This window comes from Dendrobates tinctorius, unplaced genomic scaffold (assembly GCF_039654945.1).
Source record: "Dendrobates tinctorius isolate UK_male_01 unplaced genomic scaffold, ASM3965494v1 ptg000387l, whole genome shotgun sequence".
Taxonomy (NCBI): domain Eukaryota; kingdom Metazoa; phylum Chordata; class Amphibia; order Anura; family Dendrobatidae; genus Dendrobates; species Dendrobates tinctorius.
Window position 1 is genome coordinate 2,935,345 of NW_027362053.1, and position 144,179 is coordinate 3,079,523.

The 144,179-nt window shown below is 46.2% G+C and overlaps 1 protein-coding gene and 1 long non-coding RNA gene across 9 annotated transcripts; one reads left to right on the plus strand and one right to left on the minus strand.

Annotated features, from left to right (window-relative positions):
• Positions 1-16,638: 16,638 nt before the first annotated feature.
• LOC141076098 (uncharacterized) lies at positions 16,639-24,305 on the minus strand. The gene is made up of 2 exons (XR_012227406.1): positions 23,982-24,305; positions 16,639-17,307 (listed from the first exon to the last, which is right to left on the minus strand). It is a non-coding gene; the product is annotated as an uncharacterized lncRNA (long non-coding RNA).
• LOC141076096 (uncharacterized) lies at positions 24,296-115,493 on the plus strand. 8 transcript variants are annotated; one of them, XM_073563377.1, is made up of 7 exons: positions 24,351-24,489; positions 26,920-27,044; positions 57,548-57,667; positions 57,781-57,859; positions 69,652-69,743; positions 79,416-79,533; positions 114,746-115,493. In XM_073563377.1, the coding sequence occupies exons 2-7, from the start codon at positions 26,967-26,969 to the stop codon at positions 115,423-115,425; spliced, it is 1,167 nt and encodes a 388-aa protein (XP_073419478.1). In that variant the 5' UTR covers positions 24,351-24,489; positions 26,920-26,966; the 3' UTR covers positions 115,426-115,493. The 8 variants fall into 8 exon arrangements, with proteins under 8 accessions (XP_073419476.1, XP_073419478.1, XP_073419481.1 ...); XM_073563380.1 differs by having other exon boundaries at positions 26,920-26,987; XM_073563376.1 differs by having other exon boundaries at positions 24,369-24,507.
• Positions 115,494-144,179: the final 28,686 nt, after the last annotated feature.

Consider the following 144,179-nt stretch of genomic DNA (forward strand, 5'->3'; position numbering starts at 1 on the left):
TGTGGCACTGTTCACACAGGGAATGCAGGGCTTCTGGTTCACAACCTCTTAGTAACACCATATAGGGGGGCTGCCCAGTGCCAACTAGAATGCATCCCGAGTGAACAGAGGCCACAAGTTTGCAGAACCATTTGGGCCCAACTGGCCCAAAGAAATATATAAAGTGCACAAAAAACATACCAATATATGTAAGGTATTGGTTGATATTAAGGCCTTAATACGGAAGCTGCCAAACTGCGTCAAAGTTCCTTTCACTTGCCAGACTTACTCTAACATGAAAACCTCAAAAAGAGAAAAAAATCCTCCAAAAAATTGAGGCCTTATTATCAACCAATACTTTACATACACTGTGTTCCAAATTATTATGCAAATTGGATTTAAGTGTCATAAAGATGTAATTTTTTGTTTTTCAAATAAACTCATAGATACTATTGTGTATCAGGACTCTTTGGATCACTGAAATCAATCTCAAACGCTTGTGATAATTAGTTTACCAGGTGAGCCCAATTAACGGAAAGCTACTTAAGAATGATGTTCCACATTATTAAGCAGGGCACAGGTTTCAAGGAATTTAGGAAAGAAAAATGATCTCTCTGCTGCTGAAAAGCATCAAATAGTGCAATACCTTGGTCAAGAGATGAAAACATTAGATATTTCCCAAAAGCTTAAACGTGATCATCATACTGTTAAGAGATTTGTGGTTGATTCTGAGCACAGACATGTTTGTGCTGATAAAGGCAGAATGAGGAAGGTTTCTGCCAGGCAAGTTCATCGGATTAAGAGAGCAGCTGCTAAAAAGCCATTACAAACCAGCAAACAGATATTTAAAGCTGCTGGTGCCTCTGGTGTCCCTCGAACCTCAAGGTGTAGGATCCTTCAAAGGCATGCTGTGGTGCATAAGACTACTATTCGGCCACTCCTAAACAGTGTTCACAAGCAGAAATGGTTGCAGTGGGCCCAGACATACATGAAGACTAATTTTCAAACAGTCTTGTTTACTGATGAGTGTCGAGCAACCCTGGATGGTCCAGATGGATGGAGTAGTGGATGGTTGGTGGATGGCCACTATGCCCCAACAAGGCTGCGACGTCAGTAAGGAGGTGGAGGAGTCATGTTTTGGGCCGGAATCATGGGGAAACAGCTGGTAGGGCTCTTTAAGGTTCCTGAAGGTGTGAAAATGACCTATGCAAAGTATATAGAGTTTCTGACTGACAGCTGTCTTCCATGGTATAAAAAGCAGAAATGTGCCTTCAGGAGCAAAATCTTCATGTATGACAATGCACCATCTCATGCTGCAAAGAATACCTCTGAGTCATTGACTGTTATGGGAATAAAAGGAGATAAACTCATGGTGTGGCCACCATCTTTCCCTGACCTCAACCCTATAGAGAACCTTTGGAGTATCATCAAAAAAAAGATCTATGAGGGTGGAAGGCAGTTCACATCAAAACAGCAGCTCTGGGAGGCTATTCTCACTTCATGCAAAGAAATACAAGCAGAAACTCTCCAAAAACTCACAAGTTCAATGGATGCAAGAATTGTGAAGGTGATATCACAGAAGGGTTCCTATGATAGCATGTAACTTGGCCTGTTAGGATGTTTTGGAGTTAAATATCCTTTTTGTTCAGTGAATGTGACCTCCTAATGCTGCAAATTCCACAAATGAGCATTTTCAGTTCTTTAAAACATATCAAATGTTTAGAAATTCTACTGTGCATAATAATTTGGAACAGTGCAATTTGAGTTTTTAGTCATTTTGGAGATTATACTGTTATCATTGGGAGGTTTCTTCAATAAAATTTGATGTATACTCTAACGGGTGATGACTTTTATTAGACTGACTGTCATTTGTACCGACTATTTAGGAAAATCAGAGAAAAATATAATTTGCATAATAATTTGGAACACAGTGTATATTGATATGTTTTTGGTGCACTTTATATATTTCTTTCAGGGTGCAGTTGGGCCCAAATTCTTCTGCAAACTTGTGGCCTCTGTTCACACGGGATGCATTCTAGATGGCACTGGGCAGCCCCCCTATATGGTGTTACTAAGAGGTTGTGAACTAGAAGCCCTGCATTCCCTGTGTGAACACTGCCACATGCGGATTATTTCTTCTGCACTGGTGTACCACACGGCCAATCCCTGATTGTAGGCTGGCTGTTTCATTTGGTATTTATGTACCTGTGCAGTTGCCATTTTACTTGGGTCCACTGCACCCTGTATTAGTGCAGATGCATTTAGCCCTTGTTTTTACAACAGGTGGTTCGTTTGCACGGTATTCCTGAGAACATTGTGTCGGGCAGAGGAGTTCAGTTTGTTTCCAGATTTTGGAGAGCTTTTTGTTCTAAACTGGAAATTCAGTTGTCTTTCTTCTCAGGATTTAATCCAGAGAAGAAAGGGCAAACTGAGGAAACAAAACAGACTTTGGAAACCTATTTGAGATGTTTCATATCTGCTGATCAAGATGACTGTGTCTCATTTTTGCCCTTGGCCGAATTTGCTCTAAATAATAGGACTAGTTCTGCCACTTTGATGTCTCTTTTTTTTCTGCAACTTTGGGTTTCATCCTCGTTTTTCTTCAGGGCAGATGGAGGCTTCGGCCTGCCCAGGTGTGGATTCTGTGGTAGAGAGAATGCAGCAGATTTGGGATCAAGTAGTGGATAAGTTGTCTCATTCTCAGGAGAAGGCCCAACGGTTTGCCAACCGGCATAGGACCATTGGTCCCTGTTTTAAAGTGGGTCACATTGTTTGGTTGTCCTCAAAAAATATTCCTATGAAAGTTGCGTCTCCAAAATTCAAGCCAAGGTTCATTGGACCTTATAAGATTTTGGAAGTCCTTAATCCCGTTTCTTTCCGTTTGGCTCTTCCAGGACCGTTTAAGATTCACAATGTATTTCATCTTTGTTGAAAAGGTTTGTGGAGCCAGTAGTTCCCATGGCTGCGCCCCCTGATCCTGTATTGGTTAAGGGTAATCTGGAGTATGAGGTACAGATGATATTGGATTCTCATATGGCTAGACGGAGACTCCAGTACTTGGTCAAGTGGAAAGGTTATGGCCAGGAGGATAATTCTTGGGTCTCTGCTTCTGACATTCATGCCGAGAGATTGGTTTGTGCTTTTCACTGGGCCCATCCTGATCGGCCTGGTGGCGTGGATGAGGGTTCGGTGACCCCTCCTCAAGGTGGGGTACTGTTGTGAACTCTCTTGATCTGACTTCTGAGTCGGGGTTCCCTCTGGTGGTTGCTGTGGGTAGTGGAGCTGGTCGGGTTGACAGAAGTCTATCACCTGTAGACGATGAGTGGAAGTCAGGTGTTACAGACTGGGAGGATTTAAGTGAGCACGCTTCCCTCAGTTGCTGCTGGTGATTTGGTTTTCTTCCTGTGTATTGTGAAGTCTGCTTTTCCCCTTCTTGGTCTTGCATCATTCAGATAAGTTATATGTTTGCTGGTATCTTTTTGCATTTGATATAGTTTTTGCCTTTCTCTGCTTTCTGCTTTGCTGTGTGGGTTCAGCATTATTCCCTGCCGGGATTGGTGCTGGACCCCGCTCATATGTCTCAGCTTATGTCATTCTGTTCAGTATTGCTAATCCGTTATATTATTATCTTTTTCTTTGCTTCCAGATCACACCAGAATGCTAATCTAGTGGGGGAGAGTTCGTGTGGCCTCAGTGTTATTGTATATCAGACGTGATGGATTTTTTAAGGTTTTTGCTTGATTGCAGACAGTATCTTTCCTGTCCTGTCCTATCTAGACAGTTTGGGCCCAATCATTTGCTCACTCTATTTTCTGCCTACGTTTGTGCCTCATCTTGTCTCACCGGCAATATATGTTTGGGGGCTATCTATTCCTTTGGGGTTCTACTCCAGGGCAGTTTAGCTTTCCCCTTTCTTGCTTTAGGCTTAGTTAACTCTTTGGCTGTGCAGAGGCATCTAGGGCATCGTAGGCACGTCCCACAGCTAATGCTAGTTGTGTTGTTAGGTTTAGGGGTCTGCAATCCGCTAAGTTACCAACCTTTCTGGTTTCCTGGTTGCTTAGCTAATTCCCCGGTAATCCTCCTCGGTGACCGAATCATAACAGGGATCCCCAGAAAAGGAGAGCTCAGGCTACAGGCATCTACTACAGTGGCATGTGCGCGGTCAGGTAAGTGGTATGTGCATATGCTTGTCGGCCATCAGCTAATATTGCCAGATGCGGGGGGGCCATGTGGAAATCATAGGGTACAGGGCACTGGTGGCATGGTTCACTTTGGGGCCCATGCGCTAGCAGACACAAGGCTGCCTGGCTCCCTCTCACGAGTTCTGAAAGGAATTGTCCACTATGGATCAGCCATAATTATCATCTTACCATAATGATTATAATCATTGGGAAGGCGGCCCCTACAGGTAAAAGAAAGAATTACATAGGGCCAAATGAAAGCTACACTAGCCACATTGCGCCTGCGGAGGAACCCACTTCCCATACATGCCACACAGTGGCACGAAACAAAATTAATGAATGACAGTCATAGGAGCGCAGGAATAAGACCAGGACAAGAAGATTGGTGTTTAACCACAACCCTTTTCGATGGTAGCCCGTCTTCATCAGGTGGAATTTTTATTTTTGTTTCACATTGATCCTCTCTGAAGGCATACGGCTGGAGCCATGGTGGACCTGAATTTATATTCCATTTCCCTGCCGCCTCTACAGCGCTCCTATTTGACAGCTTATTTCCTGGATCATACATAGTGGCATAAAGCCTACTCCAATACAGCATTAAAGACTATATATATAAATATGCCCAAGTCTATTAGCTCTTGTTACTCTTCCCATTTCGCTACTAAAGAAACGGTTGTGGCTAAATCCAAGTCGGCTAAAGGACCTGGTCCTTCTGCCAACTTGGAAATAGCCGGCTCAGTATAGGGAAAGCTAAATCCAAGTCGGCTAAAGGACCTGGTCCTTCTGTGCACTGGGATTTAGCTTTCTCACACAGAGTCGGCTATTTCCTAGGTGGCAGAGGGACCAGGTCCTTTAGCCGACTTGGATTTAGCCTGCTCTATATAAGAATGCTAAATCCCAGTAGACATAAGGGCACTTATTGTATATAGATATATATGAATCCTGTCATGTTATTTTTTGCAGTAATACTGAGCCGCAGACTAGATATGACATCTGATTACACATTTATTTACTGTATGTGACATTTATACTCAAGAAATTTCCTTTTAATTCCAGTGTGTACAATATTCTATGCCAATCTCATCCACGTCCCGTTTTATTTACTGGTGATCATTTTTGTAGATCACACAACCACAGATTTTTTTCCATGCATGCACCTAGGAGTGTTTTAACCCTCGTTCGATTTTCCGTTTTTTTCATAACTTTTTTATTTTTCCATCCACATTGCCCTTGGTTTTTTATTTTTATTTTGGCAGGAAGTTCTTATCGATACCATTTTGGCGTGGATACCATGTTTTGATCACATCTTTTATTGCAATGTTGCGGCGACCAAAAGAAACGTAATTATGGCGTTTCAATTTTTTTCTCATTATGCCGTTTACTGATCAGATTATTTTAGACCTGGTCCCTTAACCCACTGGGATTTAGCTTCTCAGTGAGCAAGCTAAATCCAAGTGGGCAGGAGGACCTGTTCCTTTTGTCCACTAAGTCTGGTAATAAACCACTCCAAGGGACCTGGTCCTTTAGCCCACTTGGATTTATCTTTCTCAGTGAGAGTTGGCTATTTCCAAGTGGGCAGAAGTACCAGGTCCCTCTGGCCACTTGGTTTTAGCCTGCTCACTGTTAAAAGCTAAATCCCAGTGGCCAGCGGGATCTGGTCCTTCTGCCCACTTGGAAATAGCCAGCTCACAATGAGAAAGATAAATCCAAGTGGCCAGAGGGATCTGGTCCTTCGAGGTTGGAAATAGCCAGTTCACACTGAGAAAGCTAAATCCCAGTGGGTTAAAGGACCAGGTCCTTTGGAGTAGTTTAATACCAGACTTAGGCTAGTTTCACATTTGCGTTTCAGGGCGCAGCGATGGCCTGCGCACGGCCGCTACTAAGCCCCGCCCCTGCCACGCCCCTCAGATAGCTCCGCCTCCGGGTGCGTTACGCTGCATGCGTCATGCGTCCCCTATCTTTATCACTGAGGACGCAGGCCGTGCGCAGTATGCGTGTTGGCGGCGTCTGCATCCTTTTGATGGTGTGCCGACCAGCGCCAAACGCAACCTGTTGCAAATTGGTTGCGCTCGGCTCACCGTCAAAAGGACGCAGGCGCCGCCAAACGCATACTGCGCACGGCCTGCGTCCTCAGTGATAAAGATAGAGGAAGCATGACGCATGCAGCGTCATGTGCCCAGAGGCGGAGCTATCGGACGGGGCGCGGCAGGGGGCGGGGCTTAGCGGCGGCCGTGCGCAGGCCGTCGCTGCGCCCTGAAACGCAAATGTGAAACTAGCCTTAGGCTATGTGCAAACGCTGCGGATTCTGCTGCGGTTCTGCAGCGTTTTTGGCCCTGCGGAACTGCAGCAGTTCCGCAGACATGGTACAGTACCATGTTACCCTATGGGTTTTAAAAACCGCTGTGCTCACGCTACGGTTTTTTCCGCGCGGTTTTGCTGCGGTTTATAAACCGCAGCATGTCAACTGTTTCTGCGGATTCTGCTGCGGTTTCACACCTTTAAGGTCTCTTTCACACATCCGGTTTTCAGCATCAGGCGCGATGCGGCGAAAAGTGTAAAAACCGGATCCGGCGCCGGTTGCCACCGGATCCGGTTTTTCCCCCATTCAGTTTCATTATTGCCGCATCGCGCCGGATACCTATGCGGCGTATCCGGTTTTTGCCTGATCCGGCAAAAACAGCCTGTCCGGCGTCTGGAAAAAACGTTCCATGTAACGTTTTTTTGCAGCGCCGGACCGGCTTTTTTCACAGCGCATGCCCGGACTCTGTGAATGTTAACCCCACAAGTGCCCGGCGAGAGAGAGAGAGATCTCTCTCTGTCACCCGGACACTTGTGAGAGATCTCTCTCGCCGGGCACTTGTGGGGTTAACACTCACAGTGTCTGGGTGAGAGAGAGAGATCTCTCTGTGGGGTTAACCCCACAAGTGCCCGGCAAGAGAGAGAGATTCTCTTGCCTGGACACTAAGTGTTAACCCCCCATGTCTCTCTCTCTCCACCCCCCTCCCCTCCCCTCTCCTCCCCTCACCTCCCTTTCAGCAGCTGTCTCATTGGCTGCCTCTGTCCACCTCGTCCTGCGGCTCCTTTAATAATGTCCGAGCCGTATCGTCTCGCCGCACACACATCCGGTATCACGGCTGCAGGCCGGATCCGGCGGCCCGGCTTTTCGCCGCACGCCGCCGGACCCCACACACCGGATGTGTGAAAGTAGCCTTACATAGTAGAGGTGTGAAACCGCAGGGGAAAACCACAGGCCAAACCGCAGGAAAACTGCAGGTCACTTTACCTGCGGTTCCGCACGAAAAAACCCACAGGTGAATCCGCAGCGTGTGCACATAGCCTTAGGTGGCGACTTCCATGCCACCCTTATTGTGTGTACGGCGGACATGGGTAGAGGTCACGTTTTATGATGTCTCTGTGGCCTCTGTATGTATTGGAGCCGGGGATTGTCTTGGGACATCGATGTGGATTACGCAAGACCTTGTGCAATACATTGGACCTGCAGGTGTTTTTTTTAGTAAATGGGTGAAAGATGGTGTCTGTTTTTATATTTAAAATGCATGTTTTTAATCTGTGTGTTTCTTTATTTTTACTAACAGTGTTATTAATCGGGGTGTTTCATAGACACCTCTCTTACTAACCCTGGGGTTCATGTCAGCTGTGATTTTTTTTTACAAATAACAGCTGGAATTATACTTAAAGATTACCCCAATTGCCACTGCAATCAGAAAGAGCTGAGGCAAAGCGCAAGAATCAGCACATCTAATAGATGATGCATTTCTCGTGCAGCTGAGGACTAATTTTATTAGTTTGTGAAGGGACCAATATCCATGGCCCGTCACAGCTTTTTAATATCAGCCCTTAGCTGTCTGTTTTGCCTTAGTTGTTTATTATAAATGGAGAGGACCCTAATTAATATTTTTGGGGAGTCCATTCATTTTTTAATAACCAGCAAATAAAAAGCAGACAGCTGTTGACTGATTAATAGGCTGAAAAGGTTTATATTTATTGGGCCACTCCCAGCATAATGAGACCAGATCACAGCCAATAGAGGTCAATGTGGTCTTGAACTTTTGTGCTGTAAAATGGGGGTATTAAGGGGTAAAGCTGAAAAAGGGAACAAAATGGGGGTAAGCAGGACAATAGCCCTGAAAACAAATGTGGATATTGAGATTACTTAAAATAACAAAGAATAGAAAAAAAAAATTATAATTTAGAAAAAAAGAGGCGTAGGTCCAAATGTAGGAGGAGGTATAGTAGGTGGATAAGCTTGAGGTGGACGTGGCGATGAAGGTGGAAGAGGCAGGGGATGAGGTATCCAACACAGTTTTTGTGTTTTTTTATTTTATTACTTTATCTTTTAGGGACAGCACTTAAAAGAACATAGTATAAAATAAAAAAAAAAGAACAATGTAGATACAGTAGTCGGATGTCCAAGTGGAGGAGGAGATGGTGTAGGTGGACGAGCAGTAGGTGGACATTGTGGTGTAGGTGGAAGAGGCAGGGCAGATGGTATCCAACATTGTTTTTGTTGATTTTTTTCTCTTCATTTTTGGTGAGGCCCTAAAATAAAATGAACGGCAAAGAGAGTATAACAATGTCTGGGTGCAGATGGTACATTTGTCTAGTCACCCAAAGGTACAGACAAGTCCTGTGTTCTCCACTTTATTTTAGCGAATGCGAGAGTGCCCACGTTGGCTTTGGACAGGTGAATGCGCCTATGTGTGATTACATCCCCGCTGTGATAAACACACGTTCCGACATTACACTTGCCATGGGGCTTGCCAGCACTTCCAAGTAAAAAAGTACAAGCCTAGGCCATGTGCCCAGTTTGGAAATCAACAAGTTAAATGGGCAGACCATCACTTAGTAGCTGCAGACATGTGGACATGGACAAGTACTCTTCCACCATGTTGTTATAATGCTGGCACCTAGTTGTACCGACACCATATCAGATGGTGGTGGTGGATGTTGTGGCGTGCTGATTAATTTTTTTTTCATATTTCAGCCATGGTACAGTTGATTATCACAGCTGACACCCGGCCCTGTGTGTCAGGGGCAGTCACGCCCCCGACACGTTAACCCCTTGCACACCGCGATCAAACACGATTGCGGTGTACCAGGGGTTAAAGGGAAGCATCGGCAGTGAGGGGGCTCCCTCCGTGCTTCCCTGAGCCCCCCACAGCAGCGCAATGTGCAGCGCTGCTGCGGGGGGCTCTTTCCCTGCAGGTCCCCGGATCCAAGATGGCAACGGGGACCTTCGGGGGCCTGCAGGAAGCTGGCTTCCTCAGTGCCTGCAAAGCGCAGGCATGAGGAAGCCTTCTGCACTGCCTGTGACAGATCGCTGATGTGACAGATCAGCGATCTGTCACAGGACAGTGATGTCCCCCCTGGGACAACCTAATAAAGTTAAAAAAAAAAAAAAAAAAAAAAAGGGAAAAATAATTTAAAAAAAAATCGCTAAATAAAAAAAAAAAAAACCCTAATAAATTCACTTTTTGGAAATAAAAAAACAAAACAATAAAAGTACACATATTTGGTATTGCCGCAACCATAACGACCTGCCCTATAAAACTGTCCCATCAGTTAACCCCTTTAGCGAACCCCTTAAAAAAATAAAAATAAAAAACGAAGCAAAAAATAATGATTTATTATCAAACATCCGAACAAAAAGTGCAATAACGCGCGATCAAAAAGACGCATATAAATATCCATGGTACCGCTGAAAACGTCATCTTGTCCCGCAAAAAACGAGCTGCCACACAGCATCATCAGAGAAAAAATAAAAAAGTTATAGCTCGCAGAATAAAGCGATGCAAAAATAATTATTTTTTATATAAAACTGTTTTTATTGCATAAAAGCACCAAAACATAAAAAAAATGACAAATATCGCTGTAACCGTACTGACCCGAAGAATAAAACCACTTTATCAATTTTACCGCACGCGGAACGGTGTAAACGCACCCCCCCAAAAGAAATTCATGAAACGCTGGTTTTTGTTCATTCTGCGTCCCAAAAATCGGAATAAAAAGCGATCAAAAAAGTCACGTGCCCGAACATGATACCAATAAAAACGTCAACTTGTCCTGCAAAAAATAAGACCTCACATGACTCGATGGGTCAAAATATGGAAAAATTATAGCTCTCAAAATGTGGTGATGCAAAAACTATTTTTACAATAAAAAGCGTCTTTTAGCGTGCGACAGCCGCCAAACATAAAAACCGCCATAAATAGTAAATCAAACCCCCCGTTATCACCCCCTTAGTTAGGGAAAAATAATAAAACTGAAAGAAAATGTATTTATTTCCATTTTTCCATTAGGGTTAGGGCTAGGGTTAGGGCTGAGATTAGGGTTAGGGGTGTGTTGGGGTTAGGGTTGGAGTTAGAATTGGGGGGTATCCACTGTTTGGGCACATCAGGTGCTCTCCAAACGCAACATGGCGTCTGATCTCAATTCCAGCCAATTCTGCGTTGAAAAAGTCAAATGGTGCTCCTTCCCTTCCAAGCTCTGCCATGCGCCCAAACAGTGTTTTACCCCCACATATGGGGTATCAGCCTACTTAGGACAAATTGCAAAACAACTTTTGGGGTCCTATTTCCCTTAGGAAAATAAAAAATTGGGGGCAAAAATATGATTTTTTTTTTTTCACGCCCGGACGTTATAAACTTCTGTGAAGCCCTTGGGGGTTCAAAGTGCTCACCACACATCTAGATAAGTTCCTTAGGGGGTCTAGTTTCCAAAATGGTGTCATTTGTGGGGGGTTTCCACTGTTTAGGTACATCAGGGGCTCTCCAAAGGCAACATGACACCCGCAGAGCATTCCGTCAAAGTCTGCATTCCAAAACGTCACTATTTCCCTTCAGAGCCCCGACGTGGGCCCATACAGTAGTTTTCTCCCACATATGGGGTATCAGTGTACTCAGGACAAATTGGACAACTTTTGGGGTCCATTTTCTCCTGGTACCCTTGGGAAAATAAAAAAATGGGGACTAAATGATCATGTTTGTGGAAAAAATACGATTTTATTATTTTCACGCCCAGGTGTTATAAACTTCTGTGAAGCACTGGGGGAGTTCAAAGTGCTCACCACACATCTAGATAAGTTCCTTAGGGGGTCTTGTTTCCAAAATGGGGTCACATGTGGGGGGATTTCACTGTTTAGGTACATCAGGGGCTTTCCAAACGCGACATGGTGTCCGATCTCAATTCCAGCCAAAAAAGTCAAATGGCGCTGCTTCCCTTCCGAACTCTGCCATTCGCCCAAATAGTCGTTTAGACCCACATATGGGGTATCAGCGTACTCAGGACAAATTGCACAATAACTTTTAGGGTCCTGTTACCCTTGGGAAAATAAAAATTGGGGGTAAAAAGATCATCTTTGTGGAAGAAATATGATTTTTTAATTGTACCGCTGTACGTTATAAACTTCTGTGAAGCCCTTGTGGGTTCAAAGTTCTCACCACATATCTAGATAAGTTCCTTGGGGGGTCTAGTTTCCAAAATAGGGGTCACTTGTGGGGAGTTTACACTGTTTAGGTACATCAGGGGCTCTCCAAACGTGACATGGCGTCCGATCAGAATTCCAGCCAATTTTAAAATTGAAAAAGTCAAACGGCGCTCCTTCCCTTCTGAGCTCTGCCATGCGCCGAAAAAGTGGTTCCCCCCCACATATCAGGTATCAGCGTACTCAGGACAAATTGCACAATAACTTTTCCAGTCCAATTTCTCGTTTTACCCTTGGTAAAATAAAAAAAAAAAATACTTCAGGTTCAATTTTCTATGAAAAAAAGTTAGATGTTCATTTTTTTTTAAATATTCAAAAAATTCCTGTTAAGCACCTGAAGGGTTAATAAACTTCTTGAATATGGTTTTGAGCACCTTAAGGGGTGCAGTTGTTAGAATGGTGTCACTTTTGGGTATTTTCTGTTATATAGACCCCTCAAAGTGGCTTCAAATGTGATGTGGTCCGTAAAAATAAAATGGTGTTGTAAAAATGAGAAATCGCTGGTCAAATTTTAACCCTTATAACTTCCTAACAAAAAAATTTTGGTTCCAAAATTTTGCTGATGTAAAGTAAAAATGTGGGAAATGTTACTTATTAAGTTTTTTGTGTGTCGTATCTCTGTGATTTAAGTGCATAAAAATTCAAAGTTGGAAAATTGCGAAATTTTCAAAGTTTTCGCCAAATTTCCGTTTTTTTTTCACAAATAAACGTAAGTTATATGAATGAAATTTTACCACTAACATGAAGTACAATATGTCACGAGAAAACAATGTCAGAATCACCGGGATCCATGGAAGCGTTCCAGAGTTATGACCTCATAAAGGTACAGTGGCCAGAATTGTAAAAATTGGCCCGGTCATGAACGTGCAAACCACCCTTGGGGGTGAAGGGGTTAAGAGACATTTTTTGCATGACAAGCTCTGATATATAGACATATACACTCACTGGCCACTTTATTAGGTACACCTGTCCAACTGTGTGTTAAGACTTAATTTCTAATCAGCCAATCACATGGCGGCAACTCAGTGCATTTAGGCATGTAGACATGGTCAAGACAATCTCCTGCAGTTCAAACCGAGCATCAGTATGGGGAAGAAAGGTGATTTGAGTGCCTTTGAACGTGGCATGATTGTTGGTGCCAGAAGGGCTGGTCTGAGTATTTCAGAAACTGCTGATCTACTGGGATTTTCACGCACAACCATCTCTAGGGTTTACAGAGAATGGTCCGAAAAAGAAAAAAAATCCAGTGAGCGGCAGTTCTGTGGCCGGAAATGCCTTGTTGATGCCAGAGGTCAGAGGAGAATGGGCATACTGGTTCGAGCTGATAGAAAGGCAACAGTGACTCAAATTGCCACCCGTTACAACCAAGGTAGGCAGAAGAGCATCTCTGAACGCACAGTGCGTCGAACTTTGAGGCAGATGGGCTACAGCAGCAGAAGACCACACTGGGTACCACTCCTCTCAGCTAAGAACAGGAAACTGAGGCTACAATTTGCACAAGCTCATCGAAATTGGACAGTAGAAGATTGGAAAAACGTTGCCTGGTCTGATGAGTCTCGATTTCTGCTGCGACATTCGGATGGTAGGGTCAGAATTTGGCGTAAACAACATGAAAGCATGGATCCATCCAGCCTTGTATCAATGGTTCAGGCTGGTGGTGGTGGTGTCATGGTGTGGGGAATTTTTTCTTGCCACTCTTTGGGCCCCTTGGTACCAATTGAGCATCGTTGCAACGCCACAGCCTACCTGAGTATTGTTGCTGACCATGTCCATCCCTTTATGACCACAATGTACCCAACATCTGATGGCTACTTTCAGCAGGATAATGCGTCATGTCATAAAGCTCGAATCATCTCAGATTGGTTTCTTGAACATGACAATGAGTTCACTGTACTCAAATGGCCTCCTCAGTCACCAGATCTCAATCCAATAGAGCATCTTTGGGATGTGGTGGAACGGGAGATTCGCATCAGGGATGTGCAGCCGACAAATCTGCGCCAACTGTGTGATGCCATCATGTCAATATGGTCCAAAATCTCTGAGGAATGCTTCCAGCACCTTGTTGAATCTCTGCCACGAAGAATTGAGGCAGTTCTGAAGGCAAAAGGGGGTCCAACCCGTTACTACCATGGTGTACCTAATAAAGTGGCCAGTGAGTGTATATGTTCTGTTTCATACATCCCTGAATTGGCTGTCCTTTTAGACATTTAGTCTTACGGCAGTATCCTACTGCAACTACATGATGGAACCGATATAGGTATTTTTAGCACATGTACGTTGTTGGGGGTTCTCACCCTTTTTTTGTGCTATATTATTCACTTTGTTGCGGTACGGTATTGCTGTTTTAATATATTGGGCAACGTGCAATATTTTGGAACAAGGAAGTCCATTTGGTATTTATATATGCATTGTTTGCCCTTATGTATAGAAATAAAAATATAGTCTTTGACCTACTTATTTCTTAGTAGGACTGTCTATTTGGACGCTTTGATTATCATTAAGTGCTGACCTGTTCTTCTATTGGCTCTGGGTTACCTAGTTACAAGATGCCTCATCTAAATACATTTTGAAATCTGTCCTGTTCTATGTGCCTACTTTGGATATAATACAAATGTGACTTTATTTAAATAGCTTTGGACTCCCAATTTTTCTCCTGTGTTTAACGTGTTTACGGACTGGAGGCTTAGCGGAAGGTACCGGAGACTGACCACTGCCGCCAGAAGACGGACCATCGTTTAAAGGACCCCATGGACTATGGAGTTTTGGAGATGTAAGATGGGGAAATTGTGGACTGAGGACATTACATGTTGGCCATCTACATGGATTTGTTGTACAACCCTGGATTTATGGAATAAAAATAGTTGCATCGGTAACCTGCCTAGGTGATTATTGCAACCCTCAACCTCAGATCTCCACAGGGATGATTTGCTCTCACTTCTCATTATTGTGCTAGACCAGTTTTTGTTAATCATGTGCTATTAATCTTTTACAGAACCATTTTCGTTTTCCATATTACAGAATTGTATCTTTATAAATGCCACTCTGATGGGCCGCATGGCATCCAATGTTTTCTGCTCAGACCCATCTGAGTTCAGTCACATTGCAAGCGATTCCAGATGAGAAAACCCCACCGATCTGCCCGGCCTGATAGACTAACATTGCTCCGAGTGCAGGCCAATATGCAGAGGATTGCACTCATCTGATTATTATGCCAGCATGAGTGAGACACAACATGTGAAGTCACATATTATACAGAACTGGCAGTAAATAAGACAAGGAAAGCAGAACTATCAATATGGAAGAGTGATAAACAGTGGTAGCCATAAATATTGGGAAAGTTCATAGAGAAGGAGTGAGAGGTTTTAGGGTATGTGCACACGTTGCGGATTTGCTGCAGATCCGCAAGTGATTTACAGTACAATGTTATTCTATGGAGAAAGAAAAAAAAAAAACCACGCTGTGCACATGCTGCAGAAAAATCCACGCGGAAATACAGCGGTTTATTTTCCGCAGCATGTCACTTCTTTGTGCTGATTCCGCAGCGTTTTTACACCCATTCCATTATAGGAATCGGCAGGTGTAAAAACGCAGGCCAAATCCACACAAAATCCGCATTAAAAACGCATGGATTTTGACCTGCGGATTCTGCCAAAAGATGCAGATTCCGCACAGCAATCCGCAACGTGTGCACATCCCCTTATTGTCCTGTGATTTTAGGTCTGATCCAGGGTTGTGGTCTCCAGGAGGTCTGAGGAGCACATTCCTTCATTGATGTAGCAAGACATAAATCCATGCGACACATTCATTCCAGCTCTGTCACTGGTCATCATCATTTTGTAAACCATTAGTATCCAAAAAATAAAATGTGAATATTGCCTAACATTACAAAGATATTTTTCCTCTGGAAAATCTGCCATAGCCTGTTCCATCAGTGGTGACAGCAGCAGTCAAACCCTCAGCGAAAAGCAGCTTATGTCTTTAAGAAAAAACAATTATGGAAGGAAAAAACAAAACAAAACATACAACTGGTCCGGCTGTACGGTCTCCATGGAAGTGCGGGTCTGGTCTACTGGTGAGGACATCCCTGCAGATACTTCCCCCAATAAACCGTAATGTGTGGACACAGCCCGATACAGATCCAAATGCAGTTAGCGTATTTTTCGGATTATAAGACGCACGCCAAATTTTGAGGAGTAAAATAAGAAAAAATTTTTTTTTTAATAAAATGGTGGTGCTTCTTATAATCCATGCGTCTTATTGCTTACCGTGGGTGGTGGCTGAAGTGAAGCGGTGTCCCAGGATCGCTGATGGAGGAGGCAGGAGTTGGGTGATTCTGCAGGTTGTAGGCAGGGATGAGAGGGTGCTCCGATGTGCGGCGCGCTGGTGCGGGGGTCTCCGGCGGTTGCTGACCGCTGCTGCCTGGGGCTCCGCAGACATTTTGCGACATGCCAGAGCCCCGATACTGCCACGTTTCCCTGTGATTGTGCAGTGAACTCAGATAATCTGTCCGCCGCCAGTGGCGGCACATGCGCAGACGGTGATCTCGGGACCAATATCTCAAGAGATGAGATTTCAGTGCTGAGATCTCATCTCTTGGTCCCGAGCTCACCGTCTGTGCATCTGCCGCCCCCAGTTGCGGACAGATTATTGGAGTCCACAGCACACGCACAGGGAACCATGGAAGTACTGGGGCTCTGGCATGTCGCAAAATGTTGACAGATCCCCGGGCAGCGCCGCTAGGCACCTGAGACACCCACAGCAGCGGCCACCAACCGCCGGGCACCCGGATACCCCCCCTCATCCCAGCCTGCGGCCTACACCCACAGTATCAGTAAGGCATGTACGCTTTGTAAGACACACCCCCATTTTCCCCCCAACTTTCAAGGAAAAAAGTGCGTCTTACAAAGTGAAAAATACGGTACTCTACTAAGGTCACACCGAACTTTATCATTCTAGAAATGAAAATTCAACTCATATCTGTCAAACTATTTTATTACAAGTCAAATAGTTAGAACTAAAATATATAAATACATACAAAAGAATGATAATGAGTTTTAGAAATAAAAACAATGAATTAAGGCACATTAGAGATTAATAACAAAAAAAACACAAAAACATTTTGTACCAAAAGTCTCCTGTGCTTTAGCTGCTAAAATTGTATTGCGGTACTTAACACAAAATTCCTACACTATAGGACATGAGCGTGGGTAAAGGGAAGGAGACCTAGGTGGGCCCTGTGCCATAGATAACACGTCCTAGGATGACCCAAAAAAAAACAAAACATAAAACAAAGCCCCAAAAAAACACAAAGAGAAGCATGACAGTACAGAGTATGTAAAGCAAATACGGTAAAGGTGAGACAAATACTGGACAAAGGAAATGAAAAGGTGGAAGACCCCTACAGGACCAACCCTAGCATGCCATGAGATGTGGAAAGCGGGCAGGGGAATTTCAGAGATCTTAGACTTATCTATTGGACATCAGAGGTGCGCTGGGTCACACCTATTTTGGCAGAACACGGATGGTGGAGACACCAGAACTCCACTTGATGGAGAGATGACAAATGATGAATTGCCATCCAAACAGCATACTACTGTGGATGTGGAGGGTGCGGTGAAAAAAGATGGAGGAAATCCACAACACCTAGAAGAAAACAAAGATATTTATGTAAGAAAAATTCTGCCTAAGTTGTACAAAAAACATGGCCGCATCTCCCAATATTCATACCCTGATCTAATGGCCATCATCAAAAATGTACAAACTGAACATGAGATTATTCCTTTACATTCTGATTAACCCCGACCTGTGACACAGCGTATGCGTCATGAAAGTCGGTGCCAATCCGACCTATGACGCATACCCTGTGTCATGAATTCAAAGCCCCCCTGCGGGTCGGGTGACCGGGGTCAATGAAAGGTCACCTGACCCGCAGATACAGGGGGCTTTGTAATTCACCACAGGGGGCGTGGCTTCACCCCCACGTGGCTACGATCGCTCTGATTGGCTGTTAAAAGTGAAACAGCCAATCAGAGCGATAGTAATATTTCATCAATGAAAATTGATGAAATATTACAATCCAGCCATGGCCGATGCTGCAGTAGCATCGGACATGGCTGGAAACACCGATTTGACCCCCCCCACCGGCGATCGCCCCCCCTGCCACTGAATGACAGCGGCGATCTGCCGCCGCTGTCATCATATGCCCCCCTCCCATTCCCTCCGCTCCCCGCCAGCTTTCGATCCCCCCCCTCACCCCCTCTCACCTCCCCCGGCACCTTCCAAGTCCCCCCGTCGCTCCCAGTGTCCGGCGGGTCCGGTTCATGGGCGCCGCCATCTTAGAAAATGGCGGGCGCATGCGCAGTGCGCCCGCCCGAATCTGCCGGCTGCAGATTCCATTATTTCATTTTGATCACTCTCAGAGTGATCAAAATGAAATAAAAAGTAAATGAACCCCCCGATTATCACCCCCATAGGTAGGCAGAACTAATAAAATAAAGAAAATATTTTTATTTTTCCATTAGGGTTGGAAAGAGGGTTATCGTTGGAAAGAGGGTTATCGTTGGAAAGAGGGTTATCGTTGGAAAGAGGGTTAGGGTTGGAAAGAGGGTTAGGGTTGGAAAGAGGGTTAGGGTTGGAAAGAGGGTTAGGGTTGGAAAGAGGGTTAGGGTTGGAAAGAGGGTTAGGGTTGGAAAGAGGGTTAGGGTTGGAAAGAGGGTTAGGGTTGGAAAGAGGGTTAGGCTTGTGGTTAGTGTTATGGTTAGTGTTGGGGTTAGGGGTGTGTTGGGGTTAAGGTTGGGATTAGGGTTAGGGATGTGTTGGGGTTAGGGATGTGGTTAGGGGTGTGTTGGGGTTAGGGTTGGAGTTAGAATTGAGGGGTTTCCACTGTTTAGCCACATCAGGGGGTCTCCAAACGCGACATGGTGCAACCTTTGATTCCAGCCAATTTTGCGTTCAAAAAGTCAAATGGTGCTCACTTCCTTCCAAGCCCCGACGTGTGCCCAAACAGTGGTTTACCCCCACATATGGGGTATCAGCGTACTCAGGAAAAATTGCACAACAACTTTTGGGGTCTAATTTCTCCTGTTACCCTTGAGAAAATAAAAAATTGGGGGCTAGAAAATTATTTTTGTGGAAAAAAAATGTTTTTTTCATTTTCATGTCTCTGCATTATAAACTTCTGTGAAGCACTTGGGGGTTGAAAGTGCTCACCACACATCTAAATAAGTTCCTTGGAAGGTCTAGTTTCCAAAATAGGGTCACTTGTGGGGGGTTTCCACTGTTTAGGCACATCAGGGGCTCTGCAAACGTAATGACGACTGCAGACTATTCCATCAAAGTCTGCATTTCAAAACGTCACTACTTCCATTCCGAGCCCTGACGTGTGCCCAAACAATGGTTCCCCCACACATATGGGGTATCAGCGTACTCAGGACAAACTGGACAACAACTTTTGGGGTCCAATTTATCCTGTTACCCTTGTGAAAATAAAAAATTGCGAGCTAAAAATTCATTTTTTGAGGAAAAAAAAAGATTTTTTATTTTCATGGCTCTGCGTTACAATCTTCTGTGAAGCACTTCGGGGTTCAAGGTGCTCACCACACATCTAGGCAAGTTCCTTATGGGGTCTAGTTTCCAAAATGGGGTCACTTGTGGGGGGTTTCCACAGTTTAGGAACATCAAGGGCTCTGCAAATGTAACATGATGCCCGCAGACCATTCCATCAAAGTCAGCATACCAAAACGTCACTACTTCCCTTCCGAGCCCCGACGTGTGCCCAAACAGTGGTCATCTCCCACATATGGGGTATCAGCGTACTCAGGACAAACTAGACAACAACTTTTGGGGTCCAATTTCTCCTGTTACCCTTGTGAAAAAAAAATTGCGGGCTAAAAATCATTTTTTTTGAGGGAAAAAAATGATTTTTTATTTTCACGGCTCTGCGTTACAATCTTCTGTGAAGCACTTGGGGGTTCAAGGTGCTCACCACACATCTAGATAAGTTCCTTGGGGGGTCTTGTTTCCAAAATGGGGTCCCTTGTGGGGGGTTTCTACTGTTTAGGCACACAGGGGCTCAGCAAATGTAACATGATGCCCGCAGACTATTCCATCAAAGTCAGCATTTCAAAATGTCACTACTTCCCTTCCGAGCCCCGACGTGTGCCCAAACAGTGGTCTCCCCCCACATATGGGGTACCAGCGTACTCAGGACAAACTGGAAAACAACTTTTGGGGTCCAATTTATCCTGGTACCCTTGCGAAAATAAAAAATTGCAGACTAAAAAAATTTTAGGAAAAAAAAAAAGATTTTTTATTTTCACTGCTCTGCATTATAAACTTCTGTGAATCACCTGGGGGTTCAAAGTGCTCACTATGCATCTAGATAAGTTCCTTAGGGGGTCTAGTTTCCAAAATAGGGTCATTTGTGGGGGAGCTCCAAAGTTTAGGCACACAGGGGATCTCCAAACACGACATGGTGTCCGCTAACGATTGGAGCCAATTTTCATTTCAAAAAGTCAAATGGCGCTCATTCCCTTCTGCGCCCTGCCGTGCACCCAAACAGTGCCCCCCCCCCCACATATGGGGTACCAGCGTACTCAGGACAATCTGGACAACAACTTTTGTGGTCCAATTCCTCCTGTTACCCTTGTGAAAATAAAAAATAGCATGCTAAAAAAATCATTTTTGAGGAAAAAAAAATGATTTTTTATTTTCACTGCTCTATGTTATACACTTTTGTGAGGCACTTGGGGGTTCAAAGTGCTCACTACACATCTAGATAAGTTCCTTAAGGGGTCTAGTTACCAAAATGGTGTCACTTGTGGGGGAGCTCCAATGTTTAAGCACACAGGGGCTCTCCAAACGCGACATGGTGTCCGATAACGATTGGAGCTAATTTTCCATTCAAAAAGTCAAATGGCGCTCCTTCCCTTCCGGGCCCTGCCCTGCACCCAAACAGTGGTTTATGACCACATATGTGGTATCGGTGTGCTCAGGAGAAATTGCCCAACAAATTTTAGGATCCATTTTATCCTGTTGCCCATGTGAAAATGAAAAAACTGAGGCTAAAAGATAATTTTTGTGAAAAAAAAGTACTTTTTTTTTTTTTACAGATCAATTTGAGAAGCACCTGGGGGTTCAAAGTGATCACTATGCATCTAGATAAGTTCCTTGGGGGGTCTAGTTTCCAAAATGGGGTCACTTGTGGGGGAGCTCCAGTGTTTAGGCACACAGCGACTCTCCAAACGCGACATGGCAACCGCTAAATATTCCAGCATATTTTCCATTCAAAAAGTCAAATGCCGCTCCTTCCCTTCTGAGCCCTGCCGTGCGCCCAAACAGTGGTTTATGACCACATATGAGGTATCGGTGTACTCAGGGGAAATTGCCCAACAAATTTTAGGATCCATTTTATCCTGTTGCCCATGTGAAAATGAAAAAATTGATGCTGAAAGGAAATTTGTGTTGGAAAAATTAAAATGTCCATTTTTTCCTTCCACATTGCCTTAGCTTTTGTGAAACACCTGAAGGGTTAATAATCTTCTTGAATGTGGTTTTGAGTAGCTTGAGGGGTGCAGTTTTTAGAATGGTGTCACTTTTGGGTATTTTCTGCCATATAGACCCCTCAAAGTGACTTCAAATGTGAGGTGGTCCCTAAAAAAAATGGTTTTGTAAATTTTGTTGTAAAAATGAGAAATCGCTGGTCAACTTTTAACCCTTATAACTTCCTAACAAAAAAAAATTTTGCTTCCAAAATTGTGCTGATGTAAAGTAGACATGTGGGAAATGTTATTTAGTAACTATTTTGTGTCACATAACTCTCTAGTTTAACAGAATAAAAATTCAAAATTTGAAAATTGCGAAATTTTCGCCAAATTTCTGATTGTTTCACAAATAAACGCAAAAATTATCGACCTAAATTTACCACTAACATGAAGCCCAATATGTCACGAAAAAACAATCTCAGAATCGCTAGGATGCGTTGAAGCGTTCCAGAGTTATTACCTCATAAAGGGACACTGGTCAGAATTGCAAAAAATGGCCAAGTCATTAAGGTCAAAATAGGCTGGGTCATGAAGGGGTTAAACTGTATGAAGCCCACTACCACATCACAGTGACCAAAACAGTGGGTCCCTAGCCTTAAAGGTACGGCGCTGTGGGCAAACCTTGGTTACAGCGGCAGCGCACCCGGTAGGGCGAGTGGCAGTGCACCCAGTAGGGCGAGCGGCAGCGCATTTCCTTGCCTAGGCAGACCTCAAGCAACCTACACCCACTTCCCCAGGCAGACACCCAGCACTCAGTCTCATGCAAGCAACCTCACCCTCTTCTCCCCAGGCAGACTCCCAGCATGCAGTCCCATGCAAGCAACCTCACCCTCTTCTCCCCAGGCAGACTCCCAGCACGCAGTCCCATGCAAGCAACCTCACCCTCTTCTCCCCAGGCAGACTCCCAGCACGCAGTCCCATGCAAGCAACATCACCCTCTTCTCCCCAGGCAGACTCCCAGCATGCAGTCCCATGCAAGCAACCTCACCCTCTTCTCCCCAGGCAGACTCCCAGCATGCAGTCCCATGCAAGCAACCTCACCCTCTTCTCCCCAGGCAGACTCCCAGCATGCAGTCCCATGCAAGCATCACCCTCTTCTCTCCAGGCAGACTCCCAGCATGCAGTCCCATGCAAGCAACCTCACCCTCTTTTCCCAAGGCAGACTCCCAGCACGCAGTCCCATGCAAGCAACCTCATCCTCTTCTCCCCAGGCAGACCCCGCTCCAGCATGTAGATGCAGCCCCATGCAAGCAACACCCCCTTGTCCCCAGGCAGACCCCCCCAGCAGGCACATACAGCCCCATGCAAGCAACATCACCCCCTTCACCCCAGGCAGCCCCCCCTCCAACATGCACATGCAGCCCCATGCAAGCAACATCACCCCCTTCTCCCCCAGGCAGACCTCCCCTCCAGCATGTACATGCATCCCCACGCAAGCAACATCACCCCTTTCTCCCCTAGGCAGACCCCCCTCCAGCATGCACATGCATCCCCACGCAAGCAACATCACCCCTTTCTCCCCTAGGCAGACCCCCCTCCAGCATGCACATGCAGCCCCATGCAAGCATCACCCCGTTCTCCCCCAGGCAGACCTCCCCTCCAACATGCACATGCAGCCCCATGCAAGCAACATCACCCCCTTCTCCCCAGGCAGAACCCCTTCCAGCATGCACATGCAGCCCCATGCAAGCAACATCACCCCCTTCTCCCCAGGCAGAACCCCTTCCAGCATGCACATGCAGCCCCATGCAACCAACATCACCCCCTTCTCCCCATGCAGTCCCCCCTCCAGCATGCACATCCAGCCCCATGCAAGTAACATCAGCCCCTTCTCCCCAGGCAGCCCCCCTCCAACATGCACATGCAAGCAACATCACCCCTTTCTCCCCCAGGCAGACCCCCCTCCAGCATGCACATGCAGCCCCATGCAAGCAACATCACCCCCTTCTCCCCCAGACAGATTCCCCCTCCAGCATGCACATGCAGCCCCATGCAACATCACCCCATTCTCTCCAGGCAGACCCCCCTCCAGCATGCATATGCAGCCCCATGCAATCAACATAACCCCCTTCTCTCCAGGCAGACCCCCCTCCAGCATGCACATGCAGCCCCATGTAAGCAACATAACCCCCTTCTCTCCAGGCAGCCCCCCTCCAGCATGCACATGCAGCCCCATGCAAGCATCACCCCCTTCTCCCCCAGACAGATTCCCCCTCCAGCATGCACATGCAGCCCCATGCAACATCACCCCATTCTCTCCAGGCAGACCCCCCTCCAGCATGCATATGCAGCCCCATGCAAGCAACATAACCCCCTTCTCTCCAGGCAGACCCCCCTCCAGCATGCACATGCAGCCCCATGTAAGCAACATAACCCCCTTCTCTCCAGGCAGACCCCCCTCCAGCATGCACATGCAGCCCCATGTAAGCAACATAACCCCCTTCTCTCCAGGCAGCCCCCCCTCCAGCATGCACATGCAGCCCCATGCAAGCAACATAACCCCCTTCTATCCAGGCAGACCCCCCTCCAGCCCCATGCAAGCAACATCACCCCCTTCTCCGCAGGCAGATCCCCCTCCACCATGCAGCCCCATGCAAGCATCACTCACTTCTCCCCAAGCAACCCCCCTCCAGCATGCACATCCAGCCCCATGCAAGCATCACCCCCTTCTCCCCAAGCAACCCCCCCTCCAGCATGCACATGCAGCCCCATGCAAGCAACATCACCCCCTTCTCCCCAGGCAGACTCCCAGCTCGTGCATGAACATCCACTTACCTGATCTGTGACCCCAAAACACTCCAAATCCCGCCATGACATCCGAAGAACACTCCAAATCCCGCCATGACATCCGAAGAACACTCCAAATCCCGCCATGGCACGTGCTCTATGGAGAATGACCCCAAACCACTAGCACAAAATACTCCAAATCCCACCATGACATCCACAGCCTCCTTGTGTCTGCTCTGCTCTATGGAGGAAGAGGCCCCGCCCCTTCTTCTCACATGGGCATGACGTCAGCAGAGGTCATTTCGCCGACTTGGGAGTCAGCCTCTACCTTAGAAACACCGATACTGTGACGACCACAGCACGCGACCTCACTTGAAACGTTTTGTCCCTTCTTGTGGCGTCATATCCGGCGTCCTGCGCGAGCATGCGCAGTGCCGTGAGAGAAGCCGCTGGATCTATGCGCATGTGTGCTGGCCAGTTCTGTGGTGCTGAGGCTTTGTCACATCTGAGAGTGGAGCGCTGGAGCTGTGCAGGCCTGGACCCTGAGCTGGGGAAGGCAGGTGGCTGTCATCATGTACGACTCTGATTTGCTGCAGTGGGAGGGGGAGGGTAATAGAGGCCGTCATGTTATTATATATTGGGCAGTGTCTATATTGTTTCAGCACCAGCAAGTTCTGTATGAGAAAGGTCATAATAAGTCTGTAATGTCCATTCAGGGGATAGATGCATCTGCAGGGTCCTAGTGTGACTAGTGCACGGGTTTACAGACCCCACTATATATATATATATATATATATATATATATATATACACACTACTCTGCAAAAGTTTTAGGCAGGCGTGAAAAAAAATGCTCCAAAGTAAGAATGCACTTCCAAAACTAGAAGAGTTATTAGTTTCTTTTAATCAATTAGCAAAATGAACAAAGAAAAGAGACATCTCGATCATAGCAATATTTGGTGTGACCGCCCTTTGTCTTCACAACAGCATCAGTTCTCCTAGATACATTTGCTTGCACTTTTTGAAGTAACTGAGCACGATGGTTGTTCCGTCTTCTGTGGATGGAGGACGGCACAAATCCTGTTTTCTTCATGTAATCATAGACAGGACCTTGTGAGGGCCATGCCATCAGTTCCAGGACTCCTTCCTTATGCTGCAGTTAGTTCTTAATGACATTGTATGTTTGGGGTCTTTGTTCTGCTGCAGAAAAAGTTTGGAGCCAATGGGACGCTTCCCTGATGATAATACATGATGAATAATAATACGTGATGAATAAATATCTGCCTGTATGTCTCAGCATTGACTACATCACGAAATGGGCACCGATGTGGACCGTAGATGCAGTGGTCTGCAAGAAATACTTAATTCAGCAGATGAGACCCATCATGCTTACGTCTCTTCATAATCAGACTATATCTGGCAGTGACATCACCTCAAAATTGACAGAAACCAGTGTGACCTAGCTAAACCCATACTGTTCAGATTCAGACCAAATGAAAAAAAATATAAATCGCCTTCAAAGGACCAGATCCGCACCAAGCTCATCATCCACGAAAATATTGCGCTCTTTCCACAGGCCATCATAGAGATTAGCAAAACTTGGTGCATTTCTGGTCCCCATTACTGTACCTCATCTTTCTTCTGGTGGCATTTGGCTTGGTGGCGCATCTGTGTGACACCAGATACATTAAATACATATATCTGTGTGACTTTTTCATAGGGTTCTGAAAAAGCGCTTAAAAATGCCAGAAAGAATGGACTGCAATATCAAAATTACTTGTGTATTTCTTCAGTCTTTTTGATCTTAACTTCTTAAGGATTCGAAAGTCGTGAAGCTACTGAAAGAAGTGACTTGTCCATTGTACAGGAGGCTCACTAGTTTACACATACAGTTTAAAAAAAAAAATGACTGAAAAGTTGCTTCAGTAACCCTTCCCAGCATTTTCTAAAAGAGTATTCTGCTTCAAAAATTCAGTGGTTGTGCTGTCATCTAAAATTTGCTATGTGCACATACCATTAGTGTCACAGAAGAAAGCTCAGTGATGCTTTTAAAGAGCGATATCTTTTAGTGGAAGGGAAAATAAAGAGCTGGTATCATACTGCTGAGCTACATGGCCTCCTCAATTGCAACCCATCTGGCCAAGACCGTTATTTCTCCATATGCTTTTTTTTCTCCAGTCTGTTTTCCACCTGTATGTATGTGCTTTTCAGTGAAGGGTTCTTGATTTCTGGGATAATGTGTACTTTCATCTTGTTACCGGTTGTTGTCTTTTCCAACGCGTTGGGTTTTCTCACAATTTGTGCATAATGCTTAATTTGTTCTTCAGCTTAGCTAGGTCCAGGATCTTCTAGGTTATTTTTTGCCAACCACTGAATTTATAAAAGTCGATGCCAATGAATAAAGGGAACTGGTCAGGTCCCCCATACCCTCCAATCCAGCAGCATTGAGCTATATGTCATTAAACTCGCTACGTAACCAGCCCTGTATAACAATTCAGTTCAATAAATGTTTTAAAAAATCATTTATAACCTCCGCTGTCCATATGCTAATGAGGGCATTGACTAGTCCATGGGGCGCTAGTTTCTTTGACTAGTCAGCCCACTTTCCTTGTTAGGTGAGTGTGATAACATTGAAAGACGGCTGGCTAGTCTGAGGAACTAGCGCCCCATGTACTAGTCAAAGCCCTCATTAGCATAAGAAAAGCAGAGGTTATAAATGCTTTTTTAAAACATTTATTGAGCTGAATTATGTTTCACAGGGCTGGTTAGGGAGGGAGATTAATCACATATAGCTCAATGCTGCTGGATTGGAGGGCATGGGGGACCAGACAGGTTCCCTTTAAGTTCAAGTTGTAAATATATTTTTCGATTACATAAGGTTCATATCTACACTGCTAAAGAAATAATGTAAATTGGTTTTATAAATCCTCATAATAAGTGGACTGTATGCAAATGTTGATTACCTTTGTGTATGTTTCCACCTTAGAATCACCCCGTGCGTCACAAACACTGTCCTTTATCTGAGGCTTCAGTATGGAAAAGTACAGGAATCAGGTGACTAAAAGAATATTAAAGCTCACCCTAGAGATCATTTACCTGCTGACTGGAGAGGTGAGAGACACTTTTCTGGCGCTCCCTTATCAACTATGGGAATGGGGATTAGGGGTAGACATTGGGAGTATGTCTCATATTATGCAGTTGGACTAACATCACAGGTGCAGTGTGAACATATTAGCTTTATCTGAATTAGTAAACCCTGGATGTCATAAATAAGAGATCTTAGAAATCATGTCAAATGAAATTACTCGTATCTGCTTCAAAAGTAAATCATACTTTGAAGTAACCAGTGGTGTAGTGAGTGAGTCCCATGTGCCCTGGTGCAAAAGTTGGTTATGAGTCCCCCCCCACGCCTCTGCCTGTTGGTCAGCTGTATAGGCCCTTGTAGCATTCTAAATCCTATGAGGACATTTGTGTTGCTTCCATCTCCCCCATTATGTAGCAATGACCCCCATTCTGTAGTAATGTACGCCTTCCAGCTATATATGTCTCCCATTCTGGGCCCATACATGGTATATATGTCCCCCATCCTGGGCCCGTTCCTGGTACATATGTCCCCCATCCTGGGCTCATCCTGGTATGTATATATGTCTCTCATCATGGGCCCATTGCACCGAAAGTAGTGAATTCACTGTGCCGTGGACCAACGTGAGCCTGGAAGGGCGTCAATAGGCGGACACCTGGCTCTTCTCTGGAGTCCCTGATGGTGGGGTTATACTTGACTCTGGATGGACACCAGGTACTACTCCAGGACACATCTCAGACACACGGCAGCTGATCTCCCAAAGGGGAAGGTAGATGGGACGGCCAGGAATGGGTAGACTTGGCTGGTATAGACAGGTATGGCCGGTATATAGACTGGCACGGCAAGTGCAGGCAGGTGCGGCTGGTATATAGGCTGGTATGGCAAGTGCAGGCAGTCACAGCTGATATACAGACTGGCACTGCAGGTGCAGGCAGGTACGACTGGTATACAGGCAGACACGGTAAGTGTAGGCATGTATCACTGGTATACAGGCAGGCACGGCAAGTTCGGCTGGTATACAGACTGGCACGGCAGGTATGGCTGGTATACAGGCAGACACAGTAGGTGCAGACAGTTTCGGCTGGTATAAGGCTGGCAAAGCAGGTGCAGGCAGTTATGGCTAGTATATAGGCAGGCCCAGAAAATGCAGACAGGTGCTAGTGAACACGGTGGATATGTAGTCTGGCAGGTCCTGGCAGGCACGGCTGGAACATAGGAACACACAGCAAATACAGGAAGACCGGTACAGGTAGGAAAAGGCAGATGCTGGGGACCTGAGAACTAGCAAACGAACAACAAGGCAGAGTTAACACGTTGCTGAGGCACCTCCCATTAGGTTGAGGTGTCTTAAAGGGAATCTGTCAGCTCATTTTTGCCCTATGAGATGCGGCCACCGCCATTAGGGGCTTGTCTACAGCATTCTGTAATGCAGAAAAAACAACTCAACAAAAAAGTCAGTTTCATAGTTGAAAAAAGGAAATATTGATAAAATACCAAAATTTAATACTGAAATAATGGACAAATATGCAGACTGATCGCACAATATCAATAAATGTGACAACGGCGGCCGTGGCCGCCGCCGTCCCACGGGCACCAGCTCCCTCCGCAGCTCTCACTCACCCGGCGGCGCGCGCGCTCTCTCCTTCCTCCTGCTCACATGCTTCTCCTCTTCCTGGCCTCCGGGCAGCTCCCCGCCTTCACATGCACACTAGGGCGCGGGTGCGCGCCCGTCCTGATGGTTAACCCTGCGGTAGGTGGCGGCCGATTAGCGGTTAGCCAATCACCTGCCAGCAGGGGATATATCAGGCGTCTCCCATAAGGGGATGACGCCTGGTTATTGTGTGAAGTACATACATTGATTTGGCCGCCTATAGGGTTCCTATAGGTTTTCCTCCTGTCCTATACTCTTCCTAGCCTTTTCGTCTCTGCCTTTCCTGGTTGCCCTGCCCGCCCACCGCCCTGCTGGTCGGTGTCTCCTAGTCATCAGTTCTGACCCACTCCCTGTGTCTGGTTCCCTTCCTGTCCAGTTTCCTAGCCTGTTGTCCTCCTGTCTTCCCTATCTTCTCTGTTTCTATTGCTTTGTACATCTCCTCGTCTCGCACCTTGGTCTCGGTGCGGTCTCCCAGTCCTGCATGTGGTCACTCCGGTCCTTTGAGCCGCCCCTCTTGGTTTCAGCTGTCGCGGTGTCTGATCCCCCACGGGCCTGCCCCAAACGGTCCCTGTATAGGGGTCGGTTCCACCTGGTGCGCTCACCCCGGGGGCTTCAGTTCTGCGACCCAGAGGGTCCACTCTCGGACGCTGCCAAAACCCCCGAAGCGTCACAGTATAACCAGGCCATGGACTCCGCTGGAGCCGCGGCCGCTACGCAAAAAGAGTTACTTTTCCTGCGGGAGAACCAGACCCGGATAATGTCCTTTATGAAGTCAATGGACTCCCGGCTATCCGCTCTTCAAACCACCGATCCAGGGCACGCTCCCATGTTAGCCGGCATCCAGCAGGAGCTCACGCGGCAGCGCGGCGCCCAGTCCCACATCCTAAATTACATGGCGTCCGTCGATGACCGTTTATTTTCTCTACAGTCCTCGGCGGCCGCCTCTGTCCAACCCCGGGATCCGGCATATCACCGCCACCTCGCCTGGAAAAGCCCCCCAGGTATAGCGGAGATCCAAAGCTATGCCGGGGCTTCTTGAACCAGTGCAGACTGCACTTTGAGCTGTTACCCCAGCAATACCCCTCCGACCGTGCCAAGGTGGCGTTCATCGTGTCCCACCTTGAGGGAGAGGCTTTGGCCTGGGTGAATCCTTTGTGGGAGAGGGATGATCCTGTGGTCGCTAGTATTGAGAGTTTCCTTGACATGTTTCGCAAGGTATTTGACGAGCCCGGGCGGTTGGCTTCTACTACTGAGGCTCTGTTTAACCTCCGTCAGGGTTCGCTCACCGTGGGGCAGTATGCCATCCGCTTCCGGACACTGTCTTCGGAGCTTGGGTGGAATAATGAGGCCCTGGTGGGAGCCTTTTGGAGGGGTCTTTCTGGCAAGATAAAAGACGAGCTTGCCGGACGGGATACTCCTACCGCCCTGGAAGATCTCATATCCCTGGCCACTCGTATAGATCTCCGGTTTCTCGAACGTTCTCGGGAGGCTGCCAGAGAGAGGAGACCCTTTAGGCTCTATCAAGCCCCCATTCCACGTTCCTCCGCACCCTCTGCCAGCTCTGCCCCCGAGCCCATGCAAATAGACCGTGTTAGGTTGTCTGAACAACAGCGCAGGGAGAGAATGACGGAGGGCCTTTGTCTGTATTGCGGCGGTGCCAATCATTTTTTGCGCACCTGTCCTGTGAGACCGGGAAACGCCTCCACCTAGGCCAGGTAAGAGAGGCTTCCCTAGGTGACTCTAATTCCTCTCTGCCCCTTACCATTTCGGCTTTAATTATTCTAGGTCGGGAGCGTAGATCTGTGGAGGTGTATGTGGACTCGGGTGCGGCTGGCAATTTTATTCGGCTTGAGGAGGTTAACAAGTTCCAGATTCCTGTGGTTACCTTGGAGAACCCACATGTGATTGCGTCTGTGGATGGCAGACCACTTCCTGAGCTCATCACCATGGTTACTGCCGAAGTTGAGTTTCAAGTGGGAGCTCTTCATCTGGAGAAGATAGCTTTCTACGTGCTGCCCAATTTGTCCCACGCTGTCCTCCTTGGATTACCCTGGCTCAGATTGCATGAACAGGTCCTGGATTGGCGCTCTGGGGAGATTTTGCGCTGGGGCCATAATTGCCAGGAACGCTGTCTGTTGTCAGTGGCCCGTTCTCATCTGCCACAGGAACCAGCAATACCCCTCCGACCGTGCCAAGGTGGCGTTCATCGTGTCCCACCTTGAGGGAGAGGCTTTGGCCTGGGTGAATCCTTTGTGGGAGAGGGATGATCCTGTGGTCGCTAGTATTGAGAGTTTCCTTTGCATGTTTCGCAAGGTATTTGACGAGCCCGGGCGGTTGGCTTCTACTACTGAGGCTCTGTTTAACCTCCGTCAGGGTTCACTCACCGTGGGGCAGTATGCCATCCGCTTCCGGACACTGTCTTCGGAGCTTGGGTGGAATAATGAGGCCCTGGTGGGAGCCTTTTGGAGGGGTCTTTCTGGCAAGATAAAAGACGAGCTTGCCGGACGGGATACTCCTACCACCCTGGAAGATCTCATATCCCTGGCCACTCATATAGATCTCCGGTTTCTCGAACGTTCTCGGGAGGCTGCCAGAGAGAGGAGACCCTTTAGGCTCTATCAAGCCCCCATTCCACGTTCCTCTGCACCCTCTGCCAGCTCTGCCCCCGAGCCCATGCAAATAGACCGTGTTAGGTTGTCTGAGCAACAGCGCAGGGAGAGAATGACGGAGGGCCTTTGTCTGTATTGCGGCGGTGCCAATCATTTTTTGCGCACCTGTCCTGTGAGACCGGGAAACGCCTCCACCTAGGCCAGGTAAGAGAGGCTTCCCTAGGTGACTCTAATTCCTCTCTGCCCCTTACCATTTCGGCTTTAATTATTCTAGGTCGGGAGCGTAGATCTGTGGAGGCGTATGTGGACTCGGGTGCGGCTGGCAATTTTATTCGGCTTGAGGAGGTTAACAAGTTCCAGATTCCTGTGGTTACCTTGGAGAACCCACATGCGATTGCGTCTGTGGATGGCAGACCACTTCCTGAGCTCATCACCATGGTTACTGCCGAAGTTGAGTTTCAAGTGGGAGCTCTTCATCTGGAGAAGATAGCTTTCTACGTGCTGCCCAATTTGTCCCACGCTGTCCTCCTTGGATTACCCTGGCTCAGATTGCATGAACAGGTCCTGGAGTGGCGCTCTGGGGAGATTTTGCGCTGGGGCCATAATTGCCAGGAACGCTGTCTGTTGTCAGTGGCCCGTTCTCATCTGCCACAGGAACCAGCCGATCTTCCGGGACTCCCGGCACCATATCACGCGTATGCCGACGTCTTCAGTAAGAAGGAAGCGGATTGGGGCGTGGCCTGGCTGGACATGTGAGCGGCTGCAAGGTGTAAGAACTCCGGACGACTCACCCTGTATTTATATCCACTGGGCCTCACAACTGCTGAATTTTCGCCAGTACTGACTGGGCAGAGAGTGTGGAACACGCGGGGATCACCGGGTGCTGCAGAGATGGCTGGGGGCATGCATAAGAAGCAAAAGGAGGCAGCGGTGGGAGCTGGTAAAGGAATCCAAGATGGCGCCGTCATGCAGGTTGCAAATACCAGGTCGGAGAGGCAGGCAGCTCTCAGTGCAGCAGAGAAGTTGGCAGGCTTTGCCAGAACTCCAAGTAAGGCCCCAGTGAGATCGGAGGGCAGGGGGGAAGTCACCGCAGGGCAGCAGATTCTCGGTGCTTGCTGATGGTGGAGAAGATTCCAGAGATGATAATATGGAAATGAACACTTGCACAGAAGCACCAGCAGAGGGAGCCATGGTACTTAAAGAGATACCCCATTCAGACGGCGCAGTTGTTATTCCTGGCAACACAGAACCTACATTGAGGGACGTATTTATGGCTGTGACACAATATGGCTCTACTCTCACATCTCTGGGAACTCAGATGGGACAGATTAAGGAGGAACTATTATTTATGCGTCAGAATATGCAAAAAGTGAGTGACAGGGTGTCGGCAGCGGAGGGTAGACTCGGGGACATGGAGGATGCTTTCCCCCAGGTAACACGAGACACCCGCAGACATGACCAACAAATCTTAGCTTTGCAAGCTAAAGCAGATGACTTGGAGAATAGGCTCAGACGGAATAATGTCCGAGTTATTGGGGTCCCTGAAAAAACTGAGAGCAATAACCCCTCAGAGTTTTTCGAGAACTGGCTGCGTGAATTATTTGCATTGGATGGACTGACCCCGCTCTTTGCAGTGGAGGGAGCACATAGGGTCCCCACCAGACCATTACCACCTTGGAGCTCCCCCACGGCCGGTACTGATAAAGCTGCTGCATTGCAGAGACAGAGACGCCATTTTGAAAGCAGCACGTACTAAAGGAAAAATTACCTACAATGGCCGCGATGTCTCCTTTTTCCCGGATTATTCCATCGAAGTCTCCAAGCGCAGAGCCCAATTTGGCGATGTAAAGAGACAACTGCGGAATCTCCAAATCCCGTACTCCATGATTTACCCAGCAAAGTTGAGAGTGGCAGCACTGGGAGAAACCTCGTTCTTCGAACATCCGAAAGATGCGCTTCGTTGGATTGAATAAAATGAGCAAAGGATTCGCCGGAGTTCATAAAAGAAATGGATTTCATATAAAAGTATTCGCCATCGTTATTTGCCGGTAGTATGTTTTTGGTTTCTTTATAAAGATGTCTATCCACGGCCCAGTGGAACTTTAATACTGTGCATTGTATCCGGTTAAAACAAAAGGTGAAGATCGGCGCGGTAGACTGCTCTTGTTGCACCCTTTTTTTTTTTTTTGTTTGTATCCTTCCTTTTTTCATGGTCGCTTCCTGTACAGCTGAAGGATGGACTGGTGCCCTTGTCCGTATGATATTTGCAGAAGGATTTCTATATTGCTGTTTTTTGTGGGGTTTACTTCTTTCTGTTCTCTTTTCTTGGGGTGGGAGGGGTATGCACGTCTCCTATTATTTGATCCAGGTGTTAATGTGTTAGACAATGATAACTTTATTTTCATATTGCAATTTGTGATGAGTAGGTGGGTTTCCATATACAGTGGGGCAAAAAAGTATTTAGTCAGTCAGCAATAGTGCAAGTTCCACCACTTAAAAAGATGAGAGGCGTCTGTAATTTACATCATAGGTAGACCTCAACTATGGGAGACAAACTGAGAAAAAAAAATCCAGAAAATCACATTGTCTGTTTTTTTTTCATTTTATTTGCATATTATGGTGGAAAATAAGTATTTGGTCAGAAACAAAATTTCATCTCAATACTTTGTGATATATCCTTTGTTGGCAATGACAGAGGTCAAACGTTTTCTGTAAGTCTTCACAAGGTTGCCACACACTGTTGTTGGTATGTTGGCCCATTCCTCCATGCAGATCTCCTCTAGAGCAGTGATGTTTTTGGCTTTTCGCTTGGCAACACGGACTTTCAACTCCCTCCAAAGGTTTTCTATAGGGTTGAGATCTGGAGACTGGCTAGGCCACTCCAGGACCTTGAAATGCTTCTTACGAAGCCACTCCTTCGTTGCCCTGGCGGTGTGCTTTGGATCATTGTCATGTTGAAAGACCCAGCCACGTTTCATATTCAATGCCCTTGCTGATGGAAGGAGGTTTGCACTCAAAATCTCACGATACATGGCCCCATTCATTCTTTCATGTACCCGGATCAGTCGTCCTGGCCCCTTTGCAGAGAAACAGCCCCAAAGCATGATGTTTCCACCACCATGCTTTACAGTAGGTATGGTGTTTGATGGATGCAACTCAGTATACTTTTTCCTCCAAACACGACAAGTTGTGTTTCTACCAAACAGTTCCAATTTGGTTTCATCAGACCATAGGACATTCTCCCAATACTCCTCTGGATCATCCAAATGCTCTCTAGCAAACTTCAGACGGGCCCGGACATGTACAGGCTTAAGCAGTGGGACACGTCTGGCACTGCAGGATCTGAGTCCATGGTGGCGTAGTGTGTTACTTATGGTAGGCCTTGTTACATTGGTCCCAGCTCTCTGCAGTTCATTCACTAGGTCCCCCCGCGTGGTTCTGGGATTTTTGCTCACCGTTCTTGTGATCATTCTGACCCCACGGGGTGGGATTTTGCGTGGAGCACCAGATCGAGGGAGATTATCAGTGGTCTTGTATGTCTTCCATTTTCTAATTATTGCTCCCACAGTTGATTTCTTCACTCCAAGCTGGTTGGCTATTGCAGATTCAGTCTTCCCAGCCTGGTGCAGGGCTACAATTTTGTTTCTGGTGTCCTTTGACAGCTCTTTGGTCTTCACCATAGTGGAGTTTGGAGTCAGACTGTTTGAGGGTGTGCACAAGTGTCTTTTTATACTGATAACAAGTTTAAACAGGTGCCATTACTACAGGTAATGAGTGGAGGAAAGAGGAGACTCTTAAAGAAGAAGTTACAGGTCTGTGAGAGCCAGAAATCTTGATTGCTTGTTTCTGACCAAATACTTATTTTCCACCATAATATGCAAATAAAATGAAAAAAAAACAGACAATGTGATTTTCTGGATTTTTTTTTCTCAGTTTGTCTCCCATAGTTGAGGTCTACCTATGATGTAAATTACAGACGCCTCTCATCTTTTTAAGTGGTGGAACTTGCACTATTGCTGACTGACTAAATACTTTTTTGCCCCACTGTATTTATATGTCACTACGGTTCAGAAGCAGCTATGTTTTATGGGAGGACGGAGTGAGGAGGTATTCAATTACACCATTTGCCTTACAGTAAGATGTATAACAAAGTTCATGTACTATCCTGGAATGTGAGGGGTCTGGGAGACGCCACTAAAAGAGCGGCGGTGATGGAGTTTGCTCGCACACGGTCCCCGGCGATCGTCTGCTTGCAGGATACGCACTTAGAGAAAGGGAAAACGGGACTGATAAATAGGGCATGGGTAGGATCTAGCTTTCATTCTGCTTTCTCCAGTTATGCTAGAGGAGTAAGTGTTCTAGTTCATAACTCTATACCATTTGAACTGATAACATCTCGGGTGGACGGGGAGGGCAGAGTGGTGGCACTTCACTGTAAACTAATGGCTAAGGAAATGATACTGATTGAAGTGTATATTCCACCACCCTTTAACCCCTTCACGACCTTTGACGCACGTAGGCGTCATGAAAAGTCGTGCCAGAACGACCCATGACGCCTATGTGGCGTCATGACTTTAAAGCCCCCCTGCGGGTCGGGTGACCGGGGTCACTGAAAGGTCACCCGACCCGCAGATACAGGGGGCTTTGTTCTTCGCCACAGGGGGCGTGGCTTCGCCCCCACGTGGCTACGATCGCTCTGATTGGCTGTTAAAAGTGAAACAGCCAATCAGAGCGATAGTAATATTTCATCAATGAAAATTGATGAAATATTACAATCCAGCCATGGCCGATGCTGCTGTAGCATTGGACATGGCTGGAAACACCGATTCCACCCCCCCCACCGGCGATCGCCCCCCCCGCAACTGAATGACAGCGGCGATCTGCCGCCGCTGTCATCATCTGCCCCCCTCCCATTCCCTCTGCTCCCCGCCAGCTTCCGATAACCCCCTCACCCCATCTCACCTCCCCCGGCACCTTCTAAGTCCCCCTGTCGCTCCCGGTGTCCGGCGGGTCCAGTTCATGGGCGCCGCCATCTTGAAAATGGCGGGCGCATGCGCAGTGCGCCCGCCCGAATCTGCCGGCTGCAGATTCCATTCTTTCATTTTGATCACTCTCACAGTGCTCAAAATGAAAGAAAAAGTAAATAAACCCCCCGATTATCACCCCCATAGGTAGGCACAACTAATAAAGTAAAGAAAATATTTTTATTTTTATTTTTCCATTAGGGTTAGGGTTAGGGTTGAAAAGAGGGTTAGGGTTGAAAAGAGGGTTAGGGTTAGGGTTGGAAATAGGGTTAGGGTTGGAAAGAGGGTTAGGGTTAGGGTTGGAAAGAGGGTTAGGGTTGGAAAGAGGGTTAGGGTTAGGGTTGGAAAGAGGGTTAGAGTTGGAAAGAGGGTTAGGGTTAGGGTTGGAAAGAGGGTTAGGGTTGGAAAGAGGGTTAGGGTTAGGGTTGGAAAGAGGGTTAGGGTTAGGATTGGAAAGAGGGTTAGGGTTGGAAAGAGGGTTAGGGTTGGAAAGAGGGTTAGGGTTGGAATTAGGGTTAGGGTTGGAATTAGGGTTAGGGTTGGAATTAGGGTTAGAATTAGGGTTAGCGTTGGAATTAGGGTTAGGCTTGTGGTTAGGGATGTGTTAGGGTTAGGGCTGTGGTTAGGGGTGTGTTGGGGTTAGGGTTGGAGTTAGAATTGAGGGGTTTCCACTGTTTAGGCACATTAGGGGGTCTCCAAACGCGACATGGTGCAACCATTGATTCCAGCCAATTTTGCGTTCAAAAAGTCAAACGGTGCACCCTCCCTTCCAAGCCCTGACATGTGCCCAAACAGTGGTTTACCCCAACATATGGGGTATCAGCGTACTCAGGAAAAATTGCACAACAACTTTTGTGGACTGATTTCCGGTGTTACCCTTGGGAAAATAAAAAATTGGGGGCTAAAAAATTATTTTTGTGGAAAAAAATTATTTTTTCATTTTCACGTCTCTGCATTATAAACTTCTGTGAAGCACTTGGGGGTTCAAAGTGCTCACAACACATCTTACATACGTTCCTTGGAAGGTCTAGTTTCCAAAATGGGGTCACTTGTGGGGGGTTTCCACTGTTTAGGCACATCAGGGGCTCTGCAAACGTAATTACGACCGCGGACTATTCCATCAAAGTCTGCATTTCAAAACGTCACTACTTCCATTCCGAGCCCTGACGTGTGCCCAAACAATGGTTCCCCCCCACATATGGGGTACCAGCATACTCAGGACAAACTGGACAACAACTTTTGGGGTCCAATTTCTCCTGTTACCCTTGTGAAAATAAAAAATTGCGAGCTAAAAAATCGTTTTTTTGAGGAAAAATTTTTTTTTTATTTTCATGGCTCTGCGTTATAATCTTCTGTGAAGCACTTGGGGGTTCAGTGTGCTCACTACACATCTAGGCAACTTCCTTATGGGGTATAGTTTCCAAAATGGGGTCACTTGTGGGGTGTTTCAACAGTTTAGGTACATCAAGGGCTCTGCAAATGTAACATGACGCCCGCAGACCATGCCGTCAAAGTCAGCATTTCAAAATGTCACTACTTCCCTTCCGAGCCCTGACGTGTGCCCAAACAGTGGTTCCCCCCCACATATGGGGTATCAGCGTACTCAGGACAAATTGTACAACAACTTTTGGGGTCCAATTCATCCTGTTACTGTTGTGAAAAAAAATTGCGGGCTAAAAATCTTTTTTTTTTGAGGAAAAAAAATGATTTTTTATTTTCACGGCTCTGCGTTATAAACTTCTGTGAAGCACTTGGGGGTTCAAGGTGCTCACCACACATCTAGATAAGTTCCTTGGGGGGGTCTAGTTTCCAAAATGAGGTCACATGCCGGGGGTTTCTACTGTTTAGGCACACAGGGGCTCTGCAAATGTAACATGACACCCTCAGACCATGCCATCAAAGTCAGCATTTCAAAATGTCACTACCTCCCTGCTGAGCCCCGACGTGTGCCCAAACAGTGGTCCCCCCCACATATGGGGTACCAGTGTACTCAGGACTAACTGTACAACAACTTTTGGGGTCCAATTTATCCTGGTACCCCTGTGAAAATAAAAAATTGCGGACTAAAAATATTTTTTTTAAGAAAAAAAAATATTTTTTATTTTCACGGCTCTGCGTTATAAACTTCTGTGAAGCACCTGGGGGTTCAAAGTGCTCACTATGCATCTAGATAAGTTCCTTAGGGGGTCTAGTTTCCATACTGGGGTCATTTGTGGGGGAGCTCCAAAGTTTAGGCACACAGGGGCTCTCCAAACACGACATGGTGTCCGCTAACGATTGGAGCTAATTTTCATTTCAAAAAGTCAAATGGCACTCCTTCCCTTCTGAGCCCTGCCGTGCGCCCAAACAGTGGTTCCCCCCCACATATGGGGTACCAGCGTACTCAGGACAAACTGGACAACAACTTTTGTGGTCCAATTCCTCCTGTTACCCTTGTGAAAATAAAAAATAGCGTGCTAAAAAATCTTTTTTGAGGAAAAAAAATGATTTTTTATTTTCACTGCTCTACGTTATAAACTTTTGTGAAGCACTTGGGGGTTCAAAGTGCTCCCTACACATCTAGATAAGTTCCTTAAGGGGTCTAGTTTCCAAAATGGTGTCACTTGTGGGGGAGCTCCAATGTTTAGGTACACAGGGGCTCTCCAAACGCGACATGGTGTCCGATAACGATTGGAGCGAATTTTCCATTCAAAAAGTCAAATAGCGCTCCTTCACTTACGGACGCTGCCGTGCGCCCAAAGAGTGGTTTATGACCACATATAAGGTATCTGTGCACTCAGGAGAAATTGCCCAACACATTTTAGGATCCATTTTATCCTGTTGCCCATGTGAAAATGAAAAAACTGATACCAAAAGAAAATTTTTGTGAAAAAAAAGTACTTTTTTTTTTTACCGATCAATTTGTGAAGCACCTGTGGGGTTCAAAGTGATCACTATGCATGTAGATAAGTTCCTTGGGGGGTCTAGTTTCCAAAATGGGGTCACTTGGGGGGGAATCTCCAGTGCTTAGGCGCACAGCGACTCACCAAACGCGACATGGCAAGCGCTAAATATTCCAGCATATTTTCCATTCAAAAAGTCAAATGGTGCTCCTTCCATTCTGAGCCCTGCCGTGCGCCCAAACAGTGGTTTATGACCACATATGAGGTATCGGTGTACTCAGGAGAAATTGCCCAACAAATTTTAGGATCCATTTTATCCTGTAGCCCATGTGAAAATGAAAAAAATTAATGATAAAAGAAAATTTGTGGTGCAAAAAATAAAATGTCCATTTTTTCCTTCCACGTTGCTTTAGTTCCTGTGAAGCACCTGAAGGGTTAATAATCTCCTAGAATATAGTTTTGAGTAGCTTGAGGGGTGCAGTTTTTAGAATGATGTCACTTTTGGGTATTTTCTGCCATATAGACCCCTCAAAGTGACTTCAAATGTGAGGTGGTCCCTAAAAAAAATGGTTTTGTAAATATTGTTGTAAAAATGAGAAATCGCTGGTCAACTTTTAACCCTTATAACTTCCTAACAAAAAAAAAAATTGTTTCCAAAATTGTGCTGATGTAAAGTAGACATGTGGGAAATGTTATTTAGTAACTATTTTGTGTCACATCACTCTCTGGTTTAACAGAATAAAAATTCAAAATTTGAAAATTGCGAAATTTTCAAAATTTTCGCCAAATTTCTGTTTTTTTCACAAATAAATGCAAAAATTATCGACCTATGTTTACCACTAACATGAAGCCCAATATGTCACGAAAAAACAATCTCAGAATCGCTAAGATGCGTTGAAGTGTTCCAGAGTTATTACCTCATAAAGGGACACTGGTCAGAATTGCAAAAAATGGCCAGGTCATTAAGGTCAAAATAGGCTGGGTCATGAAGGGGTTAATACTAAAGTGCTGGAGATGATAGCAGCATTTGTGGATAAGATACCGAATGTGCCAGTAATATGTGTAGGGGATTTTAATAACATTATACACCCATATTGGGACAAACTTAGATCAGGGGCGGCGATGGCGGATTCTCATCAGTCGAAATTTGGGGTACTTATACAAGAAATGTCGTTATTGGACGTATGGCGTCATAAGAACCCCAGGGAAAGGCAGTTTTCTTGTTATTCTAAAACACATAACACATTATCGCGACTTGATATGGCCCTGGGCACGGAAAGCATCCTTGCGGCAGTAGAAAAAGTGGAGTACTTACCTAGACTTTTATCTGACCATTCCCCGCTAGTAATTACTATTAATTGCTCCGTTAGACTTCCGTTAAATGTCACTATGTGGTCTATGAATGCTTTCTGGCTTCAGGTTATTGACTTGGGAGTCAATTGGGATCTCCCTGAATAGGTTCTTTGAGGAGAATGAGGGATCAGTTACGCAAAGTGTTCTTTGGGATTCTATGAAGGCCTGCCTAAGGGGAAATCTAATCCAAGCTATAAATAGAGCCAAAAATAAAACTGAGCAGTTTGGGGTTTTCCTTAGGGATAGAGTGAGTACTACAGAAAGGCAGTTAGTCCTGACGGGAGCGGAGGAGGACCTGCGGGAATGGAAGGGGGGCACAGACGGCTTATAATACCCACGTTCTGGAAAAGGCCAACAATAAGAGATTATTTGCTAGACAACGGTTTTTTGAAGAAGGGGAGAAAGCAGGACACTTGCTGGCTCTTATAGCAAAGGCGTAGAGGAAAACGGCGTTTGTTGGCGCTATTAAAGATACAACAGGTACAATTGTTAATAGTCCATCTGAAATCCTGTCAGTCTTCGCAGATTTCTATAAAGATTTATATAACACTAAACTGGCCTGTACTAAGGAGCAGATTAAAGCATACGTAGACATAATACCAATCCCTACTCTTTCGGAGGTAGATCGGGCCTACCTAAATGGACCTATTACTTTGGAGGAATTACAATTGGCGGTGGAGTCAATGGCCAATAATAAATCACCGGGTTTGGACGGTCTGCCCCTGGAGGTCTATAAGAAATTTGGGGGTGTCTTGCTACCACAGCTGTTGACTACTATTGAGAGAGCTTCTGAGGAGGGAATGTTACCAAGGTCTCTGAAGGAGGCGGTGATAGTTGTAATTCCGAAACCGGGAAAAGATCCCTTGCTGCCAGATTCTTATCGGCCGATTTCACTGCTGACCACTGACATTAAAATTATTGCAAAGGTTCTTGCTTCTAGACTTACTAAGGTAATAACAAAGGTGATACACATGGACCAATCGGGATTTATGCCTGCGAGGTCTACTGCAACAAACATCAGACAATTGTTCCTTAACCTGCAGCTACAAGTGGATAATCCGGGTGATAGGGTCATATGTTCATTGGATGCGGCCAAGGCTTTCTACTCAATAGAATGGGAGTATTTGTGGGAAGTTATGAATACATTTGGACTGGGCATAAACTTTATCTCATGGGTTAAGATGTTATATGACACGCCGTCGGCTAGAATGAGAGTGAATGGCGATTTGTCAACTCCCTTTGAGTTACATCGAGGCACGAGGCAGGGGTGCCCTCTGTCCCCGCTGCTGTTCGCTTTGGCCATAGAGCCTCTTGCCATACTCATTAGAGCCCACACGGACATACAGGGGTTCAGGAGGGGACAGAATGAGGAGAAAATAGCCTTGTACACGGACGACACATTACTATTTCTGGCAGAGGCCTCGTCATCCTTAAAGGTGGCGATGGACGTTATTGGTGATTTTGGCAGCTACTCGGGACTGACGATCAACTGGAATAAGTCGACGCTGCTGTCAGTTGATGGGAACAAAGATAATGAACACATTTATATAGCATCAGGTCTGCGACTGGTCTCGGAGTTTAGGTATCTTGGTATTAAAGTAACAGGGAAGGTGGGAGAGTATGAGAAATTAAATCTTATGCCGGTCCTAGAAAAGTTTCAATCGAAGTTAAACATATGGATAAAATTACCGCTGTCAGTGGTAGGACGAACGAATTTACTTAAGATGATTTGGATGCCACAATTATTGTATATTTTACATAACTCCCCAGTGTGGATACCACAAAGGTACTTCTACAAAATTAACAGTTTGTTCAGGGAATTGATCTGGGGGAAAAAGCCACCACGAATTAAATTGGAAGAACTGCAGAGAGGAAAAGGGGAGGGGGGCTGGCAGCACCAAATCGCTGGGCATATTTTATAGCAGCTCAATTGCAGCATATTAGAGGGTGGAATGATCCGGGAGGTGGGGGGATACAAAAAATATTATTACAGCAATTCCTGGAATTAGGGGACCTATATGGAGCTCTGGAGGCACGATTATTTGCAATAAGGGGGGAGAAAACACCATCACTATTGCTGTTGCATAAATTGTGGTGGAAGGTAAGACTTCTGCAGAATATACAAGGTATTTGGCGATTTACTTTGATTTGGACTACTCCATGGCTCCCAAATTTACATAAATTACAAGGATTCAGTATGTGGGAGAGAAGGGGAATTCGAGGATTTGCTCAGATATTAGAGAACGGGGATCTGAAGGAATTTGTACAGCTACAGGGGAAGTTTGATCTACCCAAGCACGAGTTTTATAGATATTTACAACTACGACACGCATGGCGAGCAGAGGGTGGACAGCTGGAGCAGGGGATCCCACAAAATAGGGTTATAAATAGAATAGCCGGGGTTGAAGGGTCAGGGGGTCTGATTTCGATAATCTATCATATGGTATTGGACTTGATGCTTTCAAAGTTTCCGTCGAAGTCCAAGGGAAAATGGGAGGGGGCAATAGGTCCTATTGAAGACGATCAGTGGTTGGAAATTTTGGAGAGTGTACCGGACTTGTCCCTGAGTGAATCCCATCGTTATTCACAGATACTACTGTTAAACCAAAAATACAGAACTCCAAAATTCTTGCATGATATTGGACTCAGAGACAACCCTATGTGCAATAGATGTAAGACTCAGTCGGCGGATCTTATTCATATGATGTGGTTTTGCCCCAAGTTGGATCATCTATGGGAAGAAGTACTTGATATCATTAACAAAGTTTATTCGGGGGGGTTGGACTGCTCACCTATGGTATGTGTATTGGGGTATGTTGAAGCTCTAACGACAGATGAGTATGGCAAAATAGCGGTGGCTAGAATGCTATATATGTTTAGAAAGTTGATAGCACAGCACTGGTTGGATGATCAGACTCCCTCCATTCCGGAATATATTAGTAAGGTGAACTGGGTGATTAACATGGAAAAAGCAATTTACTTGAAGAGAGGCTGTATCGGAAAATTTGAAAAGATTTGGGCATTGTGGATAGACAGCTCGGGCCTTGCATCCAGAGAGTTACAGAGATTCCGATTATGTCTTATTTGAGTGTACCTTTGCTGAATTAAAGAGAAGTCTTGTCTATATGTAGCACATTTGGAGCCTCTCTTGTATTTCTAATTATTGTTATTCAAGGAGACGTGACATTGACGCTATATAATGTTTATTTTTGATAAGATGGGGGACAATTCACGGGGGAGGGGGGTGGGGTAAGGGGACTGCGACCTGTTTTGTTGGAAAATGTTCAAATAAAAAATATCTGATTTAAAAAAAGAAGGAAGCGGATTCTTTGCCACCACACCGGTTCTTTGACTGTCCCATCGAGTTGATTCCGGGAGCCACCCCCCCCCAGGGGGAGAACGTACCCTTTGTCTCCAGCAGAAACCTCGGCCATGTCTGAGTATATACACGAAAACTTGGCCAAGGGTTTTATTCAGAAATCTTCATCTCCTGCAGGCGCAGGTTTTTTCTTTGTTCGGAAGAAAGACGGATCCCTCAGGCCATGCATTGACTATCGAGGCCTGAATAATATTACCGTTAAAAATCGGTATCCTCTTCCACTGATCCCAGAGCTCTTCAACCGGCTGAGAGGGGCCCGGGTCTTTACCAAACTGGACCTACGAGGAGCCTATAATTTGATCCGAATCCGCGCTGGGGACGAGTGGAAGACGGCTTTCAATACTCGGGATGGCCATTATGAATATTTGGTCATGCCGTTCAGACTCTGCAACGCCCCGGCAGTGTTCCAGGAATTCGTCAACGAGGTTTTTCAGGATTTATTATACTCCTGCGTGGTGGTATACTTGGATGACATTCTCGTCTTTTCACCCGATCTTCCTCGCATAGAAGAAGCGTTCGCCTGGTCCTGCAACGTCTTCGGGAGAACCGGCTCTATGCAAAATTGGAGAAATGCCTGTTTGAACAAACCTCGTTGCCTTTCCTGGGTTACATCATCACGGATTCTGGGCTGAAGATGGATCCCGAGAAACTCTCTGCTGTCCTCAAATGGCCTCGTCCTGCCGGCTTGAAGGCCATTCAGCGCTTCCTGGGATTTGTGAATTATTACCGACAGTTCGTTCCTCATTTCTCCTCGGTGGCTAAGCCCCTCACGCTCTTGACCCGAAAAGGAACCAAATCAAACACCTGGGCTCCCGAGGCTGAAGAGGCCTTTCTTGCCCTGAAGCGCTCCTTTGCTTCAGCACCAATCTTACATCGCCCTGTAGCCAGTAGGCCCTTCATTCTTGAGGTCGATGCCTCCTCCACAGGGGCTGGGGCAGTACTTTCCCAGTGGGCCTCATCCGGACATCTGGTTCCCTGTGGGTTTTTTTCAAAATCCTTTTCCTCTGCCGAATGCAACTACTCTATTGGAGACCGGGAGTTGCTCGCTATAAAGATGGCTCTGGAGGAATGGAGGTACCTGCTTGAGGGGGCAGTTCACCCCTTTACTATATTCATGGACCACAAAAACTTAGCCTATCTTCAGTCTGCCCAAAGACTCAACGCGCCCGGCAAGCCCGGTGGTCCCTATACTTCTCGCTCTTTGATTTTAAGCTCCATTTTCGACCCGGGAACAAGAACGCCAAGGCGGATGCGCTCTTTAGGTCGTTGCAGACATCAGAAACGGAGGAGGTTCCATCTTATATCATTGAGCCTTCGAAAGTTATTACCGTGGCTCCCGTGAGCCTCTCTATCCTTCCGCCAGGCAGGACCTTCGTTCCACAGGGCAAAAGACTGGAGGTGCTACGCTGGGGGCACTCGTCCAAAATCGCAGGACACGTCGGGACCAAGAAGACCCGCTTGCTTCTCTCCCGCTACTATTGGTGGCCCTCTCTTCGCCAGGATGTGTTGGATTTTGTAGCATCCTGTACTACCTGTGCACAGAACAAGGTGCCTAGGGATGTGCCCTCCGGCCTCCTTCATCCGCTACCTGTTCCAGAGGCCCCTTGGCAGCAAATTGCCATGGATTTTGTGACAGACCTGCCTTCCTCTTCTGGGTGCACTACTATCCTTGTGGTAATAGATCGCTTCTCCAAAATGGCCCATTTCATCCCGTTACCCGGCTTGCCTTCGGCTCCTAAGTTGGCTGAAATCTTTATCCATCAGATCTTCAAGCTGCATGGACTCCCTCAATGGATCGTGTCTGGAGAGCTCTCTGTCGGCACATGGGTACGTCTTTGGATTTCTTCTCCGCCTACCACCCACAGACCAACGGGCAAGTGGAACGAGTCAATCAAGTTCTGACAAACTTCCTGCGCCACTTTTCCAACGCCCACCAGGACAACTGGGTCTCGCTCCTCCCTTGGGCGGAATTTGCCCACAATAATTATCCTAATGAGTCCTCCTCCAAGTCACCATTTTTTGTGGTCTCAGGCCAAAACCCTGGCATCCCGCTGCCCATCTCCACGTCTTCGGGGGTTCCCGTGGCAGATGCTGTCGCCGCTGACTTCGCGCAAATTTGGAAGGAGACCAAAGAAGCCCTCGTGAAGTCCAGTACCCGGATGAAAAAACATGTGGACAAAAGACAAAGGGATCTTCCACCATACCATCCTGGTGACAAAGTCTGGCTTTCGACTATACACATCCGTCTAAAAGTTCCCTCATACAAGTTGAGTCCCCGTTATATTGGGCCTTTTGAGGTACTTGGACGCATTAACAACGCTGCTTACAAATTGAGATTGCCGGCTTCACTCCGAGTTCCTAACGCCTTTCATGTCTCGCTCCTTTAACCTGTCATCCTTAACCGATTCTGTCCTGCTCCTATCTCGTCCCCTCAGCCAATTGGGGATGATAACGTCTTTGAAGTTAAGGACATTTTGGCCATGAAAAAGCTCAGCGGAAGGACCCTCTTTCTTATCGATTGGAAGGGATCTGGTCCCGAGGAGAGGTCCTGGGAGCCCCGGGAGAATATAAATGCCCCGCAAATTCTGAAAAAAAAAGGTTTTGGCTGACTTCAGAAGGGGGAGATGTAAGGAAGGGGGCACTGTGACAACGGCGGCCGTGGCCGCCGCCGTCCCACGGGCACCGGCTCCCTCCGCAGCTCTCACCCGGCGGCGCGCGCGCTCCCTCCTTCCTCCTGCTCACGTGCTTCTCCTCTTCCTGGCCGCCGGGCAGCTCCCCGCCTTCACATGCACACTAGGGCGCAGGCGCGCACCCGTCCTGATGGTTAACCCTGCGGTGGGTGGCGGCCGATTAGCGGTTAGCCAATCACCTGCCAGCAGGGGATATATCAGGCGTCTCCCATAAGGGGATGACGCCTGGTTATTGTGTGAAGTCCATACATTGATTTGGCGCCTATAGGGTTCCTATAGGTTTTCCTCCTGTCCTATACTCTTCCTAGCCTTTTCGTCTCTGCCTCTCCTGGTTGCCCTGCCCGCCAACCGCCCTGCTGGTCGGTGTCTCCTAGTCATCAGTTCTGACCCACTCCCTGTGTCTGGTTCCCTTCCTGTCCAGTTTCCTAGCCTGTTGTCCTCCTGTCTTCCCTATCTTCTCTGTTACTGTTTCTTTGTACGTCTCCTCGTCTCGCACCTTGGTCTCGGTGCGGTCTCCCAGTCCTGCCTGTGGTCACTCCGGTCCTTTGAGCCGTCCCTCTTGGTTTCAGCTGTCGCGGTGTCTGATCCCCCATGGGCCTGCCCCAAACGGTCCCTGTATAGGGGTCGGTTCCACCTGGTGCGCTCGCCCCGGGGGCCTCAGTTCTGCGACCCAGAGGGTCCACTCTCGGATGCTGCCAAAACCCCCGAAGCGTCACAATAAAACACAAGAGACCAAACAAGCGATCATAAAGTCCATAATATATTCAAAAATTTCATACAGAAAAGTTTTTTTATTATTATTATTATTATTATTCATCAATACATATAGAGGTAAAAAGGCAAAAATCACCACAGTGTAAATACAGCTCTAAAACACGGGACACTCATGTAGTGATGCAATCACCCCATAGATTTATAATAAGTTTGGTCTCTTGTGTTTTATTAGCATTCTGTAATGCAGTAGATAAGTCCCCGATGTAACCTGAAAGATAAGAAAAACGACTTATATTATGCTAACCCTAATGGCGGTGGCTTTATCTACAGAATGCTGTAGATAAGCTCCTGATGGCGGTGGCCGCATCTCAATGGGCAAAAATGAGGTGACAGATTCCCTTTAAATTGGCTGGGGGACAATGTAGGACGGCTTGCACTGTTCCTTTTAAAAGAAGGAAGCGCACACATTCGTTCCTTAAGCACAGAGACTGGGGATATGCTATCCATGCAGCAGCAGCAGGAGGAGGAATTGTTGGATGTGGGCCGCAGCTGTTAGTGAGTCTGCGTCCTGGCTGTGGGGTAGGGAGAGGAGAAGCGTGCACGGACGCCCACGCTACACCCATCCTGGTATATATATGTCCCCCATTGTGGTATATATGTTTCCCATCCTGGTATATGTCCCCTATTCTGGTTTACAGTGACATGTAAAAGTTTGTACACCCCTGGTCAAAATGACTTATTGTGAACTGTTAAGCAAGTTGAAGATAAAATGATCTCTAAAAGGGCTAAAGTTAAAGATGACACATTTCCTTTGCATTTTAGGCAAAAAATATATATATTTTCATCTTTTACATTTTAATGAGGACCAATCGTCAGCTATACTATTGAAAAAGGGGAAAAGAGAGAACTAAAGACGATTGTAGAGTCTAGATATATAGTGAAAAATAATATCTTTATTGGGTTGAAAGGCATAGGCAGACGTAACTATGTGACACACATAAAACCATGCAAAAATGTCTGCAGAGGACTCACGGAGTCAGGTGAATAAACATACCATATTCCACAGTCCTGACTTATACATGCAAGTACAAGCTAGATAGACATATCCCACAATATTTCGGCTGCATATGTCCGCCCGGATCTTGTGAGCACCTGCTGGTGCTACTCTCCAGGTTCTATGTCTCAATATTCTTTTCCCATCTTAAGCATTGTGTTACATCCAGTGCTCACATAGATGTTTATGTACCCTGTCGCCTTACTATCCAGGATTTAGTCTGTATTGGTATATGTTATACTTATATTTACAGCAGAAGAAATAGATGAACGGCACCAGGGTTAATAGTCCATATGCATAGTGAATCGGATCCTTTTTACCTGAAGACTAGCGGTAGTGTGCAGGCGCTGTTAGGTGCTCAGCTTCCAAAAGTATATAGAACATGAAATATGGAAAAGTAGTGATGCGGCATTCACCCAGTTGCTGTAAAAAACGTTGTCTTTTATTACTCCTTCAGAGATTTAGACAAAGTTATAGGACAAATAGGTGCAGGGAGGTATGCTGGGAAGGAGACCGATGATGGCCGTTTCACGTATAATACGCTTCTACGGGTACAGCTATGAGGTTTGTACCTACACGATTGCAGGTTCTAAAACAGTCCTTTATTTATTTTTTTCTACCACTGACTTGGTATATATTCTGTCATATGCAGCTTAAATATTGTGGGATATGTCTGTCTAGCTTGTACTTGCATACTATAAGTCAGGACCGTGGAATATATTTATTCACCTGACTCTGTGAGTCCTCTGCAGACATTTTTGCATGGTTTTATATGTGCCACATGGTTACGTCTCCTTATGCCTTTCTACCCAATAAAGATGTTATTTTTCACTATATGTCTGGACTCTGATTGTCTTTTGTTCTCTTTTTTTCCCCTTTTTCAATGGTTAGTACCTAGTAGCACCTCCTTTTGAAAGTATTGTAAGGAGAAGATCCGGATCAGGCCTACCTACTCCGTGACGGATCCGGAACTGTCGGGGCTGTCACCCAGGTTTCACGGGGGAAAGCTTAAAGCCCCGGACCGACCTCTGCACCTAGGAGTAGGGGGCGTGGCTATGATAAAAGGGCCACAGCGCGCGGCAAATCAGTTAGTTGCCGTGGGAAGGTGCATCACGCAGGAGAGCAGGGGGATTTTAATTAAGGACCGGGCTACTTTTCTCCAGTACTGTAATGTGGCTACCATTGTTGGCAAACCTGGTGTATACTGACTAATCTTAATAGCCTCATCTTCCAAAACTAGACGAGGAGAGTTCCTTTTAGCATAGAATATTTCAATTTGAAGCCATCTGTGGTCCCTGTCCATATGCCACCAGTGCCTGAGTCCAGTTAGAACAGATGCTCTGTGATATGCCAAGAGGTTCGGCATGCCCATCCCTCCAAGATCATATGGATAATATAATAGGTCACTCGCTAGCTTTGGCTGTTTATGTGCCCAGATATAACGATTGGCCATTCGTTGAAGTAACAGGATATTCCTATTAGGGATTTTAAAAGGGATGCACCTAAAGAAAGATAATTTTGGGAAGTATTATCATTTTAAAGATATTGATTCTCGCTATCCAAGAGGTCATAATATTATGAAGTTTATCTAACTCTGATTTAATAGTTTTAGCTAGATTAAAGAAGTTATTATCCACTACATTTTGGGAGCTTGTTAGGCTACTTTCACACATCAGGTTTTCGGCGTCAGGCGCGATCCGGCGTCATGCCGGAACGCCGGATCCGGCAAATGTTTCGTAAAACCGGATGTGACGGATCCGGTTTTCTGCCGGATCCGTCTTTTTCTTGACAGACAAAACCGGATCCGTCTCATCCGGTTCATCCGTTTTTCTATCCGTTTTTCGACGGATTACGCCGGATCCGGTTTTTAAAATTGACCCTTGTGGCCTTCCGAACGGGATTGGCTACTGGAAAACTATATATAGCATGTTCCTACAGCCCTTCTTTGACAGGTTGTAGAGGAGAAAGTGCAGGTTGGAGAGAAGAGCAAGTTACTGGCGAAGATGGATGTTGTCATTGGAAATATTTTGAAGAATTTGGCGGATTTTACAGCGGAGGCGAATCGTTTGAGGGTGATTGTTCTGGAGAAGGAGAGAGCGAGACAGCAGCGCATCAGGCATCGTAGACGACGTTTGTGGATCCACCCCATCACAGCCAAGAGAATGACGCGTGGGGTCTATTCTACACTATGCATGGACCTTCGACGAAACCCGGATAAATTTTTTGGATATGTTAGGATGAAAATGGAGAAATTTGATTACTTGGTGGAGCGCATTGCACACCTCATAAGAAAAGCGGACACCTATTGCCGCTTCTCTGTTTCACCCGCAGAGCGTCTGATGGTGACTTTAAGGTAAGCCACATTTATTGGATATGCTCGCATCAGAGCACACTTTCACTGCAATCTTGTTGGTGGTAGTTTGCATCTCCAAGTGTTATAGGTCAGTTTTGGTATGTAATGCTGTGATTTAAAACTAATTTATTGTTTTTTAATTCCCCACAGATTTCTTGCAACTGGAGAATCCCTTTCGTCACTGCATTTCCAGTACAGACTCGGGATTTCCATCATATCTGGAATTGTGAAGTACACATGCCGTGCACTGTGGGACTCCTTAGCTGAAGAGTTTTTACCAGAGCCCACAACAGAGAGGTGGATTGAAATTGCTGACAAGTTTCAACAGATATGTCAGTTTCCAAACTGCTTGGGCGCTGTGGACGGGAAACATATCCGCATTGTAAAGCCAGCTGGATCGGGATCGGAATAATTCAATTACATGAAATATTTTTCAATTGTCCTCATGGCCATCGCTGACGCGGAATACAAATTTATTGCGGTTGATATTGGGGCCTATGGCCGCTCCAATGACTCTCAAGTTTTCAAACTGTCTGCCATGGGGCGTAAACTGTATGGAAACACCTTCCAGTTCCCACCACCTAGACCGCTGCCGCAAACATCTGGTCCACCTATGCCATTTGTCTGTGTAGGGGATGAAGCCTTCCAGCTGTCAGAACACCTTTTGAAACCGTACTCTAGCAGAGGATTGACAAGACCAAAACGCATTTTTAATTACCGCCTCACAAGAGCAAGAAGAATGGTTGAATGTACCTTTGGTATTCTGACAGCCAAATGGCGGGTCCTATTGACTGCGATCAACCTCAAGACAGAAACTGTGGACGAGGTGATCAAAGTGTGCGTGGTACTCCACAATTTTGTTATCTGCAAGGAACCCATTTCCATTGAGGACACCTCTGAAGAAACCACCTTGCAAGATTACCATGACATTACCACTAGAAGTTCTGTGACGGTTTCAGTAATGAGGGACAATTTTGCACTATACTTTATGTCACCTCAAGGCAGAGTACACTGGCAGGATGACAGAGTGTGAAAGATTTGTCCCCAACCAAACTTGTGTACCTTCTGTACCAACAGTATATACCTTTGCCAACCAAAGTTGGCTATCTTGTCATGGTCTCTAATTTTAGCTTTAGGCCACAGGTGTGTACCTGGTTGTGTTTTCTGCAAAGTATTTCACCTTTTAACAAAAGTTGTGTACATTGTTAGGAAATCACCAACAATAAACACAACTTTTTAGGTGAAATACTTTGCTTCAAACACAACCAGGAACACAACTGTGGCAAAAAGCTAAAATTTACCCACAGTTATATACCTAGTTTTGAATACCATTTCACCTTTTAAATACCCTGTATTTAACCTTTTTCGCCGCAGAAAGAAATGACAGACAACCAGTGTAAAATAATTTAACTTTTATTGAAAAATGTTTTTTTTAGTAAACTTTTTTAAAATTTTAATAAACTTGTTTAATAAAACTTTGAAACTATAAAACTGAAACCATAAAACTGGTCATTTTTATTTAAATAAACACATTATAAATCTGTGTAGTGTGTGGTGGAAATACTGCTGTAGGGGCTGCGGGACACTTCGACACTGGGAGTGTGGAGAGAGGACTGGGATCGTGGTGGGGAAGGAACAGTTAGAGGTGAAGGTGTGGAAAAAACTACAGAATGGGTGGACATGTTGGAAGCAGAAGAGGTGGTGGAGTGGAGGGTTGGGCAGGGACTGTAGGAGCAGATGATGTTGATGGCAAGTTGTATGGGGAAGGAGTTTGGTACGGGGCAGGTTGCTGGAAGTGGGGAGATGTCTGGTACGGGGCAGGTTGCTGGAAGTGGGGAGATGTCTGGTACTGGTGAGGTTGCTGGTACTGGGGAGTTTGCAGGTACTGGGGAGGTTGCTGGTACTGGGGAGGTTGCTGGTACTGGGGAGGTTGCTGGTACTGGGGAGGTTGCTGGTGCTGGGGAGGTTGCTGGTGCTGGGGAGGTGGATGGTGCTGGGGAGGTGGATGGTGCTGGGGAGGTGGATTGTGCTGGGGAGGTGGATGGTATGTAATAGGAGGGGGAGGATGGAAAGTGGCTGGAGGGGGTGTAGATGTAATAGGAGGGGGAGGATGGAAAGTGGCTGGAGGGGGTGTAGATGTAATAGGAGGGGGAGGATGGAAAGTGGCTGGAGGGGGTGCAGGTGGAGGAACTACTGTGGTGGGAGGAGGAGGTTGGGAGGTAACTTGCTGGAGAGCAGCGTGGCATGAATGCATTACATGCATCTGCTGGGCAGGAGAGAGCGTTTCCATGCGCTCCACAACAGACCTGAAAAAGGTGTGGTTTGGCGAAGATCTTGCTTCTGAATGCATGGTTTGCAGAAGTGTCTTCACCTCCAGAATGCTGGAGTTGATCTGCTGCTGCTGATGTAATGTAGGCGGCCACGATGCTCCTGTGCTGGTGGATGGGACAGATGGGTCGAATGTGTGGTAAGGCTGGGAAGGTGCAGATGTACCGGGGCGGTCGAAGTGTCCCTCGGTGCCGGTCTCCTCATGGATCGCCTCAGAAGGGTCCAATCGTGCAGGCTCCCGAGTGCTGCTCACCGTGCTGTGGAATAAAGAGAAAAAAAAACAATTAAAATACAGACATGGTATGGCCCTGGCTGAAAAAAAAATTTACATCTAACATTTTTTTTCACATGTGGTGTGTAATATTTACCTTCTGGTGACCATTGTTTCCCGGAGGAACGACAGGGCTTCTGCGTACTTGTACTTGCTCCTGCGTCCTCCAGATCCACTCGGGGCCCGCATCTCTTTATTGAACTCCTTCTTGAAACGATCCCTCACAGACCGCCACCGATTCACAATTCTGTTCCCTGAAACGAGAAAGGAGTGGTTAGTATACAACATCAGTTTTTCGCAAACTCCAGTCCTCATGGTCCCCAGGGGTCATGTTTTCAGGATTTCCATAGTAAATAGAAATCCTGAACACATGATCCGTGGGGACCACGAGGACTGGAGTTCGGGAAACACTGGTTTACATCAAGCAACCGGTACTGTATATACTTACGCTCTGTAATCTGGGCCCGAACATCGAGGTCCTCCCAGCGGCCCACAAGGAGCGAACAGATTTCCTCCCAGAGTCGTCGGGTAACGATAAGGTCAGCGTGGCGGCGGTCAGCCATATTCCAGAGCGGCTCCCTTTCTCGGACGAGATCGATGAGGTGGTCCACATCGAGTCCTCCATCCTCACCGTCAGAGTCGGGAGCACGCTATGAAGGCTGTTAAAGAAAAAGACAAAAATAACATAATTAGCCTCCACATAAGAAATGAAATAAAAAGTGCAAAAAAACAAAGCAAAAATATTTATACTTACACGCTGGTGACCGCCGCGTTGCTGTCGCCGACGACCCTGGGAGGCACTGCGAGGACCTCTTGGCCGAGCACCAGATTGGGAAGACTAGAGAAGAAAACAAAAAATGTTATGTCTTTGGATGTAGGCATTTGTTTGCTGTGTGTGGTCTGCAGAACATTGTTTTCTATGTGTTGTGTGTAGTGTGATGTTGTGTTTCTGCGTTTGATGCAAAAAACTTACCAATTGTGAGCCCACTCCAGGTGTCTGTCCACCCCTTCCTTCTTCTTCTGGGAGCTCCTCTTCATCTTGTGAATCCTGTTTTGAAATAAAAGGCAATGAATAGACATATATTACAGAGAAGATGGATTTTGGAAATAAAAACTTACCGTCAAACGCTGACGATGCGAGGGAGGGCTCCCAGAAGATGATGTGCTGTCTTCCTGGTGGCCACACTCCATGCCTGTGGGTGGTGTTCCAGCTGCTGCCATTGCTGCTGCTGCTGCATCTATTGGGCAGCTGTTGAATAAAGAGAAACAAAGGGCCAATGAATATCTTGATATTCAATAGCCCTAGTTTGGAGGAATGGGGGATTTGATAATTACCGTCTCTCATCTGCTGCTGGCCTCCCCTCCTCAGCATGTTCCATTTGCTGCTCCATTTGGGGTGGTGGTGGTGCTGATGGTGCTGCAGTGGTCTCCTGCCTTCTCCTGCTTCGCTTGGTTGCTTTCTTGGGTGGCATGTTGGGTGTGGCTGTGGGTCCCACTGTCTTGCTTTTATATATGTCTTGTGGGCAGAGCTACTGAGCATGCTCAGACCAAAAAACCGGATCCAGCGCATTGCGGCGCTCATAGGCTTTCATTGTGTGAAAAAGCCGGACGCGCCGGATCCGGCGTGTCCGGCTTTTTCGCCGGAGACAAAAAACGTTACAGTAGCCGTTTTTTCCAGACGCCGGATCGCGACACATTGCCGGATCCGGCGAAAACCGGATGAAACGCATGGCCATCCGGCGCGATCCGGCGCAAATGCAAGTCAATGGGGGGGAAACCGGATCCGGCATTGCATTTCGCCGGATCCGGTTTCTGTCAAAAGCGCCGTATCGCGCCTGACGGCGAAAACCTGATGTGTGAAAGAGGCCTTAGTGTAATTCCTAAGTATGGGATACCGTCTGGCATTCACTTAAAGGGGAATCTATTGTCAAAAGATCTGCGCAGGGCATCTGGGACTGCAACTGGATATATCAAGGATTTCGTAGGGTTTAGTTTGTAATATGATATTTTACCAAATTCCTCCAGCACGGACATGACAGCTGAGAACGATGGCCCAATATTCACACACGAGATTATGACATCGTCCGCATAAAGTCCCACTTTATGTGTTACCTTGCCCACTTTGATCCCCGAGATATTGGAATCTGATGTTATGCGCTCAGCCAATGGTTCCATACATAGTGCAAATTTAATGGGGGATAGGGGGCAGCCTTCTCGTGTTCCGTTTGTTCGGAAGATTCCAGACAAGAAACCCGGCGACAGTACCCTAGCACAGGGGGTCGAATACATAGAACTAATTGCTGAGAAAATGGGACCCACAAAGCCAAATTTAGTCAAGACAGCCCATAAATATCCCCAGCGCACCCTGTCAAACGCTTTTTCAGCATCCAGTCCCAGGAATGCACTGGGGACACCAGAAAGCTGCGCCACCCTTATCAAATCCAGCATTCTCCTTGTACCATCTTTGCCACAGATTTTCAATGATATCCAGATCAGGGATTGTGAGGGCCATTGAAAATCCTTCAGCTTGTGCCTTTTAAGGTGGTCTATTATGGATTTTGACGTGTGTTTAGGATCATTTATCCATTTGTAGAAGTCATCCTTTTTTCAACTTCAGCTCTTTTTTTTACAGATGGTGTTATGTTTGCATCAATTGTTGAAATGTCATTGAATCCATTCTTCTTTCTAGCCGTGAAATGTTCCCTGTGCCATTGTCTGCAACACAACCCCAAAGCATGATTGATCCACACCCATGCTTAATAGTTGGTGAGATGTTCTTTTACTGAAATACTGTGCTCTTTTTTCTAGACACATACCTTTGATCATTGTTGCTAAAGAGTTCTATTTTAACCTCATCGGTCTACAGGACTTGTTTCCAAAATGCATTAAGCTTGTTTGGATGTCTTTTTGTGCTCGGAAAAGGTGTTATCCAAGCATACTTGGGTGCTAACCGAGTGACTTCGGCGTTCTAAAATAATATGTTCTAGTTCCTGTGCCTGGATGTCGCTAGGCTGTTCGACAGATGCAACGGATGCAGGGATTGCCTAGCAAACATGCGCGAGACATACAGGTGTGGGGACTCGAACATATTCAAGCACACCAAAGTCACTTAGTTAGCACCTGAGCATGCTCAGATAACACTTTATCCGAGCACGTTCGCTCATAACTACACGCTAGCAATCCTACAAGCAGCTCTCAGTGAAATTTTGCTTGGTTCTCCAGACCTTATCTTGACCCATACTGTTCCTGTTAACTGCCATTTCTTAATTACATTTCGAACTGAGGAAAGGGCAACTTGAAAACGCTTTGCTATCTTATAGCCATCTGCTGCTTTCTAGGCCGTCACTATTTTCATATTCAGAGTGATAGGCAGCTGCTTAGAAGAACCCATGGCCTTTGTTTATGACACAAGGTTAGAAGAGGCTGGGGTTTTATATAGCTGAGAAATTTGCATAACCTGGCTTTTCTGATCAATGGTAGTGAGCAAGTCATAACCCTATCTGGCTATTTAAGGTCTGAAACATTGGTCAAAGTTACCTGGGCACACAAATCCTAAAATATGTAGGAAATGTGTCATCTTTAACTTTAGGCTTTTTAGAGATCATTTCATCTTCAACTTGCTTAACTGTTCATAATAACAGTAATTTTGACCATGGGTGCCCAAAGTTTTATTTGCCACTGTCTATGCCTCCCATCCTTGGACCCTTCTTGGAATATATGTCCCCTATTCTGGGCCTATCCAGGAATATATGAAGGATGTCGTGTGTAATATATCTTCAGTGCTTATTTAGGCTGCACGCTCCGGCTGGTAGGACATGTGTGGACTCTGGTAATGGGACCTTGATGACCTCATTGCAGGTATTTGTGCACTTCTATGTTGCTGCCTACTTTTGATTTGTCAGTCTCTTACAGGAGGCAGAAGCACACACCCCAGTAAAAACATTCACTTAGCGTTAACTAAAAGTAACTTATTAGATGCCAAATATTTGATTGCTAATATCTCCATAACAGAGAGGCAAAGAAAGCAAAAAATGACTTTTTATTGCACATATCCATGTTGTGTTTGGTTCAACATGAAAAATTTGGTGAAATGTCTTTTTTAAAGTATAGTTCACAGTGGCTCAGTGGTTAGCACTGTTGCTTTTCAGCGCTGGTGTCCTGGACTCAAATCCCACCAAGGACAACATCTGCAAGGAGTTTATATTGTGTCCTATCTTGTAATAGGACTATGTGCCAAAGAAAAAAGATATGACCACATCACATCAGTCACTGATACGGGAGAAAAACAATGAGCAGAAGATACTGGATCTCACCAACAAGATCATTGAGCTGCTGACTGCAGAGGTGAGTGCTGCTGAGAATACTGTTGCCTTATTCAGTAACACAGTGTGAATGGATGATGTATTAGTGTGTGTGCTAGTTTCCTATGAAATGCCATTATGTATCCTTTTGCTTAGGATGAAGATTGTTCAGAAAACCAAATAGATTTCTATAAGGAGATAAAGGTGGAAAAATGTCATTCGCTGAAGTCTATAGGTAAGGGACAATTCATTTTCTTTAGTAAAGGAGACTGTTGTAGGCATTTGTACAAAATATTAGAAAAAGAACAAAAAGTGAACAAAACATGAGATCGAGCACTGTTATATATGGAAAAAATGTTAAGCCATTTCCATTATAAATGTCATCATTATCTCACTGTGTATTGGAGGTTCATTGACTAGGGTGGGAGGTGAGCCCTTCCTTGCTATGCCAATGACTCTGAATTGGTTGTCAAATTGTTCCAGCAAGATTGTGTACAATAGGGATGTATAAGTTATTCCCAGTGGTATATTGCTAAGTCTTTAAGCCCTGTTAGTAGTGATTCAGTATTGAAGGCCTCTGAAAATGTTCTCCATAATACATGTAAAAGGTGAGGCTATACTGCTGACCATAGTATAGTAATAAGGATGTCTTAGCTTCTTTTGAGTTTGGTAGTCTGCATCGTGTAAGTTGAGACAGCTGACCGCAATATGATAGATGCCAATGGCCAGTAATGCCATCCTATGATAAATCACTTTGTTGCTTCCTAAACAAGGAGATTGAGATGTCTATACGTTTGAGCATCATAGCTGGAGCGTAGATGTGGACCTGCTGTGCTAGGATCTTTGGCAACAGGATGATAATTAAACTAAAATTTGTACCTGTAGAAAGAAGCTTGGTCCACCTATATTAGGTGGACCAAGCTTCTTTCTACAGGTACAAATTTTAGTGAGGTATAATGCCACCTTAAGGCTACTTTCACACATCAGGTTTTCGGCGTCAGGCGCGTTCCGGCGTCGTGCCGGAGCGCCGGATCCGGCAAATGTTTTGTAAAACCGGATGTGACGGATCTGGTTTTCTGCCGGATCCGTCTTGCGCATGACAGCCAAAACCGGATCCGTCTCATCCGGTTCATCCGGTTTTCGATCCGTTTTTCGACGGATTACGCCGGATCCGGTTTTTAAAAAGGCCCCTTGTGGCCGTCCGAACGGGATTGGCTACTGAAAAACTATATATACCGTGTTCCTACAGCCCTTCTTTGACAGGTTGTAGAGGAGAAAGTGCAGGTTGGAGAGAAGAGCAAGTGACTGGCGAAGATGGATGTTGTGATTGGAAATATTTTGAAGAATTTGGCGGATTTTACAGCGGAGGCGAATCATTTGAGGGTGAATGTTCTGGAGAAGGAGAGAGCGAGACAGCAGCACATCAGGCATCGTAGACGACATTTGTGGATCCACCCCATCACAGCCAAGAGAATGACGCGTGGGGTCTATTCTACACTCTGCATGGACCTTAGACTAAACCCAGATAAAGTTTTTGTATATGTTCGGATGAAAATGGAGAATTTTGATTACTTGGTGGAGCGCATTGCACACCTCATAAGAAAATCGGACACCTATTGCCGCTTCTCTGTTTCACCCGCAGAGCGTCTGATGGTGACTTTAAGGTAAGCCACATTTATTGGCTATGCCTCGCATCAGAGCACACTTTCACTGCAATCTTGTTGGTGGTAGTTTGTATCTCCAAGTGTTATAGCTCAGTTTTTGTATGTAATGCTGTGATTTAAAACTAATTTATTGTTTTTTAATTCCCCACAGATTTCTTGCAACTGGAGAATCCCTTTCGTCACTGCATTTCCAGTACAGACTCGGGATTTCCACCATATCTGGAATTGTGGAGTACACATGCCGTGCACTGTGGGACTCCTTAGCTGAAGAGTTTTTACCAGAGCCCACAACAGAGAGGTGGATTGAAATTTCAGAAAAATTTCAACAGATATGTCAGTTTCCGAACTGCTTGGGCGCTGTGGACGGGAAACATATCGGCATTGTAAAGCCAGCCGTATCGGGATCGGAATATTTCAATTACAAGAAATATTTTTCAATTGTCCTCATGGCCATCGCTGACGCGGAATACAAATTTATTGCTGTTGATATTGGGGCCTATGGCCGCTCCAATGACTCTCAAGTTTTCAAACTGTCTGCCATGGGGCGTAAACTGTATGGAAACACCTTCCAGTTCCCACCCCCTAGACCACTGCTGCAAACATCTGGTCCACCTATGCCATTTGTCTGTGTAGGGGATGAAGCCTTCCAGCTGTCAGAACACCTTTTGAAACCGTACGGTAGCAGAGGATTGTCAAGAATAAAACGCATTTTTAATTACCGCCTCACAAGAGCAAGAAGAATGGTTGAATGTACCTTTGGTATTCTGACAGCCAAATGGCGGGTCCTATTGATTGCGATCAACCTCAAGACAGAAACTGTGGACGAGGTGATCAAAGCTTGCGTGGTACTCCACAATTTTGTTATCTGCAAGGAACCCATTTCCATTGAGGACACCTCTGAAGAAACCACCTTGCAAGATTACCATGACATTACCACTAGAAGTTCTGTGACGGTTTCAGTAATGAGGGACAATTTTGCACTATACTTTATGTCACCTCAAGGCAGAGTACACTGGCAGGATGACAGAGTGTGAAAGATTTGTGCCCTAACCAAACTTGTGTACCTTCTGTACCAACAGTATATACCTTTGCCAACCAAAGTTGGCTATCTTGTCATGGTCTTAGTGTTTTTACCTTTAGGCCACAGGTGTGTACCTGGTTGTGTTTGCAAAGTATTTCACCTTTTAACAAAAGTTGTGTACATTGTTAGGAAATCACCAACTTTTTAGGTGAAATACTTTGCTTCAAACACAACCAGGAACACAACTGTGGCAAAAAGCTAAAATTTATTTACCTTTTACCCACAGTTATATACCTGGTTTTGAATACCTTTTTACCATTTAAATATCCTGTATTTAACCTTTTTTTTAACATATTTCGCCGCAGAAATAAATGACAGACAACCAGTGTAAACAATAATTTAACTTTTATTTAAAATTTTTTTTTTTTATTAAACTGTTTTTAAATTTGAGGCTATGGGCCCACGTAGCGTTTTAAAACGCTCACTAAAAACCGGACTCCTTCCCAGAAATCGCGCGTTTTTTTCCGCGCGATTTCACCGCGATTTTACCGCGATTATGATCGCGATTTTGCCGCGATTTTCGCGTGCGATATTCAAGCACTTTCCAAGCAATTTGAAGCATCGCTTGGAAAGCGATTGACAGGTTGGTCACACTCGTCAAACATAGTGTTTGACAAGTGTGACCAGGTTTTTACTATTGAGGCTGCCTATGCGGCATCAATAGTAAAAGATAGGATGTTAAAATGCTAAAAAAAATAAAAAAATCGGGGTATATTTACCTTCCGGTGTCCCGCGCTGCATTCCCGGGCCACAGCGTTCCCAGTAATGCCTTGCGAGACCTGTGATGACGTAGTCTCGCGTTGCTATAGCGATCTCGCGAGACCACGACCACGTCACGCCGGTTCCGGCGCATTGCGGCGCTCATAGACTTTCATTGTGTGAAAAAGCCGGACGCGCCGGATTACAGTAGCCGTTTTTTCCAGACGCCGGATTGCGACACATTGCCGGATCTGGCGAAAATCGGACGAAACGCATGGCCATCCGCCGCGATCTGGCGCAAATGCAAGTCAATGGGGGGGAAACCGGATCTGGCATTGCATTTCGCTGGATCCGGTTTTTGTCAAAAGAGCCGGATCGCGCCTGACGGCGAAAACCTGATGTGTGAAAGAGGCCTTATAGAGTCAGAGACATCTCTTCAACCTGTGAAATTGCAACATCAGGAAGGAAAAGTCATTGAATAATGAAAGCCGTAAGATGGATAGACAGTGATATGCAAATGATGAAAAAATGGAAACAAAATTTTTATAACATCTCGATATATTCACTATCGTGTTTGATGGCCACGCTCAGACGTCTCCGTTCTTACACTCCTTGGCTGCAATCATTGGGATTATTAATGGTTGTCTCAGTAATATTCTGCCATGCTGAATGCACTTGGGCACATAAATCATCAAGTTCCACTGCTGGCAGCTTCTTTTGTGATTGCCAATCAATTACGTCCCAAATGTGCTCGATGGGAGACAAGTCTGGAGATGCTGCAGGCTACTGGAGCACGTTTAGGCCACGCACACTGCTAACAGTAGCACAAGCAGCATGTGGCCTAGTGATGTGCTGAAAATGGCTCCTGGAACACTTTGGAGAAATTACTGTACTGTTTTCTTAACTGATTCTGTGCTGCAGGTGAAGTTGGACATCACATATCAAGTCTAAAGTGTTAAACAGTTTTTCATACTATTTATCAGAGGGCGTTTGCACGAAATTTGGCTGCAAGCTCAAAGTCGAACTACAGGTGCTCCACTACCCCTCTCAAAGGCTACCATAGTGCAGTGCAAGAAGGCAATGCAGGCAGGAATGAAGGTCTGTTCAATTCAGCGAAGAGTCCCTTTTTTGTTTTGGATGCAATAATAGCTGGAGGTTGGTCTGGAGACAACGTTAGCAATGCCATGAAGAGGCCTTCTTTGTGGACCGTCACACTCGTCCTACTCCTAGGATTATAATATTAATATAATATTACAGGGTATATACACTAGTATATACACTAGTTTCCTTAATATTGCGTTGATCCAGGGAGCTAGTCTGATTGCCGTATGTGGAGTCGAGAAGGAATTTTTTTCCCCAGTGTGAAGCTTACTGTTTGCCACATGGGTTTTTTTTGCCTTCCTCTGGATCAACATGTTAGGGCAAGTTAGGATAGGATATGGGTTGAACTAGATGGACTTAGTCTTCCTTCAACCTTAATAACTATATTGTGGAATGGCATAAAGTATGGTGGCCAATCCCTCTAGTCTTCATTCCAGGTGCACTAACAGCTCGGCATTGCATTGATTTGGTTGAAGACAAGTGGTACGGCCATTTCTCCAAAGTGTCCCAGGAACCATTTTTCAACATAACACCATTCTGTGTTGTGAGTTCATTTTCCCCTTCACTACTGAGGCCAGAGGAACTCCCTCTTCTGGTGAAGAAAGGTAGTGAGCCTGATTGTCAAACACCTGGGGCTGATGATGATGATTGGCTGAGTGGAGTTAATGACTGGATATAAGGCTGCCGACGCCCTTCTGGCCTGCGGGTGATTTCTCTGTGGACTTCTAGGAAACCAGTCTGATTCCTGCTCATCTAAAGCTAAGATTTCTGCTTTGCCTTTTTGCATTAGTGTTTTGTTTTCCTTGCTTTTCTGGATTCTGCCATTCCCTGCTGGGGTGAGCTGAATCTCCTTTTGCCTGTTGCTCTGTCTTCAGAATATTCCTGAGTACTGACATAGCTTTTTTGAAGCCTAACGTCTTCAGGGCCTTTTTTACTGTCAGTTTGTTGACTCTTATTTTCATAGGGTTTTTCACGGATTGCAGACAGCAGCCTTCCTGTCCTTTCCTATCTAAGCTAGCGTGGGCCCCATCTTTGCTCAGTCTATCTTTCTGTCTGTGTTTTGTTCTTTCTTCTTGCTTCACCGTCATTATATGTGGAGGGCTGCCTTTTACTTTGGGGTCTGCTCTGGGGCAGTTTAGATTTCCCTTTCTGTCTTTAGGCTATGTAGTCCTCCGGCTGTGATCAAGGGGCCTAGGGCATCGTAGGAGCCCCCCACGGCTACTGCTAGTTGTGTTGATAGGTTCAGGGGTCTGCAATCCGATAGCTGCAACTTCTCTGGTTTTCTGGACTTAGCTAGCATTTCTATTTTTGCCTCCTACGGTGACTCAATCATAACAGAATCTCCCGCCATACCGCAGATTCTAGGGTACTCAATAGCAGGAACGAATTGTAAAAAAAAAAAAAAAAAAAAAAAAAAAAGGGTATATTTTTTCCTCTATATCTCTGAAGGCCGTAGGGGGAATTTTTTTTTTTCTCTCAATGGAGATAAAGCAATTGTCTGATCGTGTGGAGCAGCTTGCTGCGGAAGTGCGGGGAATTTCCGCCTACCTTGCTCATTCACATGCTGCTGAACCAAAGATTCCTACACCTGATGTATTTTTTGGGGATCGGTCTAAATTTTTGAATTTCAAAAATAATTGTAAATAATTTTTTCCTTGAAGCCTAACTCGTCAGGGAGCTCTGCGCAGCAGGTTAAAATTGTCATCTCTTTGCTGCGTGGCGATCCCCAGGATTGGGCGTTTTCTTTGAAACCAGATGATCCTATTCTGACTAATGTGCACGCATTTTTTCAGGCCTTGGGGTTGTTGTATGACGAACCTAATGCCATTGATCAGGCTGAAAAGACCCTGCTGGCATTGAACCAGGGTCGTGATTCTGCAGAATTGTACTGTCAAAAATTCCGAAAGTGGGCAGTACTTACTACCTGGAATGATAATGCCTTGGCTGCTCTCTTTCGGAAGGGGTTGTCAGAAGCCGTAAAAGATACTATGTTGGGATTTCCTGTTCCCTCTGGTCTTGTCGATTCTATGTCTTTAGCCATTCAGGTTGATCGGCGTTTACGCGAACGCAGAGCTGCACGAGAGGTGTTGCCACCTGTTGAACAGATGTCTTAACCTACGCAATGTGATAGAGTTTTTTCCAGAGAGCAGCGTCAGGAGTTCAGAAGGCGTAATAAGTTGTGTTTTTTCTGTGGAGATGCCTCGCATATTATTTCTGTCTGTCCTAAATGCGAGAAACGCTTTGCACACACGTTTTCTGTTGGTGGTGTTCAACCTAAGTTTCTTCTGGCTATTACTCTGATCTGCTCCCTGTCCACATTTTCCGCCAAGGCTTTTGTGGATTCGGGAGCAGCTCTAAACCTAATGGACTTGGATTTTGCTAAACGTTGTGGATTTCCGATGACACCTCTGCAGACGCCTATCCCTTTGAGGGGGATTGATGCTACTCCTTTGGCTAAAAATAAACCTCAGTTTTGGACCCAGGTGGTAATGCGGGTCGCCCCAGACCATCAAGAAAATTGCAGGTTTTTGGTGTTACATAATCTGCATGATACTATTGTTCTGGGGTTTCCCTGGTTACAAATTCATAATCCAGTTTTGGATTGGAAATCTGTGTCTGTGGTGAGTTGGGGTTGTCGGTGTGCCTTTAGTGAGGCTCCGGTGTTTTCCACATCTCCTCAGTCGCACGGTGTTCCTGATTATTTGGCGGACTTTTATGATGTATTTAGTGAGAATGAGTCTGCGTCTCTGCCTCCTCATAGGAGTTATGACTGTGCTATTGAACTGAGCCCAGGGTGTAAATTTCCCAAGGGTCGGCTCTTCAATTTATCTGTAGGGAGGCGTTGGAGAAGGGTCATATTAGACCATCCTCGTCACCCTTAGGTGCCGGTTTTTTTTTTGTAGCCAAAAAGACCTTGCATTGATTATCGTGCTCTCAACAAAATTACTGTTAAATATCAGTATCCGTTACCCCTGATTTCTGATCTATTCTCCAGAGTTAAAGGTGCTTGCTGGTTTACCAAGCTTGACCTCAGGGGGGAGTATAATCTTATTCGCATTAAGCATGGGGATGAATGGAAGATGGCGTTTAATACTCCGGAGGGACATTTTGAGTACCTGGTGATGCCTTTTGGGCTCACTAATGCCCCTTCTGTCTTCCAGTGCTTCATGAATGATATTTTCCGAGATTTTGTCGATAAATTTTTGATTATCTATCTGGATGATATTTTGATCTTCTCCAAGGATTGGGATTCTCATGTGGAACATATTCGGACTGTGTTCTGGATCTTGAGGGAGAATTCCCTGTATGTCAAAGGATCTAAATGCCTTTTTGGAGTACAGAGGATTTCTTTTTTGGGATTTATTTTGTCCCCGTCAACTATTGAAATGGACCCGGCCAAGGTACAGGCCATTTACGATTGGGTTCAGCCCACTTCTTTGAAGGCCCTCCAGAAGTTTTTGGGTTTTGCTAATTTTTATCGGAAATTTATAGCAAAATTTTCTAGTATTGCCAAGCCATTGACTGATTTGACTAAGAAGGGTGCTGATGTGTTAAATTGGTCTCCGGAGGCTGTTTCTTCCTTTCAGGAGCTGAAGCGAAGATTCACCTCCGCCCCGGTTTTGCGGCAACCTGATGTCTCACTTCCGTTCCAGGTAGAGGTGGATGCTTCTGAGATTGGTGCAGGAGCTGTTTTGTCCCAAAAGGATCCTGTAACATCTAAAATGAATCCCTGTGCTTTCTTTTCCCGAAAGTTCTCTCCATCTGAACGTAACTATGATGTGGGGAATCGGGAACTGTTAGCCATGAAATGGGCATTTGAGGAGTGGAGACATTGGTTGGAGGGAGCTAAGCATCAAGTCGTGGTCCTCACTGACCACAAGAATTTGATTTACCTAGAGTCGGCTAAGCGCTTGAACCCTAGACAGGCTAGGTGGGCCTTGTTTTTTACACGTTTTGATTTTGTGGTTTCTTTTCTTCCTGGAATTAAGAATGTCAAGGCTGACGCCCTCTCTAGGAGCTTCTTTGCTGATTCTCCTGTGGTGACCAAGCCTGCTACCATCTTAGGCGAAGGGGTAGTTCTTTCTGCCATCTCGCCCGATTTGAGACGTGCTCTGGAGGAGTTCCAGGAGGACAAACCTGAGCGTTGTCCCAGTGGAAAGTTGTATGTTCCTGACCAGTAGAAGAAGAGAGAGATGTATGAAGTTCATTGCTCTGCTTTGGCTGGTCATCCAGGTGTTTTTGGTACTAGAGATCTGGTGAGTCGGTCTTTTTGGTGGCCCTCCTTGTCTCGTGATGTCAGGAATTTTGTGCAGTCCTGTGGGACGTGCTCCCGGTCTAAATCGTGTTCTCGCTCTAGTGGGTTGTTGATGCCTTTACCTGTCCCCAAGAGGCCATGGACCCATATTTCAATGGATTTCATCTCTGATATGCCTGTCTCTCAAAGGATGACTGTTATTTGGGTGATTTGTGATAGGTTCTCTAAGATGGTTCATCTTGTACCACTCCCTAAGTTGCCGTCTTCCTCTGAATTGGTGCCCCTGTTTTTACAACAGGTGGTTCGCTTGCACGGGATTCCTGAGAACATTGTATCTGACAGAGGAGTCCAGTTTGTGTCTAGATTTTGGAGAACTTTCTGTTCCAAGCTGGGAATTCAGTTGTCCTTCTCCTCTGCTTTTCACCCTCAGACCAATGGGCAGACAGAGAGAACAAACCAGACCTTGGAGTCATATTTGAGATGTTTTATTTCTGCTGATCAGGATGATTGGGTTTCATTTTTGCCCTTGGCCGAAATTGCTTTAAATAATAGAGCTACTTCTGCCACTTTGATGTCTCCTTTTTTTGTAACTTTGGGTTTCATCCTCGATTTTCTTCAGGGCAGGTGGAGCCCTCTGCCTGCCCAGGGGTTGACACTGTGGTGGAGAGAATGCACCAGATCTGGGACCAAGTGGTGGATAAGTTATCTCTCTCCCAGGAAAAGGCCCAGCGGTTTTCCAACCGACATAGGACCATTGGTCCCCAATTTAAGGTTGGTGATATGGTGTGGTTATCATCAAAAAATATTGCTATGAAGGTGGCTTCTCCTAAGTTTAAGCCTAGATTTATTGGACCTTACAAGATTTTGGAGATTATTAATCCGGTCTCTTTTCGTTTGGCTCTTCCTGTCACATTTAAAATCCATAACGTGTTCCATAAATCTTTGTTGAAGAGGTTTGTTGAACCTGTTGTTCCGGGGGTTGCACCTCCAGACCCTGTATTGGTTGAAGGTAACATGGAATATGAGGTAGAGAAAGTGCTGGATTCCCGTCTGGCTAGACGGAGACTCCAGTATTTGGTTAAGTGGAAGGGTTATGGTCAGGAGGATAATTCCTGGGTCTCTGCCTCTGATATTCATGCCAAAAGAATGGTGCGTGCCTTTCATCGGGCTCACCCTGATCGCCCTGGTGGCGTGGTTGAGGGTTCGGTGACCCCTCCTCAAGAGGGAGGTACTGTTGTGAGTTCATTTTCCCCTTCACAACTGAGGCCCGAGGAACTCCCTCTTCTGGTGAAGAAAGGTACTGAGCCTGATTGTCAAACACCTGGGGCTGATGATGATTGGCTGAGTGGAGTTAATGACTGGATATAAGGCTGCCGACGCCCTTCTGGCCTGCGGGTGATTTCTCTGTGGACTTCTAGGAAACCAGTCTGATTCCTGCTCATCTAAAGCTAAGATTTCTGCTTTGCCTTTTTGCATTAGTGTTTTGTTTTCCTTGCTTTTCTGGATTCTGCCATTCCCTGCTGGGGTGAGCTGAATCTCCTTTTGCCTGTTGCTCTGTCTTCAGAATATTCCTGAGTACTGACATAGCTTTTTTGAAGCCTAGCGTCTTCAGGGCCTTTTTTACTGTCAGTTTGTTGGCTCTTATTTTCATAGGGTTTTTCACGGATTGCAGACAGCAGCCTTCCTGTCCTTTCCTATCTAAGCTAGCGTGGGCCCCATCTTTGCTCAGTCTATCTTTCTGTCTGTGTTTTGTTCTTTCTTCTTGCTTCACCGTCATTATATGTGGGGGGCTGCCTTTTACTTTGGGGTCTGCTCTGGGGCAGTTTAGATTTCCCTTTCTGTCTTTAGGCTATGTAGTCCTCCGGCTGTGATCGAGGGGCCTAGGGCATCGTAGGAGCCCCCCACGGGTACTGTTAGTTGTGTTGATAGGTTCAGGGGTCTGCAATCCGATAGCTGCCAACTTCTCTGGTTTTCTGGACTTAGCTAGCATTTCTATTTTTGCCTCCTACGGTGACTCAATCATAACAATTCTGCATGTTGCTTATTCTACTGTGAGCAACCTAAATCACCTAAAGGTGCCACCAGAACCTGCAGCATCTCCGGACTTGTCTCTCATTGAGCACATTTGGGGTGTCATTAGTTGGCAATTGTAAAAAGAGCTGTCAGCAGCAGATTTTGATGATTTTCCCATGTGCGTTTTCACTCTCGCAGGTGGCGCACGTGGTTCATGGATCCACTGTGCCAGGTAGCCTCCTAGGTAGTCCCCGGCACTGCAGCTGCTGAAAAGACGTCCCGCTGACACGGACTGGATTCGGAACCTGTTTAGACAGGTGCAACTTTGGGATTCAGGTACCGCCGGAGTGGCTTCAGGTTCGGCATCCGCCGGAGTGGCTACAGAGTTCAGGTACCACCGGATTGGCTTTAGGGTAATGTACACACTATTTAGGAATACGGGAACAGAATCAGGATAAGGAACTAACTAACAGTGGAGTAGGACAAAGGACAAGGTAGCATACAGTTACATACACATGAGTTGTAGGGAAACTACAGGGGTTGCTCAGACACCTCCCTGCTGGGGAGGATGCCTTTTATACTAAAGAATATGGGAGTGCGCACACACTTGGCGCACTGCTGGAAAACCTGTGCGGCATGCACAGGGAAGCAGGAGACGGGGAGGTCACCGCGCGGCCGGGGCTCTGAGTATGTTGGCGTTCCTTCATGGAGGGGGAAGAGGGACCATGCAGGGACGCCTGCATTAGTGTTACATGCATTCCTCCAACAACCATTAATAACCTAACTGATAACATGACAAGACATGTAAGTGCATGTAATTCTTAATGTGTCGTTCATGCTCAATACTGAATAACTAAAGATTTTTAACAGTTTTGTTTCTATTTTTTCATAATTTGCATATCATTATCATGTCTATCCTGTGATTTCCATAATCAGATAGTGTTATTACCCCACTTAGCTTAGATTCTGGCTCAGACAGGGGAGGCTGAGGATTTTCAAATCTAATTTACCCATAGCTTCTGATCAGCTTTAGACACAAGCAGCTTACTTGCACTATGAAAAGCCTTTATAGGGGACTCTATGGTGTTCCCTAAAAGGACAGTCTTACTGAGACACTAGAAATAATATTGTGGGGAAAAATGAATCAAAGCCTTAAAGCATTAGAGATACAGTATTGACTTCCCTAGAAAGCATTAATTATGTGTTGTTTGCAGATGGTTCCAGAAATCTACCTTTGAAATGTCACAGTTCTCTTTATCCAAATGGTTGTACTGAAGATACCAAAGTGGTTACAGAAGAATCCCAGGTACCATGGAGATGACATTTTTCACTTACTGTATTTTTCGGACTATAAGACGCACCGGACCATAAGACGAACCAAGGTTTTAGAGGAGGAAATTAGGAAAAAAAATATAAGCAAAAAATGCGGTCAATTCTGTACTTAATATCCCCTATCCCAGTAAATATGGTCACCTCATCCCCATCCTGGCATGCATGGTCCCCCTTATCCCTATCCTGGTATGCATGGTTCCCTTCACTCTATTCTGGTATGCATGGCGCTCATCCTTATCCTGGTATGCATGGCTCTCATCCCCATCCTGGTATGCATGAATACTCATTCCTAGCCTGGTATACAGAATGGTCCCCCTCATCCTTATCTTGGCAGAAATGATCACCCTTATCCCTATCCTGGTATGCAGGATCCCCATCTCATCCTAGTATGTATGGCCCCATCCCTATCCTGGTATTGAGGGTCCCCATCTCATCCTAGTATGCATGGCTCCTCATCCCTATCCTGGTATGCAGGGCCCCATCCCTATCCTAATACGCAGGGTCCCCATCTTGTCCTAGTATGAATGGTCGCATCCCTATCCTGGTACGCAGGGTCACCATCTTGTCCTAGTATGTGTGTCCAAATCCCTATCCTGGTACACAGGGTCCCCATCTCGTCCTAGTATGCATGTCCCATCCCTGTCCTGGTATGCAGGACCCCATCCTTAACCTGGTATGATTGGCACCCATCCCAGTCCTGGTATGCATGGCCCCATCCTTATTCTGGTGTGATTGGCCCCCACCCCCATCCTGGTATGCATGGCCCCATCAGAAAATATTTAAAAAAAAACCATTGCACTTACTTTCCTGCGTTCCCTTGCAGCGTCCTGCTCCGTTGCCAGCAGCTGCTTAATGCTTGTAAGTAGCGCATGGCAAGAACGTCATGCGCTGCTTGCATGCCGAAGGGCCACTGCCGGAATATTCACTGCTCTTCGCACCGGGACTGTTCATCGCAGAGAGCTGTGAGTATTCATTGTTCTTCAGTAGCACACAGAGTGTAAGCCAGATCCTTCCTGCAGCTGCCAGCGGTCACATGTGACGCTACTTAAGAAAAATGAATATTCTCCGCATTCCACTCCCATGGGCGTGGACAGAGGTGAATATTCAATTCTTTTATGTAGCGACACACGTGACCGCCGGTATCTGCAGGAAGGCTCCTGCTGACACTGCACGCTAATGAATACTCACTGCTCGCCACGCACATAGTCCTGGCATGCAGAGCAGTCACTATTCCGGCAGCTGCCCTTCAGCTTGCAAGCAACGCACGATGTCCCTGCCATGCGCTGCTTACAAGCATAAAGCAGCTGCTGGCAATGGAGCAGGACGCTGCGAAGGGAGGGAAGGTAAGTGTAATGGTTTGGTTTTTTTAATGTGTTTTTGATGGGGCCATGCATACCAGGATCGGGGTGGGGGCCAATCATACCAGGATGCTAAAGAGAAATGAATATTCATTGCCTTCCACTCCCATGGACATGGAATGTAGTGAATATTCATTTCTCTTTAGCAGCAGGCACAGCAGTTAGCCGCAGCAGCCGGCTCCTTCCTCTGTGACCCGCTGCCCCGCCGATGCCGCTCCCCGACCTCCCCACCACAGCCAGAGCAGGTACATCCAGACTATAAGACGCACCCCCCATTTTCCTCCACATTTTTGGATGTAAAAAGTGCATCTTATAGTCTGAAAAATACAGTACATATAAATGAAAATTATAAATACCTGAAAGTGATTAGTTTACCCTGCAGTTCTCTTTACAGATACACACAAAACAAAAAGAACGATCCAAAAGTCCAGCAATTAATGCGAAAAATTCATAAAAAGTTTTTTATTATAATGGGAACATGGAAAAAGGCTAAAACACCACAACGTGATTATAGCTTACAAAACTAATGACGCTGACTCATCACACAAATACCCCATATATAAGACCAGTAAGAGCCTAATAGCTTTGCATACAGAAACAAGGTAATCTCTCCTGAGCCTATTGACATATCATGTACCATAGTGTATGTGCCTAAAACAAAGGGCACTCATATTAGCATAGAAGGTGAATAATCAATGAGATAAACATACCTACGGTATCCACTTATTACAAGAGCAGGCAGCAGGAGAGGGGAGATAGAAGCGGTCAGAGTAGAAGCGTCTCCCCGACGCGCGTTTCGGAGCACTATGCTCCTTCTTCAGGGGGCGTTCTCTTTACAGGAAAAACGTTATAACTTTTCCTTAACCCCTTTCTGACATCAGGAACAGCTGACAAGTACCCGGAACAGCCATGAGTGGAATCGTGATCCACCTGCAGCTATTAGCCCGTTAAATACCGCTGTCAAATGCTGATCAATCGCACCGGAATTCCGCCCACCGGTGACCTCCGTCACGTGATCGTGGATCACCGGTGGGTTGGCATGACAACAAGAGGTCTCCTGGAGACCTCTATGGTTGTCACTGCCCAGTGGTTGGCGCTCATAGCAAGTGAGTAATTCAGCTACATATAGGTAATCTGATCATCGCCTGTATGTAGCAGAGCTGATCGGAGCCATGGACACTATTGAAGCACGCCAAAAGTTTAAAAAAAAAGTTTTTTAAAAAAATATAAAAGTTAAAATCACCTCCCTTTCGCCCCCATTCAAAATAAAACAATAAAAATAATCAAACATACACATTGTTACGTGCTACAGAACCACTCAGTATGTATAATAGGTTCTATGTGAGATGCATGTCCCTAATGCATCAGCCCACAGGCTGCGCCCCTGGGCAGATGGGACACGATATTCTCCTTTTGTGCGCCCTCCCCCCACCTTTGTAATTCCCACAGTAAACATCAACAGGCTCTGGCCACCTGTGGCTTTTGTAATGCATGTCTGGCCTGCCGCTTTTCTATTGGCCTGCCCTCTGTATCTGTGTGATATATTCTGTGTTCTGTGAGTAAAGTGTTGTCAGACTGGAAATACGTGAAGAATCAGTGATCTTTTATATGCGCCCATGTAACCAAGGAATTCCAGCCAGCGTCATTCATTCAGACTCCAGCCAACGCAGAACGGACCTCCGAAAACACGGGGTGGTACTGAAAGAGGTATTCCAGCTTGGTAGACCCCGTTACACTGGTGGAAGCAGTGGGATGTGATACCCCTTCTACAGGAGGAAAGGAATGAATGGAAAATAACTACCAGAAGTTAAAGAGGACTACATTAAAAGATCTGGTGGAAGCCCAAGGGTTGATCGCCAGCAACAAAACAAAAGCGGATTTGATAGCAGCCATCATGGAACACGACAGTGCAGCGCCCCCCCAATGTGAATGTGGAGGAGACTGAATTCCAGAGGGAGGTAAAGAACAGACTGGCGTTCTATGGCCCAAACCCTGCAGTAGAGATCATACGAGAGGTGATGGCTGATGTGCGTACTGATCTGAAGGAAAAGATGGCCGAGCGGACCAGGATAGAGCTAGCCAAGATGGAGATGGCAGAGCGGACCAAAGTGGAGCTGGCCAAGATGGAGATGGCAGAGCGGAGAGAGGAGAGTCAGCAAGCAGGGGGAGCTCTGGCCTTCGACCAGGTGCCTTCAACAGTAAGCCACAAAAAGATCCAGTATAATGCCTTCCGTCAGTTGTATTCCCATAGCCAGGCACATTTCTTGGGCCACCCCAGATGAATTTAAGAGGGAGTTACCGTATGTACTCGAATATAAGCCGAGATTTTCAGCCCAAAAAATTGGGCTGAAAATCCCCCTCTCGTCTTATATTCGAGTCATATACAAAGGGGGTCGGGGGTGTCAGGTCTATACTTACCCGTCCTGACGCTGTCTCTTGAGCCCCCAGCTTCTCCCTGTGCTCTCTCTTCCTGCCTTCAGCGGTCACGTGGTGCCGCTCATTAAAACTCATGAATATGCGCATATTCATGAGTTTTAATGAGCGGTACCACGTGACCGCTGAAGGCAGGAAGAGAGAGCACTGGGAGAAGCTGGGGGCTCAAGACACAGCGTCAGGACGGGTAAGTATAGCGATATTCACCTGTCCTGCGTCCATGGCTGCTTGCTGCTGTCTGTCATCGGTCAGTGACTTCAGACAGCAGAGGGCACGGTGACGTGATTAGTGCGCGCCGCGCCCCCTGCAGTCTGAACGTCACTGACTGATGACGTGGCAGATAACGGTGAGCAGCCATGAACGCAGGACACGTGAGTATCAGGTGCCAGCAGTGACACCGGCACCTGACACCCAGCGACGGAGAGGTGAGTATGTCATTTTTTTATTTTTACACGCAGCAGCAGCAGCAGCATGGGGTCAGCATATGGGGGAATAATCTATGAAGCTTCTTCTGGGGTCAGCATATGGGGGAACAATCTATGGAGCTTCTTATGGAGGCAGCATACGGGGGAATAATCTGGCGCTTCTTCTGGGGTCAGCATATGGGGGAACAATCTATGGAGCTTCTTATGGGGGCAGCATATGGGGGAATAATCTGGAGCTTCTTCTGGGGTCAGCATATGAGGGAACAATCTATGGAGCTTCTTCTGGGGTCAGCATATGGGGGAACAATCTATGGAGCTTCTTCTGGGGTCAGCATATGGGGGAACAATCTATGGAGCTTCTTATGGTGGGCAGCATATGGGGGAATAATCTGGAGCTTCTTCTGGGGTCAGCATATGAGGGAACAATCTATGGAGCTTCTTCTGGGGTCAGCATATGGGGGAACAATCTATGGAGCTTCTTCTGGGGTCAGCATATGGGGGAACAATCTATGGAGCTTCTTATGGGGGCAGCATATGGGGGAATAATCTGGAGCTTCTTCTGGGGTCAGCATATGAGGGAACAATCTATGGAGCTTCTTCTGGGGTCAGCATATGGGGGAACAATCTATGGAGCTTCTTATGGGGGCAGCATATGGGGGAATAATCTGGAGCTTCTGGGGTCAGCATATGAGGGAACAATCTATGGAGCTTCTTATGGGGGCAGCATATGGGGGAATAATCTATGGAGCTTCTTCTGGGGACACCATATGGGGGAATAATCTATGGAGCATTTCCCACCCTAGGCTTATACTCGAGTCAATAAGTTTTCCCAGTTTTTTGTGGCAAAATTAGGGGGGTCGGTTTATACTCGGGTCGACTTATACTCGAGTATATACGGTACTTGAAGATCCTTCATTAGAGGGATATCGTGGGAAGGCACAGGAGGGGAGAGGAGTACTGGAAGGGGAACAGTTTGTATGGAAGCAGGGACTCCTCTACCAGATTACAGAGCAGCACCACACAGGAACGAGCCCCACTATAAAGCAACAGCTGGTAGTTCCCAAGAAGTATAGGCAGGAGTTACTGCGAATCTCTCATGATATACCCTTGGCCGGGCACTTCGGCGTCAGTCGCACCAGGCATCGTCTGACACAAAACTTCTTTTGGCCGGGGGGTAACCTATGATGTTTGTCAGTACTGCCAGACCTGTGACAGTTGTCAGCGCATTGGCAAGAGGGGGGACTGATGCAAGGCCAAATTACGCCCCCTCCCCATTGTGGAGGAACCATTTAGCCGAGTAGCGGTCGATCTGATAGGGCCGTTAGCCAAACCCAGTCCGTCTGGGAAAAGGTATATATTGACAGTGGTAGATTATGCCACACGGTATCCAGAGGCGATTGCGTTACCTAACATACTGGCAGAGACGGTGGCGGCCGCCCTGCTCCAGGTTTTCTCACGGGTTGGATTTCCCCGGGAGATTATCTCTGACCAGGGTACCCAGTTTACAGCAGAGGTGACCAACCAACTGTGGAAGCTGTGCAGCGTAAAGTCCATTAGAAGCGCCCCATACCACCCGCAAACCAATGGGTTGTGTGAACGCTTTAACGGGACATTAAAACAGCTCTTTGGGACTTTTACCAGGACCTACAGGGACTGGGAGAAATTCTTGCCACACCTCCTGTTTGCCTATCGGGAGGTGCCCCAAGAATCCATGGGGTTCTCCCCGTTCGAGCTGGTATGCGGGAGACGGGTAAGGGGACCCCTAGACTTAGTGCTGGAACACTGGGAGGGGGAGGGCCTCATAGAAGGGGTACCTATTGTACCCTATGTGCTGGAATTCCGTGACCGCCTACAGGAGCTGACCCAGGTTGTACGTGAGAACCTGCAGGCGACACAGCGGCGCCAGCGCGTATGGTACGATCAGAGGGCCAGAGAGCGCACTTTGGAAATAGGACAGAAGGTCCTGGAGTTAGAGCCCACAGAATAAGTTTCAAGCTGCATGGCAGGGGCCCTACCAGGTAGTGGGGAAAATAGCTGACACAACCTATAATGTCGCCGATTGTGATGACCCCAGGGTTATCCGCATGTTCCACGTGAATATGCTGAAGCCCTACCGGGAGCGCCCTGAAGAGGTAGTGGCCATCTGTGCACCTGAAGCAGAGGATTTAGCCGGACTTCCCTTGCCGGATGTCTTAGGACTCGGTTTAAAACATGGGACCAGGTACACTTGGGTGAAGACCTAGGCCCCCGGGAGAGACAGCAGGCGGAGGCGTTGTTGAGGCTGCGACAGAGGATGTTTTCAGAGAGACCGGGGTACACTCACCTGGCACAACACAAGGTTGAGACCCAGGATCAGACAAAACCCCTTCCTCGTCCATGAGTCTGTACGAGAGAGGATGTGACAAGAGATACAAGAGATGCTGCGTTTAGGGGTCATTGAAGAGTCAGATAGTCCCTGGGCATCCCCCTAGTGTTAGTGTCCAAGAAGGATGGGACTACACGGTTTTGTGTAGACTATCGTAAGCTCAATGAGAAAACAGTGACGGATGCATACCCCATGCTGCGTGTGGATGAGTTGTTAGACCGGCTGGCGGGGGCAAAGTATTTGACCACCATCGATCTATGCAAAGGCTACTGGCAGATTCCCCTTAGTCCTGACGCTATATCCAAGTCGGCATTTGTCACCCCGTTCGGCTTATTCCAGTTTCGAGTTATGCCATTTGGGATGAAGAATGCCCCGGCGACCTTCCAAAGGCTGGCTGACCGGCTTCTGGATGGTCTCCAGGACTATGCTTGTGCCTACCTGGACGACATCGCCATCTACAGTGCAATATGGGAAGAGCATCTAAATCACCTAGAGACAGTATTGGACAGGATCCACCAGGCCGGAATCACCCTGAACCCAAACAAGTGTCACGTGGGCAAAGCAGAGGTTCAGTATTTAGGGCATTGGGTGGGAAGTGGGAAACAGCGACCAGAACCAGCCAAGATTGAGGCCATAGCCAAATGGCCCATCCCACGCACTAAAACCCAGGTCATGGCGTTTGTAGGGACAGCGGGGTATTACAGGAAATTCGTTCCCAATTACAGCAGCGTAGCCAAGCCCCTCACTGATCTGACCCGTAAGAACCAACCCCGCCAGGTAACCTGGACCTCAGAGTGTGAGGAAGCCTTCCGCCAACTAAAGGACGCCCTCACCAATACCCCTGTATTGGCCGCACCCGATCCAACTAAACGTTTCCTGGTTCACACAGACGCTTCTATGTTTGGATTGGGCGCAGTACTGAGCCAAGTCGGGCCGGACGGCCAAGAACACCCGGTAGCTTACCTGAGTCGGAAACTACTGCCCCGTGAAGTAAACTATGCGGCCATTGAGAAGGAGTGCCTGGCGGTAGTATGGGCACTCAAGAAGTTGCAACCATATTTGTATGGACGACAGTTTTCCCTCCTAACAGACCATAATCCCCTAGTCTGGCTTAATCGGGTCTCCGGAGACAACGCCAGATTGCTGCGGTGGAGTTTAGCCCTACAACCTCTGGACTTCACCATCCACCACAGACCCGGCAAACAAAACGGTAACGCCGATAGACTGTTGACAAAAGGAACTTGTACCAACCCCATAAACTTGGGTCATCCCCAAACCGATCCGTTGAGGATCAGACTGTGTATGCCGATCGCGTCGCTGAAAAGGGGAGCCGTGTTACGTGTTACAGAACCACTCAGCACCCAGAATATGTTGTGCAGTTATATGTATGTATAATAGGTTCTATGTGAGATGCATGTCCCTAGTGCATCAGCCCACAGGCTGCGCCCCTGGGCAGAGGGGACACGATATTCTCCTTTTGTCCGCCCTCCCCCCACCTTTGTAATTCCCACAGTAAACATCGGCAGGCTCCGGCCACCTGCGGCTTTTGTAATGCATGTCTGGCCTGCCGCTTTTCTATTGGCCTGCCCTCTGTATCTGTGTGATATATTCTGTGTCCTGTGAGTAAAGTGTTGTCAGACTGGAAATACGTGGAGAAGCAGTGATCTTTTATATGCACCCATGTAACCAAGGAATTCCAGCCAGCGTCATTCAATCAGACTCCAGCCAACGCAGAGCGGACCTCCGAAAACACGGGGTGGTACTGAAAGATGTACTCCAGCTTGGTAGACCCCGTTACATACATATTTGGTATCACCGCGCTCAGAATCGCCCGATCTATCAATAAAATAAAAGGATTAACCTTATCGCTAAACGGCGTAACGGGAAAAAAAGTCAAAATGCCAGAATTGCGGGTTTTTTGGTCGCATTGATATTGCATTAAAATGCAACAATGGACTATCAAAAGATCGTATCTGTACCAAAGTTTTATCGTTAAAAACGGCAGATCAGCACCCAAAAACTAAGCTCTCACCCAACCCCAGATCACGAAAAATGGAGACGCTACGGGTATCGGAAAATGGCGCAATTTTTTTTTAACAAAGTTTGGAATTTTTTTTCACCACTTAGATAAAAAAAGAACCTAGACATGTTTAGTGTCTATGAACTCATAATGACCTGGAGAATCATAATGGCCGGTCAGTTTTAGCATTTAGTGAACCTAGTAAAAAAGCCAAACAAAAAACAAGTGTGGGATTGCACTTTTTTGGAATTTCACCGCACTTGGATTTTTTTCCCATTTTCTAGTACACGACATGGTAAAACCAATGGTATGTTTCAAAAGTACAACTCGTCCTGCAAAAAACAAGCCCTCACATGGCCATATTGACGGAAAAACAAAAAAGTTATGGCTCTGGGAAGAAGGGGAACGAAAAACGAAACACTTCTTGGGGTTAAGGGGTAAATGAGTGACCGTCAATTTCATAAATCAGTAGGTCTCTTGAAAATAAGAAACCTTGTAATATATCTTATTAGAGAAATCAGCTTCTTTCTCCTTCTGGATTGATCTTTCATTCTGAATTCAGTGGAAAAATCTGTATACAATGAAGACAGATTTCCCCATTACTGAGATACAAAATGACATTTGGTGCTTTTAAGATTTTATGGAGAGAGAAGGAGGAGCTAGAGGCAGGCAGACAGACATTCTCATGCAACCACAGTTACAGTTCTCCATAGAACTCTATAAGCACAAACTGTCATCTTCTATCTCAGTAATGGGAAAGTTTGTGTTCACTCAAGACACAGTATACCTGTGAAGTGAGAATTTTGAGAATGACTGATCAGTCCAGGGGGGGGATTTCACTAAAAAGATATATTAAAAGGGTGATTACTTTCATATGTACTGTTGATCCATGAAAAAAAGACGGTTAAACTTTCATGTATAAGAAGTTTACATCTGTCCCCATCAGCCCAAGGGAGTTTCAGGATGTGTGATTACATTTATGTAATTCCTCCAGTTCTGTTTTATATGGTACCTTTCATTGTGATGTTATTTATTTTATAATTAGACTTCTGAACTGGCTGACGTAAAAGTTGTAGTTATATCGCCGATTGGCAAGGAAGATCTGTACTTGAAAGTAGATCAGCGTTATAAAGAGGAGGAAATTCCTACAGCTATCAGCCCGGGTGAGTAGATGCAGAAAAATGTTGAAAAACTCCATAGTCTTCAAATTTACTCATCCTTGAAAACTGGCCAGGAAAGGGTAGGAGCAAAGTGCAAGCTTCCTCAGCTACAAAACTAGCTAATGATTGTTAAGTGAAGTGATCCTCAGATCTTAATGGTGGTAAGCAGTTTTTAAAGAAGCCATCCCTTGAAGATCTTTTTTAATAAATCTGTGTATACAGCAGACCTGGGCCGCACCGATACCCTCTACCCCTTCCCTACCGTCCACTGTCACCGCTCTTTGCATCCGATGCATACAGCGGTGAAAACATTGGTGGAGGAGGGGCCTCCGGACCCTTTTTCCACCAATCAGCGTGTGAGACAGCTGAAGCGATGATGTCATTTCATCGCGTTAGCTGTGCACTGCAGAGCGTCAGGGAATCGGAGACAGAGTGCTTGGGGAACGGGAGCGAAGTGAGTTTGTAATGTTTTATTATTATTATTATTATTATTATTATTATTATTATTATAATTATGTGTATGGGATGTTAGTTTGTACCGTATTTTTCGGACTATAAGAGGCTCCGGCCCATAAGACGCACCTAGGTTTTGGAGGAAATTATGGGAAAAAAAATTAAAGCAAAAAATGTGGTCAATTCTGTACTTAATATCCTCTATCCTGGTATATATGGTCCCCACATCCCCATCCTGATACACATGGGCCCCTCATCCCAATCCTGGTATGCATGGCCCCCCTCATCCCTACCCTGGTATGCATAGCTCCCTTATCTCTATCCTGGTATGCACGGCCTCCTCATCCCTATCCTTGTGTGCATGGCCGTCATCCCCATCCTGTTTGCATGCCTCCTCATCCCTAGCCTGGTATGCATGCCCCCCTTATCCCTATCCTGGTAGGAATCATCCCCCTCTTCCCTATCCTGGCAGGAATGACCGCCCTCATCCCTATCCTGGTATGTAGGGCCCCCATCTCGTCCTGGTATGTGGGGCCCTCCCTATCCTGGTATGCAAAGCCCCATCCTTAACCTGGTATGATTGGCCCCCATCCTGGTATGCATGGTCCCATCCTTATCCTGGTATGATTGGCCCCTACCCCCATCCTGGTATGCATGTCTCCACCCCTATCCTGATATGCATGGCCCCATTGGAAAACATAAAAAAAAATTACACTTACCTTCCCAGCACTCCCTCACAGCGTACTGCTTTGATGCCCGCAGCTTCTTAATGCTTGTATGCAGCGCATGACAGGGACGTCATGCGCTGCTTGCAAGCCAAAGGGCAGCTGCCGGAATACTCACTGCTCTGCACACTGGGACTGTGTGTGCTCAGAGCTGTGAGTATTCATTGCTCTCTAGCGAGCACAGTGTCAGCCGGAGACTTCCTGCTGCAGCCGGCGGTCACGTGTGCCGATACTTAAGAGAAGTCAATTTTCACCCCATCCCATGAATATTAATTTTTCTCTTTCGCCTCATTGGGAGACACAGAGACCATGGGGTGTATGCTGCTGACACTATGCACAAAAAAAGGTTAGCTCCTCCTCCGCAGTGTACACCCCACCGACCGGCAGGAAATTCCTAAGTTTAGCTTAGTGTCAGTAGGAGTTGGACACGGGTATTTCATTGGACCCATATCTACCTCGATGTGCGTCGTTCCTTTTCAGGTTTCCGGAGGGATACAGTGTGAACAGTCACAACTGTACTCCCACAAGAGGCTATGAGTATGGCGTGTACTGTCACCCCGTATCCTTATAGTTCTCCGGGCGGACCACAGGCTCAGCACAGGTGACGGCCTGCGAAAACGGATGGTCCTTGCTCCCCGCCTCCCACCCACTCGCCCACCAGAGCCTGTCAGTTGGACGAGGCGCGAATGCGTAAAAGATCAACAGACAGCGTGGGATGAAGAAGGTACCTTTATTGGAGCACCGGAGCAAGAAACTGCAAAATGCCTGGGAGCGGCGCCAAGGTAGCGCCGCAGATTCTCGGCTGCTCGTGCCTCCCGACGGTCGCCGCATTCCTTTTAGGCCCCGGCTGTGGTGCGGGTCTCCTTCACCCCACCGCCGGTATTCTTGCGCGGGTTGCGTCTAGGAGCAGGGTTTTGGCGGCGTCTTCTTTAGGAGCGGACGCGGCTGCTCCGCAGATCTTCCGCGCTGCCCCGTGCTAACAGGCGGCTGCAGTCTCAAATTTAGTCCCCGGCTTCAGTTTGGGCCTTCGCGCCCGTCGCGACCACACCCCCCTTTCATTCTCATAGGCCGGCTGCGCTCCCGCCCCGTTCCTAAGCCCTCCCACCGTCTATCTAGTCTTGTGGCTGGGAAGAGGGGGGCGGTTTTCCTTCTGGTGCAGGCGGCTAGCTCCGCCCTTCTTCTTACCCCTGAAACCGCACTTTTCTTCCTCACATCAGGCTGCCGCCATCTTTGCAGCCTGACAGCCGGAGACAAAGCGGATGCCAGCGCTCCCTGCTGGACCCCTGCCATTTACAAGAGCCTAATACATCTCTGTTGGGGACACCGGACCGTGAGTAGTTCTGCAGCTGCAGACTGACACCCTACTCTGCCTTTCTGTCCCCCAACCTTCCGGCATTTCCGCAGGTTTCTTCTTTTCTTCCTTCACCATGTCTAATTCTAAGTCTGAACGTGGCCGTCCGCCGGCCCCCACGGGCACCCTATTCCAGTTCTTCGCATGCTCCTCTTGCAATCGCAAACTTCCCTCAGGACAGCCTACTCCCCTCTGCCTGGACTGCAGCAATCCCATTCAGCATGATGCCGTCCAGGAGCCATCTACTGCGCCATGTGAAATCGAACCCCCCATTCCTGACTGGGCCTCGTCTCTTTCACAATCTGTGGCAGACCTCACCAGGGTGTCTCCGTCCCTAGTGGCCGTTCTTGATAAGTTGCCCCTGGACACTTCTACAGGGTCCAGCAGGTCGCAAGACATTCCATCTGAGCCAGCTAGCAGAAGCCGCAAAGGCCCAGGCAGGATCTCCGGCCGGAATCCTCTCCTGGAATCATCTCCACCTAGTCCTTCCCATCAGTCGCCCTCCCGTGCCTCCTCACCCGAGTCAGGTGAAGCGTTCTCGGATATGTCTTCTGAAGGGATTTTAGAGCTGGATTCTGACCAGGACGCGGACATGAAGGTTACGGTACAGAACCTCATTGCGGCGATTAACCACACCTTCGAAATATCTGACTCCCCTGCGAAATTCTCAGATCAGGAGGTTTAGTTCAGACGGGCAGAAACACCTTCCAGGGTATTCACTTTCCACTCTGAGTTTGGCAAGATTCTTGCCAGGGAAAGAGAAAATCCGACCAGGCGATTTCAAAGAGGGAAGCGCCTCGGCGTGCTGTATCCGTTTGCTAAAGAGCTCACTGACAGCTGGTCTGCTTCCCCCTCGGTGGACGCACCCGTGTCCAGACTTTCTAATAACACGGTTCTCCCGCTTTCAGGTGTGGCGTCACTAAAGGGTTCTGATGATAGAATTATAGAATCCTTGGCAAAGTCTGCATACGAAGCGGCTGCAGCGGCGCTATGTCCAGTCTTTGCCTCATCTTGGGTAGCAAAGGCCATAGCCACTTGGGCAGAGGATCTCCGTAAAGGCATCCTAGATAAGGCCCAACCAGAGCAATTGGCCGATCTGGCCAACCAGATATCCCATGCAGGGGATTATTTGCTTTCTGCTTCCTTGGATGCCGCGTCTTGCGCTGTTCAGGCGTCAAGCAACGTAGTGGCAATCCGACGTACAATTTGGCTCAAGGCTTGGCAGGCGGACTTGTCTTCTAAAAAGTCTCTTACCAATCTGCCTTTTCAGGGAGCACGTCTCTTTGGATCCCAGCTGGACCAGATTATTAAGGACGCCACTGGAGGCACGAGTTCCCTCCTCCCTCAGTCCAAGCCTCGCAGACCCCCGCTAAGGCGTCAGTTTCGGCCCTTTCGGGCTTTCCACCACTTCAGTACGGCAGAGAACTTCTCTAACCAACAAAGACCGCAGGCACGCCAGGATAGAAAGAAGGTGTCCTTCAGACCCACTCCCTCCTGGTGATCTCACTCCTCCCAGGGCAGACCCTCCAGGTCCAGATCTGGACGGTCCACATCAGCATGACTATCAACGAACTCCCGAGGGTCCCTCCCAATTGGGAGGTCGACTCCTTTTCTTCAGGGACGTCTGGCTGGCCTCAGTAGAGGACGCCTGGGTCAGGGAAGTTGTATCTTCAGGATAAAAGATAGAGTTTGTTTCTCGTCCACGGGATCGCTTCTTCGAGTCCCGTCCTCCAAAAGATCCAGCCTTAGTTCCGGGGTTCTTTGCATCCATCGCCTCTCTCCTCAGTTCCGGGGTGATTGTGCCCGTTCCCGAATCAGAACGTTTCACAGGGTTTTATTCGAACCTATTTGTGGTGCCGAAAAAAGACGGGGCAGTTCGACCCATCTTGGACCTCAAGTTACTCAACAAGAGAGTCCGACTCCATCATTTCAGGATGGAGTCGCTTCTTTCGGTAATCGCTTCCATGGAGGAGCAGGAATTCATGTGTTCAATAGACATTCAAGATGCCTATCTACATGTTCCCATATTCTCCGGACATCAGAAATTCCTGCGTTTTGCGATTCTCCGGGAACATTACCAGTTCGTTGCGCTGCCCTTCGGTCTCGCCACTGCACCCAGAGTATTCACAAAGGTCATGGCGGCGTTGATGGCCTTGTTGAGGATCAGAGGTCTCATTCTTTTTCCGTACCTCGACGACATTCTGATCAAAGCTCCATCCTTTCAACAGGCTCGCCTAAGTCTTACGATCGTCCTTGACACCCTGTCCAATTTCGGGTGGCTCGTCAACAAAAAGAAGTCCTGTCTTGTTCCGACACAACGTCTTGTGTTTCTGGGCCTATTGTTCGACACTCGGCGATCAAGGGTCTTTCTCCCACAAGAGAAGATTGTATCCCTGCAGCAGGATTTACGATAGCTACAGATCACACGATTTCCGTCTCTCCGGACAACCATGAAGGTCCTGGGAAAGATGATGGCGGCGACAGATGCAGTTCCCTTTGCCCAATTTCACGCCAGACCTCTCCAACATGCCATTCTGTCGCGGTGGAACAGGTCTGTTCTTTCCCTGGATCGCCCTTTTCGTCTTTCATACCGGGTCAAGCAGTCCCTCAACTGGTGGTTGACGTCACCTCTCATCTGCTTGGGATGGTCATTCCTTCCCATTCACTGGCAGATTGTAACAACGGATGCCAGCCTCGGCTGGGGGGCATTGTTCCGCAATCACACTGTTCAAGGTCGATGGTCGACTCAGGAGTCAGCTCTGCCGATCAACGTCATAGAGATACGAGCGATCTGTCTGTCTCTCATTCACTGGGAGAGGCTTCTCAGGGGCCTGCCTATCCGGATTCAGACAGACAATGCCACAGCAGTGGCATATGTCAACCGCCAAGGAGGGACACGGAGTGTCTCAGCCCTGGCAGAAGTGTCCAAGATTCTTCATTGGGCAGAGGTTTCAGTTCCGACAATTTCCGCAGTACACATACCCGGCGTAAACAACTGGGCCACCGATTTTCTCGGCCGCGAGGGTCTCGCGGCGGGAGAGTGGTCCCTACATCCGGAGGTATTTCATCAGCTTTGTCGTCGATGGGGAACCCCGGATGTAGATCTGCTGGCATCTCGCCTCAACAGGAAAGTCCCACAGTTTGTATCCAGGGGTCGAGATCCTCTTGCAGTGGGCGCCGACGCTCTGGCCATTCCTTGGTCGCAGTTAGAGCTCCCCTACCTGTTCCCTCCCCTGCCTCTTCTTCACATGCTGTTTTTCCAGTCATCCTCATCGCCCCGAATTGGTCCAGAAGGTCTTGGTTCGCGGACATCGTCAACCTCGCGGACGCCCCCTGGAAGCTTCCAGACAGGGCAGATCTGCTGTCTCAAGGTCCGATTTGCCACCCCAATTCTCGGCCGCTCAATTTAACGGCGTTGCTGTTGAAACCGAGGTTTTGAAGCGATCAGGATTTTCCGATCGAGTTATTCATACCATGATCCGAGCCAGAAAGCCATCGTCTTCCAAAATTTATTACCGTACTTGGAAGGCCTATTTCACTTGGTGCGAGGCCAACGATATTCTGCCCATGCGTTTTTCGCTCCCTTCTATCCTGGTGTTTCTTCAGGCAGGGCTTGATGCAGGCCTTGCCCTCAGCTCTTTAAAAGGTCAGGTTTCAGCTCTGTCCATTTTATTTCAGAAGACGTTGGCCTCCCGTCCTCAGGTCAAAACCTTCCTACAAGGAGTGGCTCATACGGCTCCTCCGTACCGAGCGCCCGTAGATCCTTGAGATCTTAATCTAGTTCTCAATTTTTTGATGGGCGGACAGTGCCACCATGTATGAGTAAATGTGCCCACCTCATTTAGGCATCTCCAACAAGTATCTGGGACTACCGGGAATATAGAGTGGACAGCTGAAGGGCATCTATACCATCTTACAAGAATCTTGTAGCTCCTCTCCTGTGATGTAGAACATAGTGAAGATCTAAACGTAAAGAGAAAGATCTTCAATCTGTCTTCGGATGATAAAGATCTTCCCAGGTCAGTCTCCCATTTGTAGAAGAATAGATGAAAATCATGGAGAGGGGTTTGTCCCTCTTGAAAGAGTATATACAACTGAGATACGGTATAATCCGGAGGGCTCTTAGATAGGCAGAGGGTCTCAAAGGGTGTTATTGCTCTAAAAAGATTAGTCCGATTAGCCAATTTTATTATAAAACTTCTCAATTGTTCAAAAAAGAACCAGGAGCCCGCCGGTGGTTCCTCGTCTGAGAAAATATCCTGTAACGACTTCATTCCTGATCGAGTCACATAGTCATAGACTATAGGGTGATAGCTTTTATATTTATTTAATATTTTTTCCTACATAGTCCCGCCGGAAAGTACGGATTATCGTAGATGGGAGTTAAAGGGCCAGGAGATGAAGAGATCTTTAGGGTTCGGCCTCCTCGATTGAGAAAAGCCGCCATGTTCCTGGTAAGAAAGGGTAGAAGTATGTTGCTCTCACCATCCTTTCTTGGGGACCAAATGATTATTTGGGAGTCATGGCCATTGAGGTCATTTTCCAATCCTACCCACTTTTTATGTCCTTTACTATGGAATATTTCCAAAATACATGCTCCAATCGATGCGTGACTATATAAAGAAAAATCTGGCAGACCCACTCCCCCACTCGTTTTTGGCCGGCTTAACAGAGAATAGGAAATGCGAGCTCGGTTATATGACCATATGAATCTAGTGATCGCTCTTTTAAGGCGTGAGAAGAAGCAGGTAGGTACATAGGGATTGCTTGGAAATAGTACAGGAGACGGGGTAATAAGTCCATCTTTATCACATTAACCCGGCCCAACCAAGAAAGCTGTAATCTATGCCATCTTTCTAGATCTGACTCAGCTTTGTGTAAGGCAACCCTAAAATTGGCATCATATAATTGCGATGTCTTGGCTGTGATTTTGACTCCCAAGTAAGAGAGTCAAAGCGCTAGCGAAAAGGAAATGAGGCACTCAGCTGCTCTATCATAGGTGGTTTCAGGGACATGTTTAGGATCTTGGATTTATGGGAATTGATTTTAAAGTTACTTAGACGACCAAATCTATGTAGCTCTTGAATAATATTTGGAAGGCTTGTAATCGGGGATGAGATATATAAGAGAACATCATCTGCGAAAAGTGCCAGTTTGTGTTCACCTGATTGCAATTTTGGACCTTTAATTGACGGATTATTACGAAATGCGGCTGCTAAATGCTCCATAATTAGTATGTAGAGTAAGGGCGAAAGGGGGCAGCCCTGCCTTGTACCGTCCCGAATAGGGAAAATATTTGATAATGCGCCACTGACTTTAACTTGTGCACTTGTAGATGTATACAGGGCAGAGATTCTACGGAGCATGTTTTCCCTTAAACCCAGTCCCTCTAATGTCTGGAACATGAACTCCCAGTGCAGCCTGTCGATGGCCTTTTCGGCGTCAATTGACAGTATGCACATGGGGTCCCCCCCTAATGGCCCTATATATCAGAGAAATAGTCCGTATGGTATTGTCCCTGGCTTCTCATCCTGGAACGAACCCCACCTGGTCCTGATTGATCAGGCTCGGCAACAGTGGACACAATCTTTTTGCAATCATTTTTGCGGACAGTTTAATATCTACGTTTATCAGAGAGATTGGTCGGTAGCTGCTGCACATAGACGGGTCTTTCCCAGGTTTAGGAATAACAGTAATATGAGCAGCCAGGGATTGTAGAGGAAAAGAACCTCCTGATGAAATATAATTGCACATATTGAGAAATATTTGGCTTAATAAGGCAGAGAAATGTTTATAAAATCCTGCAGTATATCAGTCGGGACCTGGGCTCTTCCCGTTTCAATTCTTTGATGGTCTCAGAAATTTCCTCTAATGTGAAGTCTTTTTCTAAGTCCAACAATTTGTCCTCAGAAATTACAGGTATATTAGTTTGTTGCAGATATAGTTTAATTTTATCCCGAAGTGAATTGATTGGCTGATCTTTGTAGTGGCCACCAATGTTGTAGAGCTCCCCATAATCACTAAAGCTTGACAATACAGTATGTCCTTCGTGCTATGCACCTTCTTCCCCTCTTTATTTTTGATGTAAGGAATTTAAGTGCTTGATAATCGGGGATTGATGATTCTCGCCGTTAATTTGCTACTCTTGTTGCCATATTGATAAAAACGATTTTTGAGGCGTTCTCTAAATTGCCGTGATTTCTCATCAATTATAGCTAATAATTTTTGCCTCAATGTAGACAGGTGTGCTATTCCTGATTTATTTTCTGGGGATTGGTCTAAAATTTGAACTTTAAGAATAATTGTAAAATGTTTTTTTGCCTTGAAACCTAATTCCTCGGTGAACTCGGTGCAGCAGGTTAAAATTGTCATCTCCCTGTTGCGCGGCGACCCTCAGGGCTGGGTTTTTTCCCTGACACCTGGGGATCCTATTCTGGCTAATGTGGATGTGTTTTTTCAGGCTCTGGGGTTGTTTTATGATGAACCTAATGTTATTGATCAAGCTGAGAAACCTTATTGGCATTGAACCAGGGTCAGGAATCGGCAGAGTTGCATTGTCAGAAATTCCGAAAGTGGGCGGTCCTTACTAAATGGAACGATGATGCCCTAGCGGCTCTTTTTCGGAAGGGTCTGGTAGAGACCATAAAAGATGTTATGGTAGGATTTCCTGTCCACTCTGATCTCAACAACTCTATGTCATCAGCCATTCAAATTGACAGACGTTTACGTGAATGTAAGACTATGCGAGAGGCGGTGTTGCCTTTCGAACAAACTTCTGAGCCTATGCAGTGTGATAGGGTTTTTTTCTAGAGCTCAACGACAGGAATTTAGATGGCGCAATAAGTTGTCTTTCTTTTGTGGGGACGCTTCTCATACTATTTCTGTTTTGCTCACTCATTTGTTTTGGGCAATATACAGCCTAAATTCCTTTTGTCGGTTTCCTTGATCTGCTCCTTATCTTCATTTTCTGCTAAGGCTTTTGATAATTCAGGAGCAGCCCTGAACCTGATGGATTTTGACTTTGCCAAACGTTGTGGTTTTTTCCATGGTACCCCTGCGGACTCCTATTCCTTTGAGGGGTATTGATGCTACCCCTTTGGCTGAGAATAAACCCCAGTTTTAGACCCAGGTGATAATGCGGGTAGCCCTGGACCACCATGAGAATTGTAAATTTTTGGTGTTGCATAATTTACATGACATTATTGTACTGGGTTTTCCTTGGTTGCAAACCCATAATCCTGTTCTGGATTGGAAATCTGTGTCTGTGGTTAGTTGAGGTTGTCAGTGTGTTCTTAGTGACACTCCTGTTTTCTCCACCTCTCCCCAGACTCATGTCTCTTACTATTTGGCTGAATTCTCTGATGTGTTTAGTGAGAGTAAGTCTTCCTCCTCATAGGACTATTGGTCCCCGGTTTAAAGTGAGTGACATGGTTTGGTTGTCCTCAAAAAATATCCCTACGAAAGTTGCTTCTCCAAAATGTAAGCCAAGGTTCATTGGACCTTATAAGATTTTGGAAATCCTTAATCCCGTTTCTTTCCCTTTGGCTCTTCCAGGAACGTTCAAGATTCACAACGTCATTCATAAATCTTTGTTGAAAAGGTTTGTGGAGCCAGTAGTACCCATGGCTGCGCCCACTGATCCTGTATTGGTTAAGGGTAATCTGGAGTATGACGTAGAGAAGGTATTGGATTCTCGACTGGCTAAACGGAGACTCCAGTACTTGGTCAAGTGGAAAGGTTATGGTCAGGAGGATAATTCTTGGGTGTTTGCTTCTGACATTCATGCCGACAGATTGGTTCGCGCCTTTCACTGGGCCCATCCTGATCGGCCTGGTGGCTTGGGTGAGGGTTTGGTGACCCCTCCTCAAGGGGGGGTACTGTTGTGAACACTTTGACCTGGATTCTGAGTGTGGGCTCCCTCTGGTGGTTGCTGCTGGTAATGGAGCTGGTCTGGCTGACAGAAGTCAATCACCTGAGGATGATGATTGGAGGTCAGGTGTTACAGACTAGAGAGATTTAAGTGAGCAACCTTCCCTCAGTTGTTGCCAGTGATTTGGTTTGCTTCCTGAGCATTTTGGAAGACTTCTTGCCTCCTGCTCCATCCTGCATTTTTTAGATAAGTTATTTGTCTACTTGAATCTTTTTTGCATTTTGATTCATTTTTGCTGTTCTCTGATTTTTGCTCTGCTGATGTGAGTTCAGCCGGGTTCCCTGTTGGGACCCTGTGCTGGACTCTGTTTCATATGCCACAGCTTGTGTCAGTCTTTTCTGTATCTCTACTTCCCTGTTATATCAGTAGCTTTGTTTGCGTCCCGTTCACACCAGAGTTCTGATTTAGTGGGGGAGAGGTCGTGTGGCCTCAATATTTTTGCATATCAGACGTGTTGGATTTTTCTTAGGGTTTTTTGCGTGATTGCAGACAGTATCCTTTTCTGTCCTGTTCTGTCTAGACAGTTTGGACCCCATCATTTGCTTACTCTATTTTCGGCCTGTGTTTTGTGCCTCATCTTGTCTCACCAGCAATATATGTTCGGGTGCTATCTGTTCCTTTGGGGTTCTACTCCAGGGCAGTTTAGCTTTCCCATTTCTCTCTTTAGGCTTAGGTAATTCTTTGGCTGTGCCGAGGCGTCTAGGGCATCGTAGGTACGTCCCACTGCTAATTCTAGTTGTGTCGTCAGTTTAGGGGTCTACAATCTGCTTAGCTACCAAGCTCTCTGGTTACCTAGCCTATTCACCTGCTATCCTCCTCGGTTACCTAATCATGACAGTATCCCCAGTATAAATGGAAGGTCAAACGAAAAGGGGTATTGGTAAGGGAAAGGAGAGAGAAAGAGATAGATGAAGGTAAAAGAAGTTAGAGAAAGAGTAAAAGAGAGTTGCAGTTTACAGAAATAATACCCCTGATTATGAACACATGGATATCTCATCCACATCTCACATGTTTAGAGGTAAAAGATGACAGCAATCGAGACCTATTAATAACTATAAAGCAAACGTGAATCGAAAAGAAGTTAAACATATTAAGGACAGTCAGACGAAACTGATAGGATTATCAGGATCAGTCCCGCACCCTGTAGGGAAAATGCACAAAGGCTAGTGGGCTATCAGGTGATGCTTGAAGGATTTCCGCCACTACTCCTCTTCTTGGAATGTTGGACTGTAAGCCATCTAGGTGGAATCTCAGGAAGAGCAGGAGTCAGAGGCCAATCTGGAAGATCAATCATTGGTAAGTCAAAAGTTCCCCAAAAATTAGCTAGATCTCCAATGCGACGGAAAATGGCCGTTTTACCTCCCTTAAAACCATCAGTTCAAAGGGGTAACCCCTTCTGTATGCAATGTCTCTTTCTTTTTATTCGGCTAATAAGGGTCTAAGGGCTCTGCGCAGTGTCAAAGTACGTCTGGATAGATCTGAAAGAATCAGGATTTGGTGGCCTTCCCACTGTATATATTCCCCTTTTTCCTTGCAGCGGTCATTATGGCCTCTAACTCTGTAGTAGTGTACTCTACAAATGACATCACTAGGACGGGTTTCAGAGGTGAGTTTGGGCCCTAAAGACCTATGGAATCTGTCAAATTCGATTGAGCTGTCCCCAGCATCGTCAAGGATCTCCAAAAAAATCTTTTGCACCGTGTTATCTAGGTCGGAGAAACCAATTGATTCAGGAAGAACACGAATACGGATGTTATTTCTCCTATTACGATTTTCCAAGTCCTCCAAGCCAGATGCAAGCTCCTCTTTTTTAAGGGTATGCTTAGTTATAACTTCTCCGTAGGCCTGAAGTTCGTGGTGAATGTCAACCTGGGCTTTTTCCACATCTTCAATTCGTGAAGTAAATTCTGCCTTCAAATTGTTTTATCTCTTTTTTTATACGACTTTTCGAGTCTGCAAGCAAACCCCTCCAAGTCAGATTTGGTAGGCAGGGCCTTTATATATTTACTCAGCTAAATTATACTCCATTTGTCATTGACAGCAGGGTCCTCGTCTCAATCTCCCATGGATTTCGTAGGAGAGCTACGTGAGCTCGATGACCCCGTTAGGGGACAGCCGTCTTGGGACATGACTTGCGAAGATGAGGATCGTGTGCTCCTGACCTGTGGGGCAGGGTTGAGAAAACCCTTCATATCCTCTGAGGAAGACTTCTTATGTTTAGTTACGTTTCGCTGTACAAGGACAGCATGGCAGACATCTTGGATAGGGAAACAATGTAATCCTATTAATTTCTATGATGGAAAACTTCAGTTTGCTTGGTGCTATAAGGTCTGATTTAGGTTCCCAGATGATCCTGGGGCAAGTAGCAATAGTCTCACAGTAAAAGAGGATAGTTTGGAACCTCAAAGTCCGCTTTATAGTCACTTTTCTGGGAAGTCTTGTGGGAGCTCCTGTCCACTACTTTTTATTAAGCCCCCATTGTATCCCCCCGGGGCCCCTAATGACCTTGCGCTGCCAATTCTTCCTGTGAGCAGCGCTATGCAGGCAGCTGAGTCCGGGTCACGTGACCCCCAGGCTGCAGCCGCCGCTTATATCCGCTGACGTCACGTCAATTTCCTGACTCTGGAAATTGACGTGACATCATCAGCAGGCGTGCCCCAGCCTCTGCACACTGCTGTCACTCATCCTGAGTGACTGGGCTGTGGGCGGTGCTGCACCCCACGTCACAGGCAGCCCCGTCTCTGCAGCATCTGAGTGACGGGGCTGTCTGCGGGTGGGGGAGGGGGGCTGTGTGCCGGTGGGGGGCTGTGTGTGTGTGTGTGGGCGAGGGGGCTGTGTGCGGAGTCCGTGGGCGGGCTGTCTGCGAAGGGGGGCTCTGCTGGCTGTGTGGGCTGTCTGCTGGTCTGTGCGGGGCTGTGTGTGTGTGTATGCAGGCATCGTCCGATGGGACTACAAGTCCCATCGGGCTATGCCTGCTACCCTGACAGTGAGTGACACATTAGCTAATGATGGGACAGTAGTAGTCCCATCATCCGACTAATGTGTTGAATGTAAAAAAAAAACCATACAGAACATATAACATACAGAACAGATAACATATAACATACAGAACATACAACGTATAACATACAGAACATATAACATACAGAACAGATAACATATAACATACAGAACATAGAACATATAGAACACAGAACATATAACATACAGAACATATAACATACTGTTAGGAGTCAGGTTCCTGCGTCTGCTCTGCAGGAATCCAGACTCTTACAATGTGCGTTCTCTTGCTCTTTATCTACCGCGGAGGAGATTGCCTTGCAGCAAATCTCTCCAGGGGCTAAGTCTCTCTGTCCTCCTACTGAGGATGCTCATGAGACGGTTTCCCATTGGAGATCGGGAGTCATGTGCTCAGGTCCTGCTCCAGATCTCATTGGTCCATCTCGGAGATCTGGAAGCTTCCGGAAGGTCCCAGCTGCTATAAAAAGCGCGCATGGCCGTTCCGCCATGGGCTAGTATAGACTATACTGCTATGTGTGAATGGTGACGGATGTATGATTCTGGTGGCTGACTTATTATGAAACCCCTTCCCTCTGATATTATGCATGTGGTTAGGGAATTAGTTCAGTAGTCTGTGCCAGTCTGTGGCAAGCCTTAGGCCACTGTGCACACCGCACCTCTGCGCTAGCGTCCGACATAGCGCCTGCTTTGTAGCTGTGTCGTCCAGCGGCAGTGTTCTGCGCCGCGCTGCAGTTGCAGCCCTTCTTGTCGTTCGCAGTAGCGACGCCGCACACACGGTAGGTCTAGACGGACGCAGCCCCTCTGCCTTAGTTCCTGTTCCTGTGACCTTATACCGTGTGTGCATTTACCTGATAACAGGCTCAGCCTTTTTGTATGTTTTTGTTGCGGCGCCTCTGTGTGTGAACAGAGCCCGCTCTGCACACTTCGAGTGAAGTTAAACCCGTGTGCATTATATCGCCATATTGCTCATCTGCCATTACTCAGCAGCGGTTGTAACACCTACTGCACAGTGGACCCCGAGCGGCGAACGCACTTTATTATTATTTTTATTTAGTGCGTTCCGCCGTTCCTAACACATACAGAACATATAACATACAGAATATATAGCATACAGAACATAGAACATACAGAACATAGAACATATAACATACAGAACATACAACATATATAACATACAGAACATACAACATATAACACAGAACATACAACATATAACATAACATACAGCACATACAACATAAACATACAGAACACAGAAAATATAACATATAGAACATACAGAACATACAACATATAACATACTACACATAACATAGAGTACATACTTACCGTACACACCTAATTCCCCGAAGCCATCGATCACCTGTAATAAAAATAAAATAATAAACCAACCTATACTCACCTTTCCGCTGTAGTCCAATTAATAACGAGGGTCCCACGATGATCTCCCATGGAGAGCAGCCACATCAGCTGATGTGACCACTCTCCAGGGGCTCCAGCAATGAAATGACAGGAGGAGGATTAGCTGTGTATTCCTCCGCCGCTGTGAAAGAAGTCCCATAACCCTAACCCCAATTCTCACGCAGCATTGCTGTAAAATGAGACTCTGAACTCAGGTAACCTCAGTGATGGACTGCAGGACCTGATGTCACTGTTCTATAGGGGAGATTGTCATGGGACCCTCGTTATTAATTGGACTGCGTCGGACAGGGAGTATACGGTTTGTTTATTTTTTTACTTTTATTACAGGACACACGACACGAGGGTGTCGCTTGGATCTAGGCGGGCAATAAACATATGAAAACCGTGTTGTGTTTTATTTAATTAAAATACTCTATTCTTATGTGTGTGTGTTTTTTTAACCCTTTATTATTATAAGAATAATAATGGAGAGGCGTCTTATTGACGCCTCTCCATTATTAACCGAGCTTAATGTCACCTTTCAATAGCAAGGAGACATTAACCCCTTATTACCCCATATCCCTACACGGGAGTGGGAAGAAAGAGGCTAGGCGCCGGAATTGGTACATCTTATAGATGCGCCATTTCTGGGGCAGCTGCGGGCTGGTATTTGTAGCCGGGGGGGGGAAATATCCATGGCCCCTTCCTAGGCTATGAATATCAGCCTGCAGCAGCCTGCGTAGCCTTTCTGGCTATAAAATATAGTGGGACCCCACATCATTTTTTTTGGGGGGTCCCCCTATTTTAATAGCCAGTAAAGGCTATACAGACAGCTGCGGGCTGATATTCATAGCCTGGGAAGGGGCCATGGGTATTACCCCTTTCCCAGGCTACAAATATTGGCCACCGGCCGTCAACTTTCCCCCTCTGGCGCAGAAAATTACTAGACAAAACTGATAGAGACATACCCCAAGCGACTTGCAGCTGTAATCGCAGCAAGAGGTGGCACAACAAAGTATTAAGTTAAAGGGGCCGAATAATATTGCATGCTCTACTTTTCAGTTTTTGAATTTCCACAAAAATTTAAAATAACCAATATATTTCATTCAACTTCACAATTGTGTCCCACTTGTTGCTGATTCTTCACCAAAAATTTACATTTGGTATCTTTATGTTTGAAGAATGATATGTGGGAAAAGGTTGAAAAGTTCCAGGGGGCCGAATACTTTCGCAAGGCACTGTATATCTATGGAAATATCCATGGATATATCTATTGATATATCTATAGATAGATATATGGGATAGATCTATCTATCTATCCCATATTTATCTATCCCATATCTATCTATCTTCCTATCTGTGTGTGTAATGGAGTGTGGGTTGGACAAATGTAAAAGAGGAGGTTGGACAGAAATAACATCACAAATCTTTTTTTTTTTTGTTAAATAAAATATCTTTATTTAACTTACAAATTCGCAGGCAAAACCGCACTGAAAAACCGCATCAAATCCGCGGCAAAAAACGCATCAAAAACTCACCTGCATTTTCTGCCAAGAGCTGCAGTTTTTGTGCAGAAATATCCACGGGAGAATCCGCAATGTGTGCACACACCCTTTGTGCGGATTTCACCTGTGAAATCCGCACAAAGAATTGACATGCTGCAGAAATGAACTCGCAGCGTTTATACTGTGGATTTTTCTGCAGCATGTGCACAGCGTTTTTTGTTTTACATTGAAATTATGGTACTGTACAATGCAGGAGAATCTACTGCGGACCCGCAGGGCTAAATCCGCTGCGGATCCGCAGGGCTAAATCCGCTGCGGATGCGCAGCGGAATCCACAACGTGTGCCCAAACCCTTACAATAAGATGCTTCAGATTGAAGATAGAGGAGGGAGGGGTTTGGGTGTTTTTTTGAGTGGGTGTGTTTGTTTCTGGCTTACTGGTCAGTGCAATGCATCATGGAACTTGTAGTATTAGAGCACAATAAGTCAGGAGAAAGGAAGTTGCTGGAGCCAGCACTGAAAATGTGCTTTAATTTTGCTTTAATTATTGTATTGTTAACGTTGTTACTTATGACTTGTGTTTTGAAACTGTTAAACTGTAAAGCGCTGCGGAATATGTTGGCGCTATATAAATAAAGATTTATTATTATTATGTGCTGCGAGAGGATGATAAAAGGTAATATTTCTAAAATAAACACAGTGGATGTTTTTAGTGGCACATAAAGTTATAGTAGTGGACAACTTCTTTAATTCAGCTCAAGATTAAGTGATACAATTAATATTAATATAAAATAATTATAATTAACCCCTTACCTACAATGGACGTAATATTCCGTCCATGTGACCCTGGACCTAATTCCCATTGACGGAATATTACGTCATAGCGCTCAGCATATGAGGTATCAGCGTACTCAGGACAAATTGGACAACAACTTTCACGTCATCAGTCTGACCCATTCAGTGTCTCACAGGAACTCATGTCTCTCAGCCTCGTACGGCCCGTCGAACTGCCACTTGCTGACATTCTTCAGCCATCTGCACTGTCGCTTCTTGGAACCCTTCGGGTCCTTACATCTTGGGTTGGAGGCGGCCGCCAACTGGTGTTTCGTACCTCTTTATTGATTCGCCGTCGGTCCCGCCTCAACTGCTCAATCTCTTGCAGATACCCCACTCGATACTCCAAGAGCATCCGAAAGTCTCTCAGGCTCTTCACGGAGCCAACCACCAGGATGGTAATCCTGCCCACTTCACTGGTGTAAAGCCAATAATCTTGTACACAACACTAAAAAAAACTGCTGAGATGGTTGTGGATTTTAGGAAAGATCAACATGAGATACCAGGATGGGAATCCTGCCCACTTCACTGGATACATGGTCTTCATCATCAGGAGGGATCCTCACTCTCACCACACCGGAGATATTTACAGGGTCTTGCATTACCTTCCCGGATCTTCCAATGATTCTCACAATCAGAGCATTGGGTACCGGCACCACATCTTTCCGCAAACCCATCTGATCCATAGCCTCCCTTGCTAACTCTAGGCGTCGAGCAGCCTTCACATTACTCTGCCTGACCCGCTGTTTGGTGTGGAGACATTGTAGATGCATCTCTTTCAGGACAGCTACTCGGTTTGATGTATCTTCTCTGTTCGATAGTATCACCAACTGCCGAGTCTCAGGTGCCCAGCACACCTTACATGCTTTGACCACCTCTTTGAAAGCCTCATGCACACCTTCCTCCGCAGAGGCTTCTTGCATGTCCTCTGGTACATCAATTACAGACTGGAAGGTTGTGGTCTTGCTCTCTTCCTGAACCGAAGGCTCTAGCTTTACCACGGACACTTCCCTCACTACAGTTGACCCGACCGGTTGACTGTCTTCTTCAGTTCTTAACTCACCAACTTCACACAATTTGATCACTTCATGACCCTTGGCCACGAGGGCTACTGGCCGTTCTGTCCTGTTATCACTTGCGCTCACCCGCGGTAAGTCTTCGTCCAACTTCTCCCGCAGAAGACTTTTAACTACTCCTCTGAGTTCTTCCATTTCTTCCCTAAGAGTCTTGTTCACATTTTGCCACATTGACAGGTGACCTCTGAGCTCCAAGACTTCTTTCTCGAGCTCCTCCACTCTGTGCTCGGCCGTTTGTCTCATCACAATTTCTCGCTCGAGATGTTCATTCACTGTCTCCTTTATTAACTGTATCTCCTGCTCTAGTTCTCTTTTGGCCAGTATGTGTTGCACCATTACTTCTTTAATTATATCGCCAAAAGGTACCCCGGGCTTAGTCCTGTCAGTCGAGTGAATGCCCCAGTTACTCTCTGACTGTGTCTCTACTCCCGTTATCTTCTTGATCAGGTTACCATCCGTCCTGTCAGGAGTTTCAGTCAGCACAGCACTAGATTCTGTCCTACACGTCAGAGTCACACCACACCCAACTCCCAAGGCTCTCTATCCGTGTGTCAGCTCTGCTCTTTTTGTTTACCACACCCTTCTCATTCATACTGTGGTACCCTTCCGGTGACGTCAGGTCAGTAAATTCGTCCGACGCCATTCTTTCTCCGGTCGCCCCTACGTCTGGCCTGACCACGTTGGGAGGCGTCAGCGTCTCAGTGTCTGCTAGCCCTACAGTAAAAACGTCTACCCTCCTGCACGACATCATCAAATATGACAAAGTCCCGACGCCTCTCAAAGGTAGGCTGGTTTCACATTTGCGTTTTTTAGCGCTGGAAAAAAACGCATATGTGCGCATGCGTTTTTTCCCCTATATTTAACATGGGTGCGCATACCTGCGCGCTTGTAAGCGCATGTATGCGATTTTCATGCGCTGCGTTTTTTTGGGGTGTGCGTTTGTATTTTCCAGACGCAGCATGTTGCATTTTTTGGCCCTGCAAAAAAGCGCATGCGCACATATGCGCACGTTTTGCGCTAAAAATGGCCATTATAGCCTATGGATGCGCATATGTGCGCACTGGCATGCTCATGTATGCGTTTTTTTGCATATGCGTTTTTTTTTTTTAACCATGGAATTTAGGGGTTTGGGTTAGAGTTAGGGTTAGTTAAGGGGGTTTAGTGTTAGGGTCAGGGTTAGGGTTGGGGTTTGGGTCAGGGTTAGGGTTAAGTATGGTTTGGTTAAGGGTTAGGGTCAGGGTTAGGGTCAGGATTAGGGTTAAGTATGGTTTGGTTAAGGGTTAGGGTCAGGGTTAGGGTCAGGGTTAGGGTTAAGTATGGTTTTGTTAAGGGTTAGGGTCAGGGTTAGGGTCAGGATTAGGGTTAAGTATGGTTTGGTTAAGGGTTAGGGTTAGGGTCAGGGTTAGGGTCAGGGTTAGGGTTAAGTATGGTTTTGTTAAGGGTTAGGGTCAGGGTTAGGGTTAGGGTCAGGGTTAGGGTTAGTTAGGGTTTGGGTTAGGGTTAAGTATGATTTGGTTAAGGGTTAGGGTCAGGGTCAGGGTTAGGGTCAGGGTTAGGGTTAGTAAAGTCATGGTTTGGGTTAGTGTGAGGGGCCACCTAATGTTGGAAAAAAACGCAAACGCGGTAAAAACGCATACAAACGCATAAAAACGCTGCGTTTTTTTCATGCATGCTCATAAAAATGCTTGAAAAAAACGCAGCAGTTGTATGCTTTTGTATGCGTTTTTTCAATGCTTTTTTTTGCGGGAAAAACACGCTGCAAAAAAAAGCAAGTGTGAAACTAGCCTTATACACTCAATTTGGTGGCATACAACCGCCTTGGCACTCCCCCTTTTTCATCTCAATCAGGACTCTGTGCACCTTATAATTCACAATGACGAAGTGGACACAGCAAACTCTGACATTTTTCTCGGTCAGAGATGAAACGAGCGGAGTTCCTGTCAGAGTCACCACACTCTTTGAGTCCAGCCTACCAGAGACTCCTTCCTGGTACAGCATCACGGTATACACCTGTGGCCCGTCATTACTACCCGGAAAGGATATCTCACATTCCTCCCAAGACATAGACATACACTGCGGTACTCCAGACATACCCAGTGCTATCATTTCTTCAAACTCGGCCCCTTTTTGGGTTACCACCCCAATTTAGGTCACCGCCCCCTTCTGGGACTCCACCCCCTTTTGGGCTACCACCCTGATTTGGGCCACCGCCCCCTTTCGGGATTTCCCCGTGTCCGTTTTACCGGTCTTCTCAGACCACAGTTCACACAACACAGTTTGTCTTAACGATACCACACAAGTCCTTGTTGGCACCACCACAGCTCCTGCTGTCACCGACACCACCGGCTGCTGTTCACACACAGCGGCTGGAGTCACTGCAGCTCCTGCTGCGCCGTCTTCGTGGACCCGCCGATCCACCGGATGCCGTTTGTCACCTTCGTAAACCAGCCGAGTTGCTGGAAGCCGCTTGTCACCTTCGTGACCCCACTGAGCCACATCAAGCCGCTTGTCACCTTCTTGACTCCCACTGAGCCACCGCAGGCTGAGTTGAGAAAAGAAAAATGCCACACAAAAAACTCACGTGTCCTTTCTGTGTGCTATTCAGGACGTACCGTCTCTGCCTGAGACCGTCCAACACACAGGGCGCACCCTCTTTCCAGGGTTTCCCAACACACCGTCCTACCCAGGACCAGGGGCTTAGCGGGTGCTATTCAGGACATCCGTCTCGGCCTGAGACTGCCCAACACTTATGCCTCACCAGGTCCAAGGTCATACCACGTGCTCCAGGGATCTTCCCAACACTGACCCTCCAGGACCTTGCTCACTGAACCCTCCAGGAACAGTCTTTCCCACTGACCCAGGTCAGTACAACACGAACACCTGTCCGTTACCTGTGTCGGCCACACAGGTCCTCGGATACCTCTTCTCAGAGGCAACCTATTGCAATCACCATTCTCTTTCTCACTGATCCTGGTCAGTAAAACACGTTTTTCACAACCATCACCTGCTGGCCGCGCAGGTTCTCGGACCCCTCTACAGCAGAGGTATCCTAGTAAACACCAGTCTCTTTCTCCTGAGGAAACGGCTGCACTGGGCTCACCGATTCGGACAGTGCCTTACTCACTAGGCCGCCCCACGGTTCCAGAACCACAACCGGGCAGTGGCTTCCCCAACCGTCAGCCTTCTGTTGCCAGCACTGCAACATACGCCTTTGGAAACCGTTGCCCTTAGCAACTGACTTTGCAGTCCTCTTCCGTTGCTCCCAGCAACAAGGCTACTACAATGCCCATAGCTTTCTCCACCAAATGTGAGGTAGCAATGTCATTTACTTGGGGAATTCTGGTTTGGCAGCGAACAAAACACCTCCGGCACGGGTTTTCCATCAAACATAGCAGTCCATGCGGTTCATTATGCAGCATAAACCGATATAAACAATCAACAAAACTTCACATAAACAGCAGAGCATCCATTATAGCTTCCCACTGTAAACCCGGTGTTCACACAGGTTGTTCAATGTCCAGCATACAGGCTCTCAGCCTCATTTATCTCACCCACGTCAGGGTCTCCACATGGTTCCGTCACTCATGCTGCAGACGTCCATATCCCTCCAGGGAACTTTCAGGCTCTGGCAGCCATTACACACAGCCACACGCCGGCTGTTAGCCAGGAGACAATCCTGCGCACGGGACCTTCCGCTCTGGACCAACCAGGTCCATGCATTCCCCCATGTGACCTACCCTGGCCACATTTTATGGTCTATAGCTACGCCCACCGGGTCACGTGACTATGACCTCATCACCGGTCCTTCACACACACACACAGCCTTTTACTACAGGCGTTTTCAGACACACCCCTGGGTGGGTTTTGTAGGTAACCAGACTGGCCCATCTCTCTAGTTACCTGGAGACTTCTCCCTCTCATATTAAATCAGCATCTCAGCAAAGACCTTGCTGATCACACATACATAAGTCTCCAACTCAAAGCCACCCACTTTGAGATACCTAACGGCCATTCAATATTCTGCCATTCATCCTTTCTCCTGGGACCTCCACACAGCGCCCCCTAGCGGACACAATGGTTGCTACACCACAAGACACATCAAAAGGAGAGGTTTATTAAGACTTTGTTTTCCACATGTAGACGGTCAATGATGGCATAGTCTATGAAACCAATGTGAATCCGCCTGTAATTTGCTCTCTCAGTTCACATCCATGTACTTGGCTAGCCAAACAGTATGGATCCCCAGGTACCTAATAGTGTACTAATCTACACCTGGAAATAAAAGCTTTAAAGCGAACCTATCAGCATAATTTTGTAGTAAACCACAGGCATTGTCAGATTGGCAGTGTTATACTGATTAAAATGATACCTGGGGTGAAGAAAACCATCTTGTGGTTCTTGTGTAATCAGTGTTAGACGTTTTCGGTTAATGAAATGCTCATGCTCTGGGGCGGGACTGTAGGTAGAGTCAGGGCCGGCGTCCCCGGGCAATTGCCGGGGCACTGGCGAGACGGGGGGGCCAACTCAGCAGCTGAACAAATTTTTTTTATTATTTATAAGTCCGAGGTCGGTCCCCTGCCCTCCACAAGACATCATACTCCCCACTATCTTTTTTCCTGTGAGAGCGCGCGGTCCACATGTTACCGCTCATTAAGGTCATGAATATGAACTCCACTCCCATAGGCGTGGCACCCATATTCATTACCTTAATGAGCGTGACCACGCGCTATCACAGGAAAAAGTAACCGTGCCTGAACTCAGGTGAGCGGCGTTGACATTGAGCTGTGGTGGGGCCGGGGGGGAAAATGAGAGGGGCAATGAGCTCAGCCCCCAGGGGAGATGAGAATGAGCCAGGGGGGAAATGAGCCCAGTAGGGGAGATGAGAGTGAGCTGGGAGGGAAATTGAGCCCAGCGGGGGAGATGAGAGTGAGCGGGGGGGAATAAGCACAACGGCAGATGAGTGAGCTGGGAGGAATGAGACCAGCAGGGGAGATGAGTGAGCCAGGGGGGAATGAGCCCAGCAGAGATGAGAGTGAGCCCAGCGGGGGAGATGAGCCCATTATTCTCCATGGGGCATTATATGGGGCCCATTCTATATGTATGGAGCATTATATGGGCCCCATTATCCTGTTCGGAGCATTATATGGGGCCCATTATCCTGTTTGGAGCGTTATATGGGGCCCATTATCCTGTTTGGAGCATTATATGGGGCCCATTATCCTGTCTGGAGCATTATATGGGGGCCAATTCTCATGTATGGGGCTCATTATCCTGTATGGAGCATTATATGTGGAGCATTATATGGGGCCCATTATCCTGTTTGGAGCATTATATGGGGCCCATTATCTTGTATGGAGCATTATATGGGGCCCATTATGCTGTTTGGAGCATTATATGGGACCCATTATCCTGTTTGGAGCATTATATGGGGCCCATTATCCTGTTTGTGGGGCCCATTATCCTGTTTGGAGCATTATATCGGGCCCATTATCCTGTTTGGAGCATTATATGGGGTCCATTATCCAGTATGGAGCATTACATGGGGCCTATTATCCTGTTTGGAGCATTATATTGGGCCCATTATCCTGTTTGGAGCATTATATGGGGTACAATATCCTGTTTGCAGCATTATATGGGGCCCATTCTCATGTATGGCGCATTATATGGGGCCCATTATCCAGTATGGAGCATTATATGGGGCCTATTATCCTGTTTGGAGCATTATATGGGGCCCATTATCCTGTTTTGAGCATTATAAGGGGCCCATTATCCTGTTTGGAGCATTGTATGGGGACCATTATCCTGTATGGTGCATTATATGGGGCCCATTATCTTGTATGGAGCATTATATGGGGCCCATTATCCTGTTTGGAGCATAATATGAGACCCATTATCCTGTTTGGAGCATTATATGGGACCCATTATCCTGTTTGGAGCATTATAATGGGCCCATTATCCTGTATGGAGCATTATATGGGGCCCATTATCCTGTTTGGAGCATTATATGGGGCCTATTATCCTGTTTGAAGCATTATATTGGGCCCATTATCTTGTTTGGAGCATTATAAGGGGTACAATATCCTGTTTGCAGCATTATATGGGGCCCATTCTCATGTATGGAGCATTATATGGGGCCCATTATCCAGTATGGAGCATTATATGGGGCCTATTATCCTGTTTGGAGCATTATATGGGCCCATTTTCCTGTATGGAGCATTATATGGGGCCCATTATCCTGTTTTGAGCATTATAAGGGGCCCATTATCCTGTTTGGAGCATTGTATGGGGCCCATTATCCTGTTTGGAGCATTATATGGGACCCATTATCCTGTTTGGAGCATTATATGGGACCCATTATCCTGTATGGAGCATTATATGGGGGCCATTATCCTGTTTGGAGAATTATATGGGGCCCATTATATTGTATGGAGCATTATATGAGGCCCATTATCCTGTTCAGAGCATTATATAAGGCCCATTATCCTGTATGGAGCATTATATGGGGCCCATTATCCTGTTTGGAGCATTATATGGGAGCCATTTTCCTGTTTGGAGCATTATATGGGGCCTATTATCCAGTGTGGAGCACTATAGGGGGCCCATTATCCTGTTTGGAGCATTATATGGGGCCCATTATCCAGTATAGAGCATTATATGGGGCTCATTATCTGTTTGGAGCATTATATGGGGCCCATTATCCTGTATGGAGCATTATATGGGGCCCATTCAGTATGGAGCATTATATGGGGCCCATTATCCTGTACGGAGCATTATATGGGGCCTATTATCCTGTTTGGAGCATTATATGGGGCCCATTATCCTGTATGGAGCATTATATGGGGCCCATTATCCTGTTTGGAGCATTATATGCTGCCCATTATCCAGTATGGAGCATTATATGGGGCCCATTATCCTGTATGGAGCATTATGTGGGGCCCATTATCCTGTTTGGAGCATTATATGGTGCCCATTATCCTGTTTGGAGCATTATATGGGGCCCATTTTCCTTGGAGCATTATAAGGGGCCCATTATCCTGTTTGGAGCTTTATATGGGTCCCATTATCCTGTATGGTGCATTATATGGGGCCAATTATCCAGTATGGAGCATTATATAGGGCCCATTATCCTGTATGGAGCATTATATGGGGCCCATTATCCTGTTTTGAGCATTATAAGGGGCCCATTATCCTGTTTGGAGCATTGTATGGGGCCCATTATCCTGTATGGTGCATTATATGGGGCCCATTATCCTGTTTGGAGCATTATATGGGGCCTATTATCCTGTTTGAAGCATTATATTGGGCCCATTATCTTGTTTGGAGCATTATATGGGGTACAATATCCTGTTTGCAGCATTATATGGGGCCCATTCTCTTGTATGGAGCATTATATGGGGCCCATTATCCAGTATGGATCATTATATGGGGCCTATTATCCAGTTTGGAGCATTATATGGGCCCATTTTCCTGTATGGAGCATTATATGGGGACCATTATCCTGTTTTGAGCATTATAAGGGGCCCATTATCCTGTTTGGAGCATTGTATGGGGCCCATTATCCTGTTTGGAGCATTATATGGGACCCATTATCCTGTTTGGAGCATTATATGGGACCAATTATCCTATATGGAGCATTATATGGGGCCCATTATCCTGTTTGGAGAATTATATGGGGCCCATTATATTGTATGGAGCATTATATGGGGCCCATTATCCTGTTCAGAGCATTATATAGGGCCCATTATCCTGTATGGAGCATTATATGGGGCCCATTATCCTGTTTGGAGCATTATATGGGAGCCATTTTCCTGTTTGGAGCATTATATGGGGCCTATTATCCAGTGTGGAGCACTATAGGGGCCCATTATCCTGTTTGGAGCATTATATGGGGCCCATTATCCAGTATAGAGCATTATATGGGGATCATTATCTGTTTGGAGCATTATATGGGGCCCATTATCCTGTATGGTGCTTTATATGGGGCCCACTATCCAGTATGAAGCATTTTATAGGGCACATTATCCTGTTTGGAGCATTATAAGGGGCCCATTATCCTGTTTGGAGCATTATATGCTGCCCATTATCCTGTTTGGAGCATTATATGGGGCCCATTATCCTGTTTGGAGCATTATATAGGGCTCATTATCCTGTTTGGAACATTGTAAGGGGCCCATTATCCTGTTTGGAGCATTATATGGCGCCTATTATCCTGTTTGGAGCATTATATGGGGCCCATTATCCTGTTTGGAGCATTGTATGCTGCCCATTATCCAGTATGGAGCATTATATGGGGTCCATTATCCTGTATGGAGCATTATGTGGGACCCACTATCCTGTATGGAGCATTATATGGGGCCCATTATCCTCTATGGAGCATTATATGGAGCCCATTCTGTATGGAGCATTATATGGGGCCCATTTTCCTGTATGGAGCATTATATGGGGACCATTTTCCTGTTTGGAGCATTATATGGGGCCCATTATCCTGTTTCGAGCATTATATGCTGCCCATTATCCAGTATGGAGCATTATATGGGGTCCATTATCCTGTATGGAGCATTATGTGGGACCCATTATCCTGTATGGAGCATTATATGGGGCCCATTATCCTGTATGGAGCATTATATGGAGCCCATTATACTGTATGGAGCATTATATGGGTCCCATTTTCCTGTATGGAGCATTATATGGGGCCCATTATCCTGTCTGGAGCATTATAAGGGGCACATTATCCTGTTTGGAGCATTATATGGGGCCCATTATCCTGTATGTTGCTTTATATGGGGCCCACTATCCAGTATGGAGCATTTTATAGGGCCCATTATCCTGTTTGGAGCATTATATGCTGCCCATTATCCTGTTTGGAGCATTATATGGGGCCCATTATCCTGTTTGGAGCATTATATAGGGCTCATTATCCTGTTTGGAGCATTGTAAGGGGCCCATTATCCTGTTTGGAGCATTATATGGGGCCTATTATCCTGTTTGGAGCATTATATGGGGCCCATTATCCTGTTTGGAGCATTATATGCTGCCCATTATCCTGTATAGAGCATTATGTGGGACCCTTTATCCTGTATGGAGCATTATATGGGGCCCATTATCCTGTATGGAGCATTATATGGAGACCATTATTCTGTATGGAGCATTATATGGGGCCCATTTTCCTGTATGGAGCATTATATGGGGCCCATTATCCTGTTTTGAGCCTTATAAGTGGAACATTATCCTGTTTGGGGCATTATATGGTGCCCATTATCCTATTTTGAGCATTATATGGGGCCCATTTTCCTTGGAGCATTATAAGGGGCCCATTATCCTGTTTGGAGCTTTATATGGGGCCCATTATCCTGTATGGTGCATTATATGGGGCCAATTATCCAGTATGGAGCATTATATAGGGCCCATTATCCTGTATGGAGCATTATATGGGGCCCATTATCCTGTATGGAGCATTATATGGAGCCCATTATTCTGTATGGAGCATTATATTGAGCCTATTATCCTGTTTGAAGCATTATATGGGGCCCATTTTCCTGTATGGAGCATTATATGGGGCCCATTATCCTGTTTGGAGCATTATAAGGGGCACATTATCCTGTTTGGAGCATTATATGGGGCCCATTATCCTGTATGGTCCTTTATATGGGGCCCACTATCCAGTGTGGAGCATGATATAGGGCCCATTATCCTGTTTGGAGCATTATAAGGGGCCCATTATCCTGTTTGGAGCATTATATGCTGCTCATTATCCTGTTTGAAGCATTATATAGGGCTCATTATCCTGTTTGGAGCATTGTAAGGGGCCCATTATCCTTTTTGGAGCATTATATGGGGCCCATTATCCTGTTTGAAGCATTATATAGGGCTCATTATCCTGTTTGGAGCATTGTAAGGGGCCCATTATCCTGTTTGGAGCATTATATGGGGCCCATTATCCTGTATGGTGCATTATATGGGGCCCATTATCCTGTATGGAGAATTATGTGGGGCCCATTATCCTGTTTGGAGCATTATATGGTGCCCATTATCCTGTTTGGAGCATTATATGGGGCCCATTTTCCTTGGAGCATTATAAGGGGCCCATTATCCTGTTTGGAGCATTATATGGGGCCCATTGTCCAGTATGAAGCATTATATGGGGCCTATTATCCTGTTTGGAGCATTATATGGGGCCCATTTTCGTGTGTGGAGCATTATATGGGCCCATTATCCAGTATGTAGCATTATATGGGACCCATTATCCTGTATGGAGCATTATATGGGGCCCATTTTCCTGTTTAGAGCATTATATGGGACCCATTATCCTGTTCAGAGCATTATATGGGACCCATTATCATGTATGAAGCATTATATGGGGCCCATTATCCTATTTGGAGCATTATATGGGGCTCATTATCTTCTATGGAGCATTATATGGGGCCCATTTTCCTGTTTAGAGCATTATTTGGGGCCCATTATCCTGTATGGAGCATTATATAAGGCTCATTATCCTGTTTGGTGCATTATATGGGACCCATTTTCCTGTTTGGATCATTATATGGGGCCCATTATCCAGTATGGAGCATTATAGGGGGCCCATTATCCTGTTTGCAGCATTATATGGGGCCCATTATCCTGTTTGGAGCATTATATGCTGCCCATTATCCCGTATGGAGCATTATATGGGGCCCATTATCCAGTATGGAGCATTATATAGGGCCCATTATCCTGTATGGAGCATTATGTGGGGCCCATTATCCTGTTTGGAGCATTATAAGGGGCCCACTATCCTGTTTGGAGCATTATATGGGGCCCATTATCTTGTATGGAGCATTATATGGAGCCCATTATCCAGTATGGAGCATTTTATGGGGCCCATTATCCTGTATGGAGCCCATTATCCTGTTTGGAGCATTATATGGTGCCCATTATCCAGTTTGGAGCATTATATGGGGCCCATTATCCTGTTTGGAGCATTATATGCTGCCCATTATCCCGTATAGAGAATTATATGGTGCCCATTATCCTGTTTGGAGCATTATATGGAGCCCATTTTCTTTGGAGCATTGTAAGGGGCCCATTATCCTGTTTGGAGCATGATATGGGGCCCATTATCCTGAATGGAGCATTATATGGAGCCCATTATTCTGTATGGAGCATTATATGGAGCCCATTATCCTTTTTGGAGCATTATATGGGGCCCATTATCCTGTTTGGAGCATTATATGGGGCCCATTATCTTGTTTGGAGCATTATATGGGACACATTATCCTGTATGGAGCATTATGTGGGGCCCATTATCCTGATTGGAGCATTATATGGGGCCCATTTTCCTGTATGGAGCTTTATACGGGGCCCATTATCCTGTTTGGAGCATTATATGGGGCCCATTATCCTGTTTGGAGCATAATATGGAGCCCATTATCCTGCAAGGTGCATTATATGGGGCCCATTATCCAGTATGGAGCATTATATGGGGTCCATTATCCTTCATGGAGCATTATATGGGGCCCATTATCCTGTTTGGAGCATTATATGCAGCCCATTATCTTGTATGGATCATTATATGGGGCCCATTATCCTGTTTGGAGCATTATATGGGGCCCATTATATCCAGTATGAAGCATTATATGGTGCCCATTATCCTGTATGGTGTAGGAACACCACACTGCACTTGCTCACTGAGCCAGTGCACATGTCCTGAGTAAGACAATCTGCTCAGAGATACCTGTGGAGTGGGCAGCAGCAGAGACGATGCGTGTTTCAGACCCACAGGACCTGAAGCATGTGACTGCTGGGGGCGTGGCCTCAACTCCAGATAGCTAGGAGCTGCAGGAAAACTCCTAGAATGTAACTACGGAACAAAGATACTAATTGGCATAGGCAGGGACATGAACCAGATCACGGCAGGGTCAAAGCACGAGATAGCACGACAATTACCAAAGGGCAAGACAGAACGGATAGTCAAGACGTAGCCAAGAAGTCAGAAACCAGAGTAGCAGATATACAGTACAGAATCAACAGGCAAACTCACAACAGGGGACACAACCGGATGAGAACCATATAAGCAAGTTATAAGACAACGAACAGGCACACAGGGATCACAATACTCGGCCAAAGGCAAAAGTATAATTAACAGGGATTGGAGTTTCTCAGGGCTATAAAAAGCTCTGCCTGAACCAGAGAGGCCAAAATAATTAACCCCAGGTGTGCAGGTCAAAGCCTGCACTGAGCTCAAGACATTAACCCCTGACGTGCAGGTCCAAACCTGCACAGGGATCATGACCTATGGAGCATTATATGGGGCCCATTATCCTCTTTGGAGCATTATATGGGGCCCATTATCCTGTATGGAGCATTATATGGGGCCCAATATCCTGTTTGGAGCATTATAAGGGGCCCATTATCCTGTTTGGAGCATTATAAGGGGACCATTATCCTGTATGGAGCATTATATGGGGCCCATTATCCTGTTTGGAGCATTATATGGGGCCCATTATCCTGTATGTAGCATTATATGGGGCCCATTATCCTGTATGGAGCATTACATGGTGCCCATTATCCTGTATGGAGCATTACATGGGGCCCATTATCTTGTATGGAGCATTATATGGGGCCCATTATCCTGTATGGAGCATTATATGGGGCCCATTATCCTGTTTGGAGCATTATAAGGGGCCCATTATCCTGTTTGGAGCATTATAAGGGGACCATTATCCTGTATGGAGCATTATATGGGGCCCATTATCCTGTTTGGAGCATTATATGGGGCCCATTACCCTGTATGTAGCATTATATGGGGCCCATTATCCTGTATGGAGCATTACATGGTGCCCATTATCCTGTATGGAGCATTACATGGGGCCCATTATCTTGTATGGAGCATTATATGGGGCCCATTATCCTGTTTGGAGCATTATATGTGACCCATTATCCTGTTTGGAGCATTATATGGGGCTCATTATCCTGTATGGAGCATTATATGGGGTCCATTATCCTGTTTGGAGCATTATATGGGGCCCATTATCCAGTATGCAGCATTTTATAGTTCCCATTATCCTGTTTAGAGCATTATATGGGACCCACTATCCTGTTTGAAGCATTATATGGGGCCCATTATCCCGTTTGGAGCATTATATGGGGCCCATTATCCTGTTCAGAACATTATATGGGGCTCATTATCCGTTTGGAGCATTATATGGGGCCCATTATCCAGTATGGAGCATTATATGGGGCCCATTATCCTTTATGGAGCATTATATGGGGCCCATTCTGTTTGGAGCATTATATGGGGCCCATTATCCTGTATGTAGCATTATATGGGGCCCATTATCCTGTATGGAGCATTGCATGGGGCCCATTCTCCTGTATGGAGCATTACATGGGGCCCATTATCTTGTATGGAGCATTATATGGGGCCCATTATCCTGTTTGGAGCATTATATGGGACCCATTATCCTGTTTAGAGCATTATATGGGACCCACTATCCTGTTTGAAGCATTATATGGGGTCCATTATCCCGTTTGGAGCATTATATGGGGCCCATTATCCCGTTTGGAGCATTATATGGGGCTCATTATCCGTTTGGAGCATTATATGGAGCCCAGTATCCTGTTTGGAGCATTATATGGGGCACATTGTCCAGCATGGAGCATTATATGGGACCCATTATCCTGTTTAGAGCATTATATGGGACCCACTATCCTGTTTGAAGCATTATATGGGGCCCATTATCCCGTTTGGAGCATTATATGGGGCCATTATCCTGATTGGAACATTATATGGGGCTCATTATCCATTTGGAGCATTATATGGGGCCCATTATCCTGTTTGGAGCATTATATGGGGCCCATTATCCAGTATGGAGCATTATATGGGGCCCATTATCCTGTATGGAGCATTATATGGGGCCCATTATCTTGTATGGAGCATTAGGTGGTGCCCATTATCCTGTTTGGAGCATTATATGGGGCCCATTATCCTGTTTGGAGCATTATATCAATCCTATTTTCCTGTATGGAGCATTATATGGGGCCCATTATCCTGTTTGGTGCATTATATGGGGCCCATTTTCCTTTATGGAGCATTATATGGGGCCCATTATCCTGTATGGAGCATTATATGGGGCCCATTATCCTGTTTGGAGCATTATATGGGGCCCATTATCCTTAATGGAGCATTATATGGGGCCCATTATCCTGTATGGACCATTATACGGGGCCCATTATCCTGTTTCGAGCATTATAAGGGGCCCATTTTCCTGTATGGAGCATTATATGGGGCCCATTATCCTGTTTGGAGCATTATAGGGGGCCCATTATCCTGTTTGGAGCATTATATGGGGCCCATTATCCCGTTTGGAGCATTATATGGGGCCCATTATCCTGTTTGGAGCATTATATGGGGCCCATTATCCTGTTTGGAGCACTATATGGGGCCCATTATCCCGTTTGGAGCATTATATGGGGCCCATTATCCTGTTTGGAGCATTATATGGGGCCCATTATCTTGTATGGAGCATTATAATGCGGCCCATTATCCTGTATGGAGCATTTTATGGGGCCCATTATCTTGTATGGATCATTATATGGGGCCCTTTATCCTGTATGGAGCATTATACGGGGCCCATTATCCTGTATGGAGCATTATATGGGGCCAATTTTCCTGTTTGGAGCATTACATGGTATCCATTATTCTGTATGGAGCATTATATGGTGCCCATTATTCTGTATGATGCATTATATAATGTTCATTATTCTGTATGGAGTATTATATGGGGCTAATTCTGTATGGAGCAATGTATGGGGCCCATTCTGTATGAAGTATTATATGTTGTCCATTATTATGTATGGAGCATTATATGGGGCCCATTATTCTGTATGGATCATTATGTTGGGCCCGTTATTCTGTATGGATCATTATATTGGCCCGTTATTCTGTATGGAGCATTATATTGGGCCCGTTATTCTGTATGGAGCATTATATTGGGCCCATTAGTATGTATGGAGCATTATATTGGGCCCATTAGTATGTATGGAGCATTATATGAGGCCCATTTTCTGTATGGAGCATTTGTATAGAACATTATATGATGCCCATTATTATGTAAGGAGCATTATATGAGGGCCCTTTTTCTGTATGAAGCAATATATGGGGCTCATTATATTGTATGGAGGAATATATGGGGCTCATTATTCTGTATGAAGCAATATTTGGGGCTCATTATACTGTATGAAACAATATATGGGGCACATTATTCTGTATGAAGCAATACATAGGGCCCATTATTCTGTATGAAGCAATATATGGGGCTCATACTGTATGGAGCAATATATATCGGGCTCATTATATTGTGTGGAGCAATATGTGGGGCTCATTCTGTATGAAATAATATTTGGGGCTCATTCTGTATGAAGCAATATATGGGGCTCATTTTACAGAATTAAGCAATATTTGAGGCTCATTATACTGTTTGAAGCAATATATGGGGCTCATTATATTGTATGGAGCAATATATGGGACTCATTATTCTGTATGAAGCAATATTTGGGGCTCATTATTCTGTATGGAGCATTATATGAGGCTCATTATTCTGTATGAAGCAATATATGGGGCCCAATAAACTGTATGGAAGACTATGTGATGCCCATAATACTGTATCTTAAATGAAAACTTTTGAATTCCCACTAGGGCACGCACTGTGCTCTGCGAGGATTTGCTGGTTTCTGAGCTATTGTAGAATATACAATAGAGATCACTCATGTAATGTAAGAAGTGATATCTTTTGCATTGTACTATACCTATATTTCTCTGCTGTATTTGTGCATCATGAATTGTGGTATGTGTTAAAGGGGCCCACTGAGACACTTTTGTCCGGGGCCCACAAACACCTGGAGCCGGCCCTGGGTAGTGTCTTATCTTCCTGCTCTAAGCCAGAAAAGCCAAGGAAAGACCTGCCCACAGGCCGCCCCAATGTTCTTGGTGAACCGGTGAAGGTTCCTCTCCGGGCACTCGCACATGATTTTTGGTGGCCTTTCACCTCAAAGAAACTAGATTATGTGCACGCCGAGTATATATGAAGTATATTTTCCAGTCTGAAGATCTACTACATATTACAAATTGCAGCATTATGGATGAGCATTAATGAAATCTACTTTACATGCTGCAGTTAATGTACAGCATGTCAATATATGTTGGGGATTTCATCTCTTGCAATATGAAGTGTGGAACCGCTCACTTCCACCACATCTGCCCTAACAGAGCCATTCTCAATGTAACCCAAAGGGCGAGACAAAAATGCTTGCTTATAAAGATTTTCAATGAAGCATGCTAGTGGGTTTTTATTGAGGTGTGTCAGACTTATTTTATAGGGGTTAACGGGGAATTAAAGGGGTAACAAGCTACTACCACAGAAGCTGGAATAATACCAACATTCCCTTCCCAAAAGATCAGCATCCATAACTGCTGCAGTACAGTAGGAAGGCTCTGTGCTGGGGATTGATGACAGACAGGGAAAGTTGGTTAGCGTCTTAGTAAGGGTGGTAAAAGTCAGACTTTGCTCCAATTGGAGCCTAAGTTTAGACAGAGTCATATACTTTTCATTGTTAGAACAGTATTTGTAGATATGAGCTGCCAGCATGAAATAAGTGTAAATGTGGTTCATTCTCCCCTTAGAGCTCCTGTTTCAGACAAGGCAGATGAAATCACTAAAATGAAACAAATAGGATAGCTAAATGAATTAAAAGGTAAAATAAATACTGTTTAAAGGCAAATGATTCTATTGTAGAAATTGTTTCATTTTTTCTTTGAGTATTGATCAGCAAAATAAAAAAAAAACAAAACAAAAAAAGTACTTTTGATTTTTTTTTTTAAGGTCTAGATAAAATCATATAGTTGTTGAATTGTTTTTAATTTTTTACATCTTTAATGTTTTCTAGATTCTGAAAACGAAGACAACATGCAAGATGATGACCTTTCCTATCCGAATGTCCATTCAGCATTCCAGAATTCCATTGGGTCATTTTCACCCTCTAAACATGGAGAATATTTTCCCAGCCCTCCTTACATGATCACACACTCTACAGCTCACATTGGGGATCAGGTATATGTTTGTTCTGAATGCGGGGACAGTTTTAACTGCAAGTCTCATCTAGTGTCACATCAGAAGATACACACGGGTAAAAAACAATTTGTGTGTTCGGACTGCGGAAAATGTTTTGCTTATAACTCGCACTTGGCCAGGCATCAGATCATACATACGGGAGAGAAACCATTTTCATGTGAGAACTGTGGAAAATCCTTTACCCAGAAATCCTACCTTGTCCTGCATGAAAGATGCCACACGGGTGAAAAACCGTTTTCCTGCTCGGAATGTGGGAAATGTTTTGCTCGGAATGCCAGTCTGTGTATGCATCAGAGAATTCACACAGGAGAGAAGCCATACACATGCCTGGATTGTGGCAAAAGTTTTTCACAAAGATCATACCTTCTTCTCCATCAGACGTGTCATAGAGGAGAAAAACCTTTCTCGTGTCCTGACTGTGGAAAGTGTTTCACTACAAACTCATATCTTGTTAAGCACCAAAGGACTCATATTAGCGATAAAACACATGCATAGTTAGTGATTAATTTTATTGTTTTAAGTCTAGTGGGAAATAGAGATTAAAGTATAGCTCCACCAATGAATCCAGTGTTGAAGTCACTTTTTGTATTATCTGGTTCAGCAGAGCATCTATAACATTCTCACACGTGTACAACATTATTATTATTATTATTATTATTATTATTAAAAAGTGATTGGACACCAGAGAAGATATCCTAATAGTTTCCTCTATGACTAGGTATCCTTGATCACTAGACATGAGTAGATTGTTGCAAAATTCAAATGCCCCTGTTCCCGCTGATTTTCCCTAGAGATTAGACTCTCAGAGAAGCTACTCTCTGAATTTAATGTTCTCCAGGGTCTCTCCAGATATCAGAGCATAATAAATGTAAGATGTAAAAATTAAAAAAAAAATCCTTTTACTGACAGCATACCCCTTCAGGCCCCTTGCCTCACAGCCACCCATCCGGTCCTCTGATCGCCTTTGCTCGCTCTGAAATCACTGGGCCTCTCACGCTAGGCTAGAATTTTTGGCTCTGGTGAGGCCCAGGAGGGTCCTTTGCAAGCGTGCAAAAGGTTATGATGTCACGTCGTGAGCTGTGTTCTTTGCTCCCACACGGATCCGGGTCTTAGAGCTGGAATTCACGGCCTATCGTGAAAGGCCACAGCTTTACGAAATTGGTTATAACATTTCTTGTTAAGTAAATATCCATTTTCCAGGTTCTGCAGCTAATAAATGTTATTTATAAATTCTGGAATTATGAGCAGCTGATCCAATATCCAGTGTTGAGCGTTTTTTCTTGCCATGTATAGCATTTGGGCCACTTCTATGTTACCATAGTCATCAATACTTAAATCCTCAGTGTACCCCAATATACTTAGAAAGGGTGAGGGAATTAATTCAACTGAATAGACTCTATAATATCTAGAACCCCTGTCCAGAAAGCTTCCAGATTCGGAAAGGACCACATCATATGCAGTAAGTTTGCTGGATGCACATTATATCAAGAACACTTCAGATTTGGACGCGGCCCCATGTCATATAAGAAATGAGGGGTTTTGTATACTCAATAAAGATGAGATAGTCTTTGAAACTTAGACAATTATTGAACTGTCAAGAGTTTCCTGCCAATGACCTTCTTCTATGGGCCATTTATCCTTAGAGGTTACTGGATATTTTGCCAACTCCAGTACCAACAAAGCATTATACAGTATACATATAGTCTGGCAAATTCCAGTCTGGCTTTTTTATGATTTTTTTTTTTCAATAATGGTGTCCTCCTTGGTTATCTCCCATGAACTCCACTGTGGCTCATACAACGACGGATGGTGCGATCTGACACTGACGTTCCTTTTGTTTGAAGTTCACCTTTAATCTGGTTAGAAGTTTTTCTGGCCTCTTTTGTTACCATTTGTATTATCCATCTCTTTGATTTGTCATCAATTTTCCTCCTGCAGCCACGTGCAGGGAAGTTGCCTACAGTCCCATGGAGCTTAAATTTCTGAATAATATATGCAACTGTAGTTACAGGAACATCAAGCTGCTTGGAGATGGTCTTATAACTTTTACCTTCTATGAGAATATATTATTATAAAGGGTTGTACAATGACCAAACCCATCATTCTTTCTCAGCGCCATGATGTCACTAAATGGAGTCCTCTGTGCGACGCTTCAGAAGAACTGCTGGTGCTGCGGAGACCGGAACAGCGGAGGAATGAGGAGGAGAGGTAACTATTGTATTTTATTATTTTTTTTAGAACACTGTGTGGCCATAAAACTGTATTGAGGACCATGGGGGGGTGGATTATACTGTATTGACCATGGGGGATGTTTCATACTGTATTGACCATGGGGGGATGCATTATACTGTGAGGACTATGGGGGGATGCATTATACTGTAAGGACCATGGGGGGATGCATTATACTGTATTGACCATGGGGGGATGCATTATACTGTGAGGACTATGGGGGGATGCATTATACTGTAAGGACCATGGGGGGATGCATTATACTTTGTGGACAATGGGGGATGCATTGGACTGTAAGGATCATGGGGGGATGCATTATACTGTATGAGCCATGGGGGATGTTTTAGGGTATGTGCACACGCTGCGGATCCGCAGCGGATTTGCCTCTGCGGATCCGCAGCAGTTCCACAGGCAGTGTACACTATAATGTTATCCTATGGGTTTTCAAATCTGCAGTGCACATGCTGCGTTTTTTTCCGTGCGGAAAAGCTGCGGTTTGAAATCCGCAGCATGTCAATTCTTTTTGCGGATTCGGCTGCGGTTTGACACCTATCTCATAGATTGTAAGCTTGCGAGCAGGGCCCTCATTCCTCTTGGTATCTGTTATGATCTACAGTATGTGATTATTGTTATGCTGTAATGTCTATTGTCTGTACAAGTCCCCTCTGAAATGTAAAGTGCTGCGGAATATGTCGGCGCTATAGAAATAAAATTTATTATTATTATTCCATTGTCCAGGTGTCAAACCACAGGGGAAAACCGCTGACTAATCCGCAGGAAAACTGCAGGTCACTTTATCTGTGGTTTTACCTGCGGATCCGCACGGAAAAATCCGCAGGTGAATCCGCAGCGTGTGCACGCATCCTTATACTGTTGGAACATGAGGGGATGCTTTATACTGTGTGGACTATGGGTGGGATGCACTATACTGTATGGATTATGGGGGGATGCTTTATACTGTGTGGACCATGAAGGGTTGCTTTATACTATGTGGACCATGGGGTATGCTTTACACTGTGTGGACCATGGGGGAATACACTATGCTGTATGTACCATGGGGGATGCATCATACTGTAAGGACCATGTGGGGATGCATTATACTGTACTGTTTGGACCATGAGGGGATGCATTTTACTGTATGGGCCATGGGGGATGCTTTATACTGTGTGGACCATTGGGAGATGCTTTATACTGTATGGACCATGGGGGGATAAACTATGCTGTATGGACCATGGGGGGATGGATTATACTGTATGGACCATGGGGAGATGCTTTATACTGTATGGACCATGGGGGATACACTATGCTGTATGGACCATGGGGGAATGCATTACACTGTAAGGACCATGTGTGGATGTATTATACTGTATGGAACATGGGGGAGATGCATTATACTGTAAGGACCATTGAGGGATGTATTATACTGTATGGGTCATGGGGGATGCTTTATACTCTATGGACCATGAGGGGGATGTTTTATACTGTATGGACCATGAGGGGGATGCTTTATACTGTATGGACCATGGGGGGTGCATTATACTGTATGGACCATAGGGGGATGATTTATACTGTGTGGACTATTGGGGGATGCTTTATACTTTGTGGACCATGGGGGATGCATTATACTGTGGACAATGCAGGGATGCTTTGCACTGTGTTGACCATGGGGGGATACTTTATACTGGGGGGATACACTATGCTGTATAGACCATGGGGGATACATTATATTGTAAGGACCATGTGGGGATGCATTATACTGTATGGACCATGGGGGGATGCATTATACTGTGAGGATCACGGGGGAATGCATTATAATGTAAGGATCATGGGGGGATGCATTATACTGAATGGGCCATAGGGGGATGCTTTATACTGTATGGATCATGAGGGGATACTTTATACTGTGTGGACCATGAGGGGATGCGCTATACTGTATGGATTATGGGGGATGCATTATACTGTGTGGACCAAGGAGGAATGCTTTATACCAGGGGTCTCAAACACGCGGGCCGTATGCGGCCCCTGAGGCAGGCATCTGCGGCCTGCGGTGCACCACATGTCTCACTCCCTGAGGCAGGGGGAAGGCATGCATTCTGGAGCGGTGATGGCATTGGCTGTTCTGTGTGCACACACTGCACACAGGACCTGTGATGAGGTCACATGAGGTGGAGGAGTCAGGGGTCACATGATCAGGGGCCTCCGTGTGTGCAGGACAGACGCTGCTGTCTGTGTGCTGCTTGTCATGGTACTGGATGAAGGTTTATGCGTGGGGTCAGGAGGGGTTTACAGGGTGGATGGAGCAGAGCCCTGTGTGTTCGAGGTGTGCGGAGCCCTGTGTGTACGAGGTGTATGGAGCAGAGCCCTGTGTGTACGAGGTGTACGGAGCAGAGCCCTGTGTGTACGAGGTGTACGGAGCGGAGTCCTGTGTGTACGAGGTGTGCGGATCCCTGTGTACAAGGTGTACGGAGCAGAGCCCTGTGTGTACGAGGTGTGCGGAGCCCTGTGTGTTCGAGGTGTATGGAGCGGAGCCCTGTGTGTACGAGGTGTGCAGAGTCCTGTGTGTATGAGTTGTACGGAGTGGAGCCCTGTGTGTACGAGGTGTATGGAGGGGAGCCCTTTGTGTATGAGGTGTGCGGAGCCCTGTGTGTACGAGGTGTACGGAGCCCTGTGTGTATGAGGTGTACGGAGCAGAGCCCTGTGTGTACGAGGTGTGCAGAGTCCTGTGTGTATGAGGTGTATGGAGCGGAGCCCTGTGTGTACGAGGTGTATGGAGCGGAGCCCTTTGTGTATGAGGTGTACGGAGCAGACCCCTGTGTGTACGAGGTGTACGGAGCAGACCCCTGTGTGTACGAGGTGTACGGAGCGGAGCCCTGTGTGTACGAGGTGTACAGAGCGGAGCCCTGTGTGTACAAGATGTATGGAGCTCTGTGTGTATGAGGTGTATTAAATTTGAAAGGAATGCGGCCCCCCAGCTCAATTTTTTTTTTTATGTGCGGCCCAGTTACTCTGCCGAGTTTGAGACCCCTGCTTTATACTATGTGGACCATGGGGTATGCTTACACTGGGTGGACCATGGGGGGATGCTTTATACTGTGTGGACCATGGAGAAATACACTATGCTGTATGTACCATGAGGGATGCATTATAGTGTATGGACCATGAGGGATTCATTATACTGTGAGGATCACGGGGGATGAATTATACTGAAAGGGCCATAGGGGGGATGCTTTATACTGAATGGATCATGAGGGAATGCATTATACTGAATGGGCCATGGGGGGGATGCTTTATACTGTGTGGACCATGGGGAGATGCTTTATACTGTAAGGACCATGTGGGGATGCATTATACTGTATGGACCATGGGGGATGCATTATACTGTAAGGATCATGAAGGGATGTATTATACTGTGTGGACCATGGGGTGATGCACTATACTGTGTGGACCATGGGGGATGCTTTATACTATGTGGACCATGGGGGGATGCTTTATACTGTGTGGACCTTGGGGGGGATACATTATACTGTATGGACCATGAAGGAAAGCATTACACTGTAAGGACCATGGAGGGATGCTTTATACTGTGTGGACCATGGGTGGATGCACTATACTGTGTGGACCATGGGAGAATGCTTTATACTGTGTGGGCCATGGGGGGATGCTTTATACTATGTGGACCATGGGGGGATGCTTTTTTACTATGTGGACCGTGGAGGGATGCTTTACACTGTGTGGACCATGGGGAGATGCATTATACTGTATGGACCATGGAGGGATGCATTATACTGTAAGGACCATGGGGGATGCACTATACTGTATGGACCATGGGGAGATGCATTATATTGGAATGACCATGGGGGTATGAATTATACTATATGGGCCATGGGGCTATGCATTATACTGTGAAAACCATGGCAGGATGCATTATACTGTATGAACCATGGGGCGATGTATTATGCTGTGAGGACCATGGGTGGATACATTATACTGTATGGGACATGGAGTGCATTATTCTGTATGGACTATGATGTGCATTATGCTGTATGGAGGACTATGAGGAGGCTATTAAAATATTTGGAGGCTTACGTGGGAGGCTTTAAACTGTATACAAGCGATTATACAGTGTGAAGGTTTATCCATCATACTGTGTGGGGGCAATATACAGTGTGGGGCCATTATACTACATGGAGGATTGTGTGGGAGATCATACGGTGTTGGGGTCACCATACTGTGCGTGTAGAGGGTATTGTAGAGGAATTCACTGTGGGGGTATCTTTGTGTTTGTGGGGCACTTTTGTTGACATCATACATTACAAGTGCAATGAAAGGGGTATCTAGAGCTCCAGTAGGAGGAAAATTAGAGGGCACACAGTACCACACGGTTGGTGCAGTAATAGGGACACATAGCGGCTGCTAAGTATTGGGGTATCATCAGGTTGAAGAGGTTGTGGATAGATGAGATGGTGCCTGAAATGTGAGAAATCAGATGTTTCTTTGTTGTAATATCTGCAGACGAGTCCTGGCTGGAGAAGTTGTCATGTCTGTCTGGACCAGATGGAAAAGACGTGAAAAGTGAATGACTCCATCAGAAAGAACGTCACCTGTAAGTCACCATCAATAACTGTACTATAATCTATTACATGTTCTGCAGGACTGGTATCTATCACTGACTATATGGGGGTAATATCACTGTTTGTCTTTGTATAGAGATTATTTTCAGCAACATCACAGTCATCTGCTGAGGTTCTCCTACATCCACTATTAGGATATGCTACCATAGTTGTAATCAGGGATACATGGTTAGGGGCCCACTACAAAGTTTTGCCCCCCCGAACCAAACCTCTAGCTACTCCTCTGCTAAGAACTGATGTTTCTCCGGAATGTCCCAGATTAACATGTCTTCCTATGGATGTGTATATTTTTTCTTAATATCTCGTAGGTGTTCTCCCACCCTTCTCCTAAACTCTCTTTTTATCTCACAAATACATATATTTTTGTAAACTATTCCCTCACTCCGACAATAATAAAGGATCTAATTTTATACTGCTTTCTTGTTGTGTTGCTACAGAAAGTTTTTTTAGTTTTGAAAACTCTGCGAGCTATGCATCCACTGCATTTGAAACAGCCCACTATTTTGACCGTTAGTCGTGTAGATTGTTTTTGTGATGTATAGTGGCTGTGTACAAGGCGATCTCTTAAGGATCTGCCTTTTTTGTAGGTGATCTTGGGAGTCTAGGTCAGTGAGTCCCCTTTATCATTATCCAGTTTTAGGACCACCCTATGTTTTTGTAGGATAGTCTTAACGTGTCTTGTCTCGTTATTACAGGTAGTTGATCTGATGTCATTGATCTCTTTTGATGTTTCTGGGGTATAAGTAAGTAGTGTTGTTCTATCATTTCTGAGTGCTTGTTTGAAGGTATACAAGACATAAAAAATTCCTCCAGATCCTCAAAAATTGGCCTTTTGGAATGCCTCTTTTGTTGTGCAAATGGATAGCCACTTTCCCATCTAAGGACGGAGTTCCTAGCTGTTGGTTTTCTATATGTACTTGTGCTTAGAAGTCCCACTGACGTTTTATTGATGAGTATATCCAAAAAGGGCAATGTTGTGGTATTAGTCTCAAAAGTACATGCCAATCCTATCTCATGGACATTCAGACCTTTTACAAAATTAGCAAAGGTCTCATTCTCACCCTTCCTAAATACAAATAAATAATTGATGTATCCAAGTCATAGCACTATATTGTCGCTTCCTAAACTTAGTATGTCTCCAAAGATCATGGTTTACTTACACCAGCCTAGGAGCAAATTTGCATATGAAGGGGCAAATGGGTTTCCCATTGCAGTGCCCCTGAGCTGGTGGAAGTATTTGCCATCAAAGGTGAACATATTTTTTGGCAAGCAGAATTCCAGGGCCTCTAGGACAAAGCAATTGTGCACATAATATTGACGCTTTCTACTTTTTAGAAACTATTCAACTGCCTTTAGGCCGTATTGGTGTGATATACATGAAAATAATGCCTCCACATGTATACTGGCTAAGGTCATGTATGTGTTGTGAGCTCATTTTCGGGTTTTCTTCTGGTGAGGGTTATGGAGCTGGCTGTGCTGACAGAGGAGTAGTGAGTTCTCTATCTGGTCTCCCTCTGTTGGTGAAGGGAGGTAATGAAGCTGATCTGAATGACAGAGACCGGCCACCTGAGGAAGAGGACTGCGATTGGACATCAGGAGTTTCTGATTGGATTTAAGGCAGCAGACTCCCTAGTTTCTTGCTGGTGATTTTTCCTGACTGTGGCTCCTGGTTTCCAGTTTGGTTCCTGCCTTCCTAAAGCTAAGTTTTCTCTGCTATTGTTCATTTGAGTTTTTGTCTCTGATCAGTTGATCTCTTTTGCTCTGTCTTCAGAATATACCTGAGTGCTGATATAGTGTTTTGAAGTCTAGCGACTTCAGGGCCTTTTTCTATCAGACGTGTTGGACATTTTTTTGGGCAGGGTTTTTTGCGTGATTGCAGACAGCAGCTTTTCTTTCCTGTCCTTTCTAGTTAGTGAGGGCCCCGTTTGCTCAGCCTATCTTTCTGTCTGTGTCTGTGTTTTCATCTTGTTTCACCGAAAATACATGTTGGGGGCTGTCTATTGCTTTGGGGTCTGCTCTGGGGCAGTTTAGATTTTCCCTTTCTTTCTTTAGGCTTATTTAGTTCTCCGGCCGTGACGAGGTGTCTAGAACTACCATAGGCACGCTCCACGGCTACTTCTAATTGTTGTGGATAGGATCAGGGGTCTGCAATCCGCTAGTTACCAACCTCTCCAGTTTTCTGGGCTTAGCTTGCTTTTTGTTTTTTCCTCCTCGGTGACTTATTCATAACAGAATCACCAGCCATACCGCAGATTCTAGGGTACTCTAAAGCAGGAGAGAAATGTAAAAAAAAAAAAAAAGTTTCAGAATTTTTTTTTTTGTATGTATATTTTCTCTTTTTTTCTGGGGCCGTAGGAGGATTCTTTTTATTTATTTTTTTTAATTTTTCTCCTTGATGGAAATTAAGCAATTGTCTGATCGTGTGGAGCAGCTCGCTGCTGAAGTGCCGGGAATTTCCGCCTATCTCACTCATTCACATGCTGTTGAACCAAGGATCCCTGCTCCTGATGTGTTTTCTGGGGATCGGTCTAAATTTTTGAATTTTAAGAATAATTGTCAATTATTTCTTGCCTTGAAGCCTAACTCATCGGGGAGCTCTGCGCAGCAGGTTAAAATTGTCATCTCCTTGCTGCGCGGCGATCCCCAGGATTGGGCGTTTTCTTTGACACCTGAAGATCCTGTTTTGACTAATGTGGATGCATTTTTTCAAGCCTTGGGGTTATATGATGAACCTAATGCTATTGATCAAGCTGAGAGAGCCCTATTGGCATTGAACCAGGGTCAGGATCCTGCAGTTATACTGTCAGAAATTCCGAAAGTGGGCGGTCCTTACTACATGGAATGTACTTACTACATAGTGCATTGGCAGCTCTCTTTTGGAAGGGTTTGTCTGAGACTTTAAAAGATACTATGGTGGTATTTCCTGTTCCTTGTGGTCTTGACGATTCTATGTCATTAGCCATTCAAGTTGATCGGCGTTTACGTGAACGCAAGACTACACGGGAGGCGCTGCCACATTTTGAACAAATGTCTGAACCTATGCAATGTGATAGAGTTTTGTCTAGGGCACAACGTCAGGAGTTTAGAAGGCGTAATAAGCTGTGTTTTTTCTGTGGAGATGCCTCTCATGTTATTTCTGTCTGCCCTAAATGAGAGAAACGTTTTGCACACACATTTGCTGTGGGTGGTGTACAACCTAAGTTTCTTTTGGCAATTACTCTGATCTGCTCCTTATCCACATTTTCCGCGAAGGCTTTTGTGGATTCAGGAGCGGCCTTGAATCTAATGGACTTGGATTTTGCTAAACGTTGTGGTTTTCCTATGACACCTCTGCGGACGCCTATTCCTTTGAGGGGTATTGATGCTACTCCTTTGGCGAAGAATAAACCTCAGTTTTGGACCCAGGTGATAATGCGGGTCGCCCCAGACCACCAAGAAAATTTCAGATTTTTGGTGTTGCATAATTTACATGATACCATTGTTCTGGGTTTTCCCTGGTTGCAAATCCATAATCCGGTTTTGTATTGGAAATCTGTGTCTGTGGTGAGTTGGGGTCGTCGGTGTGCTCTTGGCGACACTCCTGTTTTCTCCACCTCTACCCAGTCGCATGATGTTCCTGACTATTTGGCTGATTTTTATGATGTATTTAGTGAGAGCAAGTCTGCGTCTTTGCCTCCTCATAGGAGTTATGACTGTGCAATTGAGTTGAGACCTGGGCGTAAATTTCACAAGGGTCGACTTCAATTTATCTGTACCCGAACACGAGGCTATGCGATCTTATATTAAGGAGTCGTTGGAGAAGGGTCATATTAGACCATCCTCTTCGCCCTTAGGTGCTGGGGGTTTTTTCGTGGCCAAGAAAGATGGTTCATTAAGGCCTTGTATTGACTATCGTTCCCTCAACAAAATTACGGTTAAATTTCAGTATCTGTTACCCCTGATTTATTCTCCAGAGTTAAAGGTGCTTGCTGGTTTACTAAGCTTGACCTCAGGGGGCGTATAATCTTATTCGCATCAAGCATGGGGATGAATGGAAGATGGCGTTTAATACTCCGGAGGGATATTTTGAGTACCTGGTGATGCCTTTTGGGCTCACTAATGCCCCTTCTGTCTTCCAATCCTTCATGAATGATATTTTCCGGGACTTTGTGGATAAGTTTTTGATCATCTATCTGGATGATATTTTGATCTTTTCCAGGGATTGGGATTCTCATGCAGAACATGTTCGGACTGTGTTCCGGATTTTGAGGGAGAATTCCTTGTATGTTAAGGGATCGAAGTGCCTTTTTGGTGTACAGAGGATTTCATTTTTGGGATTTATTTTGTCTCCGTCAACTATTGAAATGGACCCGGCCAAGGTGCAGGCCATTTATGATTGGGTTCAACCCACTTATTTGAAGGCTCTCCAGAAGTTTTTGGGTTTTGCTAATTTTTATCGTAAATTTATAGCTAATTTTTCTGGTATTGCTAAACCACTGACTGATTTAACTAAGAAGGGTGCTGAATTGGTCTTCAGAGGCTGTTTCGGCCTTTCAGGAGCTGAAGCGGAGGTTCACTTCTGCTCCGGTTTTGCGGCAACCTGATGTCTCACTTCCTTTTCAGGTGGAGGTAGACGCTTCAGAGATTGGTGCAGGAGCTGTTTTGTCCCAAAAAGATCCGGTGACGTCTAAAATGAATCCCTGTGCCTTCTTTTCCCGAAAGTTCTCCCCATCTGAACGCAACTATGATGTGGGGAATCGGGAATTGTTAGCCATGAAATGGGCATTTGAGGAGTGGAGACATTGTTTGGAGGGAGCTAGACATCAAGTTGTGGTCCTCACTGACCACAAGAATTTGATTTACCTGGAGTCGGCCAAACGCTTGAATCCTAGACAGGCTAGGTGGCCCTTGTTTTTTACGCGTTTTGATTTTATGGTTTCTTTTCTTCCAGGCACTAAGAATGTTAAGGCAGACGCCTTTTCTATGAGTTTCTTTGCTGATTCTCCTATTGTGACCAAGCCTACTACCATCCTAGGTGAGGGGGTAGTTCTTTCTGCCATCTCGCCCGATTTGAGACGTGCCCTGGAAGAATTCCAGGAGGACAAACCTGAGCATTGTCCTATGGGAAAATTGTATGTTCCTGACCGGTTGAGGAAGAGAGTGATGTCTGAAGTTCATTGCTCTGCATTGGCTGGTCATCCAGGTATTTTTGGTACCAGAGATTTGGTGAGTCGGTCTTTTTGGTGGCCTGCCTTATCTCGTGATGTCAGGAATTTTGTGCAGTCCTGTGGGACTTGTTCCCGGTCTAAACCCTGTTCTCGCTCTAGTGGGTTGTTGATGCCCTTGCCGGTGCCTAAGAGGTCATGGACCCATATTTCAATGGATTTTATTTCTGATCTTCCTGTCTCTCAGAGAATGACTGTTATCTGGGTGATTTGTGATAGATTCTCTAAGATGGTCCATCTTGTACCACTCCCAAAGTTGCCATCTTCCTCAGAGTTGGTGCCCTTGTTTTTACAACAGGTGGTTCGGTTGCATGGGATTCCTGAGAACATTGTATCGGAGGAGTTCAGTTTGTTTCCAGATTCTGGAAAGCCTTTTGTTCCAAGCTGGGAATTCAGTTGTCCTTCTCCTCTGCGTTTCACCCTCAGACCAATGGGCAGATGGAGAGAACAAACCAGACTTTGGAGTCCTATTTGAGATGTTTTATATCTGCTGATCAGGATGATTGGGTTTCATTTTTGCCCTTGGCCGAATTCGCTTTAAATAATAGAGCTAGTTCTGCCACCTTGATGTCGCCCTTTTTCTGTAACTTTGGGTTTCATCCTCGATTTTCTTCAGGGCAAGTGGAATCTTCAGCCTGCCCAGGTGTTGACACTGTGGTAGAGAGAATGCAGCAGATTTGGGACCAAGTAGTGGATAAGTTGTTTCTCTACCAGGAAAAGGCCCAGCGGTTTTCTAACTGGCATAGGACCATTGGTCCCCGGTTTAAAGTGGGTGATATGGTTTGGTTGTCATCAAAGAATATCTCTATGAAGGTGGATTCTCCAAAGTTTAAACCTAGATTTATTGGACCTTACAAGATTTTGGAGATTCTTAATCCGGTTTCTTTTCGATTGGCTCTTCCTGTTACATTTAAGATCCATAACGTGTTTCATAAGTCACTGTTGAAGAGATATGTTGAGCCAGTAGTTCCTATGGCTGCACCTCCTGACCCTGTATTGGTTGAAGGTAATGTGGAGTATGAGGTAGAGAAAATACTGGATTCTCGTCTGGCTAGACGGAGACTCCAGTATTTGGTCAAGTGGAAGGGTTATGGCCAGGAGGACAATTCTTGGGTCTCTGCCTCTGATATTCATGCTGATAGATTGGTTCGTGCTTTTCATCGGGCCAATCCTGATCGGCCCGGTGGCGTGGATGAGGGTTCGGTGACCCCTCCTCAAGGGGGAGGTACTGTTGTGAGTTCATTCTCCCCTTCACCTTTGATGTCTGATGAACTCCCTCTGCTTGTGAAGAGAGGTAGTGAAATTGATTGGGATGGAAAGAACCTGTCATCTGAACAGACGGAGTGTGATTGGACATCTGTAATTTCTGTGTGGATATAAGGCAGCCGACACCCTGCAGGGCTGCTGGTGATCCTTTCTGCTCTGAGCTCTTGCATCCAGCTTAGTTCCTGTCTACTAAAAGCTAAGTTTTTGCCCTGCTATTATTCCATGAGATTTTGTCTGGTTTCCTTAGTGTTTGTATTCAGCCAGTCCTGGTTGGGACTGGCTGAATTCCATTTTTGTCTCTGATCAGTTGATCTCTTTGCTCTGTTTTCAGAATATACCTGAGTGCTGATATAGCGATTTTGAAGTCTAGCGACTTCAGGGCCTTTTTCCCTATCAGACGGTTGGGACATTTTTGGTAGGGTTTTTTGCGGATTGCAGCCAGCATCTTTTCTGTCCTGTCCTATCTATTTAGTTGGGCCCCATCGTTTGCTCAGCCTGTCTTTCTGTCTGTGTTTGTGTTTTCATCTGTATTTCACCGACAATACATGTTGGGGGCTGTCTATTGCTTTGGGGTCTGCTCTGGGGCAGTTTAGATTTCTCCTTTCCTTCTTTAGGCTTATGTAGTTCTCTGGCTGTGATGAGGGGTCTAGGGCACCGTAGGAACCCCCCACGGCTACTGTTAGTTGTGGTGTATAGGATCAGGGGTCTGCAATCCGATAGCTGCCAACCTCTCCGGTTTTCTGGACTTAGCTTGTATTTTTGTTTCCTCCTCCTCCGGTGACTCATTCATAACAGCGCCCCCTTTGCCACACTGGAAACTTGAAGAAAGAATGTCCTGTCAAATAGAAAAAAGTTATGCTTTAGGGCAAAATCAAGTAGATCAATGAGGAAGAAATCATGCATCCTGAGTTATATTATTGATCTAAGAAGAAGAGTATCACCTGCATGCCGTCATCATGATTAATATTCGAATACAAAGATTCGACATCACACATGACCATAATCTCATCCGGGGAAAGAATGACACCCTAATAGGACATAATAAAATCTGACAGGTCCCTGATGTATGAGGGCAATTTGAGGATCAGAGGTTGCAAAAAGAAATCAATATATATGCATGCTTTCTCACAAAGGCTGCCTATACTGGAAACAATAGGCCTGTCTGGTGGGTTATTTAGATCTTTATAGATTTTGGGCAGCATTTGAAAAGTTGATACAACAGGTTGTTGTACCCAAATGAAGTCACGTTCCCCCAAACTAATGATACCTAATTCAAGGGCCCTATCAATTAGAGCCCTCAATTTAGTGGAATAAATACTAGTAGAGTTAGAGGGGAGCTTGTGATAAAATTTTTGATTATCCAGTTGTCTGTGTGTTTCTTCCTGGGCAATTCAGGATTTCCTTTGTATTACTCAGGTGATAATTGCATCACCTGTGCAATACAAAGGAAATCCTGAAAACATGATCTGTTGGTGGGCCTTGAGGACTGGAGTTGGGGAACCCTGCCCTAGACAACTTTGGGCAGAGACGTCTGCCAGGTCTCCACGCTTCTCCCCTTCACTTCCGCTTCTGTCCCTGGATGCTTCCGCACATGTGGCTATACTCACCGTTTATAACATGGGTATTTAAAGGCCCAATTGACAACATACTGCCCTGTTAGGGCTGTCGGAACGCACCAAATTATAAAATAATAGTAGGCGCGTTCGCCGCCCGGGGTCCACCGTGAAGAGTTGGTATGCTGCTGCTAAGTAATGGCGGATGCACAATATGGCGGTATAACACACGCAGGTTAAACGTCACCCGGTGTGTGCTGGGCGAACTCTGTTACCTCACAGAGCCGCACTAACGCTAATACACTAATGCCGAGCCTGTTCACACATAGCGCTCGGGGAGAAGACCGCTCGGTATATAGTCACAGGACTCTGGCCCCAGGACAATGGACCAGCGTCCCTCTAGACCTACCGAGCGTGTGGCATCGCAGCTGCGAACGCCGCTAACAGAAGCCGGCTGGCGACACCATCGGACGCTAGTGCTGGGATATGATGAGCACTTGTGACCTTATGGCTAGCAACTGGCTGACGCTGACTATGCAACTAATTCCCTAACCACATACGTAATATCAAAGGGAGGGGAATTTTAATGAGTCATTCACCAGGTACATGCATCCGTCATCATCCACACATATAGCAACTAGAGTCTATACTAGCGCATGGCCGAGCGGCCATGCGTACCTTTTATAGCCGTGCACTTCCGGGACCTTCCTGATGCTCCAGATGGACCAATTGGGACAGGAGAAGGACCTGAGCATGTGACTCCCAAAGGGAGATCGCCTCATGAGCATGCTCAGTGGGCCGTAGGAAGGACTTAGCCTCTGGAGTCTTTTGCTGCTGGCCAGGCTGCATTGCCATAACTGAACCAGAGGTGGCAGTAGCAACTGAACCCACAATGCTGGTGTGGGCTGAACACCAGGATCGTGAAGTCTGCTAAGCAGACTCCACTGAGGCCGGTAGAGGAATGGGAGACCAAAGGTGGCAAGACTCGGGATTCCCGCTGTGCAGCGCCCAGAACCCATCGTCTAACACTCCTCACTTCCCCAGATGAAGCTGTCCATGTAACGGCAATGTGTTGGGTCTTCCTGCCTCTTTGCCCTGCTCCTTACTCACTGGCCTCTCAGCATGGATCTTTTATTTGATGATATCTCGTCTTACTTGTGAGCAGACTGCTTTATTAGCCCTGTGGGTGGTTTGTGCAGCATCGTACACAGGCACTTGTGTTCATTTTCTTCTGTGGCTAGCTATATCACACTTTGCCACTGTTGATCCAGCAACTTTTCCTTCAGGGCTGGTTCTTGCTATCATTTAATCAGCACTTCTTTTAGTGTGGTTTTGCCTTACATGGCACTACATTAGATTCTTCCTTTTATTCCAGGGGATGGTTGTTCATCTGCATATATTGGTATTTGTTATTGCTGACATTGCTTGTGGTTATTTTATACTAGATGGAGGCCCGATATGAGGGCAGTAATGTCACAATGGGGGCAGGCTTTGCAGCCCTGTCTACCCCATGTGCTATCCCCCTTGTCTGCTCTCTCTCCTTCCTGTGCTGTGTTCTCCCCTCATGTGCTGTCCCATTTAAGCTGTCTCCCCCCTGTGCTCTGTCTCTCTCACCCCTGTGTCTGACCGTGTACAGAACATACCACAGCTCCAGGGCAGGGGAGGAAGAAAAAGGCAATACTGACATTACAGCAGAAAATCGCAGAGGATGCATTTTGTGAGGTAAAATATTGTTTAAAAACAGTGAAATATTTTACCTCACAAAATGAATCCTCTGTGATCCCCTGCTGTAATGTCAGTATTGTCTTTTGCTTCCTCCCCTGCACAGGAGATGTGGTATGCTCAGTGTACGGTCAAACACATACAATTTTTAACCCCTTCACCCCCAAGGGTGGTTTGCACGTTCATGACCGGGCCAATTTTTACAATTCTGACCACTGTACTTTTATGAGGTCATAACTCTGGAACGCTTCCATGGATCCCGGTGATTCTGACATTGTTTTCTCTTGACATATTGTACTTCATGTTAGTGATAAAATTTCATTCAAATAACTTGCGTTTATTTGTGAGAAAAACGGAAATTTGGCGAAAATTTTGAAAATTTCGCAATTTTCCAACTTTGAATTTTTATGGCCTTAAATCACAGAGATATGGCAACCAAAAAACTTGATAACTAACATTTCCCACATGTTTACTTTACATCAGCACAATTTTGGAACCAAAATTTTTTTTTGTTAGGAAGTTATAAGGGTTAAAAGTTGACCAGCGATTTCTCATTTTTACAACACCATTTTATTTTTACGGACCACATCACATTTGAAGCCACTTTGAGGGGTCTATATGATAGAAAATACCCAAAAGTGACACCATTTAAAAACTGCACCCCTCAAGGTGCTCAAAACCACATTCAAAAAGTTTATTAACCCTTTAGGTGCGTCACAGGAATTTTTTTGAATATTTTAAAAAAAATGAACATCTAACTTTTTTTCACAAAAAAAGTACTTCAGGTTCAATTTTTTTTATTTTACCAAGGGTAACAGGAGAAATTGGACTGCAAAAGTTATTGTGCAATTTGTCCTGAGTACGCTGATACCTGATATGTGGGGGGAACGACTGTTTCGGCGCATGGCAGAGCTCAGAATGGAAGGAGCGCCGTTTGACTTTTTCAATGCAAAATTGTCTGGAATTCAGATCGGACGCCATGTCACGTTTGGAGAGTACCTGATGTACCTAAACAGTGGAAACCCCCTACAAGTGACCCCATTTTGGAAACTAGACCCCGCAAGGAACTTATCTAGATATGTGGTGAGAACTTTGAACCCACAAGGGCTTTACAGAAGTTTATAACGTACAGTGGTACAGTTAAAAAATCATATTTTTTCCACAAAAATTATCTTTTCACCCTCAATTCTTATTTTTCCAAGGGTAACAGGAACCTAAAAGTTATTGTGCAATTTTTCCTGAGTACGCTGATACCCCACATGTGGGGGTAAACCACTATTTGGGCGCATGGCAGAGCTCGGAAAGGAAGCAGCGCCATTTGACGTTTTTGGCTGGAATTGAGATCGGACACCATTTCGCGATTTGAAAACCCCTGATGTACCTAAACAGTGGAAACCCCCCACAAATGACACCATTTTGTAAACTAGACCCCCCAAGGAACTTATCTAGATGTGTGGTGAGCACTTTGAACCCCCCAGTGCTTCACAGAAGTTTATAACGCCCGGGTGTGAAAATAAAAAATTCGTATTTTTTCCACAAACATGATCTTTTAGTCACCATTTTTTTATTTTCCCAAGGGTACCAGGAGAAATTGGACCCCAAAAGTTGTTGTCCAATTTGTCCTGAGTATGGTGATACCCCATATTGTGTTAGAAAACTACTGTATGGGCACACGTCGGGGCTCGGAAGGGAAGTAGTGACGTTTTGGAATGCAGACTTTGATGGAATGGTCTGCGGGTGTCATGTTGCCTTTGGAGAGCCCCTAATGTACCTAAACAGTGGAAACCCCCCACAAATGACCCCATTTTGAAAACTAGACCCCCTAAGGAACTTATCTAGATGTCAGGTGAGCACTTTGAACCCCCAAGGGCTTCACAGAAGTTTATAATGCCCGGACATGAAAATAAAAAAAATCGTATTTTTTCCACAAACATGATCAATTAGTCCCCAATTTTTTTATTTTCCCAAGGGTAACAGGAGAAATTGAACCCCAAAAGTTGTTGTCCAATTTGTCCTGAGTACGCTGATGCCCCATATGTGGGAGAAAACTGCTGTATGTACACACGTCGGGGCTCGGAAGGGAAGTAGTGACGTTTTGGAATGCAGACTTTGATGGAATGGTCTGCGGGTGTCATGTTGCCTTTGGAGAGCCCCTAATGTACCTAAACAGTGGAAACCCCCCACAAATGACCCCATTTTGAAAACTAGACCCCCTAAGGAACTTATCTAGATGTGAGGTGAGCACTTTGAACCCCCAAGGGCTTCACAGAAGTTTATAATGCCTGGGCATGAAAAGAAAAAAATCCTATTTTTTCCACAAACATGATCAATTAGTCCCCAATTTTTTTATTTTCCCAAGGTTAACAGGAGAAATTGAGCCCCAAAAGTTGTTGTCCAATTTGTCCTGAGTACGCTGACGCCCCATATGTGGGAGAAAACTGCTGTATGGACACACATCGGGGCTCGGAAGGGAAGTAGTGACGTTTTGGAATGCAGACTTTGAGGGAATGTTCTGCGGGTGTCATGTTGCATTTGTAGAGCCCCTAATGTACCTAAACAGTGGAAACCCCCCACAAATGACCCCATTTTGGAAACGAGACCCCCTAAGGAACTTATCTAGATGTGAGGTGAGCACTTTGAACCCCCAAGTGCTTCACAGAATTTTATAACGCTCGGACGTGAAAATAAAAAAATCATTTTTTTCCACAAAAATGATATTTTTGCCCCCAATTTTTTATTTTCCTAAGGGTAACAGGAGAAATTGGACCCCAAAAATTGTTTTGCAATTTGTCCTGAGTAGGCTGATACCCTACATGTGGGGGTAAAACACTGTTTGGGTGCATGTCAGAGCTTGGAAGGGAAAGAGCACCATTTGACTTTTTCAACTCAGAATTGGCTGGAATTGAAATCAGACGCCATGTTGCATTTGGAGAGCCCCTGATGTGCCCAAACAGTGGAAACCCCCAATTCTAACTCCAACCCGAACCCCAACACACCCCTAACCCTAATCTCAGCCCTAACCCTAACCCTAACCCTAGCCCTAACCCTAACGGAAAAATGGAAATAAATAAATTTTTTTTATTTTATTATTTTTCCCTAACTAAGGGGGTGATAACGGGGGGTTTGATTTACTATTTATGGCGGTTTTTATGTTTGGCGGCTGTCGCACGCTAAAAGACGCTTTTGATTGTAAAAATAGTTTTTGCATCACCACATATTGAGAGCTATAATTTTTCCGTATTTTGATCCACCGAGTCATGTGAGGTCTTATTTTTTGCGGGACGAGTTGACGTTTTTATTGGTACAATTTTCGGGCACGTGACATTTTTTGATCACTTTTTATTACAATTTTTGGGACGCAGAATGAACAAAAACCAGCGTTTCATGAATTTCTTTTGGGGGGGTGCGTTTACACCGTTCCGCGTGCGGTAAAATTGATAAAGCGGTTTTATTCTTCGGGTCAGTACGGTTACAGCGATACCTCATTTAGGTCGTTTTTTTATGTTTTGTCGGTTTTATGCAATGAAAACTATTTTATATAAAAAATAATTATTTTTGCATCGCTTTATTCTGCGAGCTATAACTTTTATTTTTTCGCTGATGATGCTGTGTGGTGGCTCGTTTTTTGCGGGACAAGATGACGTTTTCAGCGGTACCATGGATATTAATATGCGTCTTTTGGATTGCGCGTTATTACACTTTGTTTGGCGGTATGATAATAAATCATTATTTTTTGCTTCGTTTTTTATTTTTATTTTTTAAGGGGTTCGCTAAAGGGGTTAACTAATGGGACAGTTTTATAGGGCGGGTCGTTACGGACGCGGCGATACCTAATATGTGTACTTTTATTGTTTTTTTGGTTTTTTTTATTTTCAAAAAATGGATTTATTTGGGGAATATTTTTTTTTTTTGTAATTTATTTGGCGATTTTTTTAAAATTATTTTAACACTTTATTTTTTATATTTTTTTTACTTTAATAAATAGTACCAGGTGGGACATCACTGTTCTGTGACAGATCGCTGATCTGTCACATCACAGATCACTGTGACAGATCAGCGATCTGTCACAGGCAGTGCACAAGGCTTCCTCATGCCTGCGCTTTGCAGGCACTGAGGAAGCCAGCTTCCTGCAGGCCCCCCGAAGGCCCCCGTCGCCATCTTGGATTCGGGGGCCTGCAGGAAAGGAGCCCCCGGCAGCAGCGCTGCACATTGCGCTGCCGTGGGGGGCTCAGGGAAGCACGGAGGGAGCCCCCTCCCTGCCGATACTTCCCTTTAACCCCCGGTACACCGCGATCATGTTTGATCACGGTGTGCAAGGGGTTAATGTGTCGGGGCGGTCCGTGACCGCCCCTGACACATTGTGCCGGGTGTCAGCTGTGATAATCAGCTGACACCCGGCCGCGATCAGCGGCGCTCACCACGTGGGCACCGCTGATCGTGGTAGACGTACTATCCCGTCCATGGGCATAGGGGCCCGGGTCCCATGGACGGGATAGTACGTCGGATGTCAGGAAGGGGTTAAGCTTGATGTTACGGGTGGACAACCAGACTTTTTCCCCCACTGTTAGCGCAGGACCCAACCCCCTCCTCCTGTCCGCAAAATGTTTGTACTTCTTCTGGGCTTTGGAGATTTTCCCCTAGACCTCCCTCTAGAGGGTTTTTAACTGTTGTACCATCCCCTCGGCACCAGGGCAATCCGAATCCATACGTGAAAATTCCCCAAACTGCAGAACAAACTCATAATTGACCTGAAAGGGAGACTTTCCGGTAGACTGATTAATACGACAGTTGAATGCAAATTCTGCCATGGGCAATACTTCACACCAGTCTTTCTGTCTGGAGGAAGCCAGGCATCTCAGAATCTGCTCCAACGACTGGTTGGTGCGTTCAGTCTGTCCATTGGATTCCGGGTAATAGGCAGAGGAGAATGACAACGTGACCCCCAACTTCATACAAAATGCTCTCCAAAACCTGGCCACAAATTGCACACCCCTGTCCGACACCACGTTCACGGGCACTCCATGTAATTGAACAATGTGCTGTATAAACAAGCGGGCCAAGGTTTCAGCAGATGGTAATGCAGGTAATGGCACAAAGTGGGCTTGCTTAGAAGATTTTCTAATTTGATCAACCACTACCCATACCACTGAGTTGCCCTTGGAAGATGGAAGATTAGTGATAAAGTCCATGGACAGGTGTGTCCATGGTTTATCCGGAATTGGCAAAGGCACCAATTCCCCGGCCGGCCGGACCTGAGAGCTTTTAGAGTGCGCGCACACCCCACAAGAATTTACAAACCTTTTTATATCAGTACCCATAGAGGGCCACCAAAAACCCCTAGCTACTGCCCCCTGGGTAGCTGCAATATCAGGGTGTGCACTTAACACAGAATCATGAAATTCTTGAAGGAGTATGAGACGGAATTGTTCGGGTACAAACAATTTACCTGGGGGTTTATTCCTGGGAGCTTGTGCTTGTGCTTCCAGAATCTCTCTGTAACTCAGAGGAGATTTCGGCTACAACCACTCCCAGTTGAAGAATGGAGGAAGGAGGTTCTGGAGGGGACACAGAATCAAAACTTTGGGATAAGGCATCCGTCTTTACATTTTCAGACCCTGGTCGGAACGTGATGGTAAAATGAAATCGAGAAAAAAAAAGTGCCCACCGAGCCTGTCTGGGGGTCATTCTCTTAGCAGACTCAATGTAGGCCAGGTTTTTATGATCAGTGATGACCATAATGTAATGAGCGGCCCCCTCCAAAAAAATGCCTCCATTCTTCGAAGGCCAATTTAACCGCTAACAATTCCCTGTTACCGACATCATAGTTTCTCTCGGCCGAAGAGAACTTCTTAGAGAAAAAGGCACAGGGTTTGAGGTCAGTCAGGGTAGAGGGGCCCTGTGACAATACTGCCCCCACCCCCACCTCCGAAGTGTCGACCTCGACGATAAAAGGTCTTGACGAATCGGGTTGTACCAACACAGGGGCTGTGGTAAAACACTTCTTTAATGTAGGGAAGGAATTTTGTGCGGCCACGGACCAATTTTTACATCTGCCCCTTTAAGAGTGAGGTCCGTCAAGGGTTTCACCACCTGCGAGAACCCTTTAATGAACTTCCTATAATAATTAGCAAAGCCCAGAAATCGCTGCAACCCCTTCACGTCATGAGGCTGCACGCAATCGGTAATGGCCTGAACCTTCCCTGGATCCACGCAGAATCCCTCCCCGGATACAATTACACCCAGAAAAGACAGTTCTTGCATAAAAAATGAGCACTTCTCCAGCTTAGCATACAAATGGTTCTCCCGGAGTCTCATAAGAACCGTACGTAAATGGTGTAAGTGTGACTGACTGTCCTCAGAATACATCAAGATGTCATCCAAGTAGATGACTTCATAACACCCAAATCAGAAAAAACAACATTAATGAAGTTCTGAAAAGCAGCAGGAGACCGAAGGGCATAACCAGGTTTTCAAACAGCCCCTCATTTGTCAGGAACGCTGTTTTCCATTCATCCCCCTCCTGGATCCTTATAAGGTTATAAGCCCCTCGTAGATCAAGCTTAGAAAACCATTTGGCCCCCGTGAGTTGGTTGCATAGATTAGGAATCAACGGGAGAGGGTACGTGTTCTTAACAGTAATTTTGTTCAGTTCCCGAAAGTCGAGGCACGGTCGCAACCCACCATCTTTTTTCTTTACAAAGAAAAACCCCGCTACCACGGGTGAGACCGAGGGCCGAATATGCCCCTTACGAAGGCTCTCTTTGATGTACTCTTTCATAGCTTGGTGCTCAGGCCCGGACAAATTAAACAAACGAGCCTTGGGTAATTTGGCTCCAGGTACTACATCGACAGCACAATCAAATGGTCTATGTGGTGGCAGCGCTTCAGCCTCCCTTTCGGAAAACACGTCTTCAAAGTCTCTCATGTTATTATGAGTCACCGAAGGAGGAAAAAACAAAATACCAGCTAAGTCCAGAAAAACCAGAGAGGTTGCAGACCCCTGAACCTATCCACAACAACTAGCAGTAGCCGTGGGGGGTTCCTACGGTGCCCTAGACCCCTCGATCACAGCCGGAGAACTACATAGCCTAAAGACAGAAAGGGGAAAAACTAAACTGCCCCAGAGCAGACCCCAAAGCAATAGGCAGCCCCCAACATATAATAACGGTGAAGCAAGATGAAAACACTAACACAGATAGAAAGATAGGTTGAGCAAATGATGGGGCCCAAGCTAACTACATAGGACAGGATAGGAAAGCTGCTGTCTACCATCCGCAAAAACCCTATCAAAATGAGCCAACCGACTGATAGGAAAAACAGACCCTGAAGTCGCTAGGCTTCAAAAGACTATATCAGCACTCAGGTATATTCTGAAGACAGAGAGAAAAAGATCAACAGATCAGAGACAAAAATGGAATTCAGCTCACCCCCGGCCGGGGATGGCAGAACTCCCAAAAAACAAGGCAAAACAAAAACAAAACTGAAGAGTACAAAGCAGAGCAGAAAAACTTTGAGACGCAGGAATCAGACTGGTCTCCAAGAATCCAGCAGGAAAATCACCAGCCAGGAAGAAGGGCGTCAGCAGCCTTATATCCAGTCCTCAATTCCAGCCACCCAGTCATCATCTAGCTGCCCAGGTGTTTGGTAATCAGTCTCACTACCTTCCTTCACTAGAGGAGGGAGTTCATCAGACCTCAATGGTGAAGGGAAAAATGAACTCACAACACTCTCAGGTACTTCGGAATACCCGACAGACGACACAGATACAGATCTTATCGGACTGACAAAAGGAACCGGGTTACAACACAGACCATTATCATTACATCCTCATAGGATGATCTCCCCCTTGACCCAATCAATGATAGGATTGTGGCGTTGCAACCAGGGCATCCCCAATACCAGTCCTGCAGGCAGATTATTCATAATGAAACAGCTTAACTTTTCCACATGAGTGGAACCCATTTTCATAGAAAAAACTTCAGACATAAGCAAATTCCATCCCGGGTAAGAGGGGATGAATCCATAGCCACAATTTTAACAGGGTCTTTTAACCTAACTGTCCCTATCTTATTAAGAGTCACAACTTGGGCATCAATCAGATTAATGGAGGAACCACAGTCAACAAAGGCGGTGGTCATAACAGGACCGCCAGCAAGTTGCAATTCAACCTGGAGCATCTTTGTACATGAGAAAAAATGTACCTGGGAGTCTGGACAACCTCCTCGATTGTTGCCCAGACTCAGTCGTTTCTCTGATGGTTTCTCTGAAGAAGGGCAGGAGGGGCAATTCCTTTTCCAATGTCCAGAGGCTCCACAGTAAAAACATAGTAGATTGTCTCTATGGTGCCATCTCTCTTTCTCCTTAACCGACACTGACCCAACCTCCATGGGCTCAGATACAGGTGCAGTGTCACACAATTTGGGTACAAGGGAGACTCTTGTTGCATCATTCCTCTAGCACGGAGTCTCCGGCCCATACGGACCGCCTGCATCATGGCATCCTCCAGGGTATCAGGGGGAGGATGTAATGCCAAAGCGTCCTGCAGATGGTCAGACAGGCTCCTGCGGAACAACTCCCTCAGGGTGGCGGCGTTCCAGGATATTTCGGCAGTCCAACATCTAAACTCTGAGCAGAACCATTCAGCAGAGTGTCTCCCCTGTGTCACACTCATCACCATATCCTCTGCCAGACGCACTCTATCAGGCTCATCATAAATGTGCCCCAGAGCCTCAAAGAACAAATTCACAGACATACGTTCAGGAGCAGAGGAAGAGAGAGAGAAAGCCCATGCCTGTGTGGTACTAGCAGGTACGCAGGATGCAGTGACGAGTCGCAAGTCGGTTTGGTGCTTTCTATAATAACGTTTATGGCCTGGAGGTGACTTTCCTCAATCTCAGCCTGTCCAACAAAAGGGGTAACATAGGTTGCCCTCGCAGGGGCTCAATACAGTAAACACAAACAGAAGAGAACAAGACTACGTCCGGCGGGAGCCAGTCACTATAGGGCCGCTGTATGGCCAACTACGGGTCCTTAACTAAATAGTCAACTTAGCCGTCCTGACGTCCCTCGGCGTTTCAGATGGTGGTCTTTCGGCGGAACAGTCGCTGGGCCCAGTTGCTGAAGCATTGATGAAGCCTTCGAGTGCTCTGGCGCTCCACTGACACTAGAGCACCACAGGCCCCGGAGGAGTCCTTGGACGGATGGGCCACAGCCCCCGGACTGGGGCAAGCGGCGGCAATGTGGGGTGGCAAGGGACAGGCCACCTGCACAGCTAACAGCCACGACGAGGAATCCGCGCGCGAGCAACAGCTCAGTCCTTGCCGCGGACCGAGGCGGGACAGTGGTGACCGCCGGCAGCACTGGACTTGCCGCAGGCACGGGTGAGAGCGGCGCGGCCGCAGATGGCGGGAGACAGGAGCATGGCGGCAACGGCCGCGAGCGACCGCGGGCAGGCCGCAGCTGGGGGCCGGAGCGGGGCGGCAGTGGCCGCGAGCTGAGATGAGGCGGCAGCGGCCGTGGGCAGAAGCGGGGCAGCGGCTCTCGGACGGTCGCCTGGGTGCCGTCCCACTGCAGTCCTCGAGGAACGTCTCTCCTTGCTCTGGTAGGTCGCTCCGGTCCTCAGTCGCTCCCACAGTCTCCTGTCGCTTCTGTCCCAGTCTGCTGACTCATTGTAACTAGAGCGCCCCACCCCTTTTATACTGGCTCCTCTCCCAGCCCATCTGTCCATCACCAAGGTCCGTCTCTGAACTCTGTCCCCCAGGAACAGTTTCCCCCGGAACCCAGATGACGGCCCCCTTGGTTCCGGCCCGGACACTCGGCGGGAACCGTTCTTCCCACACCTGTGGAGCCCCCCCGAAGTAGGGAAATGACGACCCCCACCCTCTGGAACTCATCCCCGGAGGAGCGGGGCCTCAGAGAAAAAAAAAAAGCTTGCAACCTTCTCTGAACGGCCTAAACTCCTTTTTATCCCTGACAAAGGGTCTGGCAATTTGACTGGAGATTCGGGGGATGCCAGTGGCACATCTCTATCCCCAGCACTAGGAGCCCCTGCAGCGAAAGCCCCCTGCACAGTATCCACCAATTGCTGCTGGGTATGGGCCATATCCTCTTGGAACATTTGGGTCAGATGCTTGACCTGATCAGCCAATGCTTGTATGGGATCCAAGAGGATAACACACTTTTTTTTTTCCTTAAGAGGAAAAAAACTGAAATGGTCAGCTATAATGTTAGGAACTCCGCACTGCACTTGCTCACTGAGCCAATGCGTGTGTCCTGAGTACAAAAACAGTGCTCAAAGATACCTGTGGAGCGGGGCAGCAGCAGTGACGATGCGTGCTTCAGACTATCAGGACCTGAAGCACGTGACTGTTGGGGGCGTGACCTAAGCTCCACAGAGCTAGGAGCTGCAGGGAAACTCCTAGAAAGGTAACTACGGGACAAGTTACCAAGGGGCATAGACAGGGACGTAAACCAGATCAAGCTGGGTCAAAGCACGAGATAGCGGGACAGTACCAAAGGGTTAGACAGAGCGAATAGTCAGGACGTAGCAATAGATCAGAAAACCAGAACGGGCAATGGACGGTACAATAGGGACAAACTGTAACGGAGTAACAATAGCCAAGCCAGGAGGTCAGTACCGGAGAAGACAATAGTACCAAAACGAGAGACGGAGTACAGAGTGAGGGGACAGACCGAGTCATACACGGGAATCAAACAAGCAATGCAGTATACACGCACACCAGGGGGGTCAGACACACAGCCAGAATAACAGTATAGCTGACAGGGAATCCTAGTCTGGAGTGAGTATAAATACCCCTACCAGATCCAAAGAGAGGCCGGCAAAAGTTAACCCTGTGAGAACAGGACATTAACCATGTCCTAACCATGACACCACCGTGTGACCGCCTTACATTGCTTGACCGCCTGGAGATGGTGGACCATGTCCACGATGAGAAAAAGAGGGAATGTGGGTCACCCCTCTGCTGCTCGGTGGTGGCGGTGCTCCTTGAAGGAGAATATGTGGTGTCGGTGCTCCTAGAAGAAGAAGTGTTCTCTATGCTTCTTGTTGGAGAATTGGTGGCGGTGCTCCTACCAGGAGAAGTGGTGGCGGTGCTCCTATGATGAGGAGTGATGGCGGAGCTCCTAGGAGGTGAAGTGGCGGTACTCCGATGATGAGGAGTGGTGGCGGTGCTCCTAAAAGGCGAAGTGGTGGCGGTGCTCCGATGATGAGGAGTGGTGGCGGTGCTCCTATGAGGCAAAGTGGTGGCGGTGCTCCTGGAATGATGAGTGGTGGCGGTGCTCCCATGCTGATGCTGATTGGTGGCGGTGCTCCTAGACGGAGATGTTGTGTCGGTGCTCCGACCAGGAGAATAGGTGGTGGAGGCCCAAGCTGGTTGTGCGGTGGCGGTGCGCCAAGATGGTGGAACGGTGGCGGTAGTGGTGCTCCAGACAGGAGCAGCGCTTGCCATGCTGGTGGCGGGGATGGAGTGTCCAGCAGCACTCGGCATTGGTGTGGTGTATTGTTGTGCGGCTTGGCTAGGAATGCAGGTGGCCGTGCAGTGGTATGGAGTAGAAGTCGGTACTGTGGTGAAGCGAGTCAGTGGTGGCACAGGTGGGAATGACACCACTGAGTGCTGCACATACTGATTCTGCTTCATAGCCTGTAAGAAAGCAGTGTCGCAGGCCTGTAACACATTCAGCTGTTGCTCATCACTAAGGTGTTTCGCCATGCCCTGTTCAATTTTACTAAAGAAATGGTGCGCTGGTCTGTTGAGGTCAGCCTCCAGGCAGTCAAGGCGCTGGTCAACAGAGTGGAAGCGGTGTTCCATGTGGGTAAAACCGCGTTCCATGAGTGAAAAACTGCTTTCCACTCTGTCGGACAGCGACTTGAGGCTGGCATGAAAGGCCTCGCTCAAGTGCATGATCTCGGGCAAGACAGGCCTGTCCGAGGTCCTCTGTCGCTGGGGGGTAGTGCCTGCATAACCAGTGGCAGAGACCTGGGACAGGGGAACACCTGATGGACCAGCTTCCTGGTCACCAGCTGGCTGGGACGGGTCCGAGGTCGATCGATGAAGGACCGCTCCAGGGACAGGTTGCAGGGTGCTGCTCCAGGTGCTGTGGAAAAAAAAGTAAAATATTACTATCATGCATTTACTAGAAGCATCAGCTGTGGAATAGAAAAGCATAGGTTATTAAAAAAAAATATGTGATAAAAAAATAATATATTATGCTCTAGTGGCAAGGACCAGTTTCAGGAAAGCCAACTCGCGATGATAGCGGTACTTTGTTCTGGTCCTTGCTGCTGAACCACTGCGAACCTGTCCCTCAGCACGAACATCAGCGTTGAAGCGGTCCTTTATTGAGCGCCAACGTGTGCGGACTTTGTTCACTGTAGAAAAAAATAAAGAAAAAAATGTTATACAATGCACTCATGGCAACATCTGTATTATCACACACACCTGAGTGAACGTGGCAAACATTCAATGCGGCATCACAAAAGAATTCAATACACAATGCAGTCACTGTTGATCCTGAGGTCACTGGTGTGTTTACTACAAAAATATATCTTGCAAGAAACACACCAGTATCAACAGCATCAAGAGTGAAAGCATGATCAATACAGCATTACAATACACAATGCATTC

Excerpts from the sequence above, each read along its gene's own strand:
- LOC141076096 (XM_073563375.1), top strand. The coding sequence starts at position 24,358 with ATGCGCAGTGCCGTGAGAGAAGCCGCTGGATCTATGCGCATGTGTGCT. Across the intron at positions 57,860-69,651 it reads TCATTCGCTGAAGTCTATAG|ATGGTTCCAGAAATCTACCT; the intron begins GTAAGGGACAAT and ends TGTTGTTTGCAG. Across the intron at positions 79,534-114,745 it reads TCCTACAGCTATCAGCCCGG|ATTCTGAAAACGAAGACAAC; the intron begins GTGAGTAGATGC and ends AATGTTTTCTAG.